The following is a 144,179-nucleotide window of genomic DNA, read 5'->3' on the forward strand; positions in this document are numbered from 1 at the left end:
TAAGCCGGGTCCACATTTGTAGCATTTCGGTGTATCGTATCTCCGTTGCGTGGCCTCGGCGCGTATCATGATCGCTAGTTTGGACGCAAGATGATAACCGTTGATGATACACGCCGTATCTGATACGGCCCGATCCGCACTAACCGTGTATCATGATACACCTCGTATCTGATACGCGTATCACGATCGGTGGTATGGACGTATTTTGATACTGTATTACGATACGATATACGTGATAGACCGCGAACCATCGTGTGTCGGTTTTTCCGCTATCATCAAAGAGGATACACATCGTATCGCTCAAGTTTGGACGTGAATGCAATTGATACGCGATCATTGCCTGTGTTCCCGCCATTTCGTGGTTTGTGAAAGAGGAGTAAACACTAAACATTAAAGATGAGCTGGGATAACGAAAGTGTTATAATGATACACTGACATGATACAGCAGTTGATAAGTATGGACGCGTTTTTTTTCAAGATACGCCTTTATAATACGACATGGACAAATGAGCGTCCATATTTATGATACAAATACTCGATACGATACGACTGATCGTGATACGTCAAGATGCTACAAATGTGGACCTAGCCTTTGCATGAATCTGTAAAAAAAATTCGAAATAGCCTGCCTGAAGTTTAAAATGTCAATTGTCACTTTAAAATTAAAAAAGTGCTGCCTGAAGTTTAAAATGTCAATTGTCACTTTAAAATTAAAAAAAGGCGTTTGTCGCTGAGCGGCTGCTAATTAAATTTTTCATATTAAAAATTTTATTAGCATAATATCAATTATTGATGCCGCATTTTGGCTGTTGATTACAAATAATAATAAATTAACATATCTGAATGTAATTTTACTATATTTATCTTTCAGCATATTAGTATACAGGACCAACATAAAATAAAAACAATCCATAATATTAAATTTGCTTTTTAGAAGCAAATAATAATTTTAATAATAAAAGGTTCTGTGAACACCGCCAAAATTATTTACTATTCCAAATACGAAAATATTTCTCCAATGGCCAAGGTAATAAAACAGGCTTTTGTTATTTTTATTGTAAGTTAATTTAAATACTTGTTTATCTAGATAAATACAGTACAATATTTAAATTTTAAATAGATATTAGATACTGGTTAGACCAGTCCTATCGAGTGTCTGCTAGCGAGAACTTGTGTACATTATTATTTAAAACATTTTCGGAAAATGGGTGAGAAAACTGATGATAAGGTAAATTATTTGTTTGAAATTACACAATGTAATTTTAAAGCCGCGGTTTTAACGGCAAGCAATCCAGGTTACCACGAAATATGTATTTCATAAACCTTTTATTTCTTTTTAATCCTTTCAACTTAATTTTTTTCCAAGAAACCTAACTAAAAATTTATCTTCGGTCTATATCAAAATCAATAATTAATATGCTGTTGTAACATAGTTTTTACTAGCATAAATTGTTCGCATCTATTTATTTACAGCCAGTGCTGTATTCATACTGGCGGAGCTCATGTTCCTGGCGTGTTAGAATTGCTTTAAATTTAAAAGAAATACCATATGATATAAAAGCAGTCAGCCTCATCAAGGGTGGAGGGGAGCAGCACTGCAATGAATATAGAGAAGTCAATCCTATGGAACAGGTCCCATCACTGGTTATAGGTAATTCATAGGTATTTTTTTAATTTCAAATTCAAATTAAGAATAATTCTAGAACAGGATAGAAAAATGTTGAATGTTAATTGAAATTTGAATCTTTTTGTTTGCTAATGAAAAAAATTGTGCTAATATTGATGTTTAATTTTGTTTTTGTTTAATTTGTGTTAAAAAATATAATATTTAATAGAAGTTAATTTAGAATTAAAGTACCTATTCATGGTGGCTGGTGCTTTAACAGAATTTCTTTAACATTACAGATAAGTTGTTAATTGTTATACTGAAAAAAGTATTAAATTATATAATTATCATAACAATTTATTTGTTTTAATCTTTCAGATGGGCATACCTTAATAGAATCACTAAGTATAATGCATTATTTAGAAGAGACAAGACCTCAAAGGCCATTGATGCCTCAAGACTGCTATAAACGGGCAAAAGTTAGAGAGATTTGTGAGGTAACTATGAATTCCATATAGTTACATCATAATGTATCTATTTTTTTATTAATTCCTTAATAAGTTCTGGTTTAAATTAATGAATTTATGTCATAGTATAAAAAAAATAGTGTGTTTGAATTAACAGAGCATGTAGATGGAGATTTGGATGGTTTTTTCTTATTAGATTTAGACCATATAATAATAATAAATACACTTTATTTAGCACCAAAAAACAGACAATAAAACAAAAATAAAAAGACAATATTATAATGTTAAGCCAAAAAGGCGGCCTTATCGCCACTAAGCGATTTCTACCAGGCAACCTATGGGTAGGATTTTGAATTAAAAAAAGGGGAAAAACAATAGGTGGTGCAGTAATTAAAATTTAATTATAATAGATTTAAACCAAATAACTACTTATAAATATATACATAATGAATTATTTCATTATTTCATTTTATTATATTATATACCTACATAATAATTATTTCAACTACTGCAACAATCACATAAATAAGTATAATCATGTAGTATTAAGTAAGTACTACAGTATTGTAAATTAAGTACTGTAGTTCTAGAATAGAAGGACAAACATCCACCCAAAATTTATCTTTGTAATTATTGATTCACCTATATTACAATAATATATTATTATATATCTATATCATTGCAGCTTTCTTTTCATTTAGATTTTAACATTTTTAATGTATCAGACATTTCTTATCAGGTATTTTGATTTATTTCATAACATATTATTTTCAATAGTTATATCATCAGATACATATTAAAGTGATAACACTTATCATTGTCTGAGTACTATGGTATCTGTGCTATCAAACATAACATCATTTTAACTATGAATATATAAATTAGCACATATCTCAATTCTCAACCTTGAATGTACCTTGAGATATATTTAAAGAATGAAATGACAAACTACTTTATTTAAAAAGCAAATAAATCGCCCAAATTTTATTAACACATTATTACGACATTTGCTCAACATGAGCACACAAGGTACTTATAGTGCCACAAACTTAACTGACCCGGTGGCAAAAACTGGAACTACATACCGCCTTTTTGAAATGTCACATTTTCACAGACTTTTCATACGGAATATTTTGTATAAATAAAAAGTTACTTATTTATGTTAATTTACACCATTGGCAATGACATTATTTTTACCCTTGCATCCGGGGAAGTACTATTTCACGGCACTAAAATCGACATCAGTGACACCGTCACCGGGTCAGTTAAGTTTGTGGCACTGTAATATCTATACTAATATTATAAAGCTGAAGAGTTTGTTTGTTTGTTTGAACGTGCTAATCTCAGAAACTACTGGTCCGATTCGAAAAATTATTTCGGTGTTAGATAGCTTATTTATCGAGAAAGGCCATTATAGGCTTTATATCATCACGCTAAGACCAACAGGAGCGGAGCCACGCGGGTGAAACCGCGGGGAACAGCTAGTATAATATAAAAATGAAACGCTATATTTGTTGCTAAGCGCAAATCTCGAGAATGTTTGAACCGATTTTGTAAATAATTTTTTATAAATAATTCGATATATATAAATAAAACACCTTTTTTTCAGAAATATACATAACACTTAATAAAAAGTAAAAACCAAACCGTCATAAAATTATCAGAACTAAACTACTAGACATTGTCCGAACAGAACTAGTTTTCTGTTAATAAAAAAATTGGTTGTTTGTAAAGTAGGTTTACGATCGAGATGTTTACGTGATAAGTACGTTTTATGATGAGATGAGACGGGAGATCGGTCCGTCTCTCTCGTTATACCTGCGATCGCACTCGTGAGGTTTTGGAGTGACACAAGTTTCTGAACATGTCACCCGACTAAAACGATTTTAAAGACGTTATCACGTCAAAAAAAAAATCAATATTGGTTCACCTTAATCGAAAGTACTGAGGTAACAATAGGAAAAAAATATAGTCAAATTGAGAACTTTTTTTTTAGTTGGTTGAATTATATTATGAAAAGAAAACCTTATACTAAGAAGATAAAAGGGAATATTCAATACCTTCGCCCGCGTTTTCAAATAATAACCCGCATAGTTCCCGTTCCTGTGGGATTTCAGGGATAAAACCTATCCTATAATTATGTTAATACTACTTACCCTCTGTGTGTGCCAAATTTTATGAAAATCAGTTTAGCAGTTTTTGCGTGAAGGAGTAACAAACAAAAATACAAACTTTCGCATTTGTATTATTAGTACGATAATTAGGATAAATATAAAGAGAACTTCAAATAATTATTTACGTCCATATTAATTATTGTCATCTATGTCATTTTCAGGTAATATCATCAGGTATACAGCCGTTACAGAACCTAATCGTTCTTATCCACGTGGGAGAAGAGAAGAAGAAAGAGTGGGCACAGCACTGGATCACGCGTGGTTTCCGAGCCGTGGAGAAGATACTCGCGTCCATAGCGGGGAAGTACTGTGTAGGGGACGAGATATCGCTCGCTGACTGCTGTCTTGTACCGCAGGTGTTTAATGCTAGAAGGTAAGACATTTTACTGGTGTTTTGGACAGTGTAAAAGAACTTTTTGATGACACTACTATAATTTTTTTTTTTTGCCGTTTAATCTGCAATCAGTCGCAAGACTATAAGCAGATGTGGTGCCTGCGTGAGATTATGTAGACGACGAGACCAGCGTCTCGTCTGTCTTCTAGAAAACATCCTTCCTTTTCAGCCTTTTGGTCATAGGGGAAGGTTTTACAAGTTCATGGGCAAGGGGATTGGGGTGACGCGACAGGCGGTCGGCATATCTATTTTTAAATTTGTCAATTTCAGCTTGAACGGTCGGTACATTCAGATATTCATGGATCTCCACATTTCTGGTAAACCAGGGGGCGCTTGCGATGGTACGCAGTATGTGATTCTGGATACGTTGAATGCACATAATGTTACTTTTACTGGCAGTTCCCCACAATGGGACACCATAGGTCCAGATAGGTTTTAAAACGGTGTTGTAGATTAATAGCTTATTGTCCACAGACAGGACAGAGTTTCTTCCCATAAGCCACTGCAGGTTGCGAAACTTAAAATTTATTTCGTCTCGTTTCTTTTTGATGTGGGTGACCCAGGTGAGTCTTCGGTCTAGGTTGAAGCCCAAGTATTTAACATGTTCGCTATCCGTCAGCACATCATCACCAAATTTGACTGGGGGGCAGTTGCCTCTCCTTAAGGTGAATGTAATGTGGTGTGACTTCTGAGCACTTGTACGGATGCGCCACTTCCTCATCCATTCACAGGTTACATCCAGTAAGCGTTGAAGCTTATCACTTGCTGCTATTGGGATATCATCTCTAGCAAGGTAGGCTACATCATCAGCATAAGTTGCAACGGTTACGTCACTAGCTACTGGTAGGTCAGCAGTAAATATTTTGTATAGAACAGGGCCGAGAACAGAGCCTTGTGGTAGTTGAGAATGAGGTAGTTTATCTTTCACTTTGCACAGTAAGCCCTTGTGCCACACTCTGTCGAACGCTTGTTGGACATCCAGAAAAGCCGCCGAGCAGTATTGGTTCATTTCAAAGCAGCGTCGGATCTCTTGGTGAACCCGGTGCATCTGCTCTATGGTGGAGTGCTGCTTTCGAAATCCAAATTGATGTCTAGGAACAAGATCACAGTTGTCCATATGCTCCATCAAGCGTACTACGAATATCTTCTCCCATAGTTTCGAGAGAACCGGTGTCAGACTTATGGGACGGTACGAAGCAGCCTCATGGGGAGATTTTCCAGGTTTGTGGATCATGATGATTTCCGAGATTTTCCATATCTTCGGAAAATATGACAATCTGAGTATCGCATTGAATAGGGAAGCAAGAAATGTTATGCACTTGCGAGGTAAGTTTTTTAGATGTTTTGGAGTGATCAAATCAAAACCAGGAGCCTTGTTGGAATTCAGTCTTCTTATTTCGCGAGCGATTTCTTTTGGTGATGCGGGTTTAAGTGGTAAGCAGAGCTGAAGATCCTGACTGAGTATGTCAATCACATCAGGTTCGTCGTTACCATCATTCGGCTTGAAGACATTCTCTAGATGATTTGCAAATGCTTCTGCTTTTTCAGCGTCGGTTAGCGCCCATGAATTTGAGGACTTGATTGGATGCAGATGTTCTTGTGGCCTTTTGTTGGTTTTAATAGCTTTCCAGAGCGAAGCATCTCCTTTTCCTTGCGGTGACATTCTTTCTATAGTATTACGAAAGTTGGAGTTTGCAGAATCTAGTAAAAGCTGCTTTAATTGTTTTGCAGATTTATTAAAGGCAGTCTTATCGGTTGGATGGTGAGACTGCTGCCAGATACGTCGTAATCGCCTTTTCTCTAAGAGTTTTGTTTTGATGACTGTAGATTGGGATGCCGTCAATGGGGGATATGTTATGCAAGGTGAGTTTTTCCATGAAGAAACCTGGATCAGATTTGTAAAGGACTCACAAGCGTTGTCAACATCTTCTGGGGTCTTCATGGAAATGTTAAGTTTAATGTTTTCCTCCAAGAAGCTACGAAACCCTTGCCAGTCAGTTTTATGATTATACAAGGCATCTGTCTGCTCGACGTGAATGACAGAAGTACTCAGGGTAAGAATAACCGGTGTATGATCGGATGAACCATCCAAACTCGATTCCACGGAGGTGTAAAGATGGCTGACTCCCTTCGTTACGAAAAAGTCTAGGAGGTCAGGGGACTTGTTGCGATCAGCCGGCCAGCTTGTTGGTTCACCGGTAGATATGGGAGTAAGATGGTGAGTATCCAGACAGCTTTTAAGAGATCGGCCTCTTGGTAAGGAAATGCGGGAGCCCCAGTATGTATGCTTAGCATTCCAATCCCCTCCAGATATGAATTTGTTGCCTAGTCGGCAAAAGTAGTTGTCAAACATTTGTGGGGTGATTGTATGTTTGGGTGGGCAGTATATCGCGGACAGTGTAATGTCACCCGCTCGATCATGTAGTTTAATATTGGTAGCTTGAATATGCTGCGTTGCATAGTTCTCTAGTACACTGTGCTTAAGATTTGATCTCATGATTATGGCAGTGCCTGCATGCGCTTTTCCACTAACGGGATGAGGAGTGAAATAAATATTGAAACCCTTTATTCGATAGGAACTGGTTTTGGTGGCATGAGACTCGGAAATCAAGACTATGTCGAGTTTGTTACTATGGATCACTTCCTCAAGTTCTTGAATGTTAGACGATAATCCGTTGATGTTCCAGGTTGCAATGCGTAGGGGAACTATGAATGTGATTTAGAGACGATGGAGGTCAATAGGTTAAGAAGGGTACCTATTTGTTGAATGAGTTGGTCTATCTTTTCAGATTGCTTTATAAGAAGTTGTTCAATACGACTTTGTTGAGAGTTCTTTTCATTTTTTGAATTTTTCAGGTCACCGTCAATCTTGTGTCTGTTTGCTGTGACATCCGAGTAGCTGCAATTGTCACGCAGTTTGGTAGAATGAGGTGGTATAACTGTCGTTCTATAGTGTTCTTGTGTAGGTTTAATTTCTATTTTCTCCTTCGTTGGCTCGCGAGGAGTATTATATCTTCGGTTTGCCTTTCTGGATGAGATTTCCAGGTAAACTTGACAGCCTTTATAATTCGCTGGATGGTCGCACGAGCATAGAGCACATTTAGCAGGGGTGTTGCGGTCCTTTTTTGGACAGTCTGCAGTTTTGTGACTCTCTCCGCATTTGACACATCTATAGGGCCTCATGCAGTTGTTCTTAGAGTGGCCATATTGCTGACAACGGTAGCACTGAACAATTTTTATTGATTTGCGAGGATCTTCTATTGTAACTCGTTGATGGTAAATATATTCAATATCTTTTACAGCTTTATTATTATCATTAGGTTCTAAATTAACAAAGAATGTAAAAGAAGGCGACTTGTCTGGACCGAAGCGGGCATTTATTATTTCACCGCGGACTTTGTTACCTGTAGCTTCTATCGCATCGATTATTTCTTTGTGAGGTGTCGAATAGTGAAGCTTCTTTATTACAATGCGATACGCCTTCTTTTCTTTAGGTGAGGAAATGTGTGACCTATTAATCCCTTAGCCCTAATTATTGATATAACGTTCTTATAGGTGTTTGAGCATTCCACAAGAACTCGGAGCAAATTTTTATTTATTATCCTTATTTTAAAGAGTTTCGGATCGCAAACCGATTCAATTAATTTTGATAATTCATTTACATCTTCTATTCCATACAGGACAATAGGAGGAGGTTTGTTTTTACCTAGATTAGAAGTGTTATTGTTTTCACTTTCAGGTTGATCTATTGGGAGCTAAGAGCAATAAACCTATAGAGTACTTGTATCGAGCGTATACAATTTACATATATTTGTTTCTCTCTATCTAAAGAAAACGTCGTATGAAAGAATGAGACAGCTATAGACAACAAGCTACGTTTCAACATAGTCATGGCACCATTTTTACTATAGGTACGTATTTAGTTAGATAGAAGGTGATAGTGATGGGATGTGCTTCAATCGATAAAATCGTGAATGTATTTTGCATTTACGGATTCGTGAAATAATAAATAAAAAAAACAAAACTTATAATTAATTTCAGTTGAATACATTATTGGTATATAATAAATGCGAAATTATGCGAGAATGGATGTTATTCTTTCACTGCGGAACCGATTACAATGAAATTTTGTACATACACACATAGGTTAGGTTTTATCCCGGAAATCCCACGTGAACGGGAACTGTGCAGGATTTTCTTTAAAAACGCGGGCGGAAAGCTAGTATATTATAAAATAAATTTTAAAACTTGAAATGTAATTTAAAATAAAGAAGGAAATGATGATAAAGTTAAAGGAGTGAGGAGAAAGGCACAGTCAGCATGAAGGAATCATGCAGCATTTTAACAAGTTAATAAAAGGACAGTCTTAATGAAAACATTTTCCTAACATCCTATTAATAAAGCGAAAGTTTGTGAGGATGAATGTTTGTTACTCTTTCACGCGAATACTACTAAACCGATTACAATGAAATTTGGAAAAATTACTTTTGATCCCGTAAATCCAACAGGAATGGGAACTATGCGGGTTTTTCTTTGAAAACGCATGTATATTAAGTATGTATTTCAATAGTAGTTTCTCATCTATGAGAACTGTCATTTAATCAACCGTTTAATTTTCACATAGTTACACATTTAAAGTAACTTATGTGTAAAAAATTTCAAAATAAAAATTCACTCTCTTTAATCAAATGTATTTATTATCTAACTACAGGAACAAAAAAAACGTAAGCGTAAGATTGCACAATTCTTCTAGAGTATCCATCTTGATAACACGCAGGCTCGAAATGCAGTGAACACAATATAGCAAATTGTGGCGGCGTCCAATCAACTCATGTCTCATGTTTTATACCCATTTTTTATTTAGCTCTGGAAATCTAAAACAAAATGAATTCATTAATAATCTGAAAGAGAAATTAATAAACAACAAACGAAAACTAAAACACATAAGGCAAATAAAACAACCACGTGGCCGTTTTATTTTCCGGCGGTAAAAAATTTACATCTATTATTTGCAACAACAACTACATAATATAAATCTGATATAAGAATCAAAATAAATAAATCAACGTTAATATGAAATAGATTTTTTGTCATAAATCGATAATATACGCTAGATGTGTTACAACACTACGGTGGTAAACAAAATGCCAAACGTGATATTATTGTGACATTTTTTAAAAATTATTTCATTATTCTATATTCCACAACCCCATAAAGTGGGTAAATGTTACAGTTACAACATAAAATTACAAAAAAGCGCTTGATAAAACCTTCAAATAGGTTTAAAACATAAATATTTATCAATTTGCTGAAAATCACTTACCGATGGAAAGATATTTGCACATTGTTTTTATCCAAAACTCCCATTCGACTAGTGATAGCCGGTTGAGAAACATACAATAGTTATTTTAGCACACTGACAAATAAAAAGAAACACTGTACACTTTATATTTTCTAAATATTTCGTTAAAAACACTTGACACACTGAGCCCACCAGCTGGTTGGAAAACAAACTGACTGCCGGCGCGCTACGTTTGAAGACAGTGCAGATACTCTATCGCTATCTCAATCTGGCTTATGCTGTTATTGACTAAGAGTAAGTAGATTAGAAAATATGTATTTTGTTCTGTCTCAATATAAGAACTCTATAGGTTTATTGCTCTTAGATTGGGAGAGATGTAAATCTATTAGATACTGCCACAGATGTGGGATTCGGAGGAGATTCGCTTGTTACTTGTTACTTGACTACTATAATTAACTTTTTTTTTGTTTTTTTTTTTTTGAAGTGAAACTTCTTAAACCGTCACGCGTCCTACGTACATTATTTGCTCGTAACTAAATCAGTAATTTCTCGTAGGACGCGCCACTGGGGGCGCATTGACTAAAATTTTAACATCGCGTCATGGCAATACCGTCAAGTTATGGAGTAAGGCGACGATTTTGGTAAAGAAGTTTCACTTCTGACACGTGTGCTCGACACACACACTTTTTTATATTATTGATTTTTGTTATGCTGGAAAGTCATTTACAAATGGTTTCAAATTGGTTAAATTTAGAGTATTGTTCATATTATTCTATTAATATTTATTACATTAATGTGTAATCTGGATTTGTTTGAAGATATTTCTTGATACATCAGTGTTTTTTTAACAATTACACACTCTCTTCACACAGATTCCACGTGGATTTGCGTCCGTTCCCAATAATCCTGCGCATAGACCGAGAGCTCGAGAACCACCCTGCATTCCGCGCCGCGCACCCGTCCGCACAACCGGACTGCCCGCCTGAAGCCGCTAAATAATATATAGTGTATGGGGTTGGGGGTGCGGGTGGGATCAGTGGGATGGCTGGGATGAGTGGGATAACAAGTTTGGGTGGGATTGGTATCAGCTGACATCGTGTCATTTGCGGTTTTGTTTTATGTAGCTACGTATTGCTTATGCAGTGGGATTTGTGAGAAGAGTGGAAGCCACTTAATTAATATATCAGAGTTATTTGTGTTGTATGCATTGACGTTGGTGGGACAGGTAATTAAATAAAAAAGCTATAATGATTAGGATTTGTGCGTAGGTACTGATAAAGTATTTTTTGGGTTTCTTATATCAATAATACGTTATGGTTGATGGGATATGTATTTTCAGTTAGGTGGGATTGGTAATACAGGAATGTTTGTTTATAGCGCAGTTGCGTTTTGGTGGTTTGGTGGTGATGAGTGGGATGTATGGGATTGCTACCAGCTAACAATAAACTGATCGTGCTTGACGCGCTCATAGACGTTAATAAATTAAAAAATGCCACCAATGATAATCCGTGAGATTGTTAGCGGTGGTGTTTATAATAATTCGTGCACGGTAACTTTGCAATATTATTAGAAGCCCACAAATAAATTAATTTATAAAGCCTTTTTGGACCAAATCATTTGATTATAGATTTTGGAATAGATGTAATATTATCTATTATCAAAAACGCTATAGATAAATTGTAATGTAAAACGTCGCCGCTAGCAGAAAATCATAGAGATATTATGGATAAAGAAATAGATACCATTCTTTATTTAGAAAAAGAGGGAAGATTGTCGGCTATTTGTCTCTTTACTCGCCAAAAGGACACAGGAAAATCGGTGTAAATCACATGATCACATTTGGTAGAGTCTGGCCAGCCAGAGCTGAACCCAGTAAAGGGCGGCAAATTTAAAATATAGACCTGCTGACCTGGTAACTTTTGATATTCATAAAGGTGATCATAGTATATAGGTACATTAGGTACACAACACAGCAGGATTTAAACATGAATAAAGTAAATGATTTGAACCGTTTTCAACAAAACTGACAACTAACTACGCAGAAACGCCATGATGACATTCCATAATGTGGCCGCTACAAAAAACACTGGGTTCAGCTTTGGCTGGCCAGTCTCTAGTTATATTCAATGTTAGAATTGTATCTTTACAAAATACCTACTGGCTTATGTGAGATGCTATTTTATAATAAATTTCTTGCTCCTTTGTATTTTTTAAAGTACTTAAGAACTTTGAGTTACACATAGTAAAAAAATATAACGTAAAATAATATCATAAATAGCGACCAATTACATAATCGTGTTATATTATGATGTGTTATGTAAAACTACTCTTTGTTCGAAAAATATATAGATACTAGCGGTCCGCCCCGGCTTCGCCCGTGGTACCTACATGTTTAAACTATCCTATCTCTCAAGTTGGATCGAACTGCACATGGTGTGCGAATTTTATTATAATCGGTTAAGTGGTTTCGGAGTCCATTGAGGACAAACATTGTGACACGAGATTTATATATATTAAGAAGATGAGTGCTATAGCAAAAAGCCAAACTTCGAAAAGATTGTTCGTCAGTTTTCCTCAGCTCTTTATAATATCATAAATGTCTAAACATAGAGTTTTCTGCATTGAACATGTTTTTATATGCTTATGAACATTATAATATACACATGGACATAGAGGAACGGTTCAAAAGCTCTCTTTTGAGATCAGATTTTTTTTACGTGATAAAGATATTGCTACCAGGCTAAGTACTCGCATCTTCAATTAACTTTTAAGTATTGATCACTATCTGAAAATTAATCATGTAGCAGGAACACGCAAGAATGATACATTTAAGTTTGATATGCATATTTTACATCTGAAAAGTTGTAAAGAAATTTATGATTGTCTCAAGCTAGAAGTGCCATCTTTTGAAAGATTGTGTTGCCTCTCCTAATGGGATAGCTATCATAATATTTATAGCGGAAAAATCGATGCACATAAGTACAACTAGGTATATATATTTTTTTAATTAATATCTTGTCTACTTGGCTTACCTTAATTGTGAATCAACTCACGTTTTTGAAATAAAGTTTTGTTAACTGACACAATGTTCTTATATTAAAATTTTTCTTCAAATTTGGCAAGTACATTATTATTGTAGGTGAACAATTTTTTAGCAAAATTTTGTATTATCATTTTAAGAAAAAGTGTGTTAGATTGTTATTTTTGTATTTCGTTATAATGAATACAAACATTCCATGCTTATTTTATATTAAGTATAAAATTGTAAAGTTATAATATTGTATTTTTTTAGTTTACTACGATTTTCACAATGGTAATATTGAAACATTCCATTTTTTCGTAGTAAGTATATTTTCTTTTTAGTTTACCGTTTGTTAGTGATTGTGTTCGAATTAATTTTTATCCAGTGATAAAGTACTTAAGCTAGTCGTAATTTTTTATAGAAAGTATCTACTTTTGTAGCTTTTTACAACAGCCGTTTTATTTGGATAAGCCTAATATTAGATAGGTATGATTTAGGTGGCATTCACCCCTAGCCTTGCGATAGGCAAGTATGCCACTTAGAAATAATCGTACTTTATGTAGGTTCTTTTTATTATTCCTTTGTTATTGTTTGTTTCGAAATTGATAGTAGAATATGCAAATTAAGATTTTATTATTATAATGAAGTTATTATTAGGAATTAGATGGTGAAATGTTTTTCTAAATAGTAAGTTTTTAATCACGGAAAGTTTTGTGTATTCGTACTAGTTACGTGTGTGTGCCATTCCATTGATATTCATATTTTGATATTATTGTTTTCGATATGTTTATAATTTATGATATTATAGTGTCTTGTGTTTCTATTAAAAGATTACGTATTTTTGTGCCTTTTTATTTCACCAGTCTTTCTGATCCTTTCCTTTGTAACCATCATGGATAAAAGCAATAGTAATTATGACAATAAAACAACGTTAATTAAAATAATTATGACATTAAAAAAATATCTTGAATGCATTCAATAATTATGTACCTACAGAATATCTAGTTCATATTCAATTGAAAAGGTATGTAGTGTTTTATCACAGGTATAAAACACTACATATATGATACAGCTAGGTGGTACAAACCTTGACGTTTGTAATTTTTTCTTTTTTTAATTCCTCACAACCGAATCAAACTTTAAAAGCCGAAGAAAACTTTAAAAGATCATAATACGAAAACTAGGAAAAATCGTCTAACATACATTTATTCTGATAACCCACGATGTGAGGAATCTAAAAAAAATATTGACGTCAAGCTGTATAGTTTCAACTACCTGTGCGCCGCGGTTTTACCCGTAGTGCTCCGCTCCTGTTGGTCTTAGATGATATAATAATATAGCCTATAACCTACCTCGATAAATGGGCTATCTAACACCGAATTATTCAAATCGGACTTGTAGTTCCCGAGATTTGCGCGTTCATACAAACAAACAAACTCTTCAGCTTTATAATATTAGTATAGATTTCAATTTATTCACTTGCTCTTTAAGTGAACTTTAACAAATTTTGAATTGTTTGGGATCTTAAAAAAAAAACGATATTTCATTAACATGTCTTTTATTGTTAAATTTAACAAAATATATGTAACATATCCTTAAGCTAATTTAACTTTGTTAATAAAACAATTTAACATAATACTTAGTAGTAAATAAAAGAAAATTAATAACGTCCACTCTCTAGTTATCGCATAATTACATTACGCGTATGAAAGTGATTTTGTTAACTACCATTCTACTAATGTAACATTAATGTAGAAATTCCACATAATTATACATAGTAGTAACTTAACAAATTAAAGAAGAAAATGCACAACAATTTTTTAATTCCAAGGCACATTTCTTTGGCGGGAAAATGTGTTTGATGGAACATTCGAGAATGTTAAATCTATTCTTCGTCAGTCACGTCGGGCTCAGCTTTCTCGTCTTCGCTGACTTCAGTGACTTCGGGTTCAGCTGCAGATTCTTCTGCGTTGTCTGGAACGACTTCGGGGCTTGCTGGTTCCTCAACGATGGGCTCTGCTTCCTCTGCTGGGACCTCACTGAAAAAAAAAGATAGGTAAGAAAAATCAGAATAACATTGTTCAAGGCATTTAAAAGTCTGAAGAAGCAGTGACATGTTTCTTGCAAAATTGGTACTTAGTAAGTTTTTGCAATTAGAAATTAAAGATTTTTACGGATTTTAAGCGCGGTTTATTCATTATACCGACCGACCCGACGACGTTCCGCGCACTTCGCAGCGAATGTGGTCACGCGGGGAGACAGAATCTCCGTTTATTGTTTAAATTCTTATAATACTCGCTTAAAATCAATCACAATAAAGACTAAGTTTTTTGCAAGTTATGATTTTATATCTCGGTTATCGTCACTGCAAAATATCAATTCCTTTTTTTTAATGAGCAAGTGATATTAGCATAACATAAGAATTTATAGACTAAGTATAAACTATAGGTAAATAGAAGTTAAATAACCGTGTACCATAGTATTTTATATAATCACGTACTTTGACTCTCCATCGACGACATCAGCAGCAGAGCCACTTCTTGAGAGTTCTTCTAAACGAGCAGCTGCCAACTCGGATTCTTGTCTTGCAATTTCGGCTAATTCAGCCGCCTTGAAAGTAAAACCATATTTCATTTTATACATGTTTAATCAACTTATTGTAGCCGGAATTTTACTTAAAAAACATATTTAGGTATTTAGTAACATTATAATAAAAACATTTTACCTGTCTTGCGAGTTCTGCCTCACGTTCTTCTTGAGCCTGACGTTCTAATTCTTCCAACTTAGCTAATTCCTCTTGCCTTCTCTGTTCGGCTAGCCTTTCTTCTTCGGCTAATCTGGCTTCTTCGGCTAATTTGGCTTCTTCAGCTAATCGGGCTTCTTCCGCTAGTCTCGCCTCTTCGGCTAATCTAGCTTCTTCTGCGAGTCTGGCTTCTTCTGCGAGTCTGGCTTCTTCCGCAAGTCTAGCTTCTTCTGCGAGTCTGGCTTCTTCCGCCAGTCTGGCTTCCTCAGCCTTTCGCGCCTCTTCAGCTAATCTTGCTTCTTCAGCCAATTTAGCTTCTTCCTCAGCTCTCCTGGCTTCCTCTTCAGCTTTACGTTTAGCTTCTTCGGCTTTGCGTGCTTCTTCTTCTGCTTTCTTTTTCTCAGCAGCTTCACGGTCAGCCTGTAAAATATAAAAGCATTAAAAGATAATTCATAAATTGTACCTGTGAAACCTATACCATATTTTTTTATAATAGAGCGGGTAACGGAGCAGGTGGGTCACCTAGTGAGGTGATCACCACCGCCCATGAGCACTCACAAAGTTACCTTTGTGAGGCTGTTACCGACTTTCGAAGATGGGTGTAGACTGTAGGCTCTCTTTTTATTAGACATTTCAATTACATAATAACATAACAAGCAGTGTGGGATGAAACGACATTCTTTGGCAAAATATTCATGTAGGTATTTTAATAAAACCATTGCACCCATCTGGTCATCGTTATATAAATAACTTATCAAGTACATTTTTATATCAGTTCTGAATGATAGATTATAATTACCTGGGCTTTTCTTTCAGCTTCACGTTTAGCTTCTTCTTTCAGAGCTCTGTAACAAATAATAAATATTTTTAAAAAATATTTTTTTTATTTCTTTGCTTTTTCTTTGTACCTATGTATCTGTATATTTTTTGTTGAATAAAATAAGGCTACTACTTGTAATACTATTGTAGACAATATAGTCTCATATAAAGTCGAAATAAAAAATGCACGATAAGGTTTTTATTTTATGAAACAAAGACTTACTTTTCTTCAGCAGCACGAGCTTCTTCCTGCCTTTTCCGCTTGATCTCAGCCAGATCGACGGACGGAGTCAGGACTGGCTCGGCGGTGGTCGCGCGGAACCTTGCCTCGCGATCCGCCTTGGCCGCCTTCAGCTCGATCTCCGGGTCCTCCATCATCTGAGGCGCCTGGAACTTGCGGCTCGGCCTCCACGGCAGGAGTTTCACTGCGCCGCGGCAAGGCACGCGTAGTAATAATTGTTATTGACGAGTCATGCGCTCGTCGAGGTCTCGGCCAATGATCGTTCGAAATGAAGCGATATATGAAATTGATCGCTCTAGTGAGACGGCGTAGCATTGGCCCCAGCCCGAAAGCTTATGGAAAAGCACCTCTTAAGGCCTTTGGCTTAGTGCTATGAAGCGGCTGCAAGCGTGGCTGGGCCGAGAGCGCATAAAGTCGCAATGTGTTGCATGAAATGGGGTCAACTCAAAATTTAAATAAACAATCCTTTCAATTATCAAACAAAATACTAAGTGGTAGGTATATAACTCAGTAATGCCATGTATTTACAATAGTATAATCTTACATAGAGTTAATATTATCATATTAAAGACTCAAAGTGAGAAAATATACATTTATGAGCGTAATTAGTCGAGAAAGCGAAGCGTTAGGAAGCGTGGACATCATAAGCGTGGAACGGGATAACTACCGTGCAAACTAATTGAAACAACAAGTGTGATTTAATATTTATTATGAAACAAAATCAGTTCTGTTAAGTGAAAACGAAACTCGATCACCACCACGGCGAACTGCCGTATCACGACAATGACTAGATAAATGTAAAAAATAAATCGTTCCTTTAAAATGTTAACAAAATAAGTCGAATCTGAATATAGTGTATAAAAATATATGACATTTCGGTTAGTCGGAAGGTGTTATACCGAGATCAAAGAGTGCGAAAGTTGCGCGACGCGGGGGCAAGGGAGCGGTTGCTGCGGCTTGCGCCCGCGCCGCGCTTCGCTGTAGGCACATGGGGAGATCCGATCTACGCGCACTGCGCCGCCGTCGTTTGTTCCGGCGCGTCTTTCGCTGCAAGAGACACCACACTCAGTGTTATACACAAAATTTATTTCCCATTTTAAAGCTCTCTATTTAACACCGACGACGTCGGAGTTCCGAAGCAAAGTTTTTAGAAAATTATACGCCTACGAGCTAACCTCGCAACTTGTCACTGATGATAGAGAAAGAGCTACTCACTAAATTATCGTACATTTGTCTTTAGCATTCGTGATTGAATGTGACTTTAATGTATAGAAGACTGGTTATAGACAATTTGCAAAATGAGATAAAATTAGCTTCTAATTCTAAGAAGATAGATAGATACTAAGATAGGAATCGAATAGAAAATCTGTACAAGAATCAAACACTTAAATCTAAATATTTACAGTGTGGATAAACTAATACCACAAGATGATTCTTGAAGGTGATATTAAATAAGCGTTGTAGCTACGAGATTTCTCTGGCGTTTCTTTAAATTTCTTTTATTGATTATGCAGAGGATAAGCGAGCGCTAGTAGAGCGTTTTTGCGATATACCTGTGACGTTCTCGACGGCCAAACCGGCGGCCGCGAGTCTGTTCTTCGCGTAGAAGGATAGGAGGTTCACGTCATCCCTGATGCTAAGTTCTTTGTAGAGGGGTCTGCGGTTGGAGAAGGCCTTATTGCCGGAGTAGTGCACGCACGCGAGGTTGCCGCGTCCTGGCGAGCAACACTCTGTTACCACAGGGGCACACTGGGACTACACGTTACACCTGATTAGTCCAAACGCAGAATAGGGTCATACGTAATCCCCACTTGTATTCACGTTTGGTCGGAGGACATTTAATAGTTTAAAAGGTTTACAATAAAGAGTAAACACACAATTAGGATTAAATAAGAGTTATGACACATATATAGATAGATACTTAGGTACTTTTAATCAAAGTTGTTATTAGCATCTACCTGCTTCCGTAAATACCTGTAAACTTCTTAGCTGGCTCGTTGTAGAACGAGATGTTGTGGATGTTGTCAGAAACGCTTCTAAGAGGCAAGAGCAATTTAGCGACGTATGCGTCATTGCTGAAACGGTATGGGACCGGCTCTCCGTAGGAGTATCTGTAATCAGTCGTAGGAAATAATTAACGAAGTTCTACACGACTAAGCAGTCGTGTAGAACTCACGAAGTCAGGAAGCAGGACGAAAAATAAAATTCTTTTGTGTTTATTTACGTTATATCTAAGTAATAAAAAATCCAAACATTAAACATTCCTAAAGTACGAATGTCAAACTATTTTCAGAGACCTTGTCCCACCGCACAAGGTCGCGAACCCGATATTCAATTTGCGTCACAATTTCCTTCGATATTATCAACATCCGAACGACGTGTAAACTTTATTTAAACACAACGGATATCTCCAACCAAAATAAACCATAAAAATATAAAAGAACAGTGGCCGGTAAACATTGGCTGGCATTTAACTGATCTATAATTATATCGTTGGAGCGTACGAGTACAACGCGTCATGCAGATACTTTTGGCGGTGTAATCCACACCCACTCTGGAAACGTGTTCTTGTACATACATCTGCTTATATAGTAGTTGGGAAAATGGGCAATAGCTGTAGGTCACCTTATGTGTTATCACCTCATTCGATGTTTTAAATAAACAGGACGCAATTAATAGTTCGATCTGTGAAAACATTGTATGCTACGTGCCTACGATGTGGGAAAGAATTTATAGCGCTCAAGGATATTGCTGAAAACATTCCAAAGTTTAAAACAATCCTTAGATAGGTATTAAAAACGTTAAAATTTCGTTTATTAATTCCTTGTCTGTTATGTCCTTTTCAATCTAATTTTAAACCAAATGCAATAAATACGACACAATAGATGTATTAAAGTGAAAACTGTATTATTGGAATCTCGTAGGCGGGAAAATAGTCGGGCAACCATTTCACGTTAATTAAAAAAAAACAATTTATAGGGTTTAGGAATTATTTCCAAAAACATTTTACAGAGAGCTTACTGAATACAAAAATGTTCGTAAAAGAAATTCGACATCATCAAATCCTGAGTCAAGTCCTACTGTACCTTCATCTCTACGCTAACTTCATTGTTTACATTGCACTGATGCACTGCCAAAGATGCTCTTTGGTGGGTGTTCGTCAATGTCAATGTCGAAGCGTCTGATAGTCTCATCAATGGACCGACTATTTTGGTCCTGTTACATCAGTGTATGCCAAGAAAAACTTGACCCGTCATCACGCAACAGCTACGTGCCTGTATTTTTAACACGTACTGTTTCTTATAAGTTAGCAGAACTATTAAATTATAAATAACAAAACGCCAAATGTTTCAGCTTTGTGTAATTCACGGATGAGTAGTGAGAAAATAGTTTAGAAAGATTTATGGGCACCCTGTACATTATGTAATCATTTAATTAACAAGTATGAGTAAGAGTATAGAGATTTGGGTTTTGTGGGAAATAAATAAGCTAAATTGAAGTAAACTTACGAGTAGATAGTGTCTAAAGGTGCAATAGTTTTGGCTCGCGGGACGACGGAGCGAGCGCGGTTCAGCAGCGATGCCGTATCCGCTCTGATGCGACGGGTCTCATCTTCGAAATTCTGCAAATCATAAATTATAGACACGTTTAGATTTACGGATGAATACACTTTGATTATGGGGCAGTAGGAAACGCTTAGTTAGGTAGTTCATAAATGCGAAGTTAGTTTGCTTATTTATTTTATTCTACTTGAGATATAAATCGCGAATCAATACCTACTTTATTTCACACGATTAACCTACTGAAACAATTATAACAGTGGTATTTTTCCGCTAATTGCTACTGTAATTGAAAATAATGAAAATTGGCTTTAAATTGTTTGTGTAAGTACATTTGCGTAGTAAGTACATTACACAACAAAATACAAAATATATTCTTAACAATTCAACCATATGGACCAACTCCAAATACAATTTGACGACATTAATAAAGCTAAGAATGCAAGTGGCAATGACGGGAAATGTGCCAGGGACATTGGTTTAATTCGTTTTCACAATCTTTGATGGTTTGAATACCTTTATTTTTATTTCTTATTACTTAATTTGTTTGTGAAAACTTATTAAAATCTAGTTAAGATAAGAACTGCTACGTCAGTTGGTTCTATTTATCATGTTAACATAATTATAACAATTGAGTGTTCAGTGTTCACACCATTCACACCTTGCAGAGTCATCACTTTCTATTAATAAACTTTGAGATGTAGGTAGGTAAGTACCTAAATAAGTACAAAATAGAAAAGCGTAGGTAAATTTTCCATTTCTATGTCGAGTATCTAGTTGTAACAAACGTTTTATGTACCTCTTTTATGCTAATGCAACCAACTAAACATGACCGCTTAAAATTCTGAAATTTCAGCCGGTCTACAGCCGAAACTAGACATTATTTTACCCTATACCTGTACCGATTTTACAACCAGCTTACCTTAGTACATTCGTCGCGGTAGTAATCATCAAGAGCAGACACAGAGTACGCGGGTCGGCGGCGGTACGCGATGCGGTCCAGCTCCCGCAAGATGACGGACGGACGCACGCGGACGCGCACGATGTGGTGCGGCGCCTCGGGGTACGTGACGAGTCGAGTGACGGTGCGAGTTGTAGGCCGGTATATCAATTCTGCCTGTAATTGTTTAGCATTCTAGAATGTAGAGTCTAAATGCTAAAGCGTGATCAATAGCAAATGCATGTAAATAAGTATACAGAAAAGCAAAAGCATGTAATATTCTTGAGTTTAAGATATGGGTACTAGTCATAAAGCTTGGTATAATGGTACCAATAATAGAAACTAATTCTTAGTTGAATCGCATAGTAGTTAATGTCATGTAATAAATACGCAAAGCCACGAAATGCGTCGCACTCAAGGTGATGCAGAATATTTACAGCCGGACGAAGGTGCATATTTATAAATAGTCTTTGAACCGTAAATGATAAAAATGTTTGAATAACATGTGTATGAATGTCAACAAAAATAGAATGGATGATCCATAAATCTCATATGATGGTACAATTTCTACTGCATAAGTAGATGCATAAAGCTCAAATAGGTAAGTATGAAGTCGTTCTTCAATGAAAAACTGTAAGAATGTTTATTATTTACTAAACCGGGATAAACAAAAATATTTTTTTTCTATTACATATCTACTACATAAGTAAACTAGACCAAATTATCAATAGTGAATAGGTATGATGCTCAGGAAATAAGAATGTCAAAGAAGTAAACAAACTTTAACTACCTAGTAGTAAGTAGGTACTTATGAAAGATTCATTTTTTTAATCTGTATCACTGGTTGATTGCACATTATTATGTTCCATAGCTAGATTATGTTATGAGAGTGCTGGGCTATTATTAGATAGTTATATTTTCTCCAGTTTATTTTCCAGCCATTAATTATTTGATTCAAAACTTCACGATAAACATTTCACGTGAAAAGATAAATAAACTTTGATTATCCTTCATCGCATCTACTTTTAATTTCATAAGACGCATTTCGATATTGCCGACTGACTCACGATCCAAACGGAGAGCTTGGTAAAATTAGATCAAGACTCATTCGACATTCAATGATTTGTTATTAGGATATGTTATACTTTTTTAATCATAACCTGAAATATTAAACAGTAGTAAACATAGTAACTATGAGTAGTACTTATAGCTAATACTGAATACAGTACCTACCTAGATGCAGTAGAGTAGAGTCGCATGTTAATACACAAAGGCGAGCAGCAAAAAAGAAAAGGAAATTACTTCTAGAAGGAAATTTATGTACCTTCCTAAAAGCTCAGGCAAGCTTTCAAAACTAACAAGTTCTGAATTAAGGTACCTACTTATTTATGGGTAGTATGAATATATATTATCTACCTACGTACCTACATATTATACATACGTAATTATACAAATCTGTAAATAATATTCACTAATAAAATAATACCACAATAATTTCTACCCACGATTGTTATTTCTTATGATGTTTGTCATTATTATCGAATCTTTGTTATATGTCGACGGCGCTGGCGCGCGGTAAATCTCTAAAGAGATTATGTTTGTGCCAGTTTAATTTAATTTATAATGAATTGTATTATTGTAGTAAGTATAAATAAAATAAAATAAAAACAAAGAAGATAGGTAGGTCCTAACTCATAGTTTTGTTTTCGATTTATTTTTACGTAAACGTAGGTAGAGCAAAGTGTACCTATAAAACTTTTCCATCACGATGTGTCATGTTCCTTATAACTATTTAGGTAGTTACTATTAAATTTATGAACAACAACATTAAATAATAGCAATGTACGTACAACATTGTTCTAGAGACGCAATAATTTTGTTTAATAGTTGCTGAATAAGTCAAACAAACAGAAACGCGTATAAAACTAGATTGTTTAGCTTTCGTAATACGCAGCCGTTTTCTCTTGGCCTTTGGTGTGCTGCCAAAAGCTCGTTCGCACAATCACAAAACATAAAGTTTCCAATATTCTGGGAATTTTCGTAGGTTCTTGACTTTTTCACGGGAATTATAAATTATAAATAACTGGTAGTCTGTAGATAAGTAGGTATGTAATTTGGTGGCTTTACATATTTCGTTACCTATTAACACTATTAATTAATTAATTAACCTTCACAATTACAGACATTGAAAATTTAATAGGTACAATAGTTTAAGAATCTATTATCTACCTGCTTATGTACCTAAATACAATAACAATACGTTCCAGAAAACTTTGTTTAGGTTTTCTTTATCTCAATAACATTGGTTAGGTAAGTAAGTAACTAGGTACGTAAAATTTATTGTATTGGATAGTCCACATAACGAGAGAAGCTATATTACTAGACTGCTACGACTTCTACGCACGTAGCAGCAATGAAAAAAATTGCATAAAAACATCCATTTATACATATGTATGTAGTCGAAGTTGTGTGGGTCAGCTGTTGCTCGTTTAAAAATGCAAATTTTAACCAAACAAACCCTTCAATTTACAAAAATATAACGAGTAAAGAAAAATGTATTTTTGATCTTTGTAACGCAATATTCTGTTCAAATAATTTAAACACATTTGAGTGTCATTATACGAGGTCACATCATGTTATATTTTTAGTAAACACAAGTTTTTTTTTTAATAGTATCATTTAGCAGATGAAATAACTACATCCACATTAAATTAATTTTTGTATCAAGTAACTAACTTTTTAGTTAGGTATTAATATATTCAGAATGAAAGCCTTAAAATTTCATAAATTTTATAATATTGAGTAACTACTTAAATGAAAAAAAAGTGTTTTTTTAAATGTTTAAATAATTGATTGATTTCTACTTTTTTGCCTATCTGCAGTGTAGTTTTATCATTTGCCCGGCGGACTTTCAAAATTATAAAGTACAAGTACCTAGTAAAAGTTTGAACGATAAACAAGTGTATTTTGAAAGTTTCACTCAAATAGTCAAACCCTCTACTTGAGTCACCACGTGGCATGTATTGCCACAATGTGAGCAATGTCTTATTAATTTCAATTAATCTTGGCATGATTCTTGGTCATCGATCACAATTCCTAAGGATACCTAATATTATTTACACTAAGTAGCAAACAATCCTTTATAAACAAATGCAAATTGAAAAAAGCAGATTTCAGTAATTTGCTCTAAGTGTTCATCTTTACCTGTAGCTTATCCTGTACCTTATCCAAATGCATTTTTAATTAGTAAAGTAGCATTGCTTTACCTTGTATAATATAAATACTAAATACTAGTAGGACTCTTATTACCTACAATACTAAGCTTTGAAATGTTTGTTTATAATCTATATTTCTATAGGTAAGTTGATTGTTTGTAAACTCGTGAAAATATTATATTTGACGAACTAACTACAACAAATAATAACAATTCATGTTGGTGTAAAGCTATTTCAATTTTATTAGAAGTTGATGTTTTGTAAATTGAAATTGTATGCATTCAAAGGCTCGTTATATTCAAATGATGGTAGGTACGATAGCATGCCTATGTAAACAATATGAAAGCTAAGCCTGTATCCTACTTGCTATGATTCTGTTTATTACAACACCTGTGCTTTGCGCCGACTGTGCATACAAAATAAATATCAAAATCATATAGCATTTTGAATGACGATGGTTTATTCTGCAATGAATAGTGCTGTGCTGTCATGATGCGTGATGAGAGCTTCTGCATAGCATATTTACAGCTGTTCCCGACTCACCTGAGACAGCTTGGGTATATACGTGACGTAGGGGATATTGTAACCCGGTAGTAGTGAAGATATGTAGTACACCGATGACAACGGCTGCAGCGCGTCAACAAACAGGTAAGTTGGTATCATGTTTACATTATAGTTCATGGTGTGTAATGTGTGTGTGTATCAGTGTGTATATATTTCAATGACACCTACATTCTCGGTTTATGTATATTCGAAAATAAATAGAGCTTTGGTTTGGTAAATTTAGAAAGAGAAAGTCAAATAATAATTGTGTTGAAATTGTTTTGTTTATTTGATATTGATTTATAAATTAGTTACGTGCACTGTGCAGTGAAGCACGTTTCCAGTGCCTATTAATTATCTTGGCTAGATCTTTACATATAACTACATTACGAAAATATAATTAAGTACATACTTAACTAACTACTAATAAGATTGATTGAATAAGTAAATTTAGTAAACATAAACAAATTTCAAATATTATGTTATGTTAGTGTATAGAGTCGAGTCATAATCGACCTTACAGTGTGAGAGGAGCACATTTCAGACAGAAAAACGAGAATTATAAATCACAAGCTTTATTAAAAATTCAGTCTAAATTATAAGATTATAATATATAAAAAAAATCTTTAAATACTAAACACCAAAAAGCCGAGAGATACACGTCCACTTATAAATATAGGGAAAGTAGAGCGATCACATTGCGTTAGCGAATACTGATTATGTCGGGAGGGTCGTTAGGGGTAAGAGGAAACAGGAGTGAGGGTCGGGAGGTCGGGAGCCGGGGCGCTACACGCGGTAAGAGTAGTGGCGGTAGGTGGTGCCGTAGGGCAGGCGGCCGCTAGTGGTGGACGAGTAGGAGTAGCCGCCGGGCCCGCCCAGGTTGCTGGAGCGCTCGCTGGAGTACGAGTAGCCACCCGGGCCGGAGCCTGCGCGCCGCTCCACCGTGTTGCTGTACGAGCTGCGCTGCGGCAGCCCGCTGCCCGTCGACCGCTCCGACGTGCTCGAGTACGAGTACGAGTATTGCTCTTCGGCGCGACGCGGCAGCGTGTCCCGGTCCACCACGACGTAGTGCCGCGGCGTCTGCAACAACCGCGCCCTTAGCACCGCCGCCCTAGCCGCGCACCCTCGCACCTTCCGACCCAGCAAAGCGACACACGAATGACTGACTACGACCGACTCAATAAGTAGCGTAGTTGCTGTAGAAGACGTGGCGGTGCGGCGCGTGCTGCGGGCGGCCGTGCGCCTGCGCGAGCAGCACGTCCATGTGGTCGCGCGGCGTGCCCAGCGGGTCGGCCTCGTACGCGCGCTCGCGCTGCCCCACGGCCGCCAGCACGCGCGCGCGTGTCTGCTCGCGCGGCGACACGTACGGCGCGAGCGGCGCGAGCTTGGCCTCGGGCTTGGGCGGGATGTTCTGCCGCGTGACGGGGTCGAGGATGGAGCCGCGCACGCCGGGCCGCGCCTTCCTACCGAACGCCGTCACCGGATCCGGCACGAGGCTCGGCCGGGGCACGAACGGCACCTTCTCCCAGTCGCCCGCCCGCTGCAAGCGTAGAATTCGCCGTTATTCAGACGGGCGTCGTCTCCAGCCGCGGCTATATTTGGCGCGCGCTAGCTACGCTTTCCTACACTTCGTTTTTCGTTTCGATCTGACCCACTTGCGGGACGCTACCGACACGTCCTATCGAGCCCTACGCTAATGAAAGTCGATACGACTAGACGGCTACTTAAAAAGCAACAATTGTAAGCGGTCCCGGATGTCGATGATAATTGAATGTTGTATGTGCTAACTATCGATCTCTAAATGTAGAAAAACCGTGAAAAAACAATGAATATTGGATATGACGAGGGTCGTTTTGGTGCGAGGGCGTCCGGCTCCCGGGATTAGACTGGAGCGAGGTGCACGCTCAGTAGGAGTTAAAACATCAGACTTACCGTCGTGCTGTAGGTGGACCGGTATGGCCGGCGTGTTGTATAGAAGTCACTTTCGTAAACCATGGTTGCTGCTCGGAATTCGTTCGTGTGTAACTCGCGACGGTTGGTCCTCGACTGGTGAGCACGCTTGGCCAGCCGCCGCGCGAACGCCGACCCTTATTTTTAGATCACTGTCATTGCAATTTTCACGTCATTCCTGATTCCTCCTCTGCTTTTCTTAATTTTCAAAACACCCGATTATGATGTCACAATTGGGTTAAGGATAATCATACTTTATGTGGAATGCAACAAACCATGGGCGTGTTTAAATATAGCTGTTTATGAATGACGAGTCATCCAAGTAGTCATCAGACGAAAGGGATCTAGGTTTTTAAATAACTATGCATAGTTTATAATTTTACAGTTTTGAATGATGTGACGGCTTGGCACGCTTTAGAACTCGAGTGGCTGCGTAGTGACCACAGTGACAATGGAAAACTGTCCACTCTCATTGACGAGATTTTTGAATCCGTAGTTAACTCAAACATTTATTTATTCAATTAGGTACTTCTTCTAGAAGCACTTTTGAATCGTCATATTTTTAACATTTACCACCGATTTGGAAAGCAGTATCTATGGCGAAGAACCGGCGAGAAACTCTATATCTACTTAATTGCTCATTTAAAATCATGTATAAAGCTGAAGAGTTTGTTTGTTTGTTTGTTTGAACGCACTAATCTCGGGAACTACTGGTCCGATTTGAAAAATTCTTTCGGTGTTAGATAGCCCATTTATCGAGGAAGGTTATAGGCTAGGTATATTTCATCACGCTACGGGCTCCAATAGGATAAGTAGGTACATATATATTATCTTTTAGTGTACATTTCATTTCTTTTATTCATAGTTTAATTCTAAGGTTTAACTAATATAATATGAAATTCAACTAACTGAATGTTTAACTAGATAGATACGAACTTAAATTACCAGGATAACAAGTAACAACTAGGTAAATAAAATATAGCCCATGTTAACTATTTCCTTATAAATAAATAGATTTATTTAACAAAATCGTTCTCCGATCACCTAAGTAACTAGTTAGTTTAGTTTTAGTTTTATTTGAGATTTTGACTTTTATATCTTTGTCTAAAATCTAAATTGTCTTAATTTTCAGCTATCTCGTGTAACGCGAAGGTCTAATCAGAATAATTAATATAGATCTTCCTTCCTTTTTAACAATCTGGCAGCCGTTCAAGAAGTTTGTCTCTAATTTATTGAGAAAACAACTCGAATAAATTCTGAAAACACTATTAGGATTTTATTATTTTAGATAATACACTCTTAAGAATATTAACGTTCGCAGAAAGATTACTGAGGATTTTTTGTCATTTCATTATAATCTGTCATATCAATGAAACAAAAAATCTTCTCACTCTGGAAACTCAAGAGGATGAATGAAGCGTTGTCTTATTAATTATTCCACACTATTCCACATAGCAATAAGAAGTCCTGTCCCCTTATTGGTTATGTAAAGGAACTATAATCTAATAGATACATATGATTTTTCACATGTTATTTTCCCCTGAACGATTTACGTAACACGCAAGGTAATCGACACATGTTTTATACCCTGCTAATAAATAATAATAAAAATTATTAAATTTAAATTGATTCCCAAGCGGCCCGATCGGTCCAAGACAATAGATTTTCTATTGTGTCTGTGGTTCCGAGGCCTGAAAGCAATGAGCTGTGAACTAGGAGAGCATCGTACAAAAGTGAATATTCATAACATGCTACTACACCAAGGTAGCTATATATAGCTACTATTTATTATTCTGTGACCAAGGTTTTGTAATTTTTAAAGACCGAGATCGAACCCGGCTCTTATGCAACACTCACGCGCTAACCAATTGTATTTTTTTTTTCAAAACACGGTTTAACATTTTTTCTGGTAAATTCCTCAACCTATATGTGCATTTTATTTTAAGTACCTCGTTGTTCTAGTAACTAGTTAAATGTTGATGAGGTTACCTTGGAAATTAGGTAGACTGTTAGAGGTAGAATCTCATAAGCAGGTAAAGAAAGACCAAGTTACAGTCAAAAATGTTAATAATGAAATCAAAATTTTTGTATAGAATCTTCCAACTTTTATCAGCAATCCGGAGCAAGGATGATGTCGATGCATGCACATCCCGCGAATTAGAAAATACGTAGAGCTGCCGCTTCCGCGCCTGATGACTTTCTTTTCTTGTTGACCTGTGAGTAATTGAATAATAGGAAATACTCGTGCTCGCACTACTAGTGCGCTGTATATATATTTTGGACACATTTAGTGTTACCAGACCGATTTAATAACAGCGGTAGGTTTCAAACTAAGCAGATACTTGAATCAGAATAATCTATACTAATATTATAAAGCTGAAGAGTTTGTTTGAACGCGCTAATCTCTGCAACTACTGGTCCGATTTGAAAAATTATTTCGGTGAAAGATAGCTCATTTATCGAGGAATGCTATATTATATTATCATTTCGCTAAGACCAACAGGACCGTAGTAAAATCGCGGAGCACACTTAGTACATAATACATGAAAAGAACTAGAGATCATTAATTATTGTCTTATATTTTTAATGCTTTGATTTCAAATGATATATTATATACCTATGCCATTGAAGAATGGTCTTTACTAGAACGATTTTGATGTCAAGTATGTAATTATCCTTTTAAGTGAGTATATACAAACCACAATTACACGTAAAACATGAAAAGAACTAGAGATCATTATCTTGTTCTTTTTTAATGCTTTTTTTATCATGTGTGCTATATAACTTGGTTTCTTTTAAGGACCACCATGTGATGAACTTGGTTCAGTCTGATACCCTACAGTGTTTCTTACCAATGAATTATTAGTATTCTTATTAAATATCTACCAAAGTCTATAGATTTAAAACAAAATGTAAAAAGCACTTTTTTCAATTTGTTTAATGCTATTTTGCATTACATTCATAACACAATTTAATGGGATAGGAACCACATCAATGTAAGTTGAAATCAAAAAGTTATTAATCAACTTAAACTATTTATTTCTTCCTTTTACAAAATGACGTTAGGACTTTACAATAATTTCTCATTATATCATTTGCATACGCAATATCAATCACAGAAGAACGTGTGTCGTTCAATTAATGGACCATACATTAATTCAATCGTGTAAATCAAACACCCGATCCCAGACCCACTGCTTTATTGACTCACCAGTGATTCCATACAATTAAATCATAACAATTCAGACAAACAAAACAACATGTGCCGAACTTAAATACGTCACAACGGTCTGGCGCGTCGAGTAGTGTTCCGGATCTCAGTCTGCCTTCGGGGCCTCCAATAAATATCAACTTATGTACACGAGCCCACTCGCGACACAACCTCCCTTAAATATAACTTTTTTTAAAAATTTATAATTTATTTCGTTATGTCCTATCTATGTAGATCGTGGGCGCCGTGAGCTTCCGAACGACAATTCTTTCGCTAGATGGCGCTGTTTACAATCACATACGCAAACTGCTACCGCCCATAAGCAATCGACTCCTCTCTCTGGTTTGCGCGTCACTTTCACCCGTAGAATTACGTCATCCGGATATGTCAGAATACCGTAACAATTACACTGGACGAAACCTAGCTAATATACAGATTCGCTGTATACGTCAGTTGTACTGTGATTAAGGCATCAGAGCACTGTCAGTCTCAGGATTTGGGGGACAGGGGACCCTCGGTAGACGGGTTTCAGTTAGTACCGTTTCGTTAGCACCGATAGAAACAATGCGAGGTTCATGCAGCGATATTTACAAAGTGTAAATTTTAAACTCGATTTGGGAAAGATGTCAGAAAAACAAAATTTAAAACTGTTACTTTTTACACAAAATGTGTAAAAAATCTGTATTATGTACAAAAACGTACAGTCAAAGTTTGGTCAAATCACAGGTGAAATGTATGTAAATATTTGGCAAGTGTAAAATCCACAGTGATCGTTAAGGAATGCTCGAATGTAACTGACCTTTAGGTTAAGAATTTAAAATCGCGATATTGAATTCGTAGCCTAAAGATGAACCTAACAGGAAGGGCTAACAAAATTTTAAAGAGCCGTAACTCTCGTATTTAAGAATACCTTGTGACTAAGGACAGAAATCATATTATAACTGTCAAAATTAAAATAGGAATAGACAATCTCTTTACTATAAAATATATTTGCTCTGTTAGACATAATTGAAAATAATTTCGGCTAACATAGCAAAATCACTTCTATAACAATGTTCATCTATATCGGACAACTATTGATTGTGGTTTCGAAGGGAGACATTGTTTACTTTCCCTTACTTTTCAGTTCAGAAATATCGCAACGATCTGAATCTATCGCATTACCATCACGCATGAAGTGGGACATATTGACAACTGCTATTTATTTTCATTAGAAAAGTTACAAACGCGAAAGACAACAAATCTTAATCAAACATTGCCAGAGACCTGTTTTCTTTCCCTTTTCAACTTTTCGTTATCTTTACAATTATCGCGAATTTATAGACTATAGTGAACTAACGCGTTTTACCTTTTATTTACACCAAGCGGCGCTTGTGAGTTCTTAGAACAGTATGTTAACTATCATGTGAGTGTATTTGCTATAATTCTATAAACATTTTCTGCAGAACATACTTTGAAATAATAAACACAATACAAATATTAAATAATACACAGACATCATAGATAACATCTGACAGAAACTCACTAAGCCTGCAAAAATTTAGTCAACTGACACAATCACAACCTAATGCAATCAGTGTCTAAATAACTAAGAAGAAACTATATGCAACCGCCCTTATCAGTTGACAAACTTGTTTACTTTACAAAACTCTACTTTATTTCAATACTTAAGAAACAATTTGTCATGTTCAATTGCAATACAATTTTGATATGTGTCTCATAGACAGATCAAAACTCAATCATACATGAACATCACAAATTGTCTCTGCAGTACACAAAACGCAAAATTAATAAACCCATCTTTGCCAACTACGATCAAAGTACACCATACCTGCCCTGCCCAACTAGCGAAGCAACATGAAGTACATCGTTAGTTTCCTAAGCTCAGTTGCATATCACCTTCATAGTTACACCACTCAACCGCAATCACCGGCACACAACTTGAACACTAACACGCTGACCGAGCACGCGAGCACTACACGTTAAATGTCATTCACTCGCGACCGCACGATCGTCCAGCCGGTGTCCACACGTCATTTCAATCTTCAATAAGGCCAGCGACGGTGCCACTAGACGGAGCCGGTTGGCTTTTCGGTCGTTGTTGTCGTCACTTCGCGACGGGTAGACTGCAATGTGTTGCGTTGCGTCCGCTCGACTGTGCAGGTGGGTAAGACGCGCCAGTGCACGGGCCGGGGGTCCAGTGTGGGGGCGCGCTACTGCGACGGGTACTGCGCGGACGGCATCGCCGACGCGTACATCACTGGCTGCGGCGCGCCGCCCCACGAACCGCCGCTGCCGCCCGGCATGCTCATGCGGTACCCCGCTGAAAATCACATTTAAAGTTAAAGTATAGAATATGTTTGACCATGCACCCGTGAGGTAAAATATGTTTGCAAACAAACATGTTTATTATTTTGATGCATGTCAGTCAAATTTTTTAACATGATTTTTAATCATTTGGCTATGATTATGATTATGATTTTTACCATCTTAAGTAATTTAAAAGAAGTGCACTATTCTTGAATCCATGTAAGGTTCAAGGATGGTACAGATATTTCTCCTCCTTTCATCAACTTTATTGAACCAAACAAAATGTATGTTTATAATAATAATTACATTTTAGTAACATTCAATAATTATGAAACACTTTTTCCTCATTAAAAATGTATAACAATAATTAATTTAGAAAAAATATTACTTAATAATTTATGACGAGTTATTACGAGATTTGGTATTCCCGCGAAATGTTTTAACATAAAATGAGTCGCTGGCATCCACTTATAACAATATTTGAAATAAATGTAACAATACTGCAGCAAATAATTGCTTTTTCCTCCTGGTTATGCAACTCAAAAGCTGATAAGAATTTTATGACTTTGTGACATGAGCCAAAATGGAAAACATTTTGAAGAATCTATTAGAGACCCAGATTAAGTGAATGTTGATCATGGGTTAAATATCAAAATTTTATACAAATCCAATAAACAACACAAGTGAAAAATAAAAAGTTAAAAACTTTTTATTTTTCATCGTATAAAATAAACAAATTTTGTGCTTTAAAACCTCTGTAAACGTCTAAAATTATAACAAATACAAATGAGAAAAACAACGAGAGCTAAGAATAAAAGTATCATCACAGTTGTACTACGATAAGGTGAGATAAGGAGCGATAAAATTGCGATAAATTATAGGATTCGACACGGTTCGTCACTTGGGAATTTTTTATATTGTTGTGAATGTAAGGTGGTTAAAAGTTAAGATAAAATAATTTTTATTTAAGATTAAATAAATATAGTAAAAAAAAACTATATGAAATTAATGTATTGTCATCAATCCTTGATAAATGTACAAATTTTAAATTAAATCTATGCTTCTAAAGTGAGTCAAAAACGAATATAAAAAGAGTCGATTCCATACAGACAAGTCAGTTACATACGAACATACAGGTGAAGCTAATATAAGCGTATTAAAAGAAGCCGAATTTGAATGCTTATGAAAAATTAAAAGTTATAAATCTAAACAATTGTTGTAAATGACCGAATGATATCTATCGATATACATATTAGGTTAATGGTAGTGACGTAAATCGCTAATGAATATGGATTTATGTACTTTAAAATGTATATTATACTCCTATGCTACGAATTTCTATGATACTTCTTAACAGTTTACTTCGTTTCCTGCGCGTGCGCAGGGTATTTTCAAATACATAATTTCAATTTTAACTTTTTATGTTATAACATACTTTTCAAAATTGTGTATGCACTGCATTTAAGCGGAATTCTCTATATAGAAAACATACAAACATAAATTAATAGTATTTTTTTATTGTACTAATATTATAAATGCGAAAGTAACTCTGTCTGTCTGTCTGTTACTCAATCACGCCTTAACTACTGAACCAATTTGCATGCAATTTGGTATAGAGATATTTTGATACCCGAGAAAGGACATAGGATAGGTTTTATCCCGGAAATCCCACGGGAACGGGAACTATACGGGTTTTAACTTGACTGCGCGGACGATGCCGCGGGTGGAAAGCTAGTATTAAAATAAGATTGATATGCGACATGTGTCACACACTCTTCATTACAACAGTACCTTTACTGTGAATGGACTCAATCTTGAAGTATTTTTCGCTTCAACAGATGTGCTTGTAAACAGTTTCTTTTAGGGTAAAATATATTTATATATTTTTTTAATTAGCTGTACATTGAAGGTAAACAATAATACAATTAATTGTATAAAATTGTGTATTTAAAATAAACAGACTAAAAAGAGCCATACGCAAAATCAAAAAATGCTATTTTCTGGATCCTGACATATTTTAATACTTAAAAAATGGCATTACTGTTTCCACATGTGAAATTGAATTTTGCATACCTTGGAGAGGTAGTGCTCTTTTTATATTTTTTAATATGATGTTCCTCATTACATTATGCTAAATTAATAAAATTGAGAAAAAAAATTAGAAAATTACAGCAGCCGAAGTTAATCTAGTTAGTTCAATATTTGTTTAGAAAGTGTAATGTGTATCTTACCAGCTGCTGCCGCCTGCGGGTTGCTATACGCATACTGTTGGTAGTAACCCGGCGCCATGTAGCCCTGTATCGCGGGGTAGCCCTGGAAAATGTATCAATTCATAAGAGGGCACATATTTCACATGCAATCTTAATAAAAGGACATAAATTTCTACAATAACCAATACAAACCTTATGTCTATTTATTAAAAACTAGTATATTTGTAGAGATTAATAATACTGTATTAACACATAGTTGTGTGTGATCCATTAGATTAAAAAAGGCCTATGTGCTCACCCAGACCTTCCTCTGAATTAAATTTCATACAGTTACTATAAGCCTTTTTTGTGTAAAACAGAAACAAACATCCATCCACCCTTTAAATCATTCACACTTAAAATATTAGTAAGATGGGATATACTGAACCATACTTGTTATATAGGATACACATTACACTATAAAATATGTACACAACATTCTAACATGCTCTAGAATTATAACTAATCTATATCGTCAATGAATATATTACTTTGAAGAAATCATAAGAATAATTTCTCAAGTGGTCAATGCATTGGTAACAATAGCATGTATAATGTTTAAAACAATTGATCATTAACCGAAGACATAGTTTTATTCATAGATTCTTGAGACAAATTAGATACTTTAAAAACCTAGTTAGTATAATGAGGTCAGGTATTTTTGTTCAGTAGGTACTCATTTTAGTGTAAATCATTAATTAAAATTCATAAAAGAATAGCGCAAGTTCTTAAAATAGATTGCCTTAAAATCTTTGTTGTAAAAACTATATTGTTAATTTTAACCATGATTATGATTAGTGGAACACAAAATAAAATAAAAATTGAAATAAAGACAAATCAATAAATCATCCAAATTATTGATTCTATTATGCTGTATAAAACTAGTTTTCGATGTTTTCTCAGAATATCCATTGTAAAAACGTCAGCAAAAATGGCCACTTACGGCGTTTAACCACCTGTTACACTATATTTGGCCGTGACCCTAATTTATGCGCGGACGGCGAAAATTGCTTCGCAATACATACATATTATGTTTACTAATAATTTCACATCGCTATTCAAGTGAGACCATTTATTAAATGTAGCAGAGGCCTATCATTATATGTAATTATTAATGGAAATCAATACAAAATAATAAAATATCATAGGCTTTTTTAAAATACTAACAACATTAATTATTGAATATGAAGTTCGACAGTCAAAAATAGCTTTCGTTCAAATAAGTATATAAAGCAAAATTTACAGATTTATCACACCTACACATAGTTTAATAAATAAAATGATAAATAGATTTGAAGGTTAGCCTAATGAAATAATTAAGTATACACTTAAAACTTGTTCAAATATCAGTAACATTACTACTAACTGTAAACAATGTTTATACAGTACATTCCAGTTATAATGTATTATGCATTTTGTTGCGTTAAAGAAATCATGATTTTTATAAATCACAACTAATACATAATATTATAAAAAAAAAATTATTGAAAGACAAGTTTTTTTTTTATATTTTATACCCTTTTGAATCTTTATAGGTTTTACTATCTTATTTTTGTCTTTTATAGGTGGCCAATCCAGGAGCCAAAACAAGCAATAGGTAATTAACAAATAAAAATTACATCAAATAATTAGTAGCAATAAAATTAACATGTCAGAAATGATTAGTGCAATGAACCTGCCTCACACGGTCCTTGAGTGTGACCCAATTACTGAGATAACCAACACATGCAGAGTTTTCATTTGTCTTCAGATAATTACATGACAAAATCTATACTTTAAACGTTTACCTACAACTATTAATCATGTAGTATATAAATGGATTTTCTACACGCTGAAGTCTCTCACTGCATATGATATGAAGCTAATTATTTTAAAGATTAATGAGTCAAAATACACTACGAGTTTTATTTGAACATTGCATACTGTAGAAAGTAAATAAATTTTTGTATAGCAAATTAAAATTATTTGACCACAACAAAGTTTAAAATAAAAAAAATTTACATTAAATATTGCTATCCTATCAGTACAAATTAAATTCTTATTGGATGAACCATTGTACATCCAAAATAAATACAAGTATTACATTTAATACTTGTTGAATATAAGTAACCTTACACCTGTTCAAAATAAATGATATGCTGTATAAGTATTTTGGCTGTTAGCTGATAAGAGTAATGTAAACTTAACATTCAAATAAACAATTTCTTTAGCACAAAGGAATCTCTGTGGCACTTTCTAAATAAACTGAGACAGCAACAATGTGCTTTTGTTATGGAGATATGTATATTCATTCAAATGGACATACCACATGACTAGAATTATTAAGCACTAATACTAAACCTAGGTTTGTTCCTATACATGTATTAAAAACGTTTGTAGATAATTTTTGAGGCATAGAGCTAACTTTCTTTTTTTTAATTTCGGGTCACTAGTTTTAGTGTATTTTAAACTTCTCGTAAAGGTACAAAGTTCACTTTTTGTATACAGTATTTGTAATGAGTTTGTAAATATTTTTGTATAAAATTTCTGTAGGTAAAATAACAAACATTATTTATAAAAACAAAATAATATTTTCACCCTGACCTCAAAAAAAGTTTCATCAATATTTTGGCAAACAAAATAGAAATACTTATGTTCAATAAATTTTCATTGTAATAATGGAAAATTAGCTAGGTGTAGCCATCAATTTTGAAATTATTTTCATTTTAATAAATTGTTAGTAAAAATTATGGAGTTAGAATGTAATTTTCAGGTTTTATTACTTTCAAAATCATTGATCACCATAGAGTCCTGTTATCATATCCATGGAAACCAAATTAATTAAATATACCTATATGAAGACTTGGTTATTTTACTACATACACCATTACACAGAAATCCTACATACAAAACATAATAGACCTAAGCATAACAATAATTTATTACATAAACCTTCAATTATCATCAGTTTACACATCAAATTAAAATAATATAGTTATATAATGATTAAATTATGGGTTTGCTTATTTACCTGAGCATACCAGTATCCCATTCCTTGTTGATACGCATAGGGGTATTGTGTTTGTGCTCCCATTGCTGGCGGCGCTGAAGGTGGGTTGCTCGTACTCTGCAAGATAATATGAGTGATGAGATTCCCATTCTAATAATATAAATCAATTATATAGGATTCTCAACATACCTGACTCTCATTGCCTCCATTCTCTTTCCCCCAGAAACATTTTACTGTGTGTCCACTTATTTCTGTATTATGTGTCGCTTCTATAGCATGAGCCGCTGCTTCCTTCGTTGTAAACCTAATGAATGCATATCCTTTGTCCCTGAATACTCTTATATCTTGTATTGGACCAAATTGTGAGAATGTGTTCTGCATTAAATCTTCAGTAATGATATTACTAGTAAAACCTCCACAATATACAGTTGTGTTTGTCGGTGAGCTTTGGTTGTAAACCTCGTCAAATGTCGGCTGTTTCGCTCGTTTATTGGTCGGCGCACCTTCGTTTGCACCTTTGGCTGGAGGCTTACGTGTCGACCAATTGGTACGTATAGAACGCGAGCCCAACCATTGTCCGTTCATAGCCTGGATTGCCGCCTCAGCATCAGCCTTTTTAACAAATGACACGAAGGCATAGCCTTTCGATTTGAGTGTTTGTGGGTCGCGCACTATTCGACAGTTTGAAATCTCACCAAATGGAGCGAAAGCTTCTCTTAAAATATGTGTTTCAATCTCTGGCGACAAATCACCAACGAATATGTGATGATGGTTACTTGTGTCCGTCTTGGGCTGATTACCCGGGCTTGTAGCCCAGTTAACCTTCATTTCCTTGTCGAGAAATACTCGCTTGTTCATGGCGGCCAGGGCCGTAGCCGCCGACGTGTGATTTGTAAACTCAAGGAACGCATAAGGGTCGTTACCTGGTTCTCGTATTATTTTACAACCTTTTACCTCACCTATTTGTCCGAATAACGCGCATAAGAATTCTTCTGTCACACTCGCGTCTAAATTACCGACGTAGAGAGTTTTCGGGTGGCTTTCGTCGCCCATATTAGCTTATATCGTAATCTAGCGGTTACTTTATTACGACTATGAACACTAATTATGAGAATACTTGCTAAACAACGTGTTATTTCATCACATTAAACATTGGATGACGGATAAAAGAAAGAAAAATGTCGCAAACAGCGCCTAGAACTTCTCGAAAGACGTTGCTGTTGACTCGTGAAACGTTCACTTTTCGGAAACAAACGCATCTATAGACGAATTTCCGGTAGAATGTTTTTAAAATGTTGGAGGGAAAATTTTTTCTTCATTAAATAAATCAAGAAAAGAGTGTCTTTGATTGTAAATATTAAAATCTCAAAAAATTGTTTACTACCAATAATTAAACCTATTTATTTATATTTTGAATTGCATTTTTAAAACTCTAATATCGACCCATAAACTATTATAAATATTAAAACATAGACAATAAAAATATCTTTTCCGGAAACGTGTGTCGCTTTGAAGGCTCATGAATCATCACAAGTTCTATTTCTATTACAATAAATTGATGCTTGATCTGTATTTCTATTGGATAATTTAGATGTCAAATCTTAACAACCTATACGAAATTGATTAGTGTATGGTTTACGATTGTAGACAAGCAAAACTGAAATTAATAACAAAATCTGAAGGAGATTTTCTAATGATGCATTTCAATTTTTTGTTTTAAAAATTAAACGGACCTCAAAAACCTATATTATTTAACTAAGATTTTAACCGTACCAGGAAAAATCAATGATTATTTTTACCTTTAGCAGTTGTAATGTTTCATACAATGTAATGCAATGTAAAAATCAATATCTTTACCGAAATAATAATAATTACACGAGATAAACAACAGCCGTTTAAACATTATTACTAAGGCCGCGTTTCCATCTGCAAGAAAACTTCCTTATGAAATGTCCGACAGTCTGTCTGACAGCAGCATGCAAGTCTACTTGCAGGAAACGCGGAGACTTGCAAGCTTCTTGCAAGCTACTGTCAGACAGACTGTCGGACATTTCTTGCGGAAGTATTCTTGCAGATGGAAACGCGGCCATATCTTGGGCCATATATGTTATACATAATAATTATGTAATATTATTATGCTCGTTGATCAAATCAAAAGCACTAAAGTATAGAGTATAGACCATTGACAATTATTTATATCTGCGTTATCTGCCGACTGGCGACTGCCATCTGCCAAACTCCAAAGTGCCAAGTGCCAACAATAATCGGACGATAACGACAGATGGGCTGTGAACAAGAATATAAGTCTAAATTTGTTAAATATTGTTAATAGGGCTTTTTTTATAAAATATGTGCATAATTTATAAATAATTTTTACAGAAAATCGATATTTTCAATAAACCTTTGCAATCGATTTTACTGTAAGGTTATTAAATGCGGATCAAGTACACGTATGCAGTATTTGTGTTCATAGTTTGTGTTATTTAGGTAGTTTAAAATGAAATAACTTAAAATAATACAAAATTAAACGTTACAATGTTACCTTTGACTCAAAAAGATACTCGCCATTCACGCGGTGGTGTTACCGGTATCCCGGAAAAATTCGGCAACTGGTTTAGACTCATTTATTCAGACAAGAACTCGAGGAATTTATTCCTCTTCCTCATACTTAACTTATCTTTTGCTTTCGTCGAACTGTTCTATGGCATATGGACCAACAGTTTGGGTAAGTTTAATTTATGTTTCTTATTATTTTATTCTCTAAGAATCGCACATTATTATTTTCCTATTTGAAGATTGGTTGTATTATTATAAATTTATAATTGGTACCATATTGTTTCTAGACTATATAAAAATGCAAAAAATTAACTTTACTGTCATTTTACTGTATACCTAATTTATTATAAAAACCTGTCTAATCAGTTCTAAAATAAACGATACTGCAATGTATTACAATCTATTTTTAAAGTTATTATTCTCTTTATAAATATGTTTACTTTTTATAAGCATTTGTAAATTACAAAAAATTTTACAATCAGTAAATGATATTTCATCATCATCATCATCAGCCCATATACGTTCCCACTGCTGGGACACGGGCCTCCTATGAGGGTACAGGCCATAATCCACCACGCTGGCCAAGTGCGGGTTGGCGGATGACACATGTCGTCGAACTTTTTAATTCTTCGACATGTCGGTTTCCTCACGATGTTTTCCTTCACTGTTCGAGCAGTGGTGATGTTACAACATGCGCAGATAAATTGAAAAATCAATTTATTTCCTGCGCGCTCGCCTGGTCTCGAACCACGGACTTATCGATTCGAAGTCCGAGGTCTCACCACTGAGCCACCACCACTCAAATGATATTTAGTAGGTATATAATTATTAAGCCAATATATTGAGCAAAATATGACAACTTGACATCCTATCAATCACAATTTGTACCCAAAAGACAAACAAATTATTAAATTGTCTCTTACAGGTTTGATATCCGATGCTTTCCATATGTTCTTTGACTGTACGGGCTTGGTGGCTGGCCTGGCTGCGTCCCTGATATCAAAATGGAGAGCAAATGAACGCTACTCCTATGGTTACGCGAGGGCTGAGGTGCTAGCTGGCTTTGTAAATGGCCTGTTCTTATTGTTTATTGCATTCTTCATTATGAGCGAGGCTGTTGAAAGAGCTATCGAACCACCTGAGGTATGTATGTCTATGTCTAATATAAAGCATACTTTATATTAGGTTTAGAACATAAGATATTGTTTGTTTGAACATGCTCTGGAACAACTAAAATTCAATATTAATAGTTAATTATTTAAAAATTGAAGTGAATATATTTGGGGATTATCTGGGATTTTATTGTATTGCTCACATCATTTAATCTATTTAACTTAAATTTAATTTATTTTCATTGATTAATATATTTGGTTTTGAAACATTGTAACATAAACATTGACTGCCTCCTTGGTACAGTGGTTGACGCGTGAGCGTAGAACCGAGGGGTCCTGGGTTCGATTCCTGGTGGAGACGAAGAAAAAAAAATGTCTCGGTCTGGCAGGTCACAACAGGCTGATCACCTACATGTCTCTAAAGAAAATTGATCAGTGAAACAGATGTATGTATAATGCATCTGCCCCTTAACCCACTTGGGGACATGGGACTTCACATCACAACATAAACATTGAGAAATATAGCATCTAAAAACTATAAACCAAACTGGTATTATTATTACTATAAATTCCTAGAAATGGAATTGAATAGTCGGTCAATGGAATGATATGGTATTTATGTAATAGCTTTCATGGCAATTAATGGCTTTCTCAAATTACTGTAATCTAAAAACTATTGAAAAATTGTGGCAATAGGGTTGCCAACTTTTTTATTTTCCTAATAATTAATATTATTACATAGGTCTGAGATGGACACTTTTTTATGTTTAAGAGCCTTTCTATTAACGTAAAAGATATCATATCTTTGCACTGTTACAAAAAAATTTGTTAGACATAAAATTTAAAAACCAAATAAATTTGGTTTTTGCATTCTTATCAGTAGATGTAATAACTTAATCCTTACTAAATTGTGATATTGTTGGATAACTATACTGATAACAGATCTTACCATTCATAAAGAATTACTTTTGCCTAAAATGAAACAATGACGGACAACAAATTTAGAGCAAGTAATATAAAATACTAGCTTCCACCCGCGGCTTCGCAGACATTGTTTATATAATTGTCTATAAATTATTATATAAAAACCTTCTATATTTTCCACAACAAAATTCTAATAATCCACAACAAAATCTGTTGCATACTTTTTAAGATCTAAGCGTACATAGGGATCAACTTACAGACAATGGGAAGGGACTTTGTTTTTTTTGTTTGAAGTGATAAGAATTTATACAAATAGTGACATCCATTTTTCTATTAAAAATCTAAAAAGGTAGTCTAAACTGGAATAATAAAATTAAGTGGCCAAGTGAATACATAAAAGTTGTTAAACTGGTTTTTTCTCACAATATACCTAGCCAGTTTCAGATAATAAACAAATTCAGGATCTAGATTTTCTGAAAGTATTAAAATTATACCCTGTGTATAATTATAATACCTATAAGAGATCTGTCATCTGTCTGAGTGTCGCATCATTCCAATAAACAATTTTTGGAATTGCTTTTTCATAAACAAACTTAACTATTATTTGTGGTTTTTGTATATTGAATCAATTAATTATTGTTACTGATTTCAATTATTTGTAGATGGGTTTATAAAGACGGAAAGGTGTTCAGTTTTTAGGCATCTATACAAAATTTGCTAGAGATATGTTTTATGCTGATTTTTCCATTTTTCACGATATCGAAATTATTATGTGATCTTGAGTACTTATGTTTGAATTACAAACTATCACGTTTTTATCAAATGATAAGTTGACGAATCGGCACGTATTTTTTCCCAAGTTAATTTGTTTTTCGTTACGTTAGCACTTTACAATAATGCCTTTCGTAATACCTACCAAGTACCAACTTTCTATCATTCCATTGGTTCCTATTACATATTAGGATAAATACTTATCATTAAAAAATAAAATGTCAAATAGGTACCTACCTAGTTTCGAAAGAAAAGTTTTAGTCCATTGAAATGTTACATTTTTTTGGCCTAACCTTGCGTTTTTTAGAGGACGCAATTTTATTTTTTGGATGTGTAGGGGGGTTCAATGTGAAGCTAAAACCAAGTTTGTGGGGTCGCCACCCTTGTCCCACGGCCGCCATCTTGAAAATAGTGGTTGAAATGTTTTTTACGATATATCTCTTAAACTATTTATCTGATAAAAAAAATTGTTAATATTATTTGTTGCAAATTAAATTCTCTACAACTTTGGTCCAGTAACTTTTTGTCGTAGAACTATAAATAAAAAAATTATAAGCGAAAATGTTCAGAAATTAGAGCTATTTAAATGTTTCGATAAAATTGTTTTTTATCATTTTACAAAGAAATGATATCAGACCATTTTTGTAGATTGTTTTTCGAGGAACAACTTTTACGTACAACATTTTTTCATTACGTCAATAGCTAAGGTTTTACAGCGCTCTGAAGTGAGTACTATTTTTCAGTACTCTTAACTATACATATATTGGCTATTGGCTCTTTTCCCATGCAGCACTGCAAGAACAGAACATTTCAGCCCTGCTTTCGACGTAAAAAAAACGTGCTTCCAGACTCTATCTACCTCCTGGGTGGTGGGGAAAAGAGTCAATAATTAATTATTAATAATATTACAAAATTAATTATTAAAAATATTATAATAACAAAAAAAAAAAAACAATTACTGATGACAAATAATTATTAGTACCTACACACATAATATATGTTTAACGTAGAGCTAAGAGTACTGAAAAATAGAACTAATTTCGGAGCGCTTTAAAACCTTAGCTATTGACTTTATGAAAAAATGTTGTATGTAAAAGTTGTTCCTCGAAAAAAAAATCTACAAAAATGGTCTGATATCATTTCTTCGTAAAATGATAAAAAAAAGTTTTATTGAAAAATATAAATATCTCTATTATCTGAACATTTTCGCTTATAACTTTTTTATTTATAGTTCTACGACAATAACAAAAATTGTAGAGAATTTAATTTGCAACAAATAATGTTAATAATTTTTTTTATCAGATAAACAGTTTAAGAGATATATCGTATAAACCATATCTTCCGCTATTTTCAAGATGGCGGCCGTGGGACAAGGGTGGCGACCCCACAAACTTGGTGATAGCTTCACACTAACCCCCTCTACACATCAAAAAAATAAAATTGCGTCCTCTAAGAAATGCAACCCCAAATGTAACTTTTCAATGGACTATTTACAGACACAGAGATAGGTGTAAGTAGGCATGTAATAAATAATAATGTACCAGAAATTGGCAAAAAATGCGATTATAGATCGAATCGAAATAAAAATAAAAGACTTCAAACTAGATGCTAGTTTTTACAATATGCAAAATACTTTTATGTATAATAATGTTTAATACTATTTTCAAAAGATACAACGCTACTTGATTATTATTAAAAGGTCAAATGTATAAAATATGCATCATGTAAGTTGAAATATAATTGGAAGATATCAGCCATACGGCATTCTTTGAAGTTATAGGTTTTTTTAAACATGATATTAAGAACAAATAATGACGCTCGTCTGGGTTGACCCGGGATAAAAACAAATCCTATCCTACTAATATTATAAATGCGAAAGTTTGTGAGGATTTGTGTGTGTTTGTTACTCTTTCACGCAAATACTACTGAACCGATTACAATGAAATTTAGCACACATATAGAGGGTAACTTGGATTAACACATAGGATAGGTTTCATCCCGGAAATCCTACGGGAACGGGAATTATGCGGGATAAGGCGCTTAGATCTCCTATGAAATTGTAATCATTTAAAATCATTACTTTTCAGGTAAAGCACGAACGTCTACTCTTGGTGTCAATTCTCGGGTTCTTAGTGAACATGGTTGGTATTTACGCATTCCACCATGGCCACGGACATGGGCACGGTGGTCACGGTCACTCGCACGGCGGCCATGGCCACTCACACGACCACGGCCACTCGCACGACGACATCGAAGCGCCTACGGGCGCGGGCTCGGCCATCATGCGCGGAGTATTCCTCCACGTCCTGGCCGATACACTAGGTTCCGTCGGAGTGATAATATCCGCCATTCTAATGCGAATGTTCGGCTGGATGAGAGCAGATCCAATTTGCTCGATGGCTATCGCGCTGTTGATCGCCGCGAGTGTGATTCCTCTAGTGCGGGATTCGGCGGGAGTGTTAATGCAAAGGACGCCGCTTTCGATCGAACGCGCGTTACCGAATCTGTTTACGCGCGTCGTGGGCCTGGCCGGCGTGCACGCGGTGCAGGAGCCACACTTCTGGACTCTGTGTAGTGATGTTCATGTTGGTGCTATAAAGCTAGAGGTAGCGAGAGAGGTGGACCCGCGGTATGTCACGGAACAAGCCGCTAGAATATTCCGAGAGGCGGGCGTGAAACATTTAACAGTACAATTAGACTATTCTCCGCTTTGATGAGTACTCGTGTACAGTTTGGTTGTTTAATTTGTATATAAGATAGAGTAAATGAGTGTTATATAGCATTTGCACATACGAGAGTGTCGCAGTTTTATTTATGGTAATCGGAGACTGAGCGAGTTACGAATTTGACAATTTGGAAAATGAATAAAAATGTGTGCAATATGAGAAACATCTTTAGTATTCATGTTTACACCTCTGCAATAGCTTATTATTTCGGCCGAATTTATAATAGACTTTGTAGGAATCAATCAATCCTAGAGAAATTATTATAAAACACTAACCAACATTAATTTTTACTAAAATCAGTTCATAGTTCTGTGCTTGTAGCATAAACTGCATTATTCATGCGTAAATTATATCTAGACTAGTACAACTGGAAAGACTACAGTTTTTTGCAATAAGTAATTTGATATGCGGTGCTCAGATTATGTTACCAAGTTACAGTAAGAGATTATAGAACTCGGGTAGACAATTTCCTAACATTTTTATAAGATTAGAAGAAATAGCAGGTACAAAACACCAAAGTTATGAGGCGAATGTAGTGACCTCTATAACTTGAAACTATTTTTATCGAAGCCGCGAAGATAGATTAGGAAGTTCGTTTTTTTTATAGAAAAATTAATTGTTATCAACGAGAAATTTTTGTATCATAAAAAGTGTCAAAAGTGAATAGCTAATTGACCATATTATGAGATTGTTTTAAACTCCTATTCGCCGGTCAACAAACCGTATTTTTATTTTTGTTGATTTGAAAATCTGCAATACCTAACATATTATTATATGTCGTATGTACCTATATTATGTATTTTATGATTTTAATTCTAGGAAAATATTAAAAGAAAATTACTTATTCTATTTACACTTTTTTATGCTTTCTATTTTTACTTACTTTTATATTTTTGTAAAATGTTATACATTCCATGCAATTGATATTTACATACCTATTTAAAGTTCTCGTTGCTAATATTATGTTTCCTTATAAATTAATAAATATATTATGCACATTATTTTACAAAAGCCCTATTAACGATGTACTTTTAATTACGAAAATGATCGAGAAACGGAATATTGCTTGTTACATTATTTGTCTAGTTACGAGAAAAAGTATATATTTATGTAATGTTTTTTAACTATATTTATATAAAATAAAATAATTTTATTGAGAATGGTTGCAAGCACGCATTTAACGATTTCCCTCTCACCGATATGGTACTGTAAATATTAAAAACCCAATATTGTAAAGTTACAATGAAGTTAATTGTTATAATTACCATTTAGTATTTTCCTTAAATTAATATGGCATTTGAATTGTAAGCAATAGTGAGAAGTGAGAACTACATTAGGTACCCAATATAATTTTAATTGGATGCTTGTCGTTTGTCACTTGTGTAAAAATTACATTTCATTAATTAGCAGGAAATTAAATTTGACAAATAAATCATTTGAATAGATTAAACTTTTCTTGACCAATTTTATAATAATACCATGTATTAACTTATTGATTTGGTCCTTTTTACTGTTTCTTGGCTTAAGTGTAACAAAATATCGCATTTATAAAGGTGTTTACAATTGAAGAATTTATAACGTAATATTATTGATGGGAATGCCAATCCGCAATCGTTTTACCACTTATTGATGATTATTTAAATAAGTGATAACATAGTATTAAAGAGAACAAGTAGGCCGTCTCCTGAAGTTGAGCAGCGCACGGTACCTAAATTTCTGAAGCGCAGGGTTCTCACATGTCACGTTGATATTTTAAACAATTTTATTAAGGGGAGGCTCCCTAAATTTTATGTGAATTTGCATTAATATTCTGAAACAATCATTAAATTAAATATTTATTTACACACATAGGTACAATCAAAATGGAACTTTAGTTTATGATTTATTGGGTCTATTTCTTTACATGTACAAGACAGTAACGTAATTGTAAAATTTTCACTCGATTCATTTTTTATTCAAAAATGATGCCCTGTTTGAAGGATTATTACATTTTAAGATTTACTTGGACTTTATGTCTAAAATAAATGTTAACAGTAAGAAAATATAGTTTACTATCCAATCCCAAGATATTTCTTCTCTAAACCAATTACTACTTTAGTTATAAACGAAATAAAAATTGAGACTTACGAGATTTAGTTTCGAGCTCGAACGCGATCAAAGAGCGCACGCGATATTAAACTTTATTACGGCTTTGTTAGCTTCTAGCACAGTAGCGGTCTAACCGGTCTCTCAGTGCTAGAAATTATGTTAGGGATTATGCGCCCGGCGTCCCTAAGGAAAACCGTCGTTGAGAAAGTAACCAAATGACGTTGTGTGCGTGCGTCAAGCTTGCGTACGTATAGCGTACGTACTGGGGGCGTGGCAAACGCTCCGCGTACATACAAATGGCGCTATGTACCTTTGTTTGAAGATAACTTACTTGCTCTCTTTATACTATGGTTATACTAAAGAAATTGTATTTAAATTATATAATTTGCAACATTAGGTAAGTTCGTGAGGAGCTAAAAATATTGTCACAAAGTAATAAGTCAACATCTATTGGAATTAATTAATATAATACGAATTCGCAAATAATAAGGGTATGAAATAATGAATAATTATCTACATTACGCAATAGTTTTGTTTATAAGAAAAAATTGTTTCAAGTATCTTAATTTTATAACCTAAGTATACCTATATGTAAATTATTTTAATGTTACATCTTGATCTATTATTTATGGTTTTCGTACAGATATTTTTTGAAGGAAAGGTTTTTTAAGAGAAATATTCGACAATCCACAAGTGAACAAGTTACTCGCACTTGTTTTTTACCAAGCATAATATGTATTTATTTAGATTCAGCAATAAAAATTAATTGAATACTGGTATTTTATTTACCTAATCCTTCTTTCATGATTAATTCTGCAATCATCATTTAGTATATAATTTTGGAGAATAATGCAAATTGCGAACTATTAATAAGAATTTAATAACATAAATTTTATCTTGCAGATAATGATCCAATTATCCATGGAATGTCAGCTAGAACGAAGTAAATCACAATTTCAATAAATATATAGGTTTTTAACTTACAAAATATATCGTTATTTACTAATTTATTGTAATATAAAAAAACACGCCATTATTTCAAATACTTTTATACATCCTTAGACAAAATCATTCATATACATACAACAAAAATATTAAATAAATCTGTTTAAGTTATTGTATATTACGCGACGCCTCGACCACTTTTTGCCGCGAGATCTAAAACGGTGTAGCCACAGCATATTATAAGGTAAGTAATCCACAAATTAGGTTTGTTCTATTGTTACGTCACCAAATGTATATGTATTTGTGCAAAAACATAACAGAGTATTAAATTCATAAAAATAGGACAATTTAATACTTATTTACTTATGCACATTAATCGATAAAAACTTGCAAATTTTATTCAACTTACTTCTAAGAATGATATCATTTTATAGGTAAAAATTATTAGAAGACGCGGGACACAAGTGTGACTACACCCAAATAAATAAAGTTGTTATTCAATAAGTTTCTTGGCTTTGAAGTATCTACGGAGGTAGAGCACTTGCCACGTCGCCAGTCCCAACAGGCACACCATTGAAAATATACTGAAGAACAGGACTCTGTTGTTCGTTGACTCTGAAATAAACATTTTATTGTAGCAAAGTCAGAAACTTGACTGTCATGTATAAATATCAATAATTATCAACTTTGCATTATATGGAAATGAACGCAAAAAGCTATGTGATTCAGCTAAGAATAGGAAAGTCAATGACTTTCATATGTCTATTGTTAGTCAGTTTATTTTGCTTGCTTGCCCATATCCCCATCAAAGGAGAATGCCCATTTTTGGTACTGGTTTTTCTCATGCATCAAGACAACAATATATTTAAAAAAATCTCGGCAATTTAGAGGCCTTCTTACCATCGGAAAATATATTTTGAACAGGGAATGTTTTGTAAAATCTAATAAGACATGTAATTGTTTAGATCCGTTATTATAGATTTAGTGTCCATTACCGTTTACATTTTTTCTACAGGTTTTTTCTCATGCATCAAGATAAAAATACTATTAAAAAAAATCTCGGCAATTTAGAGGCCTTCTTACTATCGGAAAATATATTTTGACCAGGGAATGTTTTGTAAAATCTAATAAGACATGTAATTGTTTAGATCCGTTACCATAGATTTAGTATCCATTACTGGTTACCACGGTAACCAAGCGGTAACTATTATGACATTTACTATGGTTAATACCTAGCTAATATTATTTTCATTGAATTATAAAAAATCAATTAACATAAAATCACTCTGTAAGGTATTGTTTTAAATACACTGTAGGTTGTTTTAACATATATAGTGAAGTAAAATAATATAAATATATATAAGAAAATATTATTATGACATAGCTTGTAAGATAGCTTGGAAGGTAACCAGTTATTTCTTATTTGTTTAGCTTCCTTCGAATATTTAGTGAAAAAATGATTCAAACAACAACAACAATATGCAAACCGAATAAAAACTCTATTGGCATTTTTTAAATATATATTTAGGTTTTCTTGAAATTCGTCCCGGAAGATTTCTGGTGCCTACCTACACTAGCCGATGAACAGATAGACTTTGTCTGAAAGCATAAGCTCTACGCATAGATTAAATATTATGTTAAACGAAAAATAGCTTTCAGACAATAAAATACTACCTAAATCACACATAAACCTAACTAAATCGGGTTTATTTAAGTTTTGAGGTTAATTCACATTTTTCTCAATATCTTGAAAACCCCTGTTTTTATCACAAAAAAATGTATTGGTAAAAATCTTTTGAATATCGAAGAACCCCCCAAAACCACTCTGGCATTGACGCAACACTATACTGTGGTCCATACTTTCATGGGCATTCTCCTTTAAATACAAACAATTTTTTTAAGGTTATATTCGTTTGAATGAAACCCAATGACGTCACGAATATGGCGCATAATCGGTCTTAGTTGAATCACATAGTATGAATTTTCAAATTCCTTTACCATTAGTGTCCCTCATTTCCTCTTCCCTCTTCCTCATGAGAGTGAAGTCCTGGACGATAGCCTCTGAGAGATCTTCCAATCTTTTCAACTCCAGTTCCATTGGCTTCAATTTGGCGGCTTCACCAATCTATATATTATATACATTAGATAGTAGAATCAATTATGTTTTGTTTAAATTGTCTGCTTTAATAGTCTATTTCAAAACACTCAAAGTCTAGTTAATAGGGTTTTTTTTTCAAACTTGAACAATACCTTGCTATAAAAAAAATCTCTTTTATAGTAAAAAAAAACAAAGAACTGTGATGTTACATTTTCTTTCTTAAAAGTTAAAACAAACAAGGATTTAGGATTTGTGTAGGGAACTATATAATGTCGCCTCTACACATAGGCCAGCGCATTCGCCAACGCGCTGTGGGCAAACGCGCTTGTGAGTAATCCACACATTGGGAGGTCGTTCAGTATGGTACGCGCGGCAAGCTCGCAAGCGCGCTGGCCAACGTTCAAATACCTACCACCAACGCGCAAACGCCCGTTCTACACATAGACAAGTGCATGTGCCAACGCGCTTGCCAACGCGTTGGCCTATGTGTAGTGCCGGCATAAAATGGCCAATACATGCAAACTCTTTAAAACACTCATTGTGTATACCTACACAGATGATAAAATGATATCAATCACACATTTAATGCTGTTAGGTAACATGATAATAGTTAAAAACACTCACACAGTAAATGGAATAGCAATGTACGCACATTTTGTGATAAATCAATCTGGATTTTAATATTAGAGTACAAACTTTTAAAATTATCTATTTTTGGAACCTCATACTGTCCATTTAATAAAAGCACATAACTGAACATTACGGACAGATGATCATTTTCTTATTAGACAAAAAAAAACTTTTAAAAGGCATGTAAAAATTAAGCCAAATATTATTAGCTAAAATAAATACAAAAATGAGAATAAGCGCAATAGCATGCTGTAAAAAAAATAATGCAGACACCCAACCATGTAAATAAGCACACATTACCCATGTATTCTAGAAGTTGTAGTTTGTGAAGCGCACCAACAAAAAGTAGAAACAAAAATAAAATATAAGCATTGCAAATTAAAGTAAAAAATAGAGCGTGTGTGCCGAGCACACGTGTCAGAAGTGAAACTTCTTTGGCAAGATTCAAAGATACCAAAATCGTCGCCTTAATCCATGACGTGCGGTATTGCCATGACACTACCTTTAAATTTTACTGTCAACCCGCCTAACAAAGTTTCACTTCAATAAATAGAAAGTGGAAATAAATAAAACTTAAATGCATATTATATTGTAGTAAAAACTAAAAAGTACTAACAAAGTAGTAACATCTACAATAATAATATATAACCATATATTTGTATTTAAATTATTGCAGTAAATACTTACGCCTTCATAGTTTTTAGCTTCAATTCCTACTTTAATGTCTAAATGTACATCTTGTGGCACACCACGGCGTTCTGAAAAATAATACAATACATTACTATTTATTTATAATATTTCTGATATGAATGTTCTATATCTTTAACCTACCTATAGTGTTTTAATTTTAAATTGATAAGAAGTCACTGACACACATAAACAGTCATATTTTTTATTGAATGTATTACCAGATTTTTAACATTCAGGTCCTTCTTGTTATAGGCGTTAATATCATAGTTGATTGGAATAATTATTAACCGACTTCAAAAAAAAGGAGGAGGTTATCAATTCGGCCGGTATGTTTTTTTTTTTTTTTATGTATGTACACCGATTACTCCGAGGTTTCTGAACCGATTAACGTGATTCTTTTTTTGTTTGATGCGGGATGGTGTCGAATTGGTCCCACAAAAATTTTATTTGGATAGGCCCAGTAGTTTTTATTTTATGAGCATTTTTGTCTGTAGATATTTGTGAATTTTGCAAGTGCAAGTTTGAAGTCGGTTGTTTTAAAGTTATTACTTGTTTATCATAGTGTATCTATTTTATAAGATAGTAGCGCATTGTGACAGAAAAATTTGTACTGTAAGAACAATGGTCTAGATATTGTGGGTGAAAGTTACCCTCACCAAGGACCATGGGTTTTCATTCATTATTGAATAACAAATTTACCTATGCCTTTTAATTACGAACACAGTTAATCATCCGAACAAAGTATAGAGAATGTATTAAGCAAGTAATATTATCATTAAAATATAGATTAATCATTCATGATAAATGATAATGTTTATTTATCAATTACATATTATGAAGTAACAGTTTATACATTTCTTCATGCACATACTCCACATAGTAAAAACTTTAAAGGTTTTTTTAGCAATCAAGTCAACTTATATTTCGTTTTTTTTTTCATACTTACCAGGTGGCATTTTGGATATGAAACAAACTTCAAATGTATCATATGTTTCTGTCACAAATGTGAATTTTCCTTTTTTAATGTTATCATTCTGTGCTAAGATGTGGCCTTTTGAGTCTTTGACCTGGCAAACAAAACAAATAAACATTTTAAATGAAAATAGTCTGGATACAATATTGTCATATTGAGTGGATCAGTTTTCACACTTCATTTATGTGTCTGATGATGTGTACTTTATTAAGATTAAATCTCGACCAATTACTAGACTGTCTTGTATTATAGGCTAGCTGGACTGAATACCGAAATTTATATGGCGGTAACCTTAACAAAAATACATGTGTAATGTAACTTCTACTTACAACATAATCTACACGTTGACCAGTAACTTCTGTAATTTCATATTCTCCAGCGACTAGCACGTTTCCTTGTAACTCTTCTTTTAAACATTTTTGGGTGTTAGGTGCCAAACTCCACATAATAGCATCGCAGTTACACCAAAATATACTTAACAAGATAGCGAGATATTGTACCTCCATTTTGCTATTATATGTTCTTCTATTTATAAGCTAAATAGTATTATACATGTCATAACTTTACGAGGAGAAAACAAACATAATTCGTATTCGTTTGAAAAAGATACCGATGAGTTGGCCCGACAGAAGAGAAACGTCGTCGTGTGTTTTTTAAAATAAGAAACTATGTCGTGGATGCGAGGCTATTCGCTAGATAGATTTTAATTTTTAAATTATAAAATTTTCTTTATATTTTCGTACTAGGTGTATATTAAATACACTGATAATAATTATTTTTTATAGTATTATATGCATACATGAATATTTTAAGTAGTCATGGAATATTTTTTTACCAACTTCAAAAAACGAGGTTACCAAATCGATATTTAATGTAAAATTTACTAAAATTACATAGTTTGATTTAGTCTATACAAGAAGCTTCCAAACACGTGACATGTGTGCCAAATTTCATATGTTGTGTATACTATGTAGGTTTTTTTGTTTGTATGTTTGTCCATGATAAATTCACAAATAACTTATGATTTCTTTAGTTTACATATTAGTTTAGGTATATTTCACCCGGGTTCAGTGAGTTTTATCAAAATTGGTTCGTTTTAGAGAGCTAAATTGTGTACAATTCACAAGGAAAACAAAGTCGACACGACGCAGCAGCTGTTTTGAGAATTTGGCTTTCACTCGATGTTTGCGCGCTCTCTAACGTCAGAATCATTGAAGTTGGTTTAATTTTGTACATTACCTACTACTAGAGTATGGCCAGCCAAAGCTGAACCCAGTGTTTTTTGTAGTGGCCACACTATGGAATGTCATCATGGCGTTTCTGCGTAGTTAGTTGTCAGTTTTGTTGAAAACGGTTCATATTATTTGCTTTATTAACCAAATTTTTTTAGTTGGGTACCTAATGTAACTATGTACTATGATTACCTTTATGTATATCAAAAGTATCAAAATGTTTTTTTTTCTACTGAAGCCGATGTTACCAGGTCCGTATTTTTTAAATTTGTCGCCCTTTACTGGGTTCAGCTTCGGCTGGCCAGACTCTACTGTTTCATATTTTAATTAATAACTCAGCCTCCGGAATCACAGACACAATAAAAAATCTATTGTGTCGTGGTCCGATCGGGCCGCTCGGGGCTCAATCTGTACGCGATCAGAATATTCGCTAAAAACTATTTTAGTTTCTAGCGAATGAATGATTTGCATTGATTTGCACTCAGTTGCATCCTTCCTCTATGATTTGCACGCTCATAATATTATGAGACCACTTCGACACGTATAAAGGCACAACCCATGTTTAAAGGCAATCAATTATAGTTATATCACACAACACAACACAATATGTTAGATGGGATTTAGGACTTGAAAATAGTTAATTTTAATTTTATTAAAAGTACTATGGGTATAAAGCTAAAGTGCATAGGGCTACCCTAAATTCCTCTTTAAAATATACGACTGAAGGACTTGTATCCATGGATTTGAATAAATTATTTAGGTATTCTTTAAAATATAACTAACGTCAAATGTCAATTTTATAACCACAAAAGTTGTTTAGATTGGGAACTTTTTATTAGAACTGCAATATTTTGCAACGAATGCTATATATTAGCTCAATTTTAATACTGTAGTGTAGATATTTCTGGTTCTAAAATCATTTAGTACTGTAAATAACGATTCTTTGAACCTACAAATACATAAATTTAACACAGAGCACTGATTATTATTCTCGAAGTTTTGAAGTGTTTTTAGATATTAGAGAAGTTATTTTTTATGGATGTTTTATCCTATGTAACTAGTTGGTTTTGGAACACATAAAGTTAAGTAAGTATGAGTCATAAAAACTATTTCGTATCATTACTCCATGTTTACATAATACCAACTCCTAGAAACTTAGGGTACTTTTAATGAGGAAGGTTTGTACTTGTTTATTCTATAGGTACTTCTAATATGTAACAAATGCAAATAGTATTATCCCTCTCATGAATATATAAATTATATTATTATTACATTGGAGAAACATAAACTGTATTTGTGGAAATCTTACTGCCAAATATATGGGTTCTTTCTAAATAATGATTATTTCCACTTCACAATTTTACAATGTGTATATTTTTAATGATATCATATGATGACTGATAGTTCACATAGATTTTAAGTTTAATACCAAAATTACATTAACTTATAAAGGTACTAAAACATTAGGCTAAAAATATATACTGATATTAAATGGTTATGAATTTCAAATTTCAGTCTTTGCTGCTCAGCCAGATTGAATTTACAAGTGACCATACTCAAACTGCTACGGTCAGCAAAATGCATCTTTCCAAAACATTGGACTATTTAATATTGTTTGTGTAAGGTAAGTTCTTTATTTTTGTATATTTAAATGTATAAGTGAAGGGGCCTTTCACTATGTAATTTTTTTTTTATATTTTAACATAGTCAAAGGACTTATCCTTTATTAAAAAAGCAATCTTTTAAAATTATTGGTTACCGTTATACCATTGATGTAGAACACAATCATCCATGTCATATGTGATGCCTTAGTCCATAAATGTACTATAAAAAATAAATTAAAATTTTGAAATATAGTTCTTGAGATAAGTGTGTTCAAACAAACACACTTAAGTAATCTTCAACTTTATATTGTATAGTTAACTTGTCATTTTATACATAGTATTAAAACTATTAATGAGATATGAAGTATCTATTCTCAAATTACAATTGTGAGGTATATAATGCCTCACCGCCTCATTAATTGTCTTAGGTTATTCTAATGTTTGAATAGTGGGATAAATAATATAATTATAGAAAATATGTATATAGTAATATTAAATGCCATAAATATATAACATTTGTGAGTGCAGGTACAAAATCGATTTTAAAACCATGTTTTACTTTTCTATTGCAAGCCTTGTTTATTTTTAGTCAAAATGTTTTAAATATTCTAATTCACATCACCAATAAAGAAAATAATATACACTAGATTTCCGCCCTCGGCTTCGCCCGCGTTTGCAAAGGAAAACCCGCATAGTTCCCATTCCCGTGGGATTTCCGGGATAAAAACTATCCTATGTGTTAATCCAAGTGCTAAATTTCAGTAGTTTTTACGTGAAAGAGTAACAAACATCCATACATCCATACAAACTTTCGCCTTTTTAATTATTGATGATTAATGCACATAAGTAAATTGTAGTTAAGAGGAGGCTCCCTAAATTTTATGTGAATTTGCATTAATATTCTGAGACAGTCATACATACAATCAAAATTTAACTTTAGTTTATTTTTTATTGGGTCTTTTTCTTTACATGTACAAGACAGTTATGTAATTGTAACATTTTCGCTCGATTCATTTTTTATTCAAAAATTATGCCTTTTTAAAGGTTTATTACTTTTTTTTAAGATTTACTTGGACTTTATGTCTAAAATAAATGTTAACAGTAAGAAAATATAGTTTACTATCCAATCCCTAGATATTTTTCTCTAGATCAATTATTACTTTAGTTATAAACGAAATAACAATTGAGACTTACGAGAATTAGTTTCGAGCTCGAACGCGATCAAAGAGCGCACGCGATATTAAACTTTATTACGGCTTTGTTAGCGTCTAGTACCGTAGCTGTCTAACCGGTCTTAATGTTAAAAACAGCCAGATTAAACCAATGACTTACTAGACTATGATAAGGTTTATTTTGAGTGAATTGTATACAAAACTATTTATAGATTAGAACTATTTTTTTGAGTTTTGAGTTAAGAAAACTTATCTATTTTTGCAGAATTATGTTAGAGGAAAATCTATATATAATAAGTCAACTATTTTTAACTGACATTCTCTAAATCAACAGACATTCTTTGGTTATCATACATCTTATTTATTCTATTTTATTTAGATATAAATATATTATTGAATTGAAAGCTCGATAATAATTATTTATTTGTATTAAAATGACGAGATGGCAACATAATTTGTAATCTGTAAATATGCTTTAAAGTTATGTTGGAAATGGTAATAATTAATTAGTAAGTATACAATAACATAATTTAATTGACATTTAATTAGAATTCTAACGGTTATTATTTAAAAAACATAATATAAGTTTTTTTTAGTAACTCAATATTTTGGTATACGACTCAGTTATGTTTTCTCTATCTATTTTTTTTATTTTTCTAATTTATGAACAAGCCTTTTTTATGTACACCCAACCCCACATTTAATAAATAAATTAATTATATTAAAATCATATATAATTTTATAGACAGCTATAGTTTATGGAAGTGGGTATTGTTAACTTGCTTTATATGGGGTAAAATTTCTACTAAAATTACAATTTATATACTTAGTAGTTAGTCGCGTGATGACCTGAATACACTGGACAGTAAAGCTAGAAAACCACAAGACATGTATTATTTTATTTATTTAATGTGTATTAAGTAGGTATAACATGTATGCCGAGGGGGTTGCGGAAGAATTCTAACAAATACCCGCGGCCCCCTCATTAGAGCGGCTCGACGGAACACAGTGGGGTTTTAGTCGGTAAGAATCCGACATAACCCACGGCTCCTTCCCCGGGGGCCGTGGGTATCTTTGGAAAATTTCCCCACTATAAAAAAAAAAAGGTATAACATGTATGTGAATGCATGTCAGCAAAATATTTTTAAGGCACATTAGTCATAATTCTTAAATACTTTATAGTTGTATATTTCGTTGTATATTTATTCGCTATTCAACCGGATTTTTAAAATAATTTGATATTAAAATGCAATATGATCGAAATCAAGCAAAATAAATAACATAGAGGTTTGGGATCTATTCAATTTTTGTTTGATTTGAAATGAAATTGTAAGCATACAAAATTTGAAGATGAAATAAAAGAAAGTGTTATTCAATAAAAGTTCTTAAGTCTTAAATGTATGTCAATTGATTTACATGAATGAAAGGAAAAATGAAAAATATTTTTCTGATTTTCTAAATTGGGATGCTTAAGTCATCCTATTAATAATCTCAATCGTGAAATAAAAAAATATATTACTGTGAACCATACTTTCGTTGTCATTAAGAAAAATAATAATATTTTTCAAATATCAGTATTATGCTAACCATTGTTATAATACAAACGCGCTTTGTGATAAATAATAATTTATACAATTCAAAGTTAATACTTATATAGTTCAATTTATATTGAAACGTTTGAAGTTTATTGATACACAAAGTACTTATTGCAATTATGCGAATATTTTCCGTGTACTGTTGATTTTGTTTACATTTCATTTCAATCGGCCGATGTAAATAAGCGCGCCACTTAGTGATGTAATATTATACAATGAAAACGAGAGTTGCAGTGGTATGGCGCGAAAATATTCTTTATGCTGCACTCGGCATTCGGTTCCATTCAGCTGATGCGGCCGTGACAATGCGCGCGGCCGGCGCGGGGGCGGGAACGGCGAAACTGGGTCGTTCGCGATGTGTTGTCAAGTTCAAGGCCACCCAGAGGGGGAGGGGGCTTCCGATCGTCCATAGATGGCGTTGTGCGATTCGAAAAATTTTGCGAGCGGGGTTGAGGTGGGGTGCAGGGGAGAGGAGCGGGCACGAATTTTCGGTGCAACATACGACACGACGCTGCACTCGCGTGTCGAACGTCGCGACGCTCAGTACTGTTAGCTTTGGCGTGATAGCTAGACCCAAATAACACTAAACTAATCCGGCACAACCGCGCCGACATGGACTGGATGGAGATGGACGATGTGGTGCGTACGTTTTTAATTTTTCCGAATGCTCTATTAAAATAGCTGGAGTAAAATGAAATTTTCTATTATTTTCATTTTTGCGAAAAGCGGCCGTACTTGACCTATCCTAACAGTTTATCATCGCACATTTATAACAAACATTACATTCTTATCTCCAATGTTTGGTGCTCTATATTTTTTTGGTCCTTATTCTTTTAGCTCGTTTGAATTTATACACACACTGTGCAGTAATAAAATAATATATGATTTGAATGTGCTCTTGCACAATTTATGCTATCAATTCTTCCACTCATACAATGTAGACTGATAGAATAACATAGCCACAACTATGTACCTATCGGCCTCTGCACTCATTTAGTATTCGCAAGTGGCTAACAATCGGTCGATTGAGTAGTCAAAAATTGCCTTCAAATCCTGTTTGTCATTCTAACACACGAACCTGGTGCGGAAGTGCTTTAAGGCGAACTATTCTGTTTTTTTTTCACATCCTATATCGATTTTGAAGTTAAATGTTTAAAGCGATAAGATGTTTACCTATATATTGAAACATCAATATATATGACTGGGTACATTACATGTTCATAGCACATTATGTGCACGTATTTCGGGATCGGAAAGTTCACGTTACACGTGCGAAACGCAAAGTAACGTAGACCCGACCTGCCTCAACTCGCCGTGATCGATCGCCGAGCCGTAGCTGCGTCTAGCGAAGCCTATAACGGTTTCACCGCTCCTATTTCACGTAACGCAGGCAATTTGTTTAGACTGCCAAAAGTATGACGTAATGCTAAATTACCTGCGAACACATATTGTCTATAAACATAAAATGTCGATAGCGTATCATTAGTGATCTTAACATTGATCACCCGGTACTTGATTTAGAAGCGGTGCTCAATTTTAATTATAATTGGTCCTTCAAAACGAGCACTAAAACGTGTCAAACAATATGCTCAACTTGAAGTATAGGTCGAGGCCGTCTAAATGATTGGTGAAAGGTGTTAATAATAAAAATTATGCAAGTCTATGCACAAGAAAAATACATGATTGAGCTAACAAAAAATCTAATCCATCATCTGTGGGCTATTTTTTATAGCGTCTTTGAGAACGGGTTCTTTGTTTGAAATAAAGAATGAATACGGCCAGACGAAAGGATGTAAGAAAAATAATATAAAAATATTTTAATCATCTGCGTTTTGGACTAACTCTAAATTATTAGATGTCGCAAGAGAATATTACCAAGCAGAGCAGGAAACTAGTTATTATGACGTAAAGAAAATTTGGTAGCGGCTGTGTAAGCAGGCACAGATAAAATGAGAGTTCTGCCATATTTTAACGAAGTTTACTTGTATCTAATCTGATTTGCAGTTGCATACGATAGTATAGTGGGTTGGCCTTGGCTGCTTATCTACAGACGAATTATAGCATAATATTAATTTACGAAGATTTTTCGGATATTTATTCATATTTTGTTGAATCACAAATAATATGATCTGCACTTGTCGTGCGGAGTGCCCCGCGGTTTCAAAAATTCTAATTTTGATTGTGAATTTTTATAGCATAAATATTAAATACCATTCGTTGCAGATAATTGTTATTTCGAAAACATTACAATTTGATTGAGATTGTTTCAATGAAACACTCCAACCAAATATTTGAGACATTTGTAGATTTTTTGAGTGTGTAGTTGTGTAGATTACCTATTGTGTGATTTTGAAATTTTGTTCAAAATTTTATCACCTAGGTAATTCTATGCATTTGTTTTATATTTAAATTTATTTACATAATATATCATGTAAAAATGAGCGTCACGTTTATCGGTGGTGATATCTTTTGTCACGATTTACCTAACAGCGATATGGAGGCTCATAAAATTATACTATGTTGGAACAATCAAGGCTACTCGACTTCTTCTAGGTCTGGGGTGCGAAGGTCGCTGAGGCGCTCCACGAAATAAAACTGTCTAGTGTTACATTCACAGTTTATTAGCATTTATTGTCTAAATATATTAAGCCTTACAAAAATCCACCGTCTATTCAATTTTATAAATGGATTTTATTAGGTATGTATTTGCGCTATCCACCAACCATTTGATCCATCTCATTTGTAATTATCAACGTCAACAAAGATACTAAAGTATCGATCGAGGTCACGAGATCATGTAGCTTTGGTCATGGTCTTCAATAGATAAGAAATAATTTAAATGTAACACTTCCGTAGTGAGCAACCCAGTTAGGGCAATAGATGTTTTCTGCACCTCTTCATAGATCTAAATATTCTCCATACACGTTTCGAGTCTTATCGTAATCGTATTGGAAATTTTCGCTTTACATTGTTACGATATTTTATATAACATCTTTAACCTATTGCGACTTAAGTTTATGAAATTAGCACAACTCCATTCTTTGTTGTTAACTTCTAATCTAAATTAGAAATGCGTCAATACACGGAGTCAAGGAAAAGAGAAAGTGATAACGTTTTCCGATAAAATTATGTTGGTACATAAGCACTCGCCTAGATTACTTTTGACATGAAAATTTTGTGTAGATAGCAGGGTGATAGCTAAGGGGGTGAATTCCTCGAATGAAAGCCATGATTGGCAATTCGATAGTTTGCGAATACACATAATTGACAAGTTGAAGTAGGGGTATCAGGAGAGGGGAGCTGGAGCGGGAAATTTGGCGGTTGGCCTTGACAATGAACTGGCGGCGCGCACACTACCAAAATCCTCTTTGTACGTAGCACTCACTCACACAAGGTTAGAGGCTGCTATTCCACGAATGGCCTCTCCCACACAATTATTATTGTCGTAGGGTTGGCAATGTGGTTCTAATTATTTCTGAGCAGATGTGAAACCTAAAGTATAACCAGTTTAGACTTCACATTCACAATCACTGATAAATTATGTAATACAAAGCTGAACGATCAGCGCATTTGATAATGCTGAGATTAAATTAATAGGTGACTTTTCTTTGTCTTGATTATGAGATTTCAGGAACATAAAACCATATTTTCAAGAGTGTAGATCAATTTTATAGTGTCTTAGATGTTATGCAACGAAATACATTTCTGTTGCATAAGATGACAAAGCTCTTTTAGCTCTCTTGTCAATTATAAATCACGTTTGGGCATTATGTGGTGACCCTATATCCAAAATTCGAGGTTGTCGGCTGCGCGCCGCGCCCGCGCCGCCGCGTGCCTGTCCTAACACAACATACGTATAGACAGCCTAGGCTTTGTCGATAACGACTAAATATCCGCCGCCAAGGCTCTTTGTTACCTATGTGTGTTATGGTGGCAGTACACATGGGGCCAACGTGTTGGGCCAATGGGTTGGGCCAACGTGTAGAGAGCTACTTGGCGGTATGTTGGCTTCATTAACCTAGTTGGCGCCAATATTGGCAGGCCAACCGAATGTTGTCGGTTTTTTGTGCACACTTCAAAGGATCTTGGCGCGCTCCGCAAACAGCGTTCACACGTTGGTGTCTTGTTCAGTTTATTGTTACTCGTCAGTGGAGACAGTTCTCGTTGCGCGTCAATGAAATTTACGTTTCCATGTTCCGATAGCGATGGCGGCGCCGATGTGGACAAGCAATGAGGTTTTACAATTCGTAGAATTGTATCGACATGAAGGAATAATTTGGAATCCACTGCATGAACTACACAAAAATAAAAACCATATGACTCAATAAATTAGATGTTTTATTTTCTATTTAAGTATTATATTATTCTAGATGTTTTTCATAACTCACTTTCATACATTTGCGATAAAAAAATGAATATATTAAAAATGAGTAAAATAGTATGAAACAGTTACTTGTTCTTAAAAATTAAATAACAATATACAATGAGCATGATTTTGATCAAAATTTGCTTTATTACATAAATAATATTATCAAATATCACCAATCAATACATCCGTCCGTAATCATTAAAGTTTCGTTTTATAGGTAGTTATAATTAAATTAAATGTAAAATGTACACATTTTAAACATTTGAAAAAATCTAAACATATTTTTTAATAATGTTTCATTTATACAGAAATAAAAAAAAGGAAAATAGAGATTGGAAAATGGTATCATCGCAGACGGCAGAGTACACTCAAGAGTTATTGGTGCACATGTACGTAATAATTAATTATTATTAAACGCACTGTATAAATAAATTGCCGCGGCTGCAAGAACTTCTACGGACTACGTCCATCTTTGAAGCGCCAATGCAGAATGATCAGTACGCCAATGTGTGAACAGGAATCTTGATATCCTTCATTTTTTCCCAACACGTTGGCCCAACGCCTTGGCCCCATGTGTACTGCCGCTATAATACGTATTATGTCTTCGTGTGTGAGTCATCGCCAAAAAACCTAACTGTTATTTTTGGTAGTCTGTCCTATTTTTTATTTATAACAATTATAGAGGTAACTAATTGCTTCAATTCTAGTCTGCCCAGGTATTGCTATGATATTATCTTTGTTCATGGCTTTTGTTAATTTAATTTATGTACCCTTGGGGTTTTTAGTTTTCTGTTATCAACGGTACTTTGTTTTATGTTCCTTTAATTTTGACGGTGGCCTTGGGTTGTCTAACTTTTTACACATTTTGATATCGTGGTTTTAACTTTAAGTATTTTTATAAGTTTTATTTCAAGATATTTCGTTCTCAAATAAACTTCATAATATTTTTCATTACATTTTAAAGTGTAGGTACTTTTGCAGTGCTGTAATTACAATTATTTAATTAGTGGTTGTTTCTTGACGATAAGCACTCGGCTTGATTTATAATGCACGTGGTGAATCATGCGTTAAATCGTCATAGTTATCGGTCATATATTTAATATCACGCAATGTTTTATTCAAAGTTCGGACTCGGTCTTTGTGCATGAATATAAAGGATGCACTTATGATTAGCAAATTTTTTTCGGCAATTTCACTTGGCCTTAATTATATTTTAGGTGTGTCTAAAATCTTGCTCTCATCAATGAAATTATTTCAGAAACTTCATAAAATGTTTAGGTACCACAATTGTACCCAATCATTTCATAATAGCCCCTAAAATACAGAGCTATATCTTTTATACATAACCTAAACGATGTAAACAACGAACTCTTATATAACGTAAAAGCAGGTAAATCTTCGAAGCGACCAGCCAATGGTGAGCGCCGTTTATTGGGGTCACTCGGGAAAATGTTAAACTGCAGCACTCATTCGTTGTTGCATTTCGAAGGGCTATATATACGTGAGTTATTCGTGGCGGCATTATCGAAGGGACCAATCTGAAAGGCGATGGGCACGTGCTTGGGCGGCGCGTGCGCTGGTGGGGCGAGGCGTGATGTGCGCGTACGCAGTGCGTGCCAGTGCGTAACTGTAGCTACGTTTGTTTACATCTACAACGTTACAAGCTGGTTTTGTATCATCGACCCCATCATGATTGTAAATATCCGCGTCGTAAATTTAATGAATTTTAAACCGGATGGTCCTGAAATCACGGTTATGGAAATTGCAGTTTTTAAACGTGTGTATAATGTATTGGATGTTATTTGATAAAATTAGTGTGGAATGCAATGTGAAAATGTGAGTATTCTTTGTGTAGGTAATCCGTGAAAATTGATAAGCAAATTTTCTTGAGCATGTCAATTTAATCAAAGGCATGTAATAATGACGACATAATATTTTAATATACTTATATTCTTGACTGAGTTATGATTTAACAAAATCTTCCATTCTTCATGCGTAATGTGTCTTAGGAATCCTGGAATTTTAAAAAGTTCCTATTTGGATATTAGGATACCTATTCAGGAAAAAGAATCTTACTTCCATTCCTGTATATTCCCGTACAATGAAGGACTAATTTATTAGTAGAAATCCCGTGAGTTTTTGCACTCCATAACAAATTATGCAATAGAATAGATTAAAATGACTAGGTATCCAACTACACTTGACATCTTTATCATGCACTATTTTCTCCAATGCAAAGATAAAGAATGGTTTGTTATTTTAATATTGCGTTATGGATGTGTCGCTAGAAAACACTGATTTAATTGAAAGGTCAGGCTATCAAAAGCCACTTATTAAATACTACGTTATTAGGCCGCGAAACTTTTCATTTTATTTTCTTTACATTCTTTTTAAATTCACTTCTTTAATGTACCTATATTTACTCTTTTCTCGGATCTGCGCAAATGTGTGACCTAAATATGTTATTATTCAGGACCGTATTACGGTTGTATGAGACAAAAAGCGTCTTCGAAATTGTACTTTTTGTGAATTTATAAGTAATCCCGGCTTTCGGTTTGTCATGCTTGTCGCATGAATGTTGTAATACTTTTATTGACCCGTCCTTTATATTATGCAATACCCGTAATCAGTTATCTCATACTCCATCTTTTGCGAGGATATCATACGTAATTACCAACTCAACCTTTAATTTTTTAAGATTTCTTGGGAATTATAGAGGTAACGGTAAAGCATAAATAGCACAAAGATATCTTTAAAAAGGAATAAAAATTTATGAGTTTCGTGCGATCTAATCTTCCCTAGGCGTATATTTTACGTAGCTTATTTAACTCTGTAGGCAATTACCCCTAAATCATTGTCAGACGGATAAAGTAATTTGTTTATCTGGATGTATAAATGTTGTTTTTCATCTGAGCGCCTTGCCACCGAAAAATATCAAGTGATTAGGGAGAGAGCGGTGAGGCGTAGTTTTCCGCGGCGCGAGCCTTGGTATAGGTCGGGCGCGATGTCATCGGCCGCGCAATGTCACCCGGCGTTCCGTCGCACCCCCCGCCCCATCTAGTTCAGCGTCTGCGTGAATCAACCGACATTCGAGCTTCGAACCATTTCCGAATTATATAAAATCATAAGCCCCCTCTTTACATGTATTATATTGGAAGTATTCACCGCTTTTTAACCACTTTCTATTGTTTTTAGGATTCATTGTTGTTGTATGGTACGAATGATGTAACGTGTGACTGGGTCACCTTATTCCTTTGCATACCTTTTCAATTTTATTTACAAAGATGGAGAATGCGCATTACGTAGGTAGGTAGGTACCTAATGTTTTTCGTGCAATTAAAACATTAACATTTTTATGTATTTTGTGTTTTTATAATTTAAAACATCATTTATATTTTTAGCTCCTGTTTTTAATACTTAAATTAATTGCTTTTTTTCCTTTAACGTGATAAATTTCGCAGGTCTGTACCTACTCATGCTTTACGAATTTTGTGATATAGGGTAATTGCGCTGGTTTGCCGTCCAGTTTCGGTTTTCGTCCATTTGACTGACCTGCTACAATCACGTGCGTAAAACTTGAATACAAACCTACCTTCCCGCGCAAGTTTGCACTTTTTACGTTCCTTAATGTGTAAGCAACAGTACTATCAACATGAAAATTTGATTTGACAAGAAGAGAGTTCAAACAATTAACGTAAAAGTGGCCGCTTCCCATCCGTGCCTTGCAGATGTCATCGCGCGAGAGAAAAATTTGCCGGCGAGAAAAGTTCATGGTAAGTTAAATCACTGTTTTAGCTAGTTTACGTAATGTTTTTGGTACGTATGTTTAGTTATAAGCCTATTAAACGCAATTAGAAGTGTTTATTATACTTTTTTTATAATACTCTTCGAAAAATTAAGTGGACGGATACTAGGTTACCAAATTCTCAAAATATTTGGTTTTCGTCCAAGTGGACGAAAACTCAAACAGCTACGTGAATATTTGTTAGGTTCTTTTTACTCTATCGGACCTTTAAAATACTGAATAGTTTCTCCCGAAGTGATCTTTATTGCTATTAGTTTAGATTTTTTGGTTTCCGTCCACTGCTTTGTCAGTGCTGCCAAAATAAAAAAATGTTTAAAGAAGTGGACGAAAACTAAATTTAGCATTAAACGTTTTAGTTTTCGTCCATGAATGAGTATTGGAGTGGACAAAAATTAAAAATAACTATTCTTTTGCATTACTTTTCGTCTTTTTTACGTATTGAAAAGTTTTCTATTCAGTATCTTCCTTATAAATAATTGGTGAGGGCCAGAGTGCTGTAGGTACCTAATATTGTCATTCATTCAGTCATGTATCATTCTCCTTAGATATGTGAAGTAGAGTCAATTATTCGTAGCATAAATGGGGGTAGGTCAGACATAATACACTGTATTTTTCTTGATTATCATTCACTTGAGTATCATCTTTTATTCTAGGTCTGTTTTGCCAATGCAATATTTTTTTATTCTATTTACTCAACGTACCTATCCTAAGAAAGATCTTATTGTTTTTAGATGGCCTCGAAGGAGTCTAAGAAAGCTAGAAAAAAAAACGCTACGTAAACTGAAGAATCTTTAATAAAGGCATCAGTAAGACAATAATGCATAGTTCAGTAAGGTATAGTATAGTTTATTTTAGTAGCTAAAACGTATTATTATGGCTGTGTTTAATATAGTACGTTTCATTTGATAAACAAAGTATTAGAATGAATATTTCTGTTTTTTGATGTAATTTCTCAGTCCTATAATTATTACTTTATTCATTTACATTGTAAGTAACGCATTCCTTTCTTTATTACGAATGATTAAACAGTCATCACTAACGCATATAAAGACTGCCAAGTGCTACATAGATCTCAGTGTTGACTAGTTATATTGATTATTATTAGTAAAACTAAACCTGTAAGGTAGTAAGAAATTGTGATGTTGATTAAATAAAAGTATATATTTACCTGTAATTGGTTTTTAACTTAATAGTTGACCTACCCTCCTTTTTCTACACGGTGGTCGAAAACTAGCTTACACTAGGACGAAAACCAGTTTTTTTGGACGAAAACTAGCATATACCCTACTTTTGCAGAAAATAATTTAAATAAAAAGATACGTCAAAATGATTTATTTTCACTTAATATTATCTTAAAGAAGACTATATAAGGACTAAATAAAAATATTATATGTTTAAGGAAGGGTGCTCCAAAATATTTATTTCGCATCACAAAGTTGGCAACTCCCATAACTGGACGAAAACCAGCGCAATGACCCTACCTCTTATCGTTAAGATAATGATTGTGTCACGCAATATTAAAACAAGCAATAACTAAGTACCAAATTTTTTGGTTCTGCTTTTATTTAAGATTCGTTATGCTTGCCTTCCTTTGTTTTACATGAAGGAATTTCAATATCCCAATACCGAGAACGGCGATGAGATGTGATTTATGATGAATGTTTGCGAAACACCTTCGTGTGTCACGCATCGCTTCAGAAAGTATGTAAATGTTGCCACAATTGCCTAGAGATTGCGGTAGGTCGTATCTAGCCGCTCGCCTATTGGTCGGGGCGGTAGAGCGGTAGAGCTGGGCAGGTGTTTTTGGTAGTTGTCCGCGTGGTGATATTGGGCGATGTCGGTCGTTGACACCGCGCTATCTGCATTATTTAGCCCCGACTCAATGTCGGCACAATGTCGAATCGCTAGAGTTCACAGACCGGCGTGCGCCTTACCGACCGCCTTGTTCTAGCTCATTTTCATCGCTCGCTCTTTGGGCTTTCGCTGCCATTATGAGGGGCCATTTATTTATTAATGCGTTTATGGTTTTATTAACATTAACATTATTACCCTTGTATCCTTATTTTTATATCTACTTTATATATTTAGATATTGAGTGAAGACATGGACAAGGACAATTGCTTTAAAAGTAACAATTTATAAAGAATATTCATAAATGAATAAATTGCCACTTAGGAATTTTTAATAAAGATGAATAATTTTGGTTTATTAATTATTATAATTTCAAATCATATATAATTTTATACATTTTATTTATGAAACTAAACAGTTACATATATTTTAACATTTTAAATTACATCAGCATCTTCCATATCAGTCGTTTTACGTAAGTGGTGATACGTGATGGCCGTTTAGGGTAATAATGATGTAGTAGGGGCACGCTGCACGTTCGCCGTTCCCTATACCGTTGCTCGCAAGGCATGCTCCGCAGTCGGTCGGTGGGCTGCGAGTTGCGACAGTGGGTCGGAGCGCGCGGAAACCACGCCACGGTCAAGGCCGCCGTCTAGACGCAACCCCCGCCCCGGCCCCGCGCCCTCGAACCTTCCACCCGCCTTCCCACCCCACCCCTATACGTATCTCCCCTCTATTTATTTTTACCTCGACAGCCGCCGCCGAATTTGCCTGGGTTTCTCTTTGTAGGTTCACGGACCTGACCTACCCATATACGTAACGCTAGGCGCGACGTCTGATTCTCTTAGATGATAATTATAATTAAATTATCCACTCACGTTTAACACGAATCTCTCATACCGTTTAGATTCGCCTCCGGGTAGACATTGATATATTATTACGCAAACCCATAATTAAGTGAGGTTTGATATTTTAAAATTATGATTTGATTACTTGGAATCATAAAACTAAATGCTATTTCGATATGTAGCTTTGGTGCTTCTAAATTTATTTCATTACTCACTATCTGAATAATTTGTGTTGTTTTGTTCGTAAAAATAACTTTTACAGTAGGAGTCGGTAGATTTTTTTTGTTGGAACGAGAATAAAATTCTTCCGGAGATTACGTAGGTTTTTGTGATTTGGCACCTGACATGAATTATATAGCACTAGTGGTACATATTTCGCAATAAAAGGTAGCCTATGTCCTTTCTCGGGTATCAAAATATCTCCATACCAAATTTCATGCAAATTGGTTCAGTAGTTAAGGCGTGATTGAGTAACAGACAGACAGACAGAGTTACTTTCGCATTTATAATATTAGTATGGATTTAGTTACTACAGTAAACGTGGGACACAAATAATGATGTACATATTTATGTACAAGTCATAATGCTGATTTTTGAGCTAAAGAAATTTAATGAGGTATCCTTGAAATTCAAAATGCAATTTTTAATCACACATCGCATCGTTAATCGTATATTCAAAAAGTACAGGAAGTATTTGGTCTTCCGAATTCATTATACTCAAATTAATTTCAAACAGCTGCAGCGTTAGGATAAACACTGCCTGTCAAAACTGGTCAAGGAAATACCTAGCTGTTCTTCCGTATTCCAATCAGACTTAATTTTAATGACATATCTATCGCAAAGATCAAGTGTGTAACTTGTTTGCAATACTCTCTGATTGGGCGTAGTGAAATCATCGACGGGCGGTCTGTCTGTGAATAACTAATGTTACCTTGGACGTTGTGGGACCACACGCAAATGCTGCACGTTATATAAGTAGACTTTTTTGTCTATTTTTAACGTGCCAATCAAATGCAATCGCTGCGCTAATTTCGAGAACATGTTAAGCAATGCTCGGCTTGAATGTTTACCGAATATCGCTGAAAGAAGCTCTTATAAAAGCGTACGGCCCTGAATTCGTTTCCTTCTCTAACGTCAATCGTCTTGTGGGATGAGTATGTTCATTCAACGCTATAGGTTCTTGTAAATCTTGAAGATTTAAAAGAATACTTATAGAGCTACATTTCCATTGACTATCTCGAGATCTCGAGAATTTCCAACGAACGAACTCTAATGATTTTATACGTTCCCAATACTTAGGAATAACTTTCCGTGTGAACTTCGTTTATTTCATTTTAAATCTAGATAATTTAGCGTTCATAAGAAAAGTAGCGTGTTGAAAAGTTATTTAAACTAGAGCTGAAGCTATAATTTTCTTTAAATTGTTATTGAGTTCGATTTAAGTGTATTTTTGTATTATTACGTACCTACATTGCAAAAGTGTATGCAATATGCATGGCTCAATTATGTATAGGAAAGGATTGAATATTTGCATTATGTATAACATGCAGAAGCATTTACCATGGTAACCGATTTGGAATGCCGGACTTGCAAATTATATACAATTCTCGACTGTTAATTCTCAATTACATTTTTTTGCATCATATCCTCAAAAGGTACCTAAATCAATTTGTCAAAAGTTGCAGCGTAGCAAATTACAGCTCGCAAAAAAGTCTGTCAGTTTTGTAATTACTAATTATGTTCTCAGTTTTTGATACGAACACGTTTTGTCGGTGTTAGAATTGTTAGTCCTTACATAAATCTCTTAACCTTAATAACGAGTTTTACAGCCCACACGTTTGTCGATATCCGATATTTGAGATAACTTAAAATAGCTCGATCGATGCTTGTGATAGGTATTACAGCGGAACAGAAGAAAAACTTGTAATACCTAAAACGGTTCAATGAAGTGGTTCTTTATCATCACTACATATAAAACAAAGTCGCTTTCTCTGTCCCTATGTCCCTTTGTATACTAAAAATCTTTAAAACTACGCAACGGATTTTGATGCGGTTTTTTAATAGATAGAGTGATTCAAGAGGAAGGTTTTAGTGTATAATTTATTAGGTTTTAGATAAAGCAGGCGAAGCCGCGGGCAGTAAGCTAGTACTTTATAATTGAAAACTTTCGTAACAACAGCGTGACAACTAATTGATATTTTATTTGAAGTGATTTTTTATCGTGTAACAAGAGATATCGATATGATAACATATGGAAAAATATGGCAAAGACGTTGACAATGCTAAACGATCATAATGTTGCGGTAGGTCCGGGATTTTCATAAACAATGCGTCGCGTCCCTGATATTTTTTTCTATTGGCTATTGCAAATGTACGTCACGATGTTTCTGATAAAGAGGAAAATAAAAACCTAGTGTTTTATTGTGTGCGATAAGCGAATAATCACAAATGTACACGTTGCTTTGATTAATTTCTCTAACACACACGATTATGAGAATTTTCATAATATTTTCAAGATAATTTTAATGCCTAAAACTTTGAATTATGCACAAGATAAACAATTAAAAATTGTGATAAAAATAACCATTGTCAGTTATACTATATAATCTCTAAAGGAAGTATTGTCATCATAATCTGGAGCAGTACCTACTAGGTACCTAACGTAATAGATTTTTCAAAATTAACTGGTTTGGGATTTACGAAATAACCTACTTATTCTTAAAAGAGACTAAAATAAACTAATTAGTATCACTCAAATAAGAATATTCTAGAAGGAGCACTCTGACTTATGTTTTTAATTACGTAAATTGTACAAAAGTAATTGGCTTTGTTAATCATGAAAAGGTTTCCACAACTATAGCTGTATTATTATAATAAAATTTGGATTACTGCTTAAGGAGTGTTATGCATAAATACAACGGATGGGGTGCTCATCGCATTTGCTTAGGATTCAATAATAATGGAAAAGGATACTCTTCCTCCTGTATAGGAACTCGCCAAAATGTAAAAAGTGTGCTAAATCATGTTGTCCTTGGTCAGGTCCAATAGACGGTCAATTTTTAGCCGTTCATTGGTATTTGGCTGACAAAAAAGTGGCCCAGGCGGGCGGGTGGCCTTGAATTCGATAAAATCGCGTAAGCATGCGATTTTCGGTGTGTTGAGGCGCGAATAGATATTCATAATAACAAGCGCGCCAGTTCATCGACCGTGTGTCCGTGGAATCACCTTGGAGGTTCGTAGATAAATGGCAATTCGTTATTCGGCTACGCGGTGGCCTCGGCGCTCGGCTCACGCGGCCCGGCTCAACGGCGCTAGTGTTGGGATAGGCTTGCTGTAAACATTACGGCTCTGCGCTTGATGACTTGACAAATCGCTCTCTATGTTTTTAGGATGGCCTTGAATGTGTACATGTGCGATGCGAAGCGGTGGAAGGTTTGATCTTGTTTAGATCGGCAGATGTTAGATGTTAAGATTTTGATGACTCCTAATTGATACTATCAAATAAATCAATTTCCATAAGATATAAATATAAAAAGGGTTTCTTACAAAAAGCTTTTATTTAAGATTTCATATCTTGGATATAATTAGAATATCAGTTTTATTTTAACCCCAAACTATGTTACTTTCTTACTTATACTTCTATGTCTGTATATCTTATATACTATACTTCTATGATATTGTCGTTATTTGTGCTGGAACTTTCGAGAATCTGATGGGATGGAAGATGAATCAGTTTGGAAGAGTTACCAGGAAAATTTTCCATTTTAGTTTTACATTAATAAATTATAACAAGGAAGTCAAAGTGTGAATAGTTATATTGAGCCAGTGTTGCGTAATTTGAGTTTGTGTGTTTGTCAGTAAGTATATATTTAACCACTTGTGGCCCGATCGCTCTCCGTAAGATAGCTATTATTTTAATAATCTTATTATTGCACCGGTTGCGTCACGAGAATTTTTATCACAACCCGGCAATGTCATTGGGTCGATGAACTTAAATCCTTGGCTGCGTAAAAGATAATAATTTTATTTTCGACTATTTGCTATCTGAATAATAAAATTATGACCTAACATGCAAATTATGTGACCTATTTTATACATTTAAAACTTTTATTGTACTTTCTTCATGAAACGATTGTGTTAGAGCCCGAAACAATTAGGTATATGACGATAAACGTGCTATGTACACGGCAGTTTTTCAAGGCGATTTAGTTGTATTTTTCAAGCTAAAAATAAATAGATGACGCTTTCGTTTGCAGCTGAAAAAAGGGAAATTATAATTTGAATTTGAGCAACGAAGAACTACTTCCTGCGTTTGATGGATTCTGAGTTTTTCTTTCTGTTGTTTTTTATATTCTCCGGTTTCGTACGGTTTGGAATTTAAACAGGTAATGAAGGATTAGGATGAAGCGTTTAAGGTTGTAATCGAAGATTCCAGGAATGTAATTAGATAGTCTTTTATGAAACAAAAGATATATTCGGAATATTATTAACGTTTGTGGTATCCAATCTCGCTTTTGGGATTGTCTTCATCCATATAGGTATATAAGCGTTTATGATCGTTAGAATTTCTTTGTTTATAGTATCTAGGTATGCGGATATTACCTAGTTATATGTTGAAATAAGATCCTATGATGTATATCTATTTTGACATTAGGTACTACATATACCTACATAATATCTCGCCTGCGGCTTAAGCCCGGCATTCACTACACGCACCGCGAGCCGAGCCCCGAGCCGTACCAATCCGTGGACAAATCCGTCATCGCCCACACACTACACGTCTATCACCTTCTATCACTCTCCGTCTCCAGACGGCGAGCGCCGCGCCGAGCCGCGAGCCGCGCACAACTACACATACACACGCAGATTTGTCCGCGGACTTGTCGCCAGCTACAAATCCAGCGGATGGGTGCGCCTGTGAATGGTACCCATTAGAGGACGCGAAGCTTGCATATTTATTTCTATTTCAATTTCATCTAGGGGATATTCAGTAATCAATTTCACCTACTTTTGTGTTTCTGGATCAAATTAATAAATGATGAAACAGCGCAACGAAACGTATCATTTTATAAGTAACCTCACTCATATTGACGTCTACCCTCGAATTCCAGGTGCAAATGATGTCTGCAGTCAGTGGTGAGCCCCTACTGCGTCGTGTCAAACAGGAGGCTGAACCGCCACCGCAGTACTCGCCTCCGGAACAGCAGCCCAGACCGATGCCAATGATGCAGCCGTGTGACGTAAGCAATAGGGTTTTAAATGGCCTGTGATATGTTTGGAGTGGTCCTAACGGGCAACGTTGCCTCAACAAATCGTTTATGTTTGCTGTCATTACGGCGATTATGAATAAACATCTACAATGACGGCCGATCATAGACATTTAGGCCCTCTATGCTATCCGTGATTGCCTCTACTCGTCCAACGTTGCCGATTGTGAAGAGGGCCCCTAACATTTTGAACGTTCAAGGGCGGTGACGAATGACGATCATAGTTCAAGAGGTGTGATGAAAATATATTTTCTAATGCCTTTCTCTTTGAAATATATGGTGGGCGGGTTGTGGAAAATGAGCTTTAGGTATTTATTGAGCGGTAGAATTTGTTCATGATTAGTTTACGTTTCCTCTACAAACAGTAATTTGTTTTGTCGCTGATCATAAATATATTTGTATTTATAGAACTATACCATAACATAAATCAACAATAACAAAAATATCAGCATTTCTTGTTTTGCGTACCTACTGATAATATAAATAGACTTGCGTGCTTCTAAGTAATAAATACTTATTTAAAATTGTGACATGAACCGTTTATCAATTTTATAATCAACATAAACTTTCGAATTTTTCAACCTTTACATGGAAATTGTTTAAACTTTCCTCTCATTGTTTTAAGAAGTTTTAACAAACAAAAAAAGCTACGAATTTTCTAAATGTCTATTGTATTGCTGCCTTTAAAGTAGGTAGGTATAAACGTTAAATTAAAATACATAATATCATGAAATGGTTTCTTGGTTCAAATCTTAAACTAATTATGGTTTATTAAAATATCATTTACTCAAAAACAATGCAACGTATTTCCTCAGATAGCAATCTTAGACAGACATTTAACTTTGGGCTGATTTTTCAATCCTTAGTTATCTAAAACTTGTTCATCGAATATCGTATTACACAACCATTTTAAAAATGTGTTACTTGCCCACTTTTTGACAGTTTTTAGGTGACATCTGTATATTATTGTGTAATACTTTATTGGTCGGATAAGATTTAACCAAGGACTGAAAAATCAGCCTTTAGTCCATAAAACTTTTCGGCTAAACTTTTATTGTTTAAACTTGTTCGATCGAACAGCTATGACGTCACAATATTGTGTTAGGTCGACTATTCATAGTGCACGATTAAAAAGTTGTTTACAATATAACTCGATATAAGACAATAACGACAACTTTCTTCCACAGTTAGACATAGAGCCGAAAGAGGAGATAAAGTTCTGCGTGTCCCCCGGCGAAGGGAGCATTGTGGGGAATGCCAGCCCAGAGCAACAGCACTGTTCCTCCACCACAGCCGCTGCTGCGAGTGGGGCTAGAGACGATGACGCACCACGAAGAGTTTGTCTTGTGTGTGGTGACGTGGCTTCGGGCTTCCACTATGGAGTGGCTAGTTGTGAAGCGTGCAAGGCTTTCTTCAAACGGACCATACAGGTAAGAGCCCATCCTACCCAATAGGTTTGCTGAGTGTGTGCGTGTGTGCGTGCGTGTGTGTACGTGCGTGCGTGCGTGTGTGTACGTGCGTGCGTGTATATGTGCGTATTTTCTCTGTAAGTGATCAATTTAAGAAATCGAGATGATGTTTATATTTTATTAATTATAATTGACATAGGCCTTAAAAAAAAATAAAACATTTTTTACAAATAGTCTAATCAGTAATCGGTATCAAAGGGTATCGGTGAAAGATATTAAAAGGTTAACAACTTTTACGTTTTGAATCAATATATGTTTGAGATTGATAATAACTTTGAATTAATTTTTTCATTACACTTTTTCATTATAAACTATAATTAGATTCAGTTCAAGAAGATAATCGGTTATAATATCAACATCTTATGTTTGAAAATCAATATTACGAGTGGAAAAACATTTTTATTTGTAGAACAATGGAGGAATGCTCTAAACACTTGGACAGTTTCTTGTACGATATCAGTTTAATGTACATTGTATGTGGTTGGGCTATTAATTTACCTTGCAACTGTTTTAATGTATTTAATGTTGAACTTGGTACTGTCAAAGTAAATACGCCACTGATTGCGGGCGGAGCGTAATGTCTCGTAATACGCGACCGTGAAAGTTTGACCAAGTTCAGTTTAAACTCTGTGTTGTTTTAAGATATTTACGTAACGAGTTGAACGCTTTTAGATATTATGAAGATGTTGTTATTGTTTTAGTATTCTGATTTTTATACTGAATCTGATTCGGATACAAGGAAAATGTAAAGGGGCATTCATTTTTCATTATTTTCAAAATTATATTTATGTAACTAATAGTGTGGGATTTTTAAGGTTTCTCCGTGTTAGTGCTTAATGTTTTTCAATAATGGATGAAATGGTTTGAATAACAGTTGTCTATTTGATTCCATACTTGGGTGTTTTTTATTGAAGTGAAACTTCTTTATCGGCGTTGAAAAAATTGTAGTGTAACATTTTTTCGTTACGCGTGACATTTTTCCGTTACACGCCATCTTTTTCTAATCCCTACCACGCGTGATTCGACGTTTTTCTGTAAAGTTGCATATAGTAGATTATTTTTTTAAAAAAAAGGTCATAAAGAAGTTTTACGTAAGAAGTGTTACGTGTGTACACTAGTAGGTACACGCACACATGTTTTTCATTTCCGATTTTTCATTAATTGTTTATTTCAATTGACAACACTTGTATACTTACATTACTTTAATATAAATTTATAAAGAATAGAAAAAATTCGATCACGAGGCGGGACTTGAACCCGCATCCTTCGCGCCATTCCGGGGCGGATGCCTAACCAACTCAGCCACTCGTGACCCGCCTGAGCAATCGAATTTATTCTATCCTTTCAGTTTTATGTGTCTTAAGGGACACACCGCGCGCCATCTATTGAGATGATTTAACAACCATTTCAACCAATATGAAGCACTTTTCAGTGAATACAATATTGTAACGATGGAACACGACCTTTTCTTGAATTTATATTTTTTGGTTTTTATGGCATTCAAATGCTTTATAAATATAAATTTATAAAGAATAGAAAAAATTCGATCACGAGGCGGGACTTGAACCCGCATCCTTCGCGCCATTCCGGGGCGGATGCCTAACCAACTCAGCCACTCGTGACCCGCCTGAGCAATCGAATTTATTCTATCCTTTCAGTTTTATGTGTCTTAAGGGACACACCGCGCGCCATCTATTGAGATGATTTAACAACCATTTCAACCAATATGAAGCACTTTTCAGTGAATACAATATTGTAACGATGGAACACGACCTTTTCTTGAATTTATATTTTTTGGTTTTTATGGCATTCAAATGCTTTATAAATATAAATTTATAAAGAATAGAAAAAATTCGATCACGAGGCGGGACTTGAACCCGCATCCTTCGCGCCATTCCGGGGCGGATGCCTAACCAACTCAGCCACTCGTGACCCGCCTGAGCAATCGAATTTATTCTATCCTTTCAGTTTTATGTGTCTTAAGGGACACACCGCGCGCCATCTATTGAGATGATTTAACAACCATTTCAACCAATATGAAGCACTTTTCAGTGAATACAATATTGTAACGATGGAACACGACCTTTTCTTGAATTTATATTTTTTGGTTTTTATGGCATTCAAATGCTTTATAAATATAAATTTATAAAGAATAGAAAAAATTCGATCACGAGGCGGGACTTGAACCCGCATCCTTCGCGCCATTCCGGGGCGGATGCCTAACCAACTCAGCCACTCGTGACCCGCCTGAGCAATCGAATTTATTCTATCCTTTCAGTTTTATGTGTCTTAAGGGACACACCGCGCGCCATCTATTGAGATGATTTAACAACCATTTCAACCAATATGAAGCACTTTTCAGTGAATACAATATTGTAACGATGGAACACGACCTTTTCTTGAATTTATATTTTTTGGTTTTTATGGCATTCAAATGCTTTATAAATATAAATTTATAAAGAATAGAAAAAATTCGATCACGAGGCGGGACTTGAACCCGCATCCTTCGCGCCATTCCGGGGCGGATGCCTAACCAACTCAGCCACTCGTGACCCGCCTGAGCAATCGAATTTATTCTATCCTTTCAGTTTTATGTGTCTTAAGGGACACACCGCGCGCCATCTATTGAGATGATTTAACAACCATTTCAACCAATATGAAGCACTTTTCAGTGAATACAATATTGTAACGATGGAACACGACCTTTTCTTGAATTTATATTTTTTGGTTTTTATGGCATTCAAATGCTTTATAAATATAAATTTATAAAGAATAGAAAAAATTCGATCACGAGGCGGGACTTGAACCCGCATCCTTCGCGCCATTCCGGGGCGGATGCCTAACCAACTCAGCCACTCGTGACCCGCCTGAGCAATCGAATTTATTCTATCCTTTCAGTTTTATGTGTCTTAAGGGACACACCGCGCGCCATCTATTGAGATGATTTAACAACCATTTCAACCAATATGAAGCACTTTTCAGTGAATACAATATTGTAACGATGGAACACGACCTTTTCTTGAATTTATATTTTTTGGTTTTTATGGCATTCAAATGCTTTATAAATATAAATTTATAAAGAATAGAAAAAATTCGATCACGAGGCGGGACTTGAACCCGCATCCTTCGCGCCATTCCGGGGCGGATGCCTAACCAACTCAGCCACTCGTGACCCGCCTGAGCAATCGAATTTATTCTATCCTTTCAGTTTTATGTGTCTTAAGGGACACACCGCGCGCCATCTATTGAGATGATTTAACAACCATCTCAACCAATATGAAGCACTTTTCAGTGAATACAATATTGTAACGATGGAACACGACCTTTTCTTGAATTTATATTTTTTGGTTTTTATGGCATTCAAATGCTTTATAAATATAAATTTATAAAGAATAGAAAAAATTCGATCACGAGGCGGGACTTGAACCCGCATCCTTCGCGCCATTCCGGGGCGGATGCCTAACCAACTCAGCCACTCGTGACCCGCCTGAGCAATCGAATTTATTCTATCCTTTCAGTTTTATGTGTCTTAAGGGACACACCGCGCGCCATCTATTGAGATGATTTAACAACCATTTCAACACATAAAACTGAAAAGACACATAAAACTGAAAGGATAGAATAAATTCGATTGCTCAGGCGGGTCACGAGTGGCTGAGTTGGTTAGGCATCCGCCCCGGAATGGCGCGAAGGATGCGGGTTCAAGTCCCGCCTCGTGATCGAATTTTTTCTATTCTTTATAAATTTATATTTATAAAGCATTTGAATGCCATAAAAACCAAAAAATATAAATTCAAGAAAAGGTCGTGTTCCATCGTTACAATATTGTATTCACTGAAAAGTGCTTCATATTGGTTGAAATGGTTGTTAAATCATCTCAATAGATGGCGCGCGGTGTGTCCCTTAAGACACATAAAACTGAAAGGATAGAATAAATTCGATTGCTCAGGCGGGTCACGAGTGGCTGAGTTGGTTAGGCATCCGCCCCGGAATGGCGCGAAGGATGCGGGTTCAAGTCCCGCCTCGTGATCGAATTTTTTCTATTCTTTATAAATTTATATTTATAAAGCATTTGAATGCCATAAAAACCAAAAAATATAAATTCAAGAAAAGGTCGTGTTCCATCGTTACAATATTGTATTCACTGAAAAGTGCTTCATATTGGTTGAAATGGTTGTTAAATCATCTCAATAGATGGCGCGCGGTGTGTCCCTTAAGACACATAAAACTGAAAGGATAGAATAAATTCGATTGCTCAGGCGGGTCACGAGTGGCTGAGTTGGTTAGGCATCCGCCCCGGAATGGCGCGAAGGATGCGGGTTCAAGTCCCGCCTCGTGATCGAATTTTTTCTATTCTTTATAAATTTATATTTATAAAGCATTTGAATGCCATAAAAACCAAAAAATATAAATTCAAGAAAAGGTCGTGTTCCATCGTTACAATATTGTATTCACTGAAAAGTGCTTCATATTGGTTGAAATGGTTGTTAAATCATCTCAATAGATGGCGCGCGGTGTGTCCCTTAAGACACATAAAACTGAAAGGATAGAATAAATTCGATTGCTCAGGCGGGTCACGAGTGGCTGAGTTGGTTAGGCATCCGCCCCGGAATGGCGCGAAGGATGCGGGTTCAAGTCCCGCCTCGTGATCGAATTTTTTCTATTCTTTATAAATTTATATTTATAAAGCATTTGAATGCCATAAAAACCAAAAAATATAAATTACATTACTTTTCTGTACCAGGGCAACATAGAGTACACGTGTCCCGCGTCCAACGAGTGCGAGATCAACAAGCGGCGCCGCAAAGCGTGCCAAGCGTGCCGGTTCCGCAAGTGCCTGCGCACGGGCATGCTGCGCGAGGGCGTGCGGCTGGACCGCGTGCGTGGGGGCCGGCAGAAGTACCGCCGGGCGCCCGATCAGCCCGCGCCCGCGCACCCGCGCCCGCAGCTCGACGACATCAAGGTGAGCGTGCTGGGTGATCAGTTGGGTGCTGTGTAACGTAGCCAGAAGTGCCACTTTTACTGCTCTATAGTATGCAAGTCATGCCAATTCGTGCTGGGTAGCCGGTTGGATGAAGTGTAATGTAGCCAAAAGTGTCCTGGTACTGTTGTGTGTACTAGTCGTGCTAGTCCCGCAAGTGCCTGCGCACGGGCATGCCATGCATGGACAGTAGTACCGCCGAGCGCCTGATCATCGATCATCGACATCAAGGTGAGCGTGCTGGGTACAATGTTAAACATGGCCAGAAGTGCTGCATTTACCATCGTAAAGTGCCAGCCTTGCCTGATCCGCAAGTGACTGCGAATTTCCCTTCGATGATATTCAGGTGTGCGTGCTGGGTGGTGTGTAATATAAGAAAAATTTGACCAAGCGTACCGCTTCAAGCGAGAGGCTCTAAACAACCCGCTAACCCGCGCCCGCAAATGGTCGAAAGGTGTGCGCATGCAACATAAAAACACGGTAAACAGCGCAACTCTCTTCAAAATTGTTTAAAATTAAATACAAGCATAGCTACAAGACGGACCAAGCGTGCAAGTTCCAATTACCTGTGCTAGACTGCTAGATGATGCTAGAGCTAGATGATTTTAGGTGAGCGTGCGGAGTGGCCAGCAAGGTAATGCGTGACATAATAAGATGGCGCCGTAAAGTGTGCTTGTCGTACCGCCCCTGCACGTGACTACGCACTCCTAGTTCGATATTATTATGAAGGATATATATTTTTTTTTTATTGATTCTTATATGTAATATGTATATGTCGTGGTCATATCGTAGATTTGATCATTTCATGATATGAGTGGCCATTTCACGAAATGGCCAATTTAGTTTGGCCACATCATGATGTGGTTTGGGCAGATCAATGATAAGAAATCGTTTCACGATATGGCCAATTAACGCACGGTTTTTTCATGAAATGATCAAAATTATTTGATCATATCGTAAAATAGTTAGGTAGGTACATTAATCGTTGGTAGAGGCGCTGCAAGCTCTGTGTTTATGTGATAAGATGGCGGCCGCTGGCGAAAATTAAATTATTCGCAGTTAAAAACTTCATAATTCGTTTAATAACAATATTATGAAGAAAGTCATAGCAAAGAATTTAGGACGAAGAGGTACGAGTACTATGGAAAATGTGGATATCTTATATGTATTTAAGAGAAAATGCGACATAAATAGAATAATTTTAGAAACTACTACTATATTATTATAATTGTTTGTTTTTTAAAAAGCGATCCGCTTCTGGCACTCGCCGGCCGCTGCCGCGGCACGCTCGCTTTGCTCGCTCGGCTCGTGCGTTGTTTATCAAAGTCTAACCTAACCTAACCTAACTGTTTTCTATTGCAAAAACGATTCGCTTCTGGCACTCGCCGGCCGCTGCCGCGGCACTTACTTAAATGACATTAAACAAGTTTTTAGAATATAGTTATTCTGAAATTTTTTAATATTTTATGGACTCTTTATATTTTATACGATCTGGCCAAATGTGGATGACCAAATCGTGAAACGTTGACGATTTAACGATCTGATCAAACTATGTTGGCCATTTCACGATATGCGACCATTTCGTGAAATGGCCACTCATATTGTCGTGGTCATATCGTAGATTTGATCATTTCATGATATGAGTGGCCATTTCACGAAATGGTCGCATATCGTGAAATGGCCAACATAGTTTGATCAGATCGTTAAATCGTCAACGTTTCACGATTTGGTCATCCACATTTGGCCAGATCGTATAAAATATAAAGAGTCCATATAATATTAAAAAATTTCAGAATAACTATATTCTAAAAACTTGTTTAATGTCATTTAAGTTAGTGCCGCGGCACTCGGCAACGGCCGGCGAATGCCAGAAGCGAATCGTTTTTGCAATAGAAAACATTTAGGTTAGGTTAGGTTAGACTTTGATAAACAACGCGCAGAAGCGGATCGCTTTTTAAAAAACAAACAATTATAATTATATAGTAGTAGTTTCTTAAATTATTTTATTTAAGTCGCATTTTTTCTTAAATACATATAAGATATCCACATTTTCCATAGTACTCGTACCTCTTCGTCGTAAATTCTTTGCTATGACTTTCTTCATATTATTGTTATTAAACGAATTATGAAGTTTTTAACTGCGAATAATTTAATTTTCGCCAGCGGCCGCCATCTTATCACATAAACACAGAGCTTGCAGCGCCTCTACCAACGATTAATGTAACTATTTTACGATATAATCAAATAATTTTGGTCATTTCATGAAAAAACCGTGCGTTAATTGGCCATATCGTGAAACGATTTCTTATCATTGATCTGCCCAAACCACATCATGATGTGGCCAAACTAAATTGGCCATTTCACGATATGCGACCATTTCGTGAAATGGCCACTCATATCATGAAATGATCAAATCTACGATATGACCACGACATATATATCTCTGTAGCGAAAACATTTCGCTTGCGCGATTCAGAGCGAGGTGTCGCTACAATAATATTTCTTAGATATTTTTACTCGACCAAAGTCAGGACAAGACTGCTCCGCAACTGCAGAAGACGTCCGTTATTTAAATCATTATCAAAACAACCATCCGTGTGTTGGGACTTGGGAGTGAGCGCACGTGTTATTTGTATTGTTTTTATGACCTGAAATTTAATTATTATTTGATAATTGAATGATTATTAATACTTTTATCCAATTGATTATTTTTAGAATAAATAATAAAGTTCATCAATTGATTTACTTTTAAATTATAATTTTACAGGTAAATTATGAGAGCTTTCATAATTATATTTCTACAACGCACCCATTTTACAATTCAAGTCTAAAATGAAACTAGAGTCGCATTTATTTTTGAACATACTGTAAGTGAAATTGCATAAGTGTGAGTACTGTGAACATGCCAGCTTTCCCTAATTGACCGATACCTAACGACACTTTTACTATAGTTGTAAGCCGTGCGGCGTGAACGTGTTTCTCTGTCTGTTTCTCTCTCTCCCTCATAGAGAGAAGTCAGTTATTTTTGTAACTTCGTTCCATCCGGTCGTCCCTTGACACTCTTAATCTTTTTTTGTTTTCTAAAAAACATCCATATTGCTAATTCTTTAAAAATAACTCTTTAAAAAAATGTACAGAAATGGTCCGGTTACTGGTTTATTGTATGTACTTATAGACTACTCATAATTTATATTCAGGACTATTTACTCATGTAAAAATGACGTGGCAGACAAAAAGATATATAGATATTTACACATAAGATTTTTATTTAAACAAATGCGTGCGTGTGTGTGGCCAAGTGTTATGTCTTTCCGTGTTAGGTTAGGTTAGTTATGTTTTACTTTATTTTCATGCTTCATCATATAATCTGCAAACAAAACACAAAAAAAAAAAATGCAGTTAAGGAGGATAACTCTAACACATATTACTTTTACGAATGCTTTTTGTTGATTATTAATAGTCATTTAAAATTAGGTTATCAGTATGTTTATTTTTTATGTCCTTGAAGCGAAAAATATATTTGGAAGGGTGTCATTTCCTGTATCCTAAAATTATAGAATTACTAGCGGCCCGCCCCGGCTTCGGCCGTGGTATATATGATAAATAAATGTTGGCCGATTCTCAGACTTACCCGATATGCACAGAAAATTTCATGAGGATCGGTCCAGCCGTTTCGGAGGAGTATGGCAACGAAAACTGTGACACGAGAATTTTGTATATTAGATAAAAGTAAAATAACTGACATTAAAAAAAACGACAGAGCCCAATTCTCACCATATCTTTAGTTTAAGTTAGATAATAGGATACTTTGGCACAACCAAACCTAAATATCGAATATACTACACTTTTAGAATTAATATTATCTGTAGTGTATTTTAGCAATATCTATCATTCTAGCCAGAATTTAATATATTTTACCATATTTGAAATGAAACTTCTTTATCGGGGTTGGAAAAAAATTTAGTGTAACATTTTTTCGTTACGCGCCATCTTTTTCTTATCCCTACCACGCGTGATTCGTCGTATTTCTGTAAAGTTGCATATAGTAAATTATTTTTTGAAAAATAAGGTCATAAAGAAGTTGCACTTCCTTCGTGTGTACACTAGTACACGCACACATTTTTTTTTATCTGTAGTATATTTAACCTATATCCATCTTTGCAGGTGTTAGAAGCGCTATCATCCTACGAGCCAGAACTGTTAACATGTGCAGCGCCTCCCGCGGGTGTGACGGACCCCACGGCAAGGACACTGACCCTATTGGCAGATCTATATGATCGGGAATTAGTGGGCGTTATAGGATGGGCCAAACAGATACCCGGCTTCACTGAGTTGACGTTGAATGATCAGGTGAGTACGGTCGAGAATTTTTGATTTCAGTTTGAGGAAGAAGGAAGGAGGAAGAATGGTATGGTACTTGGACAATCTTTTTTGTTGGTAGAAAAAATTTTTTTTTGTTAAACTTGCAGTTATTAGTGTCCAGGGATTTTTTGGAATCTGTTCCTGATTTTAGTTTTTTATGACCTTTTTTATAGTTTTTGATTAATTAAAATTGGACAATACACTCAATCGTTAGAAAAAAGTGTTTTTTGTTAAAGTTGCAGTTATTAGTTAGTGTTTAGGGAATTTTTTAAATTTGTTTCCGTTTTTAGGTGCATATATGTTTTTAATGTTTTATTTTATTAAAACTCACGCGGCATGTCGATGGAACATCTAGCTTACAATATGACTCGTTAGATAACACGTTAGCATGCGTCAAGCTTTCGTAGCAACGTGCTTTACGATATATTATGTAGTTAGATATAAGTTACAGACTATGTAATATTGACATGATTTTAAAAGAGCAACTATGGAGTTTCTTGCCGGTTCTTCTCCATAGATACTGCTTTCCGAATCGGTGGTAAATGTTAAAAATACGTATGTTATGACGATTCGAAAGTGCTACTAAAAGTAGTCTAATTGAATATGAGTTTGAGTTTGAGTTTACAATAATCAAACATATATGTACAGATGCGGCTACTCCAAAGCACATGGGCGGAGATGCTAAGCCTGATGCTGGCGTACCGCTCGCTGGCGGGCGGCGCGCCGCTGCGCCTGCGCTTCGCTGCCGACCTCGCCATAGACGAGGCGCAGGCGAGAGAGCTGGGTGCACATGACCTGTACCTGCAGGTATGGTTATTGACTTTAAATAAATAGATAGTTATACGTTTATAAAGCATTTGAATGCCATAAAACTAAAAATATCAAATTCATATATGGTTGTTGTACCTTTTGATTGTCTTTATTGTCTTGTTTGAACTCAAAATTTAAATTATCTTTTGATTTTTTTAAACTTCCTTCTTTTTTTTAACTACCCTCATTTTAATCTATTTTTTGATGTTTCTATCCGACTGTCGGTATTATGGCGGGTTTTCGAATTTTTGTTTATGTTTTGTTTAGGTTATGTGTAAGTTAAAATGGCAAATTTGTGTTATAGTGTTAAATAAATAGCTATTAGGGATATTATTAGTGTACGGGGTTGTAGGGCCCGTACAGAGTAAATGAAAAAATTAAGTTCAATAATGCCTTTATTGCCTTAATTCTATATGGTTTGGTTAATGGTAATGAGTACGCGCGATTGCTATGGTGATCGAATGCGAACTAATGAAATATGTACTATATGTCGCAATATACAGTATAGTATGACATACTATAGAGTATATAGTCTATACTGTATGTCGCGTGTCCACGCAAAATACTGACAGCGCGCAACGTGGTGTACGAACACCGTACAATTAACAAGCGGTAAAACCTAAACTTAAAAGAAAACGTTTATCAATATTATATTATTGAAGTGAAAACTTCTTTAGCGGCGTTGGGTATAAAATCTTAAACTCGCGTCAGGACACGTGGCCTGATCGAAAAAGCGTAAGACGGACTTTTTTTTTTTGCCCTTATCCATGCGTAAGACGGATACCATTCCAAAATATCAAATATGCTGAACGTTAATAATCAAGTTTTCACGTCTGCCGGCACTCCCGGAGTGCAACCCGTCTTTTTTTTTCTTTTTTTTGTATAAAATGTGTTTAAATCGTTTTAGTCGGGTGACATGTTCAGAAACTTGTGTCACACCAAAACCTCACGAGCGCGATCGCAGGTATAACGAGAGAGAGACGGACCGATCTCCCGTCTCATCTCGAGCGCTGCCACTGCATTATGTTATAACGTAAACATCTCGATCGTAAACTTACTTTACAAACAACCATTATTTTGTCTATAAATGTGTATGTATGTATGTGCGCAGATAGCGGGCGTGTCGCGGCGGCTGGAGCGCGCGGCGGCGCTGCGCGAGGAGTGCTACCTGCTGAAGGCGCTGGCGCTGGCCAACAGCGAGGCGCGCATCGACGAGCACGCGGCGCTGCGCCGCTTCCGCGACACCATCCTCCAAGCGCTCAACGACGCCGTCAGCGCGCTCAGGTATAGAATATCATTATGATTAGGGCCGATTTTTCAATCCATGGCTAAAACTTATCCGCCCAATAAAGTATTACAAGATAATATTAAAATGTCACCCGTAAACTGTCAAAGACGAGCAAAGAATACATTTTTTAAATGGTAGTTTAATACGTCATTCGAGGAATAAGTATTAACCGAGAATTGAAAAATCAGCCCCTATCAGCCTGTATATGGGTGGCTTTGATACATCAAAATATATAAAAATCAGCCAATGTATAAAATACAGTTCCTAAGTCACTAACCCATACTCACCGCGCTCAATCGTCAACAACGCCGTCAGCGCGCTCAGGTAACAACTAAAAACATCCTATGTACGCAAATAAAATAAAAGTACATCCTGCACAGGTCCTTAGTCACTTACACTTGCCGTGCTCATCGACACGGTGTTCGCGCTCAGGTACCACGTCATGTAATTCTTTTGTTTAAGCAAATATGTAACAATAATAGGTACCTACTTTACAGTTCCTAAGTCTCTTACCTACACTCGCCGTGCTCATCGACACGTTCTCTGCACTCAGGTTACACCTAAAACCATTATATATATTGGTGTTTTTAGTCCCTTGTAGCACATACAGGGGACTATTTATTAACATAATAAATTAAAACTACATTCTGTAAAGTCTCTGTCACTTTCACACCAACCAAAAAAATCAACTGTATTTGCAAATAAAATTTTAAATACACACTGTATCATCCTGTATACGAAAAAAATGTGTGCGTGTACTACTGTACACACATAAGAAGTGAAGATGGCGCGTAACGAAAAAATGTTACACTAAATTTTTTTCCAACCCCGATAAAGAAGTTTCACTTCAAAAATATAATAATTATCATATGTCTCAAATACAGGCCGTGCAACGCGAACGGCGCTCTCCAGCAACTCCTACTAGTACTACCAGCGCTGCGGCTGGCGGACGTGGCTGTACGCCGCTTCTGGGCCGCCGTGCACCGGGACCGACGCGCGCCCATGAACAAGCTGTTCGTGGAGATGCTGGAGGCGTGTCTGCGGTAGAGCTGCTAGTGATGTGTGCAGTGTGCTGTGTGGACCGGGTGGAGATAGGACTAGTGAGATGTGGACCGAAGGGGATAGTGAGACGTGGACCGAAGGGGATAGTGAGACGTGGACCGAAGGGAATAGTGAGATGTGGACCGAAGGGGATAATGAGACGTGGACTGGACGGGGATAGGGCGAAAGAGACTTAGTGTGACGTGATCTGGACTGGACGGAGATAAAACTAGTGAAATGTGTGGAACGGGAACAGGGCTAGAGACTTGACGTCAACCGAAAGGGACAGTTAGATACGTTATCTGTGGACCAGACGAAATCAGAGTTACCTGGGGAGTACAACCCGCTGCGGGGATCAGCTCTAGCGAGCAAGATGTGGATTAATATCCAGTGCGATTATCGGCGCTAGAGATATAAAATCACTGATTGATTGATTCAGGCACTAAGTCTGGTAATAAATACACTTTTAACAATCATATTGTGTCAGCGGAAACAAGATGTTGGACTAATTGGATTGTGTTATAAAGGTTGTGTACAAGATTTAAGACTTGCATTTCTACAGCTTGAAAAAAAGTGTGTGAACTATAAAAAAAATATTAGTTTGAGTCTGGGGACGTGTAATCAAGAAGGTCTCGGTCTGTCTGTCTCGGTCCGCGGCTGATGGTGTATAAAATTTTAGACTTTGAAAGTGTATACATAGGTTGGGAGACGGTAAATAATGTTAAGTATTGTTTACGGTTTTGAGTAGTGTATAAGATAATTAACAATGGCTGAAAATGTAAATCAATAAACTAACTGAAGATAATAAAACAACTAATTCGTGAAGTAGTGACACCTTTAAATTATGTAGTTCATTTTTGTATATTTAGTATCTGTAAACTACAGGATATGGATAAAAAAAAAACGCTAGACTATTTCTTTGTTTACATTTTCTGCCAATGTTAAGACACAGAATAAATGTGTGCGTCAGGTCACTGATTTATAACTTTTAACCTTTTTTTTTCAATAATTTAATACTGATGATTTTTGAATCTACAAAATATATTGAATGTTTTGACTTTTCCTTGAAATAAAACGTAAAAGTTATAAAGAAGGATCTAGAAGCTTCTTTCTGTATACATTTGTGTTGTGGAATGCGGAGACGCGATATAGTTAATGAAATATCATTGCATTTATCACATTGGTTTTGTTAAACTTTAAAAACAGTATCTTTTTTATTATTATAGTCCATCTCTTGTGTATTTTTATCAATAATATAAACACTTTTAATCATGCAATTAGTATATTAATTCAAACATCACATTTTATTTTTACGATTTATGAATAAATGGTTGTAGTTATATTATGTATAAAAAAATTGTTTATGTTACGTTTGACGATTAGAGTTTCAACGAAAAACAATGGATTATGTTCGGTGTGGACGTGAATTTATGTTACAGACTTGAGTCTGATAAAATGGCTGTGAAGAAACGATCAAAATTGAAAAAAAAAAAAAAAAAAACTTTTTAGGTTATATTTGGCGGGAAAATAGATATCGCGTCCCCGCGCCGTTAATGTACAAAATGGACGGATTTAGTACAAAACTTGTTACTATTTTTGTATAATATTAAAAATATACGTAGTTTTACTTGCGGTGAGGATATGAGATTAAATGAGGTCGGAGAAAGAATCCAATATGGCTAGTTTTTAATTTTTGTTATCGCTTGCTGAATATTGTTTCGTTAGTTTGTAATTGTCGCGCTTTTTTTCGTTACAAAACAACAATCTAGTTAACATTATATTGTAAGCATTTATTTTTAATTTTCTTTGCATTCTCTCTTCGACCGTGAAGTCAGGAAGAATACAAGTTGTTTTCGGCGCTATTTCTATCAATTTTAAACCGGCATTGAAATCACATAGTGGTTTTCATTTCCCTATCTATATTTCTGATAGATCTCCTGATATTTACATAACGATTGATAGATTTATTTAAAGATGAACTATTTTTACAACTGTTCCACGTGTATGATATATAATATGTCATTGTATTCAGATACTATATTTTTAATGGATTATAAATAAAAAATATCTATTATTCCTACTAATATATGTACATATAAATGTTATGTATTTAAAATAGATATATGGGCAGTGGAACAGTATTATAAACAATAAAATACCTCAGTAATCTGTTACCATACACAAGTGTCATTAAAAATGTAAAAAAATACCGCGAACAGTCAATATAGGATCTGAGTGTCGCTTTATTTTGTAGTTTAAGTATTTTTATGGAACAGTTTTGATGATGACATTTGGTTACGATGATAAAGTTATATACAAATCATTGTTTATAAAGAGGTTGTAAAATTATGATTTTACTTGAAAAAATAAAACCGCTCCAGCATTTGTTAAATGATGGAATCAAAAAGTACAAAAACAATCACTGTATTTTAGAATTACAGTACATAAATTAAGGACGAAGCCATTTGACAGATTTTTGAGCGGTAAAAAAAATATAACCGTAAAAACGTAGTTGGTACGGTGGGTTTATTTCCAGTGAATGTTATATAAAGCGTCCTTTAGTTATTCTTATGTTAAGAATATTTGATATATTTATAGATAGTATGTAAGTAAGTTCTCGCTGGTGCGATACAGGCGGGTGTGATACTTGTACAAAGTGTGCGATGTGCCAGATTAGCTTTTAAGTTTTATCTTTTTCTTTTCAATTTAATCTGTGGTCGTTCGGAATTTGATGGCGTTTTTTCATAAAACGAAACAACGAAGTGCATTGTGTATATTGAATATTCATTCCAAGGATTACAGATTAAATATTTATTAGTAGGTGGACTTTGTGTCTTATTTTTGTAATGAATGAAGTATGTTTGTTTACACAATGTAACTTAAAGGTGTTGTGGAGCTCACGGGCGGCGGTGGTCACTTATTAGTTCTTTGACCCGCTTCCCGTGTACCTCCTAAAATGTTATCAGGTGATATGGGCCTGGAGGAATGTGAAATAAATTATAAAATTATTATATTTTGTGTTTTCTTTACTATGGTGCCAACCGTACATAATTACCTAAATGAACCAAATCTTGCCATGAAAATTGGTGGAAAATTGAAACAATACTATTTTGCACGCAATCATGTTCAAATTAACATAATATGTTTGTTCAATTGTCATCTTCAATGTTCTACCAACGTATATTCTCTTTATTAAAAACTAAATCCAGACTAATTTATTCAAATTAACTTCATTGGAAAATAGGCGTGAATACTTTTCGACAGACATATTCTATGTCTTATATCCTTGTTTATAAATGAAACAAATATGAAAAAATAGCCAATAATCTGGTTATCGTGGGTGAAGTTCGATCTGCTGCTATCTCCTCTACAGATTTCTCCTAAATCAGTGGTTCCGTACAAATAAGCTAGAGCAAGTTGAAAAAAAAAATCAAATCTATTGCTAAATAAAACTAACTTGTTTTTTATATAAGTATAAAAATAATTGTAATTTAGTAATCGTGTTACCTGCGGCTTCACCCGCGTGGTCCAACTAAATACACAGTAACACTGCCGCCAACGCCATCTATCCGAATTTTATAAAATTTGGAGGTATTCAAATGCGCATCCTATTTTATATCTTTCTATGGAAATGTGATGTTCAAAAGGTTCAAAGAGTAAACGGTGATGTTTCATAGAGGTAAGTAGTGGCAGAGGGCGTATAGTCACGATGCACGGGCAGTAACTATTAGTTAACATAAGCTAAAACATCGCGTCGCATTATCGATACCCCTATTATATCTTTTTAATTTCTCGTCCGGGAACTTTTATTTTGCGATACTTACCTACATGATAAGTCATAAGAAGTAACAACATACATATTCATACTATTGACAATGTGTAAAAGGAAAATTTGATATACGTATGTAATTTAATTTAATGGAATAAGAATTAGGGTCAACTCATCTAATTCTGTGACAAAACAGAATATGAAAAAAAAAACAGGTTAAACTTTATAAATTTTATTTTTATTTTTAATAGGAACATTAATCAGTCTTCTGTTCATCATATGAGCAAGTGTAATCCTAACACCATATGAATTAACTCAGCGTAAAATGAGCTTAATCAAACCGCGATGACTTGTCTAATTCTGTGACAATCACTATAATTCGGTGATAGTACTTTTCTAATTCTGTTATAACCGAATTAAGCGAGTATTTATTATTTTTTAACACAAAAGTAACAAAAAAATAAAATTAATAAAAAATATAACATATTGAAAGTAATAATTATGTATTTATTAATCAACGAGAAACTATCAAAAGAGGGGAACAATAAAAAACAATATTGGACATTTGTGTGTAGTGTGTACGGACTCATTTTTGACTGCAGAATACTTTGAATTGCGGATGTCAGGGTTGTTTCATTATATTTTCTATTTTTATTTTTGTCTTCCTCCATGCTGTCTAAAATAATAAAAAAATAACTCACTTAATTATGTGATAAAAAAAATAACGGACTTTTTTAAAATGCTTGAAAGCGATCCTACTTTTTTACCTGAGTAAAAATAAATATTTTCTGACTTAAACTACTAACGTATACGTACTGAAGACAATTATAAATACACGAATTGAAAATAGTAAAAGTTTGCTTGGTTAATTCGGTGACACTGTTTTGAGTTGCAATCTTGAGAATCGTTAACTTTTTGAACCCAGGAAATAAGGTATTATGCAAAAACAAATGAAAAATTACTAAAACCTTTGTCGGTATCAACAAATATATGTTTTTAACAATTAATTGTCAAAGTATCATGAACTTAAACCCACCTTTTCTATTTAAAATTAATTAAATAAGGACAGCATAGTATACGCTACCGGTGAAACGTCAAACATGGCGGGCGCAATGACAAATTCCGTGATTGTTACTATTTCACTCGCACGATCTTAACAAAAATTTGTACACGAAAAGAAGCTTTATTACCCTACCATAGGGTTAATTTTAATGTATTGGATTTTACTCCTATAACGCTGTGTAAGAGTCCAAACGTTGTATCTCCGAATTAATTGAGTCACACAATTAGGTGAGTTTACCCTACCGTACCTTTAATATAATGTAAAAGAAAAAAATGAGAAGATCAATATTTTCTTGTGTATGCTTAGGTAAGGATATATTATATAATTGATTCCAATTACATTGTTAAAATTTTGTTTGATTAAATGATAGCAAATTTAATTTATGTTGAAGTAGCTTTGGTACGATTGAAAGAGTGAAGTAAATAATTTGGTATTAAGCAATAGCACAGATAGTATAACACTATACAAGTATCAATTTATAAAGAACAATGACGCTATTAAAAGAATAGAAAAAATTCGATCACTCAGCGGGACTCAAACTCGCATCCTTTCACGCCAATCCCGGGCGTATGCTTATCCAACTCGGCCAGTAGTGACCGGCCAGAGCGATCGAATTTATTCCATTCTTTCAGTTTTATGTGTATCTCAACCATTGGCGTGAAAGGATGCGGGTTCGAGTCCCACGTCGTGATCGAATTTTTTCTATTATTTATAAATTTGTATTTATAAAGCATGCTATAAAACCAAAAATATCAAATTCAACTATACCAGTAAATAGTAATAGATGAATATGTGTATGATTATATGATAAAATTGTCTATGTGTCACGTCGTAACATATTATTTTTTAGTTGTCTGAAAAGTTGATACCTATTTGTTTTTATTGTAGGATGGTTTATTTGAGGAAAGTGTATAGTCGAAATAAAAAATAAAATTATGACAAATAAATTTATTAATACTATTATACATTAAATTATCACTTAAACAATAGCAAACTGTTCGTAGAGCAATTCTCTGATTTTGTAGTATTCTTCCGACAGTACGCCTTCTAACGCCACACGACCATTCTCCAACTGTAAAAAAAAAAAACTTTAATTATATCTATATTTTAGCATATCCAACATTAAAAGTTACACTGTGTTTTTAGTTTGTCAAAGTCATGTGGTTTTAGTTTTCTGCAAATTATATAATAAATCGTAAGTTACTAGAGTTTTAACTGATTTGTACTATATGGATGCATTATGCATATAAGAAAGTATAAAATAATTATATTGTTGTAAAAACAGGGTACAAACTTTATTTATATTTATTTTGGGTAGATAGAGAATCCATACTAATATTATAAATGCGAAAGTAACTCTGTCTGTCTGTCTGTTACTCAATCACGCCTTAACTACTGAACCAATTTGCATGAAATTTGGTATAGAGATATTTTGATACCCGGGCAAGGACATAGGATAGGTTTTATCCCGGAAATCCCACGGGAACGGGAACTATGCGGGTTTTTCTTTCTTCTGCGCGGGCGATGCCGCGGGTGGAAAGCTAGTATTATATACATAATATAATCCAATCTTAATATATATAAATCTCGTGTCACAATGTTTGTCCTCAATGGACTCCTAAACCACTTAACCGATTATAATAAAATTCGCACACCATGTGCAGTTCGATCCAACTTGAGAGATAGGATAGGTTTTATCCCGGAAATCCCTCGGGAACGGGAACTATGCGGGTTTTTCTTTGAAAACGCGGGCGAAGCCGCGGGCGGAAAGCTAGTATATTATATACTCACCCTCCGTATAGCAACAGTGCCGTTACAACACTCCAACGCGCCCGCATTGAACTCAGCAGCGAGCCCGTGCTTTCCTAGCGCACCTCTCAGTTCTGATAACTTCACAGCGTTCACGAATGTAGCTGCCCGAGCCGTGGATACCGTACTCGCTTCTAGCGATATCATCTCTTCCATTGCTGTGTCCTCTGTTGGAAATAATTTAGTGTTTTGGTCAACAATATTGTGAATACATAATATGAAAAAAATCGATGACGAAGCGGGAATCGAACCCGCGTCTTTCGCCTTACTAGAGCGACACCTGACCTGTCGGTTGAACAAGAAACATAATGTGGAAACAATATCTATTATATTATATTATATATAGCGTTCACGAATGTAGCCGCCCGAGCCGTGGATACCGTACTCGCTTCTAGCGATATCATCTCGTCCATTGCTGTGTCTTCTGTTGGAAATTTATTGTTTTGTACAGGATTGTTAATTAAAATATTATTATACAATAAAAACCATGTAAAAACATTCTGTTTTATTTATTTTATCCTGTCTAAAATTCTAAAAATATGTAATGTATTGTGAAAGCTTTTTGCTTTTTTATCATTAGAATTTTTAGAATCTCCATTGAATTATACATTACATTTATATTTTTCATCATTATTTTAATCAAACCTAATCGTCAATTACGTAAGTACGTAAAACATTTGTTCAACGCTTTGATTTTAATTAACACTTAAAAATTTAAGTTTATTCATACAAAATAATTATTTATTTGCCTCTGAACTCGCATTACTCTACAGTCTACGCTATGAACCTTGCGTAAGTAAAATATCGGCACGTGTTGCGGGGCGCGGTGTTGTGATGCAGCGGCGCCGATGCACAAAATACAGAGCAATTAATAAACAGAAATAAACAGAGGAAATATATTTTTTTTTGGGTTATTTATCAAAATTTATAAGTCGTAGAAAAAATGTTTGTTGTGATTGATATAGTCAAGCTGCCTGCGAGGTGATGCGCAAATTTTTATTTACCCTGTGTAAGTTGATACATAGTAATCTGCACTTCTAAGAAATCACTTTCCGTACGCATTACCATAAAGAAATATTTTTATCATTTTCTCATATTATTATCTCTACCAATCCAGCCCACCACTTTACACGTACAAACACACAAACAAGCACACACACCGCTGTTGGGCTCCCGTTGTCTGGGCTGCGCGACGCTGGCCGACAGCCACGCCAGTTCCGCGTCGCCCGCCGCCCGCCATGTTATACCGCACATCAGACTGTCTGTTAATTTCACCTGAAATATACAAATTATATTAAGAACTAGGTTTCCGCCCGCGCAGTCAAAGAAAAACCCGCATAGTTCCCGTTCCCGAGGCATTTCCGGGATTGAGTCATTTTTCCGGGATAAAAAATAGCCTATGTCCTTTCTCGGGTATCAAAATATCTCCATAACAAATTTTATGAAAATTGGTTCAGTAGTTTAGGCGTGATTGAGTAACAGACAGAGTTATTTTCGCATTTATAATATTAGTATGGACTAGCTGCGCTTCGCGGTTTCACCCGCGTGGCTACACTCCTGTTGGTCTTAGCGTAATGAGATAGCCTTACTTGATAAATGGGCTATTTAACACCGAAAGAATTTTTCAAATCGGACCAGTAGTTCCTGAGACTAGAACAAACTCTTCAGCTTTATGATATTAGTATAGATAAGAGAGCACACGTGTCAGAAGTGAAACATTTTTGGCAAGATTCAAAAATACCAAAATTGTCGCCTTACTACATGATATAACGGTATTGCTATGACGAGACCTTGAAATTTTACTCTCAACGCGCCTAAAGAAGTTTCATTTCAAAGAATGTTCGATTCAAGAACAAAAAAGTAAGAAATCAACTGTACCTGATAGATATGAGACTCAGTGGTTGCGTCGACAATTTCACCTTTGCCGGGTGTAAATATTTTTTCTATTCCTTCGTTCTCACAGTGTTTCCTATAAAACAGACAATTTTTATTACGACATTCCAAAAATAATAAAAATAGTGAAACAGGGTTCGAAATTTAATCATGCTCAATATACTATACACATATATATAAATTTATGCGCCAAAAACGGCGCGTAGCATAGCATACACGACGCGCAGCAAGTAGCAACACATCAACAACTGTAAAGGTGCGTATAAATTACACGCGGAAACCGTGGGAGGCGGGAGCTAATGTTCGACCAAAGTTGACGTTCACTGAAGCTACGGATTTATGCGGTCTCAAAAACCGACAGTTCCATATCGTCCTCGCTGCACGTTCGAACGCACGTAATTTGTACGCAGCATAATTGTGTCACGCGGAAAGCGCCTCTAACCTGAGCGTGCTAAGGGCCACTTTCCCGGAGTGCAGTACATCAGACGAGTGTAATTGTGTCACGCGGAAAGCGCCTCTAACCTGAGCGTGCTAAGGGCCACTTTCCCGGAGTGCAGTACATCATACGAGTGTAATTGTGTCACGCGGAAAGCGCCTCTAACCTGAGCGTGCTAAGGGCCACTTTCCCAGCACGCAGCCCCACAACAGCACGTGGCTTGGCATGTGCGACCACACGCAGTAGCGACCCTATACAACTGTAATGTGTCACGCGGAAAGCGCCTCTAACCTGAGCGTGCTAAGGGCTACTTTCCCAGCACGCAGCCCCACAACAGCACGTGGCTTGGCGTGTGCGACCACACGCAGTAGCGACTCCCCATCACAGCGCCCTTCCAACTCGATGTATTGTATATTCGCTCGTACTGCAACTTGGCGCACCGATGACACGCACTTGCTAGGGATCTCTGTTACTTCCTCTGAAAATTATTATGAAAAAAATAATTACTGAACTGTTATCTAGCCTAAAATTAGAAGGAGGATTCGTATTTTTGCATGTAACATATAATTTCAAAAACTACTATATCGATTTTGAATTATACTAATAAATAATTAATATTAGCAAAATGATTGCTTATTTTTTTTATTTGGGGACAGGTATAAAAATTCACTTAGCCAGTCTAATGTTAAAATATTAATAAAACATACCTTCAGGCTCCGGTTTCTGCGGCGGTGCGGGCGGCACGTCTCGTATCTCCCCCTCTGCATCCACTATTTCCGCCAGTCTGTAATCTTCCGGCTAACAAGAGTATAAAGTACATATTACAGTACATTCTACTTTCTCATGAAAGCTTTCTGTATTAGCTCCATGAATAGTAAGATATTATATTATATTACATTTTTTTCAATTATCATTGGATTGATTAGTTTTAGTATGATAGCGAATATAAGAATACTAGATTTCCGTCCGCGGCTTCGCCCGCGTTTGCAAAGGAAAACCCGTATAGTTCCCGTTCCCGTGGGATTTCCGGGATAAAAATTATCCTATGTGTTAATCCAAGTTACCCTCTATATGTGTGCTAAATTTCATTGTAATCGGTTCAGTAGTTTTTACGTGAAAGAGTAACAAACATCCATACATCCATATATGTATTGAGTAGTTTATCGTGGCCGCTACTTACTTTATTTCATTACCCAAAAGTTTATCCATGTTGGATTTTCAAGAAATACATAAAATCTATCAAATAGAATCCAGATATATTTAAAAAAAGACGTGTGTCACTCGGGGACTGCCGCGTTAAAGCTATTGCATGCTATGCCTTCAAGCCACACCTCCGAACCCGTCGGAGTGGAGAGCGTGAGGTTTTTCGTTACGGAATTTCTGGATTCGGTCCCCGCGCTCAAGGCCCGCGATAGAAGCTATGCAATACCTTAAAACTATCCTATGAGCATATATTAATTATACATTTTGTTTTACTATTTGTTACTTAGTGCTTGTGCATATGTGATGTGTTACTAGAAATAAACTTACCCGTATAACTTCCCCATAATCATCAGCTCTAGACCGTTCCTCATGACAGGGATACATAGCGTGGTGTCGCTTGTTCGTCTTAAAGCACCCGGCCGGACGTTGGTCCGATCGCACCGGAATATCGTGCCGTCCGGTCACCACCCACATCTCTAGTTCACCGTCCGATTCCGAGTCGGTTGAGAGACCGCTTACTTCCTCTCTGGAATTAATTATATTGAGGGTAGATAGAAATCCTATAAGGATATAGGGAAATGGAATTGGTATTTACTCCAATTGGATATTTGATTTAGGGCTGATTTTTTAATCCTTGGTTCATACTTATTCGTCGAAATACTATAAACTACCATTTCAAAAATGTATTCATAGGCCGTATTTGACAGTTTACGCGTGACATTTTAATATCTTAATATATATAAATCTCGTGTCACAATGTTTGTCCTCAATGGACTCCTAAACCACATAACCGATTATAATAAAATTCGCACACCATGTGCATTTCGATCCAACTTGAGAGATAGGATAGTTTAAATTTCAAATCGATTTAGAGAAAGCGGGCGAAGACGCGGGCGGTAAGCTAGTTATCGTATAATACTTTATTGGGCGGATAAGTTTTAACTACGGATTGAAAAATTGGCCCTAAATTACGAAAAGCAGGCAAATGATACAAACTATTTCAGATTGAATAAAACTACCTAGTTTTCGTGACTGAGTATGTAAAGTTAACAAAAAACATAGAAAAAAAAATCATGATGCTTAAATTTAAAAATTTATAATTTACAATTTAGTAAAAGGCAGAATATATATTTTTAAGAATAATGAGATAAGGCAAATATTATGATGAATTATAATACATTTTTAGATAGTACCCCAAGAAATTATTGTTAAGATAATTTTCGACAGTTGAACAAAATATATAAAACTAGTTTACCGCCCGCGGCTTCGCCTGCTTTGTCTAAAACCTAATAAATTATATACTAAAACCTTCCTCTTGAATCACTTTCTATTTAAAAAAAAACCGTATCAAAATCCGTTGCGTAGTTTTAAATATTTAAGCATACAAAGGGACATAGGGACAGAGAAAGCGACTTTGTTTTATACTATGTAGAGATTGTCAAACCAACCTACAAACATATTAAATCAGTTATCCCAAAATTACAAAAAAAAAACGTATACTCTAGCTATAAAGTGATAAACAGTTCTACGTACTTAACAGGATCCTTGACTTTGGTCCGTTGCTGCTGCAAGAATTCTTCAAGCTCAGCGCCCTCTAAACGGATTCTCTTCCGTACAGTTAACTCTATGTTCCTATCACCGCCTCTTTCTATTAGATCACGCGCTAGTGTGCCTGGAGACGTTCTGAAATTTAAAAAAAAAAATTGTATAAAAAATTTTCAAGAAATCATGAGTTTTCTGTTGTCTTCGTTTTGGTGAGGAAAAGTCTAACGAAAAGATTTTTATGTTGATAATACAAAAAGGGAGTTTTTCACTTAATAAATTTGTATTTTCATTTTCGGTTATCTTGTTACCAGAAATCAAGTACAGGCTACCTTTATTTAAACCACAACAAATTGCAATACAATATTTTTATGGTATTATTTGATAATTGCTACTTAAAAAAAAACGACGTGTGGCACTCGGGGACTGCCGCGGTAAAGCTATGCAATAGCTTAACAAAAATAACATCAAATTTAATTTTCTTAAAATCAATTTTTTGATTTACCTTGCAGTTAAAATAATCGAATTCTGAGGATTCGGCGCCCACTGCAGAAACAGATCTCTCGCAAACCCTGTTTCGAGATCTGGGAACGAAGCTAGAACCACTTTTGGTCCCGGCGTCCTAGTGACCTCTATTACCGAGTGACAGAGGTGCAAATGGCGTAACGCGAACGGATTGCTTCTAGCACCTTCGAATGCGCGTGTTAGTTTGTCGCTCATCCATTCTATCTGAAATAAATTGTAATATGAATGTGAATATTCTTATATAAATTTTCTATCAGACTTATGATCATGAACTAAATAATATTATAGAAAAAATACAAAAATAGTCAGAGAACATGATACTTTTTGCAGTCTACACTGTAAAAAAAACATAATTTTTAACAAAAATACTTAATTACTCCTTATTAATTATAATTAATCAGCATATATATTATTCATACATGTTATTGAATCAGAAAATTATACCTATTTCTTTAATACTTTATACCAATTTAAAATAATATAGTAATAAAAAATATTATTACTATATTATTCTATATTTAAAATAATAAACTATTAGCTGTTGCTCACCTGTGACTTAGCAAACTCGACCACATTATAGCTGACGTTCGACAACAGAAGCAGCGAGTACGCTACAAGTCCAGAGTCCTTATTCCTCCACAATTGGTCTAACATGTGTGCAAGTTCTAACACTCTGCCAGCTGTGTCCGTACACACTAGGACAGAACCACCGCCTCTGAGTGTTGTTAAGATTGTTGCTGTGAAAGAGTCGTTATATCAATAATTAGCTTAATATATACCTACCTATATGAGACGGACTTCATAAAATGCTCTGCCAATTAAAAGTAACCGTGGAGTAAATTTAAATAAACATTAATCTTTACTAACTAACTTGCAAGATGATATATAATGGTCTATCTAACACGGAAAGAATTATTCAAATCAGACCAGTAGTTGCTGAGATTAGTGCGTTCAAACAAACAAACAAACTCTTCAGCTTTATAATATTAGTACAGATCTAGACTCATCTATTCAATTTACTATGCTTGTTTAATTTAATTTATTATAAAATTACAGTTTTTAAGCTATTGCATAGCTTCTTTCGCGGGCTTTGAGCGCGGCGACCGAATCTAGAAATTCCGTAACGAAAAAACCTCACGCTCTCCACTTCCGACGGGCACTCCCCGAGTGCCACACGTTTTTTATTTTATAAATGTACATCCATTTATGTAAAATTAATTGTTTAATTTCACTTTATTTGAAAACTATTTCAAGTAAAAATGCTTACTCATAAGCTTCTCATCTCTAAGCCGTCTTCTCTGTTGTACATAATCAGCGTTCATAGCACCCAAGAGCAAGAGAGACGGCCTCATGATTCTCTCTATTTCACAGCCGTTCAAGTGACGCTCCTTCTTGTGGTTGAAATCTGGTGCATAGACTATATCTTCTTCACCCGGTGCAGCTATCCTCCAGATTGTGCCTCCAAGGAGATGTCCAGCTGGTAATGGTGTGATGCGGAGGCCTATACCTTTGCCTGTAATAATGGAGCAGAATATCAAAATTTTTGGATTGGATATAACTTTCATACAACTTGATGAAATTAAAAAAAACACACAAAACTAAACAAAATCAAACAAAAATAATACACAAACAGTGGATGGTACGAATAGGCGGCCTTATCGCTAAGAAGCGATATTTTCCAGGCAACCTTAAGATATAGGAAAAGTTTGAAGAAAAATGAACAATTGGATAGTAGAAGGAGCATAGCGAAACATTATAAAAGGTGCAAATAAAAATGTATGATGTAACTGTTCTAATAACACACAATTTCAGTCTATGAAGATACAATTTTTTTCAATATCCAAGACTTGGTTATGAATTATTGATGAGCTTTTAAGATAGATGTTAATTATTATTTAGTTATAAAAACTTACCTTTAATATCCACACTCTGGTTGTATTTCAACTGTGTTATCCTATCAAAAGCTGTGTCTACATCGTCTAGAGAAAACAGATCAAAGTCAGACACATTTTTATGTGACTGGTACAAGTCATACATGTACATTTGGCCCATTTTGTAGACTGGCAGTGTAGCGTATATGGGACAGTTGAGACCAAGCTGACCCACTGCGTATGGTAACGCTCCGAGATGCAAGGGATCAGAGTGAGATAGCAGCACTGCATCTATACTGTTTACATGCCTGGAAATTAAGAATTATTAATTATTTAAATGTCTTAACAATTTTTTGATCCATCTTTTTTGTTGTTATGGTTAAGCAATTACTGTAAATTATTATAGAAGCTGTATTAATTTTAATTATAAATGACATTGTTCTTCTTGTGATAATTACTTTTGTGTATGAGTTATACGTTAGTGTAAGTATAGTTTAATGAGTCTCCATAACTCCTAAATAAATAATATAGTATTTTTTTATAAGAAATTCTTATTAATAAATGATTTTGCAACAAAAAAACACTGCTAGTTGTTATTGTTATATATAACCTCAAATTACCTCTTCAGTTCCTTTATGAAGTCCATATCAAATTTCTCATCCCATCCACAGTCTAACAGGAACTTATATTCATCAATTTGTAATACATAGCAAGGCGGAGATTCATCACCAACCCCAGAAATACAGTGTAATTTTATAATTGAAGTCATGTTTACAAAATTAGTACTGCAGAAACTATCTAGTTATATATTAAAAATTAATCATAACGTAATATTCACGAATAGAAACTATTTGTTTTGAATTATAAGTGGTCGATTTCAAACTGTTGGTCTAAATTTTAATACAAAAGCAACAAATATAAATGCCGCGATACTGCCCAATACTGCCACAAAAACAAACGGCAAAATTCATTTGTCAAATTCTGACATTTGCCAGTAAACACTGACAGCTTGGGAAATTGACACTTGACAGTCTAATAATTTTTGTGAGATTACGTGCATATAAAGTACTATATTTTCATGGTGCATTTGAAAATTAATTGTATTCGTCTAGCGGCTAGCCTAATCTAATTAACCTTGCTATTCCCAATATACAGTACCCGGTTCACATTAAACAATAAAAATATATTCTTAATTCTGCAGGACCACAGCTGCTTTAATGCCTTACAGATGCATTAGTTTTTTCTTACTAGTAACTGTGAATTTAGAATCATCGCTTATTCCCTTATATCATTAAGTAATGATCTAAGCATATTCCATAGAATCTTGCATAGAATGCATCGTTAGATCTTGCAGTTCTCGCTGATATCGTTGCAGAAATAAATTTAAAATATTTGCGTCAATGTTCAATAACTTCGAGCACGAGCTGATGGTCCTGATGGTAAGCGACCACCACTGCCATCGTCCGTAGGCAAGGCATTATTCATTAAAGCAGCAGATTATTATAATCAAAGCAGCTAATCCATACTAATATTATAAATGCGAAAGTAACTCTGTCTGTCTGTTACTCAATCACGCCTAAACTACTGAACCAATTTGCATGAAATTTGGTATGGAGATATTTTGATACCCGAGAAAGGACATAGGCTACCTTTTATTGCGAAATATGTACCACGGGCGAAGCCGGGGCGGACCACTAGTATTTAATCGTAAAAAAACAGTAATCGACCAGCTGCAGCGTTAATAGTAACTAGAGGTAGGTAACTAGAATATAAAAGTCTCGAAAGAGTATGTTGATAAGGTCGAAGGTCTCGGGTCTCACAAAATAACTATTTTGATGATGTTTGCTATGAAAAAGCATGTATTCCTGTAATAAATACTTTCTTTACGAATAAAATTAATAATGTACGGTTTTTGTCAAGTAGACAAATGCTGAAGATATTAGGAGTTTAGGACCCCAAAATAAATCAGAAAGAATACTTAATGGAATTATTATAATATTATGCACATAACATTAGTCACGGAACATTAAATAACAAGGGTACCGATATCCTGTATAACTTTTCATCGATCTTTCGCGTTCATACGTACGTGTACAATACAATAATTAGTATAAGACACATACCTACAAAGTATAGGTAATACATCCTACATTATTTATACCTACCTACATTATTTTTGAAGTGAAACTTCTTTATCGGGATTGGAAAAAATTCAGTGTAACATTTTTTCGTTACGCGTGACATTTTTCCGTTACGCGCCATCTTTTTCTTATTTCTACCACGCGTGATTCGACGACGTATTTCTGTAAAGTTGTAGTTATATAGTAAATTATTTTTGAAAAATAAGGTCATAAAGAAGTTTCACTACTTACGTGTGTACACTAGTACACGCACACATTTTTTTTTGGTAACTATGTATGTTCACAATTATGATTTTAGTTTTATTCAAAAAGGTTAATATATAAGAAAGTATTAAAAATTGCATTGCATTTCATAATAACACTTCCATTAAATAAGTATTTATCTAAGCACATAAAACTAGGGTTACTACTAAAATTATTCTATAATATGCGGGATACTTTATTTAAAAGCCATAGCTTCTTTAACTATGTTTATAATAAGATTTTCAACCCACTTCTTCAGATTGTCACGTTCAGATTCAAAATTATTGTTCTTGCTATTTCTTTTACCATTACCGTTACCTTGTTCATAACTATTACTTTTCTTTCGACCATAAACAATCATCCAATCGGATACATAATTATCGTCTATAAAACTCGGTCCAGATTTCACTAAGTCTTCTTTATTTCTCGTTTTTAAATTGTCCTCTTTGTTGAAAACAAGCGAAACGTTAGCTGGATTAATTTCTTCCTTTTGATATGTAAGTTCTAGAGATTCCCTGACTTGCGTAGCTTGATTGGTGGATCTTTCGGACATCCTTTTAAATCTTTCTTCGATTCGGGTATCTATAATTTATTACCATTAAATATTTTATGATAATTAGGTATATTCGTGTTAAATAAAAATGTACCTAATAATTAAGGAAAATCTTTGTAAAAAAAATCGATCGGTAAAATTGATTTCAAAACATGCATCTGCCCCATAGACCAAACATTACAACCTAAGATTAGGTACAACATACATTCTCTTTTTGATATTAAGTATAGGTACGATTAAGTATCAATTATTAAAATGTTATAAAGAAACAATAACTAAAATACACTTCAACTACTACACAAGTAACACATAACAAATAAATACCATTGATTTTCTTAACAAAAAAGTTGATAAGCAGAAATATCGCGAACACACCAAAGGCCATTATCAGAAACGCCCACCACTCCAGTTTCGGTGGCTGCGGACAATGTGCGCTTGTCATTGTATTTCAATATTTATTGACTCTGTATCTGTAGCATTATCAGATACTTTTTAGTGGAAAATTCCAGAATTATGTTGATGTTTTTACTTTTTATACCTATGTATACCTGCATAGTGCACATTATGAAATGGCAACACAAATCGAATATCTAAAGAAACTAAAATTATGATTAACGGATTTGCTATTATAAAATAAATTCAAACTTGTAGATTCGATGAACTTTTCGACCTTGGGAAAACACAGGCAAATTTTCCAAGAGAACGACGTGATTCGAGAGAAATAGAATCACATAATTGAGTGAAGTTCTATATTATCCATCGAATTATAATTTTAGAAACAATATTACTTGCTCTGTGGAAACAATCATCAACAATTGGTTTATGTATTTTATTTGTTCTTAAATTCATTACCTACTACGTACTAAGTAGTTATATTATGTTGATTAGGTAATCGTTTCCATATCAAAAGAAAAATGAAAAATATACTTCTTTAATATACTTTCTTTACTTACTGTAAATAAAATTGTAACAGATATTTCGAACATAACAAAAAAACGTGCTTTGAGCTTTGAGAGTTCTTATTATTTGCTAACTTTAACGCTTACTGCTTAGCTTACTGTTTCTTGATACAATGTATATACCTAATTACTGAAAACTGAAAACATTTATATTATGTCACATGCAACGGTATTTTTATTTACCTTAATATTATCTGCCAAGTTTGCGCTGTCAGATCACGTCAGAAATTACAACGGGTGATTTTTTTTTAAAATCACAAAGAAGATTGTGGGTATCACTCATTTTTTAACTATTGTATAATATATATTATTATGTATCACTTATACAAATACCTATATTTTTTAAAAGCTCTAGCCTGTGCTCTAGCCTCTACGGCCTAAATACCAACACCAAGAACTAACACAGACTCGTTATTACTAACAGTTTTTGTCGACGTTTTAGTTTTTTAACGTAGTTTTTTAATTAAAGTTCGAAGTTTAAACTGTTATCTACATAATACTTCTATACAATTTCTCAAAAAAAAAAAATCTATTGTGGAATTTCATTCTGCGGATGAAAGGCAAGCCTGAAATATAAAGGCTTTAAAAATTTTCGCGTTCAAAAATGCAGATTCAATTCGCCACATAGGAAATGTTTGTGACAGCATTTTGTTCACTTAGTGATCGGGTCTATTGTGAGTGACTGGCAGGAAGATTGGTACCATCAGAAGCGTTGCTGTTTTTAGTTTTGTTTTTGTATATTCCGTAGCGCTTTTATTTTGTGCAAATAAACTTGGCTGTACGACTGTTGACCTGAGCCTGTTACATAAATGTCAAGTTTTGGCGGGAGATAGGTTTTTCTTTTTTTTTCTTTAGAACCTAACAAAACATTAATCAAATACTACTTTAAATTATAAAGTAAGTAAGTAGTAGCATTCATTAAAGAAGTAAGATATTGGAGGTACGGTTTAACTTTCCCACTTGCGAACAGAGCTTGGAGTAAATTAACCAATATTGACGACGCAGACAGTGCCTAGGCACAGACGTGCTTGTTCCAACACATGCACATACGAAATACATGGAGAAGATATTTCAACATTATTTTAATTAGTATTTAAAAAAATAAATGAAATTGTAATTAGGTGTTAATAATACTTAAATATTATACCTAGGTTATTAATACAACTATTTTCCCGTTCAAATTAAAATAATGATTTAATTGAATACGATTTTTAGAGATGAGACTGATTTACTGCTGCATACACACGGAATGTTTATACAGGTCGCGTCAAGTAAAAAGAACGCTGACGGTTAAGCTGCGCATTGGCGATTTATCGGTCTATTTGGTGTTATGAGGTGGTATAAGAATAACAAATAGGTAGTTGCGAAGCCACGATTCGCGAGCCTAGTTCAAAAATAAAATAATCGGCACATAGCTTACGCGCAAAACTCGATCCATGCGCAAACACACCCAATCACTTTCATCCAGCGTTCTTTTTACGTGACGCGTACTGTACATGAACACAAATAAACGAACCAAAGGCGTCATTCTGAAAAGTAAGTTTAATTATATTGTACATTTTTCCCGTTTGAAATGTTAAACAGTCCAATGAGACAGAAATTTAAGATCAAGGGAAGGACTAGCTTGTTTGTGATTATAGCCGTGTAGCGCCCTCCAGGCGTGCGAGCTGTTTCTGAGAACTGTGCTTAGAAAAGCATTTATTTTCGTCGTGCCTGGTAACAGAGAAGTTTTAAAAAATAAATAAAAATACGGAATTAAATGCTTCGTATGTATGTATATTTTATTATAAAGCTGAATACAACCTGGAGGGTTATCATGACGTCTTACAAGCTATAGCAGTATTATTTCCAGCGTGGGAAGGTGATGGCGCTATACGACCCATATAGCGCTGTCTTTTTTCCACACTGGCGAGGTACGAGGGCAGAAAACAAACTACATAAAGAGCAAGAATGTTGATAGCACATTATGAGATCGTTATCACAGGAAGGGAAAATAAATAGGACTTATTAAGCCTTATGGCGGGGATAATTACACCCTTTTGTGTTTATTTCGGTGTACGTTCTATATCTGTTATTGTTTTCATAATATTACATGTTTAAGGTACCTATTAGACGATGCTTCTAAGCCCGATTTCTTATTCGAGCACCTTAGAAATGAAATTTTGAAAAGCTTTTATTACACTATTAAATTTTACGTCGCGGTTGTTGACTATGATATTAATACTTTTATAAGGGAATTGTTTAGCTGATACATTATTAAGTCTCTCTCCATAATACACGGGTATCGCCATAAGGATGATACCCGGTCCTTTGGAAGGCTTACGTGGGGACACAGGTCCAACACGCAGAGGCCCTTTAGAGAATTTAATGTGTTGTGCCCTGGACAGCCTTGGGCAGTCCGCGGCCAATGTAGGACTATTATTATTATAGTTTTCCTTCGAATAATGTATCTATTGTTATTTCGAAGTATATTAGTTAGGTACGTGTAATAATTCCCAATTTCTGCATAGATTCCAAACATCAAAATTTAATTCACCCAGCGTTTAACAATTCATTGAATTACCTAATTAAAATCAAATAATAGATGAAATTTATAAAATAATTTGGCAATTTGCCAACATGTGGGAGGCAATAGGGTTATCAGCTGTATGCAAATGTGGCGATATACGAATTAGGGACTCATCAATGTCCTATTAATATTTTATGACATGGTAATCACCGCGTTTAGATGCAGAATAGTGTAACTGTTACGTGACTATATGGGCGATGATTAATTTATCTGATAATCCGAAATATTAATGCAATTTTCATTTATGCTACTGGCATTGGCATTTTTATTAGATAACTATTAAAATAACGAAATAGTATAAGTATTAAATTAATTTGACTAAACAAATGCTTATTGCAATGCTAAAATATTTTTATCAAAAGTAGTATCTTATTACACAATACCACAAAAAACAAAATAAGTACCTATGATAAGTATAGAAAATGTCGTATCTAAGGTTTATCCAATCCACGTTATAAGCTATTCAATGTAGTCTAGTATTTCCGAGCAACTTTATCGCTGCGTAGTGTCTATAACTTGAACGTGGCCTTTTATAGTTCACTCAGAACGGGTGTGTGTTACACCCTGTTACAACAATCGAACATATGAGTGGAATTGAATGAGTTGCAATTTTACTCGTCAATAATTGTGTCACGGCAGTTTCCTTAGTTGCTTCAGAGGTTGCTTGCTGTAAAATACTAGCACACTATTTGCACTTAACAGGGTATAAATATTATATCTATACATATAATAAATCTGTAGAAGGGTCAATTCTGTACATTGAAAATATTGAAAAAATAAATAGCAGGGGGTGTTACTGGATCGATACCAAACCCAAATATGTGATAAAAAAAAATTTTTGTCTGTCTGTCTGTCTGTCTGTATGTGAAGACATCACGTGAAAACTAATGGTTCGATTTCGATGAAACTTGGTATAATTATACCTTATTGTCCTGGGCGTAAAATAGGATACTTTTTATCCTGGAAAAATACGTAGAAAAAAATTAATCTTAATTTTTCAGTTTTATCCATAGACGTTGTTCTGTAGAACCGCGAACACACGTTGCGTATTATTATAGGCCTAGCCGTATTTGTATTAATAGATACATATTTATAAGATCTCATTGTCAGAGTTACTCAAAATGGAGAAATAAACCATCCACACGAATACCGACATCCGCGCGGACGGAGTCGCGGGCGGAAGCTAGTATCTAATAATATTATGTCTGTTATCTAACTGTAATTACTGTTATTGTACATTGTATTGTAGAATCTATTGATTAAATTGTATGCATAGTTTTACTTCGACCGTGGAAATTGCAAAGACGGAAACCTCAATAGCATATTAAATTTCTTAATAGGTAATGTAAACTCCAACATTACCTAGTCTTATAATAATAACTTATTTTTGCATAACATTATAACTTATATTCGGAACGTATACGTTAAACATACTAATAAGTTCATACCAAAGTTGGGCTCACCGACAAACAGATAACCAAAAGAAAATACCGAAACCGCTAGTCCTTGTGCGTCTAAGATAATATATCACGGCAAACTTAAATGAGAGGAAAATTAGTTTACACTGAACGTGTAATACAACTGTAATATGAGTGTGGAGTTTCGCGCCGCAGTCGTGTTTAATTTCCAGAAAGTTCTAGTCATTACCGTGCGAGTAACAAAGAAGGTGGAACAATGAAGCGTATGAAGCGTACGCAGTGACGTCGTGGATTTTAGCGGGTAATAAGGTGTGAGGAAATAGTACTCAAGTAATTAGTTTGTTACATACGCCTGTTTTAGACTTGTAAAGTAATAAGCTATTTAATTAAAAAGTAGAAGGTAATATTTTTGAAGTGAAACTTCTTTATTGGGGTTGGAAAAAAATTTAGAGTAACATTTTTTCTTTACGCGTGACATTTTTCCGTTACGCGCCAATGCCATCTTCTTCTTATCCGTACCACGCGTGATTCGACGTATTTCTGTAAAGTTGCATATACCTTAATTATTATTTGAAAAATAAGGTCATTAAGAAGTTTCACTTCTTACGTGTGTACACTAGTACACGCACACATCTTTTTTTTTATTAAACAGGTAACAATAATTTTACTGATTAATACGAGAGTGAATATACAATATACAATCAAAACTACCAAAATTACATTTAGTAACGTAATTTTGGTAGTTTTGATTGTAAGTATGTATGTATTTTTGTTAAGAGCCTAACAATCTTGAAATAATCACCATTTTATTATACTTAGGTACGTAATAAATACATTTCTCAAAAGCAAACTTGCGTAAACAACTGTATTAAGAGAAGAGACAAAGTAAATATTACCTGAAAAAGCAATAAATCTCAGATATTTTTAACATAGATTTCAAGGAGGCTGCCCTTATTATTAATGCAGGGAACTTAAAACAGGTATATGAGAGTACAAGAGTGTTTGAATTTACGAGTGGGGTTACCTTATGTTGATTTGGCCTCCCGAAAAGTTGGGAGATTTTGTTATTGAAAGATGAAAGGTTATACTTACTTAATTAAAAGTTTAAGCTTGGTTATTATTAGAGATAAATATACCTACTTATAAATAAATAGAATTGATTCTAAAATATCTCTTTCTGTGGTGATAATTTAAATTCGAATATTAATTTGCTCTAGGCTCTATAGGTACTATGCAAAAATTTTTGTGGTTCTGGAATATTATTTTCACATTTACATAAAGACTAACTCACTGCCTTTCTGTATTTTATTAGCTATGAATCAAATTGGTATGGCTGCACTATTCACATAAGATAGTAAAAATAAAATTGTCTTTGTTTTTCGAAAGCCAAAATCTCAGGTGAAATTTCATGTGATGATGAAATAGCAACACTGCAAGGAGCGGCACTCGTTTGCAATCATGGTAATGCTTCAGGTGCGTATAGAGAGATTTATAGCCAGCATCAAAATGATATACTGTGTATAGAATACAGTAACCACCAAGTGTAGTCGGCTCTTTTTCTAATTAATGTTGCCAGGAGTAAATTTTCCCCATTGAAAGGGTAAATGTGTAACTTTATGTAATGAGATTGTTTATTGGTTTGGTATTTATTTTTCGTTTAATGTCAATGAGATGGTTATTTTTTTACTGATTTTATTTATTTACTAGCTTACCGCCCGCGGCTTCGCCTGCTTTCTCTAAAACGATTTGAAATTTAAACTATCCTATCTCTCAAGTTGGATCGAACTGCACATGGTGTGCGAATTTTATTATAATCGGTTATGTGGTTTAGGAGTCCATTGAAGACAAACATTGTGACACGAGATTTTTATATATTAGATTTGTTGAATGTTGTTGCCTTGTAACAGTAATGTCAATGGCTATAATATTACGTAAATGGTTATGCCCAGTATAAGGATTAATTTTTTTTATTGATTTTGCGTAGTAACGATGCACCGCTTGGTTGAGTAGTAATAATGTATTTCAAATGAGATATTTTATTTTATGCCATTTTAATTAATTACAAGGTTTTTTTTAAATAAATCTCAGTAACAAAATTCATCCAAACTCGTTATGTGATTCAGGTGTGAAATTTGAGAATATATTATACCTAATACAGGTACTTTAATAATATTAGTATGTATGTGCAAAGATAGTTCTTTAATTAAATTAGAATCTGCTAGAGAGGAAGATAGTTTTAATGATGCGGGGAGGCTAAAGTTACGAACACAATTTAATTTAAGTACTGTTTACAAGTATGTGATTTATTTGTAAATTTGAAAATATTTTATATGAATACTAGCGGTCCGCCCCGGCTTCGCCCGTGGTACATATTAACGTTTTCTCTACATAAGAACCATCCTCGTACTTCAAGGAATATAATAAAAAAAGAATTATCGAAATCGGTTCAGCCGTTCTCGAGTTATGGAATTACAACGAAAAGTGGCATTGATTTTTATATATTAGATACAAAAAATAAATTAGTTATGTTTTTGTTCAGGAAAATATTACTTTCGAATGAGATATTTAATCCACCTCAAGATGTAAAAATAAGACGTTTGTATTAGGCTTTGTTATTAAATATACGAAACAGTTAAAATACTTATTATTATTTAAGTTTAAGTTAAGACTTCCTCTCATTGTTTTACATTTTATTACAAGGTATTTAGAAGTAAGAAAACTAGATTCGTCAAACAGATCAATATTTATTGGTTAACAAGGTATAACTTTATATCTACTTAAGTCACTTACCATTCACATTATGGTTTATTTATATTCAAATTTGCGTTTCCGCACTAGTTATTCGCCACCAAATAACCATTGTCACACGTGAAATTAGATCCAGTTATTCCCTTAGCTCTATCACTTGCCAAAAACAGTATAATAACAGCTATTTCCTCTGAATCACTCCAGCGGTTTAAAAGAGTTTTGAATCCCATTTCATCGTATGACACTTTAACTCCTGCGGTGGCGAATATTGCAGTTTTCACTGGACCTGGGTTTACTGTGTTCACTCGTACACCGTGTTTTCCAAGTTCCAGAGCAGCGCCTCTCCCAAAATGGTCCATAGCAGCTTTCGACATACAATATGCTACGAATTCCTGAGAAAATATTGAATTGCTTGCAATACTCGATACATTCACGACGTTGCCTTTAGACGCGATCAGGTACGGGGTTGCTAACATCGTTAAATGAACCGCAGAACGGAGGTTCGTCTTCATAATTTCATCGTATACTGATAACATGTCACCCTTCTCTAGAGTACCGCCTAGAAGAATGCCCGCGTTGTTAATTAGAACATCTAATTTGTTAAACTTCTTAATTGTTTCGTTAATTATTCTTTCAACGTCTTGATCTTTTGATACATCCGCTTTGATTATTAGTGGTGTCTTTCCATTCGCTGCACATTTTTTCGCGACGTTGTTTAAGTTTTCTTCATTTCTACCAACTAAGACTACGTCAGCGTTTTCTTTTGCGAAATATTCTGCTGTAACAGCTCCGATGCCAGAACTGGCGCCGGTTACTATGACGACTTTGGACTTGAAACTCATGGTTATGCGTGCGCCGGCGATGGAGTGCGCGTTATTTATACCAGATTGAGATTTTTTACATAATATATTCAAAGGTTAATATAGATACACGTAGTATTTTCTTGTGTTTTATTTTCCTGAGTATTATATATTAAGAAATTAAAGATTTTAACGATAAGATACACGTAAGTATATAATAAATAATAATGTTTAATGAAATTACGCCAGAAACTCCAAACGTTTAATTTAAGTATTTGTATTCTACAGAAAATTCCGAATGTTGACTAAACGGAACATGAATACCTATAAAAAAGTACTTTGGAATATGAAAGCATAAAAAGATTTACATAAAGTTCGCGAAATATATTACTATCTTCGGAGGTTCAATATAAATATTATATTATACGTAAGTAGATATTTTTTATGTAATTAAATAATAAAAAAATAGGTGTACCTTGGCAATAATTATTGCCAAGGTACTCCTATCATCAGTGAATAATAATATTATGTTTATTAGTAAATGAAACCTTGACCGTCTGACATAGATCAAGAAAGTCATTTATTTACCTTATTTTATTTAAATAAATGCCTTAAAAGTATTTATTTAAAATAATTAATATGTACTGATATAATTTCCTTCATCTTATAAGTACTTATTTACAAACTAAGGTGATCGTGTTTTACTGAATTGACATGTCTGATATATAATAATTACCTATAAGGAAAATTATTAGCCTTAGGACGAAGCCTTATATTATAAAGGTCAATGTCATGTTTTATAATATAATATTTATAATAATTTCCGCAACAAGAATTGTTTTGTATAGTTACGTATGTCATATGCATTAGCGTGATGATAGCTTATAGCCTGTGTGCCTTACTCGATAAATTGATTATCTAACAGGGAATTATTTTTATAAATCGGACCCGTGGTTCCTGAGATGAGCGTTCAAGCAAACAATTATATTGTGTAGTATAAGATTAGGTAGGTAGGCAGTAGGAAGAAGAGGACATATTTTCGTCTTGTACTGGGCCAGCTCGCATCTGGGAAGGTACCACACACCACAGGCCATACAAGACGGCCTGAATTAGATGCATGTGAATGCTTCCGTATTTCGTTCGGAGAGTAGGTGAGGTGGATACCGGTATCCTTATCCATCGTTACCCTTACTACCTTCCTTTTTTATCCAATACCTTTTAAAGTCGACAAACCAAATACTCATGCAAATGTTAAGGCGGTGGTAGTGCTTATCAACAGGCGACCAACCAGCACATTTGTAAATGATTACATAAAAATATACCATACATTTTAACTTACAAAGCTGCACAAAAGTAGGTATGATCCTCTTTTAAGTACTTACGTAATCTGTTTGAGTGCATAAGCATATTATGGCTATTTATCTTCGATGACGAGAGAATACCAAAACCATAGACCAAAACAATTATTTAATTCTATACGCGTGATATGCATTAGCATCTAATTAGTTTTGCAATTTTTTTGTAAGTATGTAATTCAAGTTTAACATATTGGTTAAAACTTAATCGCTTGCCCGGCTTCGCCAGGGTTGACACATTATACTTTATAGTAATAAACCTTATGTTACTAGGGGATTATTTAGCTTTCCAAATATTGTTTTTTTTTTCAAATAGGAATATTAGTTAATTAATGATTTTGCAACAAACTAAAAATCAAATCTTTCCTTTTTATAATATTACCACAGATTTTTAGAATATAAGTACTTTTCAAGGAAACTGTGAGGTCGTTCTCTCGTTATTAAATGTTAAATTGATATGTTCTACCAGCTTCCGCCCGTGGCTTCGCCCGCGTGCTGTTTTGATAAAAGTTAGCCTATGTTCTTTCTCAGGGTCAAAAGATTGTCTGTGCCAAATTTCATTAAAATCGGTTGAGAGGTTTAAGCGGGAAAGCGTAACAGACAGACAGACAAACAGACAGAGTTACTTTCGCATTTATAATATTAATAAGTTATATGAATCCAGTGATTGCCCAAATTAAATTAATAATTAGTTTAATAATTCAGATACTATACATTTCTTGTAGGTACTTGACAAAAGCAAAGAAGTGCGAGTTATTAAGGTCACGAAATAAAATATGGTCATTGATGTGTTCAAGGACTTGTCCTCTGGACCTACGAAGTTAGCATATTTAAACGAGGTCAACAACCTCATGGGAATTTTATAATTTTAATATAATGTTAAATATGATTTGTTAATTTTAGATAATAGGTACAATATATGACAGATGCTCATTATTTTGTCTGTCTGTCTGTCTGTCTGTCTGTCTGTATGTGAAGGCATCACGTGAAAACTAGCGGTTCGATTTCGATGAAACTTGGTATAATTATACCTTATTATCCTGGGCGTAAAATAGGATACTTTTTATCCTGGAAAAATACGTAGAAAAAAAAATCTTAATTTTTCAGTTTTATCCATAGTCGTTGTTCCGTAGAACCGCGGACACACGTTGCGTATTATTATAGGCCTAGCCGTATTTGGGAATTGGGTCCAATTATTGGACAACATCTTATAAATATCTATTATAGATATTTATAAGATGTTATTGTCAGAGGTACTCAAAATGGATAAATAAACCATCCACGCGAAGACCGACATCCGCGCGGACGGAGTCGCGGGCAGAAGCTAGTCTATACTAATATTATAAAGCTGAAGAGTTTGTTTGTTTGTTTGAACGCGCTAATCTCGGGAACTACTGGTCCGATTTGAAAAATTCTTACGGTGTTAGATAGATCATTTATAGAGGAAGGCTATAGGCTATATATCATCAGGCTACGACTATCAGGAGTGGAGCCACGGGGGTGAAACAGCGCGGAGCAGCTAGTGTTAAAAAAATCGGAGTTGCAAGGTTTTTTACATGAAAGGCGTAGGTATATTTACCTGTTTATCCTTGAGTTTTTTATTGAAATCCAAGATGTATGCAAGTAACGTAATTTCAAAAACATCGGCAAGATGTGAAGCGAATACATAAAAAGCATAAATATAAGCTAAATTGTGTTGTCAATTGAGACTTAATTATTGCAAACAAATGGATTTTATGATGCTTCGTGGTATTTCCACAATGTTCTGTGCTTAAGATGAATTCATAATGAGTAATTATTGTATTATGTAGTTGAAAAAATAAACAACACATTTAAACTCATTAAGCTATTGTTTTACAGATTTTATTAAAATATATCCGTTTAAAGATGGTCATAATTGAGTCAGCGCGTCACAGACGGCGGCGGTTGGCGGTTCAACAGGGGTCTTAGTACGCAATGACAAAAAGAAAAATGATGGTCAGAACGCTGATACCGGATACCTTAAGATACTTTAACGTTTTATATTAGAGAATCTTAACATAAAATATTGTAGTATCTTCACCGTGTGTGACGCGCTTAAAGGAGATATTAAAAGCGTGTTAAAGTATTCAAAAAGTACCTAAGAATGCTTGTTTGGGAGCTGGTACCGTTTATGCAGCATGCCTATGCATAATTACACAGCATAATTACGTAATATTAGGTATTCAAATGCTGATCAAATCGAAATTGTACATATGAAATTCGCCACTATACACTAAGCTTTATTCCATTAAATCGATATATTATTACGTTTGTACTATATATATAGACCGGTCGTCAAATACAAATTAGTTTGTCGGCGTTAATTAATTATCTATATTTTCATTGACAAAGCTGGCCATGATGAATGACTTAGTGGTAATGAATAGGCATGTCTCTTCGGTGGACGTAGTTTATCGTAAAATACATTTTGACTTCTGGGAAGTGATGACAGATTATATATTTGTTCCTTTTATATATATATTTTTTTAATATCAGATCATAGAAAACTGTTTTATTAATTCAAAAACAATGTTTATCTTGATATCTATTGGCATTCTTATTGGAATATCCTAATGCTGTGTTTCGTTTATTGGTTTTTATTAAATTAGTCTTATGGATAGTATACTCTTATGGGCTGTGGCCCTTAAAAAACTGTGCCTGTTTCATTTCAACCGGCCAGGCCATCCAGACCATGTGAAGTCCCATGTCCCCTAGTGGGGTAAGGGGCAGATGCATTATAATTTATACATCTGTTTCACTGATCGATTTTCTTTAGGGACCTTGACCTGAGTGCCCTGCCAGACCGAGACATTTTTTTTCTTCGTCTCCACCGGGAATCAAACCCAGGACCCCTCGGTAGGTACTACGCTCGCGCGTCAACCACTGTACAAAGGAAGCGGTTATTCAGACCATAAAATGTAAAAAATAAATTATTTTAACATTGCAAAATTCTATTTAAAGTTGTTATTATTTTTAGCAATAGCAACGATAAGTGCTCAAATCAAACACTAACTATGCGATGTCCAAATGTAATTTTAAACCAAAATCTCTGTAATACTATCAGATAGCATTAGAATAACATAAAACATTGCATTTCAATAGGATTTGTCTGTTTAATTGCATTCTGTGGGCTTCTTGTTCACTGAGCTGTTTAATCTCACTGATATTATTTAATGCGAAAGCATGGATATCAGGATATTTGCTTTTTATTATTAATAATTATCATCTTAGAAACGCTAATATAGGCCATACAGAGCGAGCATCCTCGCGAGGCAATGCACGAAGTGTGAACTTGGCGCGGTATTTTTAGCTAAACATAAATATAATTTTGAGGCAGTTAAATGACATGCCCTTCTCGTAACGTACGATACAAAGACAAATCTAAAAGCGAATCATATAGTATTATGATAAGTAAATGTAGAAATAAGCAATATCACATAAAATAAAAATTTTGATGAAATAATAGTTTTTAGTATGCTAACTAACATTATGTCCTCATATTCAGATAGTCTAGTTCCATTGATTTAACTTGCACACGAAAACATTTATTGTACGTAATCAATTAAATTGTTCATCTAATAAATAGCAGGTAATCCGCGAAAAAAGTAACAACGATTCTGGCAATTGCTTGCAGTATCCAGGCGCGAAACGCAATAAAGGTAATAAAATAAAAACTAAGGAATTGTAAAAAGGCACTCCATTAAATTGGCTCGTTACGAGTAATGAGAAGCTGCAATCTCAAAACATGTTAGCTTTATTCTATCCAAGAATATTCTATCTCACTTTTAGGTTTTGGTATTTTTAAGAAACAAAAGCACAATTTTATTATTTACAATTTTATATGGGTATTTTTAGTATCACATTAAAAAATTTATTATACTTACTTTCATAACCAACCGTGTCTGTGGGTAATAAAAGTGTTTTCGAATTTTCAATATACAGATGGAATGAAAAAATGAGACGTTTTGCTTAATACTATAATTAACATTTAAAAATATTACCATATAGTTTATATTCAAATGTTATTGTTGATATAAATTTTGATATTTTATATGCCATTCAAAAGGCAAAAATACGCATCATGCATAAACAATATTATGCAAGGCGGACTCGCGACGAATGGTTCCGCAGCAATAAGCTGAAGAACAACTGCAAAAAAATAGTATACCAACCGTTGTTTAACCTTCATTCTTTAGTATTTGTTTTTTAGGCGGCAGTAAAAGTATATCATGTCTGAAATCTCGCACTATTTCAGTTCACAAGACACGTTCGGTGACAGTCAGACGGACAAACAGACAGCGAAGTCTCAATAATAGGTTACAGATATTCTTTTTTTGGAAATTGCTCCAAGTAGTACGTACCTACACTTCCCTTAATAGATCTGATTAAAATTTATTGCTCTTATTAAGTGTGCATCAATAAAATTTTCGAACTATGGACGTAGTAGGTACTATTATAATGCAAAATGTTGTCTTATCCAAGAAAATCTATTATGTCTATATTTTGTTAATCTATATCTTGATAGCTCTTTTTAGCTCCGAAAAAATGAATTTTATTTATGTAATGGAAATAAGAACATAGATACTCTACCTTTATTCTACACTAAAAAAGATATAGTTAAAAATGCAGTATACCAAACGAACGAGTGTTATGCAAACCGTTGCGGATTAAATTTCCGGCGAATGCAATGATTTGTGTCGACGAGCTTCCGTTTGTGTGCGTGGAATGCACAAACTACGAATTGTGCATGTGTGAGTGTAGAAGTAATGTAGCCCACTGTATTAAATTTAACAATATCTGTGGTAATATTGCAATGTTATATTATTATCTTTGGGGAAAGCCTATATCCAGCAAATCAGCAATGGACTTCCTACGGCTGAGACGACGACTGTGGTAGAAGTAAAGCTCAAACATCTACTGAAATGTGGTAAATAAATAATATGCTATACCACGATTTTAATGTTAGTGTCATTTTAAATATTGTATGAATAGTGTAGTGCTTTGAGTGTAAGTTTGGAGTGTAAAGTTTCTCGAAATGAAAAGTCTCATAACATTGTAGGTATTTTTCTTATTTTTGGTGTCAGCAGATTCAGTCTGAGATCGTTCCTATCATAAGTATCTCTCTGGTGCTATGTACTAACTCATAACCACATTACCCACAGCGGCCACAGCACAGAACAACATATCCAAGAAAGTTAGTAATAACATTTTTAATTCTCCGGTTTGTTAAGGGATAATTAAGTGCTAAATATGTAAAATGAAAATTCTTAGAGATAAACCTTGACACCGAAAAAATGGCGCCGTATAAAAACAAGTTAGATTAATACGCAAAGTAATTAGGGGTAAATTAAAATACGCTTAAGCGCTCAAATAAAGCTCGTGTCCGGAGAAATTCTAAGAACTATAAAAAGTGTCTGAGTTAGTCTTTAAGCTGTTGTACAATGAGCTGTGTTAAGATCTTAGAAATTTTATTAAGAAAATATTTTATATTTTGAAGTGAAACATCTTAGGGCGCGTTGAGAGTAAAATTGCAAGGCTTAACCCTCACGTCATGGAGTGGCGTGGTATAGGTATAGGGCGTGGCGATGATTATGGTACCTATCTTTGAATCTTGTCAAAGATCTCGCTCTTTTTTATTATTCAACGTAATTAGGAAAAAATATATAATGGTGTCTGGGTCCTATTAGTTAGGTCTTATTTCATATGGAAAATTCTTCTGTCTTTAAGTCGGCTAAAACATTCCTTCAATTTTTAATACTTTTAAGAATATTGCGGAAATATAATAATCTTTCATAGATGTAGATAATAGATATGAAATTACATTTCTCTGTTTAGAAAAATCCTTTACAAAAAATATGCTGCTATTTCTTGGTCGTTTAATAAATTGTTAAATATTTTATTTTTCGTGGAAGTCTTGTCTTTTAATATCCTTTACGCTCTTTAATTAAATATAACTTTTGATGATTTTTTGATTAAATAAAAACTCATTATTAATGTTATATACCTTCTCAATGTACCACTATCGCATTTTAAACACGGTTGTGCTTAACGTTTGCTTTGCGACAACCGACAGTTTTTTTTAAGTTTAACTTTTAATTATTTTTAACTGCTTATTATTTAAATTGTTTGCAATGAACTTTGAGTTTTGAAATGTGAAAAATGTTTTTATTCCATTTGAGATAAAATGAAATTATATTATTCAGTTGTTTAAAGTGGCATTATTTTTCGAAGTTGTTGTTCTGGTTTGACTTGATTTATGATTATATTCTTTATGATATGTTTACCAATAACTAGTTAGAAGAAAAAATCAAAATGGCAAATTTTAGAATTTATAATAGAATTTAGTTTCAATACCTATCACAGCAAGTCAACAAGGAAAAAGTTATTTATTACTAGCTTTCCGCCCGCGGCTTCGCCCGCGCAGTAAAGAAAAACCCACATAGTTTCCGTTCCAGTCGGATTTCCGGGATAAAACCTATCCTATGTCCCGGGGTAAAAAGTAGCCTATGTCCTTTCTCGCATATCAAAATATCTCTATACCAAATTTCATGCATATTGGTTCAGTAGTTAAGGCGTGATTGTGTAACAGACAGACAGACAGAGTTACTTTCGCATTTATAATATTAGTATGGATTTCAAAAAACGTGGTATATTGTCTTTGTCAAGAATCGTTGATGAGGCCGTTAATTTTCCCGCCATTTCCATAAACAAACCCTCACATAACGCGCCAAGAACAACAAAAGTACAAATCATACAAAATTAAGTGTTGCCATAATCGCAGCGAGCCGAGTTTTATAATTAAGCGGCCACCTCAAGCGGATCATTAACCCAGTGTTTTGCGACGAAAGGACGTAAGTAAAAATTAATAAGAATCACCTAAACGACCCCGCTTTATTTACTTTTTCTTCGCGCCAATTTGCACTTGTTTTTTTTTAATGAAGGTTTGTTACTTTTTTTTGTATTTCCGGCAATGGGACATGACACAGATAGGTAAAAAAATGTCACAGATACGCAAAAACAAAATGTGGAAATATTTTTAGGTTAAAATATTGGTAGAATAATATGTAACATAGGTTCTATGTTCAATTTATTTTTCTCTTCATTTTACAAAATAGAAACAAATGATTTGTTATGAATAGATTTTCCCTCAGTTTAGGAGTCATGTTTCCGAATACATATCAAAACACATCCACAACGAATGAGCGTAAATCAGCTAAATAGTTAAATATTGATAGAAATAAACAGTAAGTTTGTTGCCATAATCATAAATTGTTGTAGTTTGCGGTTGCTAAAGAGCTCTTTGGCTGAATGTTATTTGCATAACAGATGAATCATTAACGTTAGAATTTAGTATTTTACTTTTCATAAAATACGAATAAGGTAAGACTTAAAAGAGATGCTATCTTACAGTTATGCTTTGTGTTTCATTAATTAAGACATAATAACAAAACAAGTGTGTTTATGTTCTTGATATCAAATATGAATTATAAAACAATTAAACCAATAAAAGTAATCAACTCTACAACTAATTATAGTCTACATTTCACCTTATAACATAATATTATTATGGGATAACCACGTCTCGTTTACTCTCGCCCCACATTAAATGATTTTCTGTAAAATTATTTGCTCATTTTTAAACGTGAGTAGAGTTAATAAATTAAAAAACCCAAATATACTCCTTCCGGCGTGATGAAGGGCGCTTGCTTCCCGCAATTAGATGCGCCTCGTTAAGCCGACATTAAGATCTAATGAGCCACGCATACAGTTACTACACTCACAGGATCAAAAATTATAATATATTCAACCAGTATAAGTAAAACCCAGCTCTTTTGCAAATCAAAAGCTGGCATAGCTCTTTTTTATCCGGACGAGTGATGGTGACATTTGCTTGACGAGTTTGAATGACATCTACTATTTCAACATTTTATTTTCAGCCCTAAAGCTTTGAATATAAAGTCTGTAATCAAGTAAACGAATTACGAAAACGTATGACACGTCATATTGGGTCACATTCGAATTTCAATATTTAAACCATTTCCCCGCGCTAAAATAAAATAGCAACGTGATCTTCCACATTTTTTATGTCTGGCAATATTAAACTCACAGATTACATATATGTAAAATAAAAAAGTTAAAACGTCAAACGGCCTTTAAAGGTTGGAGGGAAATTGCTGCTGAATTTCGTTCGGATATATTTTCTGTAATGAGTTCTGTACTTCTGTATTACGATTTTCGAGAAGTAATTGACTCGATTTGGTCGTGCCGCGTGGGATTTTTATTTTCTAGGCGCCCGCTGAACGTGAAAGGGCTCTAATTAAAGGGTGAAATTCAAAGCTGACGCGGTTGTTTTTATTTTATTTCTGTAATGATATTTTATTTGAATAAGTTTTTTAATTTAGCATTTGCTGGTGTTTACTCGGTTTAAAAATTATACATTTAATAATTTAGTCTGGTAAAGTGGGTAAATTACTATCGTCGATCGATGGAAAAAGAAAAACATAATATGATATTAATATCAATTTTGATTTGGTTTGTTACTACGTTCTCGATTCTGATACATATAGATATGTACTTATGTACAATAATTCACGGTATTAACATTAAGTAGGCACTATTTGGAAGGACATTCATTTTTGGTTTTAATTATAGGTAGTTGTTGTCATAATAAACATTATCAAGCTTAATATAATATGCCAGCAGTAGCTGGATAACAGATTAAATATTCGTAGAATATGAATTTAAATAAAGTTTAAATAATTATTTAATACAACGAAACAGTGTTAAAAGCAGAATGATTAAATTGCATTCGATTGCAACTACAGGTTGAAAATTGAAATATCTAAACATGCTGTGCTCCTAGATTTTTGTTTCATACGCCCTCTGAAAAATATACTTTACTAGCTTTCCACCCACGGCTTCGCCCGCTTTGTCTAAAAGCTATTAAATTATATACTAAAACTTTCCTCTTGAATTGTTCTATCTATTAAAAAAACACACATCAAAATCTGACGCGTAGTTTTGAAGATTTAAGCATGCAAAGGGACATGGGAAAAGAGATAGCTACTTTGTTTTATACTATGTAGTGTAGATTTCATCTAGGCTAAATGATAAATCTAGTTAAAATTAACAACAAGCTGTTCCTAGCTCCATAGTTTTTTACTGTTATTTATAACGCATTGTAGATTGTAACAGTAAGAGCAATTGAATTGCAAATACACCTAAATCTAACTAATTGCTACGCCACGACTTACTGAGTTTGCGAATTTGAATTGTTTCCCCTTAAATTAAGGAATATTGGCGGTAATATTAGAGGAAAAATGTTCTTCGAATAGGTACTTATACGAGGGAAATATGACAAGTTGGACGGTCCGATTGTGGTTTAGCTAACATTTTTTATAAAAAAAAGAAAATAAAAATAAACAAAAATCTTTATCTTCATTAGGAAGTAGCATTCTATATTTCATGAATAGAAATATAAATGTGTTTATTTTGAACGATACATTATTCCGCTCAATTTAATTTTTTTGCATATTGTGTCCAAGAAAAAACCCGCATAATTCCCGTTTCCGCTATACCTAGATAAGACATCCTATCTAGTAAAGATGGGATAGTTTCTATGTCCTTGAGTCTCAAGCTATAACTGTACCAAATTTCATTCAAATCGGTTAGGTGGTTGCGGCGTGAAGAAGAGACAGAGTTACTTTTTTGCATTTATAATATTAAAGGGTACGAAAATAAATTTTGAATTGGGAACAGTAGTAATATCTTAACTCTTGAACAGTCAGACCGTTTCTTATTTCTTCTTTTAAAACATTTAAAATCATGAAAAGAAAGCGTCTACGTTATTATGGGCAAAATAGACTTTAAAAAATTTTATACAGAACGAATCTTAATTATACTTAGAGTTCTGTGGTCCATAATTAATGTGGACAGACAATAAATTCCACAGACTATATCGGGAGAAAAGCGCAAACATGGCAACTATTTAACATTGCCACAGTCGGTCAAAAGTTTAGTCTCATTAAACGTCTTTTTCCTGAATGCTTGAATTTCTCTATTTTGCTTAAATGTGTTAAGGGTCCTCGACTCGCTTGACACATTTTTGCATTTTACATCCAACCTTTCACAATGTGGCCTGCCTATTTTATTTTAAAAACGTAAAAAGTAAAGAATGAATTTTTGCTCCTTGTTAAAAGGACTATAGTGAAAGTTAATAGCGTCCAAATAATCTGAAATGAAATTTCAGTTTTATCCTTGGTGCTTTTAGAATGTTTTTTTAGTCACAGTTTTGTTGATCCATACACATGGGCGTAGCCACGGTGGGGCAGGGTGGGGCGCTTGCACCACCCAGGCTTTGACCTGGAAGGTACTTAACCAAATCTAAAAATTGAATTATCCAGGTACTAACTACATACTAAGCTTAATATCCGTAAGAAAATTCACACTCGATTCTCGAAAGTCGACAGTTGACACAGAAAATGAGACCAAAACATTAGTATTATTTACCTCTATCGGTCAATTAAGGAAAGCTGGCATGTTCACAGTACTCACACTTATGCAATTTCACTTACAGTATGTTCAAAAATAAATGCGACTCTAGTTTCATTTTAGACTTGAATTGTAAAATGGGTGCGTTGTAGATAAATATATGCAAATATAATTATGAAAGCTCTCATAATTTACCTGTAAAATTATAATTTAAAAGTAAATCAATTGATGAACTTAATTATTTATTCTAAAAATAATCAATTGGATAAAAGTATTAATAATAATCATTCAATTATCAAATAATAATTAAATTTCAGGTCACAAAAACAATACAAATAACACGTGCGCTCACTCCCAAGTCCCAACACACGGATGGTTGTTTTGATAATGATTTAAATAACGGACGTCTTCTGCAGTTGCGGAGCAGTCTTGTCCTGACTTTGGTCGAGTAAAAATATCTAAGAAATATTATTGTAGCGACACCTCGCTCTGAATCGCGCAAGCGAAATGTTTTCGCTACAGAGATATATATATACAACTTTCCGACATCATCCATCGGGGCCTTTACGGCCGGCCAGTCGAGTTGACTGGTCGAGGATCCTCCCTTTTTCGATGGAGGAATTCCACCTTCCTTCCTCCACATTATATATTTTGTAGTAAGTACGTAATAATACGCGCTAACAAATATATGTTACATGTTTATTGTATAATTTTCACACTATTGGTTTTAAACTCAAACTCAAACATTTATACTATTAGACTTCTTCTAGAAGCACTTTTGAATCGTCATAACAGTTTAACAGTTTTAACATTTACCACCAATTCAGAAAGCAGTATCTATAGAGAAGAAGAAGAATCTATTTAATCATAATCGTAATCTTCTACTTCACTGAAACTTTCATCGCTCGAAGAACTCGATGTTTCGCCGTCGGAATTTCTTAATGTAATAAATGAGTCAGTGTAATTATATACTTTTGGTTCTAATTGAATATATTTTTCCTCATGTTCTCGCGTCTTTCTCCAAACGTCACTAAACATATCCAGACTAATGGCATTTGCTTCCTTTCTAAATAATTCTTCCACAGTTTTCAAGTTAAAGTTCACATTTTGTGATGCTACTTTCCCTTTAATTATGCCCCATAGTAACTTTATTGGGTTGAGTTCTGGATGGTACGGTGGAAGGCGCAATACACTATGTCCATGATCTTTGAGGATTGCATCAAGTAAAAATTGTGTATAGTTTGGCTTATTTTTTTAATAATGTTAACTTGGATAACTTTGATTATTAATTAGTAATTTGATTTTTGAAAAAAAAAACAAAATTTATATTTTTCTAACAAGATCCTTATCATCCCAATTTCCACCTTGGTGAGAAAAATTGACATTTCTAATGAAAATGAACAAAAAGTTAAATGATTTTATTGATTAATGTAAAATAGTATATAATTCTTCCATTTACTGTATCACAAAATTCTTCATAGATTTTTAGATATTCGTACTACACCAATTACATCACCCTGTATTTATAAACAATTGCAAAATATGACACATACATAGACCGGGAGATACTGACACAAAATTTCGGGTTATTTGTAACAGAATGGCGGTTCTACAGAGGTCTTATTACGCAATGACAAAAAGAAAAATGATGGTCAGAACGCTGGTACCGGCGGACTAGTCGCGTGGGCGTAAGTCACACTCGTCGGATAAGTAAGACCCTTCTAGACCGCCATCCTGTTACAAATGACCCGAAATTTTGTGTCAGTATCTCCCGGCCTAACATGTGCAATGTGTAAATGTGTTGACGTTCCAGCTCTTCTTAATATACTTATACAATGACTGATTAACAAATAATTGTCATACGCCCAGCGACCAAACGGCTGAAAATAGGGACACATTTTGGATCTATTTCGTGATGTGGTAGGTGAACAATAAGGTGTTTTGAATAAGAATAATTCGAATAACGAATTACACATGAAAAAAGAAAATAGCTGAGGCTTCTATGTTACATGAACTGTAAGAAAAATGAGTGTAGTACAGTTAGTTACCCCACTATCTTATCAAATGCCTTCGCAAATGCCTTCGCAAATGCCTTCGCAAATGCCTTCGCAAATGCCTTCGCAAATGCCTTCGCAAATGCCTTCGCAAATGCTGGCGGCACAGCCGCCGGCCGTGCCACCGGCATTTGAGGTTCGAAGACCTGGATATGACTTTGGGTACATACAGTTGCTAGTTACATATTATTTTTATATTGTTGCCCCACCTTGAGCCCATGGCTAGCTACGCCCATGTCCATACATATAGCTGTAAGTTCTTCTATAAAGGCTGCTTACGTAGGTTCTTGTCGATGGAAACTTCCAGAATATTCGTTCAGTCACAACGCAATCGGCTCGCCAAATTGTCTATATTAGAGATAAGAAATACATCTATCCTTAATTCAGTTACAGAATTAAGGATAGATGCTTTCTTGGAAGGAGACTTCTTAAGTGGATACTTTCCTGTAAAATATGACTATCTGTAAAGGTACTAAATTACAATATCTCAATCTCTATGAAGGTTTCCTTGTTTGAAAAAAACTTTACAAAATCTGTTACTCACATTTTCTTTTTTTAATATTAAAAAAAAACTGAACTGGTTATCCTTATAATTCTTGACCTAAAACACACGTTCGATATTAACAAAAATTCGCACAAAAGTCTATTAAAAATTTCCAATAACACATGCAGATATCGCAAGTATTACGACAATGGGTCAGAGCTATTACGTCCCACGGCCCACCCAATGCGAAACATTTTCCCCACTTCAAATAAACGCTTACATTTTCCATATTCGACGCAGGGACGGATTTACGGCAATTATCTACAGGGCACGATACGGAAGTAGGTTTTTTTCTACATTTGCCTTGTATACTCATAAAATAGAAAGTAATATAAGTAAGTAATAAACAATGCATGGTTGATAAAATAGTGTATGATAGTGGTATCCGAGCGGTAGACATGCATTTATTTTATTTTAAATGCAGCCAGATCAGAAGATCTGGCACATTTTTAGAATTGATTAAAATGTTTGTAATTTCACTGATGTGATGAAAATTGCTAATTCATAGTTATTCAATTTTCAAAATGGCAGCATAATAAACATTATTAAATTATTGTGCCCACCAAACAATCAATCAATCAATAGACGTTATGTGATAACATACCGCTAAATGAAACATACCGGGCTCCCATAAATTGCAGCAGTTTTTCCAAACGGCCCTGTATAAGCAGTGACATATAGCGTAGTGGAGTGCCCTACGTTTTGTTACGAGAGATCATTGACTTTACTTTGTGACAAATATCTTGTATATTTCATAAAGGAATAGAGATCAAAGCCCGCTCTTATTCGCTTTGACGAAATACTTAGATTCGATTTAGTTGTGAGTGGTTTTTTGTTTAAGATTAAATGTTTATAATATTTTCTCCTTTGTAGGCAGGAAGTGGCTTTCGAATCAGCATTTTACATCTTTAGCTTTTTCGTGGTATAAATTTAACCAATTGAGATGAAAGGAAATATGTTGTTTATTCCATCAATAGGTAAAGGCTGTGTTGGTTATACTTCTACATGTAACAAAAATATACAGTGAAGATTTCTCCAAATAGTATGAAATGTTTATTTAGATATCTAGATTATTTGCTCTACGTTATTAGGATTGGACCTATGTTGATTGTTGACTGTGGATGTCTCGAAATACGACTAGACATAAATGAATAAGTCCCAAACCTACTGATATTGGGCTTTTCTTTAATATCTACCCAATTTTAGTGAAATATATTATGTGTCTTAGATTATGTATATTAAAAGTACAATTTTTTATCATCATGTTACTACTATTCATGTCTAGTTTTAAATATAATTGCAACACCACGTCAGATGTATCATTAATATCAAGATAAAATAATTATTCGTAATTATGAGCTGATACATGACAACGTCGTATGCACCAAACATTAATTACTAGCTTTCCACGCGCAGCTTCGCTCGCGCAGTCAAAGAAATACCCGCATAGTTCCCCTTCCCGTGGGATTTCCGGTATAAAACCTATCCTATGTCCCGGGGTAAAAAATAGCCTATGTCCTTTCCCGGGTGTCAAAATATCTCTATACCAAATTTCATGCAAATTGGTTCAGTAGTTTAAGCGTGATTGAGTAACAGACAGACAGACAGAGTTACTTTCGCATTTATAATATTAGTATGGATTATAGCTATTATTCGATCTTCCACCATTCTCAAACTCAAACTCAAACTCAAACATTCATTTATTCAATTAGACTACTATTTAGTAGCACTTTCGAATCGTCATTACATAGGTAAGTATTTTTAACATTTACCACCGATTCGGAAAGCAGTGTCTATGGAGAAGAATCGGCAAGAAACTCCATAGTTGCTCTTTTAACATCATGTAAATATTACAATATATGAAACTTATATCTAACTACATAATATATCATAATATGCCAATGAACTGTCTTGTGGTTTTTACGCGACAACCCTCCATGGGTTTTTATCGTCCATATATTCCTGAATACTGTAGTACGCTCTCTAAACTAATACATTTTTTATATAAGTTTTAAATTTAGAACTACTAAACTCTTTAATATTGTGAGGAATTCTATTGTAAAAGCGTATACCTTGACCCATAAATGAATTTTTAACTTTAGCTAATCGGAAAAATGGCATTTCAATTCTATTCCTGTTCCTTGTGCCATAATTGTGTCTATCTCCTACTCTTGTGTGTAAGTTCTGCACACATGTCACGTGAAATGTTTAGGAATGGATTAATATAAACTAAACAATTACGACATTTAACGAGCGCCGCGTCGAATCTCAAACTGTACCTTTCTTTGATGTTTTCCTTTGTGTTGTAATGGAGTCACGCGTCGGCTTAAATATCTCGATTCTGACTCGATCTTGTTAGGTATCGAGTTGTATCGATTCGGGATTATGTGTCCCCGGCACGTGTACCTTACCCCTATTGTGCGGAAAAATAAACTTGGAAAATATTCTTGTGTTATTGTATTTAAATTTACATGAATACAAATACTGGCAGACGAACTTACAGGTTATATTTGTGACCAACCTGTTACTACGTAGGTATCTAATTGCATGGTAACCGCCATTTCTGTACAAGTAAAAATAAATATATAGAATTGCCAGTCAATTTTTATGTACTTACTATACAATATAACCTTGTTTGATAAACAGTTCTAATTTTGGTATAATAATCTTGTTTAAAAGTGTTCTAATTCGGGTTTGATCCTCCGATTTCAGAAGATCTAATTAAGCATTGTTTCCACACTGCTAAAAGGGCCCTAACGATTTCTAAGAAGAGAAAATTCTAAGAACAAATTTGTAGGATAGTAGAAGGTTCTAGTATAGTTCTATTCTATCGTCCATGGGCGCGGTCAAAACGGCCTTTGAAGTATGGGAATGAACTTAATGAAGGAGAAAAGGGAAAATAAGATTACCCCATGGCATTTGGAAGCTTATGGTTGCATTAGGGAACCATCCTTGGTTGACAAACGAATTTGTGATTTTGTGAAAATTGAAAATTTAGAAATGGGTAAAATGAATATATTCATTAGTACATAGTTTCTAATTATTAATTGTATTCTTTTAAGATTAAAATATATAAAATATGTATTTACAAGATAAATTTCCACTTTATGAGTATTTATGTATAGGCATTTATTTTTCCTAGTTGTGTAATTGCTCTTAAAATGTTAACAGGCACAGTAAATTTAAATTTATAAAGAATAGAAAAAATTCGATCACGAGGCGGGACTCGAACCCGCATCCTTTCGCGCCATTCCAGGGCGGATGCCTGACCAACTCAGCCGCCAGAGCAATCAAATTTATTCTATTCTTTCAGTTTTATGTGTCTTAAGGGACACACCGCGCGCCATCTATTGAGATGATTAACAACCATCTCAACCAATATGAAGCACTTTTCAGTGAATACAATATAGTAACGATGGAACACGACCTTTTTTGTTGAATTTATATTTTTGGTTTTAATGCATTCATATCTTCTCTAATATATAAAAATCAATGCCACTTTTCGTTGTAATTCCATAACTCGAGAACGGCTGAACCGATTTCGATAATTCTTTTTTTATTATATTCCTTGAAGTACGAGGATGGTTCTTATGTAGAGAAAACGTTAATATGTACCACGGGCCGGGGCGGACCGCTAGTGCTTTATAAATATAAATTTATAAAGAATAGAAAAAATTCGATCACGAGGCGGGACTCGAACCCGCATCCTTTCGCGCCATTCCGGGGCGGATGCCTGACTAACTCAGCCACTCGTGACCTGCCAGAGCAATCAAAACAGTAAATTTTATGATATTTATATGATATTATTTGAATATTATTTAAGTAATATGTATTCACTACGTATTCCATTAGTTCTATTGCTACTCGAAGCAACTGGAAGATAGTTATTAGTTTTAGGTAGGTACTCAATCTATTGCTAGGCTTCAAATAATAGTCTTGCCCAATTTAATAGCATTTTATAGATTTTATTCTTATATAATCTGACTGATTTACAGTCTTTAAAACAACATATTTAACGCATATAGAGCACTAATTTATTTTTAAATCCCACATACTTTTAATTGAAATCTGTCCCCTTGAGATTGAGACCTACAATTATTTTCGTATACACTATAAACAATTAATATGTCAGATAAAGCGAGACTGTAAACCAAAGTGAGCCCTTTTAAAATATAATCCGATAAACGGATTATAATTTATCGTGTGCCGATATAGCTTCGGGATGAAATACTGTGAATCCGGGATCGAAAGAGAGGCATAAATCGAGCTATGAAGAGAGGTCAGATGAGTTGACACAACAATTTTGGCGGTTTGATTTATTTCATGCGTTTATCATCATATTTTTGAATGTTTAAAGCACGTTTGGCTTTTCTTGGCGGGTTATTTTTTATTGGGTTGGTATATTTTTTATTTGGTATACCTATTACATGACGTTTATTAAACTCAAAATAAATAATATAGAATACACAAATAAATTGGCTTTGGTATTATGTACAAGAGACGTTCACAACTTCGTTAAATATTTCTTTCTAAGAGGACTTCTTCTGGTTGAAACTGTTTACCTGAAACAATAGACACAAGCCGCAAGCTACAATTAGTATATTAATAATTGTTGTTTTATTATACAAGCTGTTTTAGTCGTGTAATTATATTTTTGCCATTTAACGTAATATCATTCAAAATTCCATAACAATTATTTGACTCCTCACACAAAATACATCCCTATAAAAATAAATATCAAAAGCCAGGAATACATTCGGAAATAATATAACAGAAGGTAAAGTTTTCTCCTTTCTCGTGGATAAAGGGAAGATAAAATCTCAGCCTATACGCAAAAATTTCCCTCAAAAAGTGGAAATTGCTGGGGTTTCCTATTACGTTGTAATGACTTATTCCTTATCGATATTTTTTGTTAGCTTCGTATGGTATGGGGTAAGTTTAATATTAGGATTTCTATTAATAACTACTGTGAATATATGGATGATTTATTATATGTGATAAGATAAGTAGTGAGTGTTAGTTTACTTTGATGTCAGAAAAGGATAAAATGGTTTATTTTTTGCCAATTTGCCAACATTCTTATATTGGTCTCGGGTCCATAGTACTTGAAGGTCAATGGCTTTTCATGGTAGTTTGATATTATAGACATTCAATCTATGATAATAATTATGGTCTGGTTATATGTATAAAAAGGTATTCGTATCGTCATCGACAGCTGAACGTCATTATTAGTAAATTAGTTCTTGCTACGCTCGGCAGGGGCGCTTTTCAAAATACTACACAAAATATGGTCTCGATGACGATATACTTTGCGACTTTGTGATGTTTTTCGTGCTTGCACGTCGGAGGTTAACCTTTTAATCTAAAATTACGAAAATAGCAATATATAACAATTACAAAAACAATATTTAAAAAACTAAATCATATTTTATACGTAGTAGTACCTAGTAGGTACAGCCTTAGTTAATTAGTATAGCTAGATTTCAGCCAAATTTCGCATTGTATTAACACCATTGTGTGTCTATATCAATTAAGGCGATCCAATACACATCTCTAACAAAAACTTGGCACGCGATCCAACACAATAGTGAAGAGATTTGTGGAATATTAATCAGCTAGGTGATAGATAGTGTGCCAGATACGTACGAATTAATCATATAGCAGACATTAGCATTGTGTACGATTTAATAGAGAAATGATGATGTTTTTGTATAAAAAAACTCTATTCATAGATATGATTGAAGTCTGTTTCATTTGTTTTGTTTTATTCAACCGTTGATAGTGATCTTTGAAACAATAATGCTGTAGTCAACCTAGTCAGTCAGTCAGTCAAGTCAGTCAAGTCAACGTATTTGATTCCTATCAATAATGAGGCCTTATGTCACACCTTTTTGTTGCATATCTTCTATTGTACAATATTTTCGTGAATATTTTTTGGTTTACTAGTTGCAACAGGTACTTATCATAAAAGGCACAACAGCGTAAGTATGAACATTTTTCTCGGTTCTTATTTCGTACATAAATATCACTTATATTTCAAATCACATCAACCGCAACTGGCTTAGACCAGTTCTTTTAACCTTACAAACCACACTAAGTTAGCACACTAACCTTACTAAGATAATCTCGAACTCTAAATCCAACGGTAAAATGTATAAAAGTGTCTCGTATTTACCGAGGCGCCTCAGTAGATAGTGTTCCAGCTATCGCCCGGAAGAGCCACGCTTTTCAATGTCGCATGCACGAATTTTACAATAAATCACCTGTAGGAAGGAAAACATCGTGAATAAGGTTTTCGGAAATCTTCCCGATTTATAGACGAATTTTTGTTCAAGGACGGCTTGATAATGTTGAGTGCAATAAGAATAAGGATAGACAGAATATTTAATTTTGCAAAAGCACTGGTATCGAGATGTGCTTTGGGGAGACGTCTTCTCAAAATAAAACAGATATAATTGATGCATGTATTATCAAATCTTGATGGATAAATATTTGTTTAAAACTGAAATGATCTAATGAACGAAAATTAAGAAAAGGATGAAGGAATTTCACAGATATATTTAACTAACTGCTTCACGCGGTTTCACCTCCGTGGCTCCTCTCCTGTTGGTCGTAGCGTGATGATATATAGCCTATAGCCTTCCTCGATAAATGAGCTATCTAACACTGAAGAATTTTTCAAATCGGACTAGTAATTCCCGAGATTAGCGCGTTCAAACAAACAAACAAACTCTTAGCTTTATAATCTTAAAATATATAAATCTCGTGTCACAATGTTTGTCCTCAATGGACTCCTAAACCACTTAACCCTTAACACGGCAAGCCCTGAAATAATGTACTCAGATATGACCTGAATTGGTTTTATTGATATTTATTGATTAAAAAATACTATAGTAGAGAAAAAATAAAACAAATTTTCTGTAAGTAGGTTTTTCAGGATGTCCGTTAAAACGGCCTTTGCCAAAAACCCCGTCTTCATTGCTGTCTCAAAAAACAGACAACGCTGTCATTCAGGTTATAAAATAAGCATGAAAAAAAAAATATATATTCACTTAATATAACACAAATGAAATCAATTTCAATATTTTATTGTTTTATTGTAACACAGTATTTTCACTATCTATTAAACCAAAAAAATCTTCAATTTTAACTAAATACCTAACAAATTATAATTGAGCCCTCTCAAGCTCAATCACACTATTTACTTGTGTGAAATGTTAAATAACATTTCTTATTTCGTGTCAAGCAACCTTTGGTTTCATGTAATACAAATAATGATGGTTTTTCTAAATGTGAAATGATATTTGGCCGATGATTAGGACATCTAGACGAACTGCATGTGGAGGTCGAGGAACTACCGGTTTTATTATAGATCCAACAGATTTAACTGATCTAAGATTTTTTTGCGGCATTTTTAACATAATTGATATTAATGCTACAAATAATTAAAGACTCTAAAGCAAAAAAAACCTATAAAAGTGATATTTTATTAAAATACGAATCACGACAACGTCCGTTTTTTGGGACATGTCAAATGGTTCTTAGTTACTTGTATCTACGGCACTGTCCCAAAAAACGGACCAGCATTATTTCGAATATTTTGCCATAGAATTATTTGAATATTTCATAATTTTTATAGCAAAAACAACAGTTTATTTCACCTAAAAGTTAAATCAATAGAAATCAAACATGGAAAATATTTCATTAAAGCTATTATTGACCCGAAACACAAACCATCACTAATTCCGGGAATCCCTAAATTCAACAGTCACCTAGCAAACGAATTAAATGTTTTCTATAATTGGTATGTAGGAGAAAAATAAAGGATTGTTATCGTACTTTCTCCAACATAGTCAATTTTCTAGATTATTTGGAACGTTAAAGATTTACACGGCAATAAGTACATGTACTAAAAAAGTGACAGAAAAGCTTTAAGGGTTAACCGTTTATAATAAAACTAGCTGTGCCCGCGACTTCGTCCGCGTGGAAAATTGACTTTGGATAGTTTTCCCACGATAAAAAGTACCCTATTAGACCAGGGTAGATAATTTTTGAAACAAAAAAAAAATCGCAATAGGATGAAAAGGAAAAATAAAAGGAAAAATAAATTACGGTCAATCCGAGTTCGGGAAGTGGGAGGGGGGGAGCTTTTAAGATAAAAAATGGTTTCTCGCGATTTCCTACAAAACTACAAGTCCTACGGAAAAAAGTTCAACGGCAAAGTTGTAGGTAATAAAAAGATCTACAACCTTTGTATTTTCAATTTTTTCACATAACCTCAAAATTTAGGTCAAAAATTGAAAAAAACCAAGTTGTTGGTTTTTTTATTTTAATAAGTTTTTTATTAAATTTTTTATTTTAAAATTTGGTGGAAAGTTACTTTATTATGTCCCAAATACACTGTAATTTATTTGATTTAAAATATTTATTTTATCGCCTTATTTTGAATTAATACCAAAAAAACAACCTAATTCTCAATCGAAAACTCACCCGTCAAAATATCGGCTTTTTTCAAAAACTTGGGGAGCCTTTTGTTCATTGAAATCTCTACTTTCATATGGTGTAAAAAATAAACATTACCTTCTTATTCTTATTCTTAAGTGTGCACAGACGATTTTTCCGTAAGTATTACAGATAACAAAAAACTTTAAACTGATATCGAAATTACTTATCAGCCTGATGAGTAAAATGGCCGTAATAAATTTTTAACACGTTAAACGCTTTAAGAAAAATCGAGTATTTCCATTCAGGCCACAAGGCTCATCGGTGAGCCTTATCATACCGGACCATTCGAGCCATGGTGGTCACCCGTGAGCCGCGTGACAGGTCCAACGTAAACGCTTCCCACAAGCCACAGACTGCAGCTATGAAACAAAACGCGTATGGAAGTGAGTCGCGAGGCCCAGTAGCCGGTACGGACTGCGTGGTTTTCAAATCCGATGGAAACTTACTAGTTTTATCCGGGTTTTTGTAAGAATGCTAGGGTTGTTGTTGTTTGCGATGCTTTCTAACTGCGTTAGCTCCTCTTGAGTTAGTTCAAAATCATCAAAATCATCCATTTTTAGGATTCCGTACCTCAAAAGGAAAAAACGGAACCCTTATAGGATCACTTTGTTGTCTGTCCGTCCGTCTGTCAAGACCGTTTTTCTCAGGAACGCGTGGAGGTATGAAGCTGAAATTTATATCAATTACTCAGGTCTACTCAAGTCACAAGGGACTTGAAGCTGTGAAAAAATCAAACTTCTAAGCCAACGCAATCAAAAGATACAGCCGTTTATGCCGCAAATTTTCGACGCTTGCAAGGGAATCAAAACCTACAGGGTGCTTCCCGTGAACTTAGAATCTTGAAATTTGGTACGAAGCAGCGTCTTATAGCATAGATAAAGGAAAAATTACGAAAACCATAAATTTTTAGTTACATCACATAATATATTTTTTTAATAATTTTAAACTTACTACCCATTTCCTCATAAACGCGTAGAGGTATTAAATTGAAATTCATACCAAATACTCAGGTCTATAATACCTTTAAGCTGTAACAAAATCAAACTTCTATGTCAACGCAATCAAAAGAAACAGCAATTTAAGCTGCATATTTTGAAACTCGCAAGTACTCGCAAGGGAATCAAAACCTAAAGGGTACTTCCAGTCGACCTAGAATCTTGAAATTTGGCATGAAGCAACGTTTTATAGCACACATAAAGGAAAAATTCCGAAAACCTTAAATTTTACGGAACCCTCGATGCGCGAGTCCGACTCGCACTTGGCCGGTTTTGAAGAAAAAAGCGTAACCGATCCTCACTACTCGACGTAGCGTGCGGCTCCGTGGGCCGTGCGGTGACCCCGCGGCCCCCCGCCAACGGAAAATACAAAATCCTTTGCATGAGGCCACGGGACTCACCCGTGAGCCTTTTACAATATCTTAAAAACTAGACGGTAAAAGTCGCTAGTTTTGATTTATCATACGAATTACTTAATTTTATGAACATTGGGATTAAAATTTTAAGTTGATGAAAATTACCGATTATCTGATTACGGCTTGGCTCGAATGGAAAAGTAAGCTGGGCTCACCGGTGGGTCGTAAAGCGTGCAACGTGTTAAAAATAAATCGAGAAATATCAAAAAAAATATCTTCAAACCCTCCCTTACATTAGGTACTTGTATGAAATATGAATATCCCATATACATTTCATATGAAAGATTTTAGCTTTCTTTTTATTTTTTTGGTTTTCTGCTTTAATTACTTCGCAAATTTGAAGTGCCATTTTCCACGCTTTTCCCGGAAATTTTCACACATTTTCCGGATATTTTTCGGGAATTTTCCAGGCATATACCGGGGATTTTCCGGATATTTTACAGGCATTTCCCAGACATTTTCTGGACATTTCCCTGGCATTTTCCAGGGTTAACCGGGGCATTTTCCGAGGATATCCGAAAAATGCCTGTAAAATATACGGAAAATCCCTGGAAAATGCCCGGGAAATTCCCGAAAAATATCCGGAAAATGTCCGGGAAAATGCCTGGAAAATGTCCGGGAAATGCCTGGAAAATATCCGGAAAATTCCTGGAAAATGCCAGGGAAGAAATGTCCGGAAATTGTCTGGGAAATGCCCGTAAAATATCGGGAAAATGCCTGGGAAAATAACCGGAAAGTCCCCGGAAAATTCCCGGAAAATATCCAGAAAATGCGTGAAAATGTCCGGTAAAAGCGTGGAAAACGCCTGGGAAAATTTCCGGAAAATGCCTGAAAAATATCCGGAAAATGCCTGGAAAATCCCCGAAAATGCCTGGAAAATTCCAGGGAAGAAACGCCCGGAAAATGTCTGGGACATGCCTGGAAATACCCCAGAAAATGCCTGGGAAATGCCCGGATCATTCCCGGAAAATGCGTAAAAATGTCCGGAAAAAGCGTGGAAAATGCCACTTCAAATTTGCGAAGTAATTAAAGCAGAAAACCAAAAAAAGAAAAAGAAAGCTAAAATCTTTCATATTTAATGTATATGGGATATTCATATTTCATACAGTAATGTATAAATGGGTTTAAAGATAATTTTTTTGATATTTCCCGATTAATTTTTAAAAATTTATTACGGCCATTTTACTCATTAGGTTAACTGATAAGTACTTTCGATATCAGTTTAAAGTTTTTTGTTATCTGTTATACTTACGGAAAAATCGCCTGTGCACACTGAAAGATTACACCCTGCATATTTTCTCTTGTATCGGCTTTTCGGTAATATTTCAAAAGAAAAAAAAGCATCTGTTGTAAGCAACGATACAACAAATATTTTATAGCTATTCAAAAGCAAAATGAGGTGAGAGGTCCCAGAAGGGATCTCGAAGTTTGAACCTCGGCTTGGGCTGCAGTCGCTTGTGTGGAGGAGGCCGGAACTCGGAAGGGCCCTAGTCGGACGGGGAGTAGGAGCGGATCGATCGGTCTTTATAATATAACCTTTTGCGAACGAAACGATAGCGCGATTCGATAATTCTAATTCGATACTAACGCCATCTAGTTAGGTAAAAGGAAACATTTTTGTATGGTGATAAAATTAACATTATACAACTTCCTTTTTAAAACTATGTTTCTCTTCCCAAGTTACTTAAATGGCATAATTTTTATAGTGTCAATCTGAATATTGTCAAACAACATTTATATATGCGTCATTTGATTATTAATTTCCAATAGTTAACGTGTAAATTGATTTGATTTTTATAACATTTCATAGATGGCGCTGTTTCAAATTTGTCTTTATACTACTAATTCATTAAACTGTTTCTCTGCCTAAATTACGTTAATGACATAGTTTTTATTTTGTAAAGCTAGTTAATAGCATGGCTTACTCGAAACCAACATTTAAACATGAGTCTTTAGATTGTACGCTGTCGTAGTACACAGAATAGGTAAGAAAAAATAAAGGTTCACAGCTCCTCCCGCGAATGTGATATCATGATAATATGTATAAACTATCCTCACCCGACCTCTTAGGAATATTCATGCAAAATTTGAAGTAAATCTGTGCAGTACTTTTCGAGATTAGCTCGGTCAAACATACAGACAAACAGACAAACAGATAAACAGACAAACAGACAAACAGACAAAAATTCTAAAAACTGTATTTTTGGCTTCTATATCGATTATAGATCATGGATTATGTATTCTTTTAAAAAAATATTCAATGTACAGTTTTGACTTTCCTACGATTTTATTATATGTATAGATTCGCACACCATGTGCAGTCCGATCCAACTTGAGAGATAGGATAGTTTTTATGAAAAAAAAACGTAAACATGTAGGTACCACGGGCGAAGTCGGGGCGAACCGCTAGTATTAGTATAGATTACTATTATATTGTGTGTAATGGATGTAATTGTATAGTTTAAAGGGTAAATATTTAAATGTTTTACAAGTAAGTATTTTGTTAAATGTACTACTATTCTCAGAACTTTCTCAGAATTACAAAGATTTTAGTTAAAATGTTCACTTTAAAACACATGAATTTCATTTGAACTATTCACGTCTGTCTCACGTCGGCTCGCAGCGATGTCGCGGCAGTGGACAGATGTCCAACAGCTTTCCCTTTTACAATTGTAAAGCATATTATGGCATATTTATATGTTTTGTAACATTATGTGCTAAATGTTTAATTTATGTTTTTATGGATAAGATTTATATTTATGTTTCATTTTATAAGTTTGTAGTGAGGCATTTTAACATGGAAACTTCGGTCTAAGCGAATTCATATATTAGATTAACACTAATTACAGTGCCACAAACTTAACTGACCCGGTGGCAAAAACTGGAACTACGTGTCGCGTATTTTGAAATGTTACATTTTCACAGACTTTTCATACGAAATATTTTGTATAAATCAAAAGTTACTTATTAATGTTTATTTACACCATTTGCAATGACATTATTTTTACCATTGCATCCGGGGAAGTACTATTTAGCGGCACTAAAATCGACATCAGTGACACCGTCACCGGGTCAGTTAAGTTTGTGGCACTGTACAACCTATACATTTTTTGATGACATGGATACTACGGCCTACGTGAGTACATATATTAGAACTACGCTTATAAATTTAACCATAAATAAAATTATACATACAATATTATCTAGTGCTTCAAATATTAATCTATTTCAAAATCAATTACTTATTCACTTATGAACGCTCCAAAGTTATGAGTATCGGACCCTCGGCGGACCTTCTGCACTTGAGACCCTGTATTGTTTAGGTTCCTTCGATATTTCGAGACGTTTATATTTAGGTACATAACAATGTACTCGATAGGAAAGTATTATTAGCAAAAAATCAATTGCCTGCAAAACTAAACAGAGAATATAGAGAACTCTTTTTTGAAGTCATTAAAAAGTAGAGATCGTCTTCTTAAGAAAATTACGTTTCTGTTTTGACTTAGTTGCCACATGGCTTTTTATACTCATATTTCTCAATTTATTTTAACTCTATCTCATGTTAATTGGTAAACTAACTTCTACATCACGATATAAGTACGTGCTCACGTTTTAATCTTAAAAGAAAAGCTTTCGCTGAAAAAATAATGGGCATCAAAGCTCAATTTTATAACACAGAGATAGAAAAATCAATTCAATTAATCTAATAAATTTAACAGCCGTTTTTGAGAGGCACTGTTAAATAATATCATTATCATAATTCATAAGCCGACACGACTACGACACGATTCCCAGCGTGCACGATACACACAATTAAATAAATAAAACGGACAGATTTACGATCTTTACAGCGAATTATGGTGGCAATTATGCGTAAACACGAATTTTAAAAGTTGTCGAGGTTAATGCGTACTGTTTACCCGCGAGACGTAATTAGGAATAATAATAAATCTCGCTAAATAGACTAGATAGCGGGATTTGTAGGTCATTACACAGAATGTGTCGCAACACGCTTATTAATGGCCAGCTAATTCTCGAATTGGTTGGTTTTTTAATTGTGTAAAACGGATGAATCGAAAAATTATAAAGCCTTACTAAGGTATCTTTAAATCTATTAATTTTGGCTTAGTAAGAATACCTAAAGAGCAAATAATAATTTACTTTTAAATTAATCCAGGACCGTCTTCTTGGTAGAGGACGCGGGAGTTCGCGCGGGAGCGTAGAGCGTACTGCGTAGCATCATAGCATGGACTCCTGGTAGTGTCTAAAAAATAAAATTTTCATCATTTGTTTATCTCTCAATCATATGTTTTATTACATTTGACTTCACAATCAGAAATATAAGAACTTCTAATGGCTCTATATGCGACAGTCGCGATGATTATTCTAAAAGAGGTGAGGAATTTAAGATTACATTTTCAACGGTAATTTAGTGCAGATATTTTGTGTTCTATAAAATATTACCACAACTATCCGAACAAGGATAGCTCTAGGAATAGAAGAGTTATGAAAAACAAAGCTAGTTAGCATCACAAAGCGGCATACATACCGCGTAATTGCTTCAAGAACTGCGCAAGACAGCTCCCTTGTTATTAATGACGAACCTACCCTCCTATTTACAAGTCATTAACTGGATCCCAAGGAATGTTTGTAAGCAAATATTGCGCGGCTGTGAATATGATTTATCTATCTCGAACTAGGGTAATGTTACAATTAGATTTACCGCCTTGATTGTAAAATAATATTCGCTTGTTTTGCTTGCTAGTTTTGATCTGTGTTGTTTAAGTCTACTATTTGATTACCGTTTTGTGTTTCATATAAATAATTATATTATGGTAAGATATTCCGGGAGAGCAATATAATGTATATTCTCTTTTTGTATTTGATATTGTATAAAGTTAAACTCAGATTTTCCGTGCATCTGTGCATTTCCTAGATCTGTCACACGCGCAAAAATAATGGCTGGTGCCCTTTCTTGAGATAAATCGCAAATCATTTAGAATAGTAGTTGCTTCTTGATATGTGCAAAATTGCATATCCTGTTATAATAGCATTTACTGCGGCTTTACAAACCGCTTATAGTGATAGAGTCCAATATACACAAATAAAATTATACCAGCTAAAGCAGTTTCTTCTCCATGTAATTGAATTGCTCCTACCAACCAGGTGTGACGAAACAAAATGCTTGAAATCACAAAACTAAACGCACCTCCATTATATCTTAGGCCGGTAATTCAAGTCGGCAACTCAGGCTGATATGAATCTTCTCAAGCCAGTAACTAATTAGAGCAACGTTCGCCCAGACCACAAATTG

The 144,179-nt window shown here is 34.6% G+C and overlaps 8 protein-coding genes and 1 long non-coding RNA gene across 16 annotated transcripts; 3 read left to right on the forward strand and 6 right to left on the reverse strand.

Moving 5' to 3' along the window:
* The first annotated feature begins 752 nt into the window (after positions 1–752).
* On the forward strand, positions 753–12,294 carry LOC123699642 (probable maleylacetoacetate isomerase 2). Of its 2 annotated transcripts, none has more exons than XM_045646636.1 (5): positions 753–1,027; positions 1,474–1,651; positions 1,985–2,103; positions 4,409–4,620; positions 10,816–12,294. In XM_045646636.1, the coding sequence occupies exons 1-5, from the start codon at positions 1,019–1,021 to the stop codon at positions 10,940–10,942; spliced, it is 645 nt and encodes a 214-aa protein (XP_045502592.1). In that variant the 5' UTR covers positions 753–1,018; the 3' UTR covers positions 10,943–12,294. The 2 variants fall into 2 exon arrangements, with proteins under 2 accessions (XP_045502592.1, XP_045502591.1); XM_045646635.1 differs by lacking the exon at positions 753–1,027 and adding an exon at positions 1,125–1,228.
* A 2,212-nt stretch (positions 12,295–14,506) lies between these two features.
* Positions 14,507–27,116, reverse strand: LOC123699701 (uncharacterized protein CG45076-like). The gene is made up of 11 exons (XM_045646713.1): positions 26,959–27,116; positions 25,027–25,110; positions 21,251–21,445; positions 20,278–20,390; positions 18,743–18,879; positions 18,322–18,483; positions 16,751–16,952; positions 16,508–16,553; positions 15,691–16,128; positions 15,466–15,575; positions 14,507–15,004 (listed from the first exon to the last, which is right to left on the reverse strand). The coding sequence occupies exons 1-11, from the start codon at positions 27,019–27,021 to the stop codon at positions 14,851–14,853; spliced, it is 1,704 nt and encodes a 567-aa protein (XP_045502669.1). The 5' UTR covers positions 27,022–27,116; the 3' UTR covers positions 14,507–14,850.
* Positions 27,117–29,998: 2,882 nt separating this feature from the next.
* On the reverse strand, positions 29,999–38,987 carry LOC123699702 (nucleolysin TIAR). Of its 2 annotated transcripts, none has more exons than XM_045646715.1 (4): positions 37,925–38,987; positions 37,757–37,852; positions 34,729–34,792; positions 29,999–32,510 (listed from the first exon to the last, which is right to left on the reverse strand). In XM_045646715.1, exons 1-4 carry the CDS (start codon positions 38,786–38,788, stop codon positions 32,401–32,403), a joined length of 1,134 nt encoding a protein of 377 aa, XP_045502671.1. In that variant the 5' UTR covers positions 38,789–38,987; the 3' UTR covers positions 29,999–32,400. The 2 variants fall into 2 exon arrangements, with proteins under 2 accessions (XP_045502671.1, XP_045502670.1); XM_045646714.1 differs by having other exon boundaries at positions 34,729–34,810; positions 37,925–38,986.
* A 997-nt stretch (positions 38,988–39,984) lies between these two features.
* Positions 39,985–45,989, forward strand: LOC123699703 (zinc transporter 7). Its single transcript, XM_045646717.1, has 3 exons — positions 39,985–40,460; positions 41,217–41,434; positions 45,186–45,989. The coding sequence occupies exons 1-3, from the start codon at positions 40,271–40,273 to the stop codon at positions 45,810–45,812; spliced, it is 1,035 nt and encodes a 344-aa protein (XP_045502673.1). The 5' UTR covers positions 39,985–40,270; the 3' UTR covers positions 45,813–45,989.
* Positions 45,990–48,945: 2,956 nt separating this feature from the next.
* Positions 48,946–53,894, reverse strand: LOC123699704 (transmembrane emp24 domain-containing protein bai). Of its 2 annotated transcripts, XM_045646718.1 has the most exons (6): positions 53,578–53,894; positions 53,222–53,342; positions 52,273–52,343; positions 51,886–51,894; positions 50,856–50,982; positions 48,946–49,472 (listed from the first exon to the last, which is right to left on the reverse strand). In XM_045646718.1, the coding sequence occupies exons 1-6, from the start codon at positions 53,752–53,754 to the stop codon at positions 49,351–49,353; spliced, it is 627 nt and encodes a 208-aa protein (XP_045502674.1). In that variant the 5' UTR covers positions 53,755–53,894; the 3' UTR covers positions 48,946–49,350. The 2 variants fall into 2 exon arrangements, with proteins under 2 accessions (XP_045502674.1, XP_045502675.1); XM_045646719.1 differs by lacking the exon at positions 51,886–51,894 and having other exon boundaries at positions 53,578–53,892.
* A 1,386-nt stretch (positions 53,895–55,280) lies between these two features.
* On the forward strand, positions 55,281–91,953 carry LOC123699647 (steroid hormone receptor ERR2-like). Of its 4 annotated transcripts, none has more exons than XM_045646645.1 (9): positions 55,281–55,566; positions 55,996–56,104; positions 74,836–74,964; positions 76,179–76,421; positions 81,205–81,423; positions 85,606–85,791; positions 86,452–86,610; positions 87,725–87,897; positions 88,786–91,953. In XM_045646645.1, the coding sequence occupies exons 3-9, from the start codon at positions 74,842–74,844 to the stop codon at positions 88,946–88,948; spliced, it is 1,266 nt and encodes a 421-aa protein (XP_045502601.1). In that variant the 5' UTR covers positions 55,281–55,566; positions 55,996–56,104; positions 74,836–74,841; the 3' UTR covers positions 88,949–91,953. The 4 variants fall into 4 exon arrangements, with proteins under 4 accessions (XP_045502601.1, XP_045502602.1, XP_045502599.1 ...); XM_045646646.1 differs by having other exon boundaries at positions 55,996–56,099; XM_045646643.1 differs by lacking the exons at positions 55,281–55,566; positions 55,996–56,104 and adding an exon at positions 59,352–59,490.
* A 2,754-nt stretch (positions 91,954–94,707) lies between these two features.
* On the reverse strand, positions 94,708–103,987 carry LOC123699815 (probable cleavage and polyadenylation specificity factor subunit 2). Of its 2 annotated transcripts, XM_045646846.1 has the most exons (14): positions 103,674–103,987; positions 103,096–103,361; positions 102,450–102,695; positions 101,732–101,919; positions 101,163–101,386; positions 100,649–100,798; positions 99,443–99,641; positions 98,620–98,710; positions 98,204–98,390; positions 97,462–97,552; positions 96,744–96,858; positions 95,941–96,007; positions 95,566–95,683; positions 94,708–94,846 (listed from the first exon to the last, which is right to left on the reverse strand). In XM_045646846.1, the coding sequence occupies exons 1-14, from the start codon at positions 103,820–103,822 to the stop codon at positions 94,754–94,756; spliced, it is 2,184 nt and encodes a 727-aa protein (XP_045502802.1). In that variant the 5' UTR covers positions 103,823–103,987; the 3' UTR covers positions 94,708–94,753. The 2 variants fall into 2 exon arrangements, with proteins under 2 accessions (XP_045502802.1, XP_045502801.1); XM_045646845.1 differs by lacking the exon at positions 95,941–96,007 and having other exon boundaries at positions 95,566–95,750.
* A 1,459-nt stretch (positions 103,988–105,446) lies between these two features.
* Positions 105,447–111,919, reverse strand: LOC123699741. Its single transcript, XR_006752555.1, has 3 exons — positions 111,833–111,919; positions 106,315–106,408; positions 105,447–106,019 (listed from the first exon to the last, which is right to left on the reverse strand). It is a non-coding gene; the product is annotated as an uncharacterized LOC123699741 (long non-coding RNA).
* A 1,745-nt stretch (positions 111,920–113,664) lies between these two features.
* Positions 113,665–114,542, reverse strand: LOC123699674 (uncharacterized oxidoreductase SSP0419-like). Its single transcript, XM_045646679.1, has one exon. The coding sequence runs from the start codon at positions 114,524–114,526 to the stop codon at positions 113,771–113,773; it is 756 nt and encodes a 251-aa protein (XP_045502635.1). The 5' UTR covers positions 114,527–114,542; the 3' UTR covers positions 113,665–113,770.
* Between the last annotated feature and the right edge of the window lie 29,637 nt (positions 114,543–144,179).

This window comes from Colias croceus, chromosome 18, assembly GCF_905220415.1.
Source record: "Colias croceus chromosome 18, ilColCroc2.1".
Taxonomy (NCBI): domain Eukaryota; kingdom Metazoa; phylum Arthropoda; class Insecta; order Lepidoptera; family Pieridae; genus Colias; species Colias croceus.

Bases quoted from the DNA above. Each gene is read 5' to 3' on its own strand.
- LOC123699642 (XM_045646635.1), top strand. From the start codon at position 1,205: ATGGGTGAGAAAACTGATGATAAG. The intron at 1,229-1,473 runs GTAAATTATTTG...ATTTATTTACAG, and splicing joins GTGAGAAAACTGATGATAAG to CCAGTGCTGTATTCATACTG. The intron at 2,104-4,408 runs GTAACTATGAAT...TGTCATTTTCAG, and splicing joins AAGTTAGAGAGATTTGTGAG to GTAATATCATCAGGTATACA.
- LOC123699701 (XM_045646713.1), bottom strand. From the start codon at position 27,021: ATGGTTTACGAAAGTGACTTCTATACAACACGCCGGCCATACCGGTCC. The intron at 18,484-18,742 runs GTATTTACGGAA...GTTGCTCGCCAG, and splicing joins GCCAGCTAAGAAGTTTACAG to GACGCGGCAACCTCGCGTGC. The intron at 16,554-16,750 runs GTAAGTCTTTGT...TATTTGTTACAG, and splicing joins GCTCGTGCTGCTGAAGAAAA to AGCTCTGAAAGAAGAAGCTA.
- LOC123699702 (XM_045646714.1), bottom strand. From the start codon at position 38,788: ATGGGCGACGAAAGCCACCCGAAAACTCTCTACGTCGGTAATTTAGAC. The intron at 34,811-37,756 runs GTAAATAAGCAA...TACATTTTCCAG, and splicing joins TGGGATACTGGTATGCTCAG to GGCTACCCCGCGATACAGGG. The intron at 32,511-34,728 runs GTAAGATACACA...TGTGATTTTCAG, and splicing joins CCCGCAGGCGGCAGCAGCTG to CGGGGTACCGCATGAGCATG.
- LOC123699703 (XM_045646717.1), top strand. From the start codon at position 40,271: ATGTTACCTTTGACTCAAAAAGATACTCGCCATTCACGCGGTGGTGTT. The intron at 40,461-41,216 runs GTAAGTTTAATT...TGTCTCTTACAG, and splicing joins CATATGGACCAACAGTTTGG to GTTTGATATCCGATGCTTTC. The intron at 41,435-45,185 runs GTATGTATGTCT...ATTACTTTTCAG, and splicing joins GAGCTATCGAACCACCTGAG to GTAAAGCACGAACGTCTACT.
- LOC123699704 (XM_045646718.1), bottom strand. From the start codon at position 53,754: ATGGAGGTACAATATCTCGCTATCTTGTTAAGTATATTTTGGTGTAAC. The intron at 53,343-53,577 runs GTAAGTAGAAGT...TTTGTTTGCCAG, and splicing joins GTCAACGTGTAGATTATGTT to GTCAAAGACTCAAAAGGCCA. The intron at 52,344-53,221 runs GTAAGTATGAAA...ATTATTTTTCAG, and splicing joins CATATCCAAAATGCCACCTG to AACGCCGTGGTGTGCCACAA.
- LOC123699647 (XM_045646643.1), top strand. From the start codon at position 59,464: ATGGACTGGATGGAGATGGACGATGTG. The intron at 74,965-76,178 runs GTAAGCAATAGG...TTTCTTCCACAG, and splicing joins CAATGATGCAGCCGTGTGAC to TTAGACATAGAGCCGAAAGA. The intron at 76,422-81,204 runs GTAAGAGCCCAT...TTTCTGTACCAG, and splicing joins TCTTCAAACGGACCATACAG to GGCAACATAGAGTACACGTG.
- LOC123699815 (XM_045646845.1), bottom strand. From the start codon at position 103,822: ATGACTTCAATTATAAAATTACACTGTATTTCTGGGGTTGGTGATGAA. The intron at 98,391-98,619 runs GTATGTTTTATT...AATAATTTTCAG, and splicing joins GCAGAAACCGGAGCCTGAAG to AGGAAGTAACAGAGATCCCT. The intron at 96,859-97,461 runs GTACAGTTGATT...TGTATATTTCAG, and splicing joins CTGAGTCTCATATCTATCAG to GTGAAATTAACAGACAGTCT.
- LOC123699674 (XM_045646679.1), bottom strand. From the start codon at position 114,526: ATGAGTTTCAAGTCCAAAGTCGTCATAGTAACCGGCGCCAGTTCTGGC.